Source organism: Delphinus delphis, chromosome 6 (assembly GCF_949987515.2).
Source record: "Delphinus delphis chromosome 6, mDelDel1.2, whole genome shotgun sequence".
Taxonomy (NCBI): Eukaryota; Metazoa; Chordata; class Mammalia; order Artiodactyla; family Delphinidae; genus Delphinus; species Delphinus delphis.
In genome coordinates, this window is record NC_082688.1 from 23,644,356 (window position 1) to 23,779,674 (window position 135,319).

Sequence of the window (135,319 nt, forward strand, 5' to 3'; positions counted from 1 at the left end):
ACCGCGGCTGCTGCTATGGAAACGCCAGGCGTACACACCGGACTGAAATTAAACACTCATCCGGGACCGGGACCGGAGCCGGGGTCAGCCTGCTGCCTCGGTCGCCATAGCAACATACGGAGGGGAAGGCAGCGAACCGAGCGCGCTGCGCGGGATACTCACTCCATCGCGGGGCTCCGGGCGGCCAGGCGCGCTGCTGCGGGGCTCTACGGCGCTGCTCGCTTCTGCCGGAGCCGGGTGCTCTGGTCGCGCCGCGCGCGAGGTGGAGCCGGGAGCGACTCCCCTCCCCGCCCGAACCCCCTCCTCCCCTTGAGGGTTGAAAGTGAAAGCTCAGGCTCTCTCAGCTCCCAGCCTGCGAATAAAACGGGAAGCAATTGGATAATGTTGTTCGCTGGGCACTAGACAAGCCACTCCACTTAAGTGTTTGGGGAGGGAGCGCGCTGGCAGCTGCGCGCCGGGCGATGTGGCCACCAGCGTGCAGGGCCCCGGCGCCCAAGGCGCCAGGTGCGCTGGCGGCTCCCCTGGGACGGGCGGCGCGGCCCTGAGACGCCGGGGACTGGTGGGAGAGGGAGGTGCGCGGCTGCGGCGGGTGGCACAGCCCACAGGGCGCAGGAAAACGATTGAGTCATTGGCAAGGTTGCAGCTCGGAAGTTCCAAGAGGAAGAAGCATCTGGCCTCTGCAAATAGCAAGTACTGCCCCCAACAGGCTGGGCACAGTTTCGGAAACGCAGCTGAGCCAGCTAAGTGGGCATCCATCTGAGTTTCCCAAGGTAAACTCCAGCTGCGCTGCGGCGCGTTAATGCGGTGTTCCATCACTTTGGCTACCCCACGCCCTTCTTATCACTCCACGTTCTGCGTATTCCCGCCTGCCAGAAAGATACTGCCGAGCGTTACTTTCCCCAATTGGTTCTTTGAAAACAAGACATACTGAATATGGTTTCCCAAATTACCACTGCCCCACCCCACGGTTATAAGCCTCCCTGGGGCATATATTCCCTCCCTACACCCGCTCTGAGAATCCTCTACTCCTAACGGTTTCCCGAGTGGGAACCTGGCTCCCCATCCAGGGGCCCTGCACCTGCTGCAGTGAAGAGTAGATGGGACAAGCTTCAGGCTTTCACTGTATCTTACTGCCCGGCCCCTCTGTGAGGAGGTATCTGCTAGGTGCTGAGGATGCAACCCTAAGCATAGGCATCACGGTCCCTGTCTTGGTGGAGCTCACAGCCTAATGCAGAAGGACAAAGCACAGAGAAAGAAAAAAAATAAACATCATCACAGGCTGACGATATTGCTGTAAAAATTAAGTAGTAAAATGCTGTGATGAATGTTTTTAAATTAACTTGTGATGATTACACAACCCTTGAATTTACTATAAAGTATTAAATTGTACATTCTGGGTAAATATAATAATTGTATTTCATTATGGCAGTTAAAAAAATATGGAGAATCAAAGGGAAGAGGACCAGCTAAGGAAAGGTATTCAGGAAAGCCCCCCTGAAGGGACTGGCATGAGAGGGGGAATTGCTAAGACATGCAAGCCACAGGGGAAAGGGCATTCCAACCAGCCATCAGCTTGTCTGGTGGCTCTAGATGGGGAAGAGCTCTACACATTCAAGGGACTGAAAGGAAACCAGCGCAAAGCGTTCTGGGTAGATTCACTCCCTTCCTTTCTCTCTGGAAAGTGAGCCACAAAGTCAAACCCAGTGAAGATTCACAGAGATATTTTGTGGAAAGAGATTATAGATCTTCTCCAGGTTTCCATTCAGAGAATCCAGTGTGAATTTGGAGATCAGAAAACCCTCCCTCAGCCCATGTCCCTCTGCAGCTACCATCCTATCTTTACTCTTCCCCTTCATAGTCAAGCCTCTTTAAAGGATTGCCCATACTCACCATCTCTACACCCTTACCTCCTATTTACTCCTTGCAGCATATATAATTAAGTTCAGCTGTGAGTAATCAAGAGGCTTAACCAGGAAACAGGTTTGTCTTTCTACCTCTTGTAAGTTCAGAGTCCTGGACCAGTTTAGCAGCTCTCAAAGAGCTAAGAGACCCAGACTCCTCCAAAATGTTGCTCTTTTATTTGTGGTGTCCCTTCCTAAAGTCATTTCATGATCCAAGTTAGCTGCTTAGGCTCCAGCCACCGTGTCTGCATCCCAACCAGCACAAAGGTGGAAGAAGCAAAGCAGAAGAGGCAAAGGAAGCATACCAGCTGCCTTTTAAGGAAGGCTCCCAGAAGCTGCCTCAGGACACTTTCACTTACATCTCTTTGGCCAGAATTAATTCACATGACCATGTGAATAGTCAAAAGCATAGCACAGCCAAAAGTCAGGGGCTCCATTCCCATGAAAGAAGGGGAAATGGATACTGGGGGGACAACCAGCAATATTTGCCATATTCCTTGATCCTTAGCATTCTAGCTTCTGCCTCCCGGGTACCACTGACCCTGCTCACCATAGAGTCACCAATGCTGAATGCAATGGGCATCTCTCAGTCCTCTTCCTGTGTGACTTATGCCAGCATTTGACATTCTGACCACTCCTTTTTGTATTTTTTACTTTAAGTTGGGTTTACTGAGGCAGAAGTTACAAACAGTAGAATTCACCCTTTGCAGGTGTACAGGTCTGTGAGTTCAGATACATTATACAGTCGTGTAACTACCTAGTAGTTACAATACAGTCACAATACAGAACATTACCATCACCCTAAGCAGTTCCTTTGAGTCTCCTGATAGCAATCCCCTCCTCTCATCTCCAGCCCCTGGCAACCACTGACTTGATTTTTGTCCCCATGGTGTTGCTTTTTTCCAGAATATCATATAAATGGAATCAAACTGTATGTAGCCTTTTGTGTTTGGCTTCTCCCACTTTGCAAACACTTTTGAGTCTCCTCCATGTTGTTGTGTGTATAGGCAGTTCCTTTTCATTGCTGAATTGTATTCCACCGTACAGAGGCGCCACAATTTATTTATCCATTCACCAGTTGATGGATATTTACATTGTTTCCACTTTGTGTCAAATACTAACAGAACTGCTATATACATTTGTGTACAGGTCTTTGTGTGAACATATGTTTTCATTTCTTTTGGGTCAATACTAGGGTCACTCCTGTTTTGAAGCACTTGTTCTATGACACCACACTGCCTCGACTCTAGCTACCCCTTATCTGCTACCTGTCTCTTAAATGTCCGTGTTCTGCTGGGTCTGTCCTCAACTCGCTGCACTTCTCACTGTGCATACCGTCCCTGTGCAATTTCATCTCCTGCTGTGGCTTTATTTACCCACTGACATGGTGCTCACTTCCAAAACTAAATCTCTAGTCCACATCACTCTCAAATTTCAAAACTGAATATCCGAAGGCCACTGTAACATCTTCACAAACACCTCAAACCTAATATGTCCGAAATTCACTCATCATTTTCACCTGTAAATCTCCTCCTAATACCCTGCCTACCTATCCTAACAACAGAGAGGGAAGTGTCCTCACAGAAACCTGGGCATTGTCTTTGATTCCTAACCGTCCTGACTTGCTGTACCCCGTCAGTCAGCAAGATTGATCCAGGCTACCTCCTGAATAGCTACAGAGCCATTCACTTCTCCCTATCCTCAAGCTGTAGATAAAAAAGCCTCCCTCCTGGCCTCCTGGCCTCCAGTCCCATCTTGTTCCAACCCATTCAACTGAACAGCCAGAGCAATCTTCCAAGAACACAAATCTAATCATATAATCCCCTTGCCTAAAGCCTTTCAATGGGCATCTCTTAACTTTAAGATAAAGGTTAAATTGAATTGTAGGTGCATCTAAGTTCTTTGAAGTTAGTAGATTGACTATTACAATTTTAAAATGCACTAGAGAAACAAGATTTAATATATTTTATAGGGCTGGCTTAGACTTTGTTAAGAGTTACAAATACATCATTTGCTATGTTTAATTTTAGGAAAAAAATAACAGGCTTTAGAGTCAAACAGACTGATTAAAATTCCAGCTTGGTCATTCACTAGCTTTGTGATTTTGAACCTATTACTCAACTTTAGTCTCAGGTTTCTTCACCTATAAAATGAGGACAATAATACTTATCTTTAAAGGTTAGTCTGAAAGTTAGATACAATATGTATACATTGCCTAGCACAGTGCCTGGTACTTAGTAGATTCTCAGTAAACAGTAGCTATAGTAAGTTATCATCATCATCATTACATTGTAACTTTCCTCTGAAATCTCATATATTTTAACAGCCATCTTTATGCATCTTTACAATATTCCTTTGAAGAGGTGAAACCAATACAGATATAGATACTTAGATGATCAATTTGTTTATTCTCATTGATTAAATGAGAATGTTACACTAGATAATATATTTATTTATTCATTAAAAATTTACATATATATGCATATATATAATATATATATAGTATAGCTACAAAGTAGCAGGCTATGGCTAGGTGGATCCATTGATACACATTCTCTAATAGTTTATTCATTTAAGCTGAGCTCACCAGGGACTGTCAACACACCAAATACATATTAACTGACTTGGAAGTCAATAACTTAACAGATCCAAAGTCTTCAGCCTCCTGGTCTAAAAACAGAATGACCAGCTCTGAGAGAGTACCTACCAGGATTTTTATATAGGTATAATTAATAAACTTTAGAACAGGAATTTTTAAACTGGAGATCACGGTGGGCTTTAGAAATCTGCCTGAGATTATAGGCAGAATTATGAATTGGGGAGTGTGTGAGGGATAGAGAGTAGGGTGTCCATAACCTACACTGGGATCTCAGTGTTTCCTAATTCAAAACAAACTCTTAATATGACTACTTTAGATATAATTCTGAGCATATTTGGTTAAACGGTTTTCTGGTTTACTAAAAATAAAAACACACAATTAGAAGGCGTTGGAGAGAAACAGGAAAAAGTGTTACTTCAGGCAGTTTAGCTAAAAGTGAGGAAGAAAAGTATGAAAATGGGCACAAGACAACAAAACAAAATAACAAAAATGTCAGTATGGAATCCTTCAGTGTAGGACAAGCAACCCTACACACCACAGTAGCTCCTGAGACCATCACAGGATAATCATATTCAGCGATTTGTGTTAAAGACTAAATGGACTTTCAAATTTTTCCATGTATATTAGGTTGTTAATTTTATACCTCGCCTAGGCTGAAAGTTTAGTTACTTGGAAAGTATACTCAGTGCTCATGTTCACTTTCCTTCCTTGTCAATGTTGGATAAATGGAGATATTATTATCATTTTAAGTCTATCTGGGGAGGAAGAAAATAAAAATAAGCACAGTCACTTTGTCAAGTTCTAGGTACCATTCCAATACATTCACAAACCCAAAGCAAACCATTAGATTAATAATTAAAACATAAAAACATCAGTCTTTTAATTTGCTTGGCATTACTGGATTTCAACTATACTCCTAGAAGTATTATGTCCTGTGGAGCCTTACGTACTTTTTATATTTTATAACAAGGATCATTCTACCCTTTTACTTTCATGTCAATAATGTTACTATTAGACAGATGTAGGAAAGAAAGCTATCTCTCACAGAAGTTGGGTATTTGTTCATCTGGAGCTGCTCATGTGTGTGGGGCAGGTATAATTAAACAGTTTACAGAGCTGCGTTGATCTGCAGACCCACCCCCCACTTGGTTTACAGAGCTGGAATTAACATGGTGGACTCACTGTTAGCCTTCATTTCTCACTCTTCTTCCACCATTAATAAGTTCTCTCTCAAAATATGGCACTTCCAATAGCTTCTTGTGATCCTACTGATGCTGGGTAAAATTAGCCCACAGATCGTGACAGGAAGGATGTCACGCAAAGAGCTCTTTTCTTTGGTTAAACATGGGCAAAGGTAATCTCTCTTTTTCATAGTCTTCTACTGATTTCTCTCTATATTTATGAGTCTGCCCCGACAAGACACCGATAGCATTGACTTCTGAGTCACGGATGATTCTTGCAATCACAGTCTATTGATGATGGGAGGGGTTCTGGGGGTTACCTAGTCCAACAGCCAACACAAACTTCTATGATTGACCTGGGATCATCTTCCTTGTTGAAACGCATTTATTGTTTTCTTTTAGCTCAAAAAACTGAAAAGCCCTGTTTGTTTTTTGTTTTTAGAATCCTCTCATCCACTCACAAGATGACGTATGTGTTCAGAACAGCCCATGATTATGCGTGTACAGATGTAGCAAGAAAACTTATTTCACCACTGCCAAGTCTGACCTATGATGGAAGATGAACAATGACCTCTCAGAGATAACCCAGTGCCACCATGGACTCATCAAGGGGACTTTGCCAAGGAAAAACCGCCCCTTAACCACACATGGGAGAGAAACCAATCCAGTGTCACCCAGACACACTGCACACTGGTTAAGCTGAGAGCCAGAAGAGCTAGATGAAGTTCAATTGCTATAAGGCTATTAATACTAAATTTAGTATAATCTTATCAGCTCTCCTTTGCTGAATAAAGCTGGAGAAGCTAATTGGTTACTTGGTGGTATCTTTAAAGGTAGGCTTACGTATATCGTCATTAAATACTTTCATCTCCTGATACAGACATTAAACGTCAACATTAAAAGTAGCACTACCTAAGATGGACCTCAAGTTTTTTTGGAATATGCTTTGATGAGGCTCATTAGAAAGATGGAAACCATCTCTCTCTTCTGAGAGCTGGAAACCTGGATTTATCTTTGAAGTAGAATGTTCTTTTGTTCTAGGAAAAATGTGAGGAGAACATTTACTTATGCAAATGCAATCAAGTACCCATTAGACTGTAAGTCCTATGGGGACAGGGATTTATTTTTCCATTTTGTTCACTCATATGTCCCCTAGAACAGTGCCTAGCACATGGTAGGCTCTTAATAAATATTTGTTGAATTAAAATAATGAGAAAATTCCTCTTAAGCAAGACCTCAAGAAGTTGTACTTTCTTGGATGTATCTTTTGTCAGATCCAGGTCTTTACAGTTGACGGTTCCCAAAGAAAATGCATCTTTCTCTAAGTATGCATTGACTGCCCTCTGCCTGTATAGTACTGTTTGTGTATGTTATGTTGCCATCTAAGGAATCAGAGACATGGTGCAGATCTGTCTTCTCTTCCTTTGATGCTGGAGAAGTTTTGTAAAGGAACTAGATAATGCTCTAGGCAGTACAACTTGGTCTAGATTTCGATGATTCCCCTATGATATCAATACTCAATAAACCTAGACTTTGGGAATATGTGTGGGGCCACATATTATGTTTAGTATCATTCAGGGGTCCACAGGACAGAATTCCATTCCTGTAAGTAGGGCAGGGTTTCCAGTGAAGGAAGGAGGTAGTCCCACTGTCAGTCACCCTGGGAATGGGTCAGCCTTAGGATGGGAAATCTGACCTGCAGAGAGCAGTGTTAACAAGGGTTAGGGGAAAGACACTGTGGTAGGAACTGGGACTACAGCAATGCATGAGACATGGTGTCTGCCCCTTAAAGCGCTCACAGTTTCATAGAGGAAAGGCATATATATAATCAAAATTGAAATACAATGTTTTAAGTGTGATTACAAAGGTGAGGCGTAGTAGAGAAATAGGAAAATCTTGCTGGAGACGTTGATGCTTGGGCTGTGTCTTTAAGGATGAATAACATTTAACCAGAAGTGTGCATGTGTGCACATGTTTGTGTATATCTTGGTGTGTCTGTGTGTCCAAAGAGGTAGGGAAAAGTAGAGAGAAGATGTTCCAGAAAGAGGGACCAGCAAAATCAAAGACAAAGAAACAGGAATCAACAGGGTGATGTCTACATATTTCTGGCATTTGCTGGAGTAAGAGGCAAAGAGAAGGACCACAATATCACTCCACTCCAGAGGCCCCATTTACATACAACAGAGTACAATGGTGCCCCCTGGAGTTGTGGTCCTGAAGGAGGTGGTTAAAAGTTGAGGCTGGAGAAGGTCACTAGAGGACTTTGCCTGCAGAAGCTTAAGTAAGGGACAGGATGACGTTGGCAAACACAGCATCCCTTCTTACCTCCAAATCACAAGCAGGGCACTGTAACTGGAGACACTCAGGGTCTCTTAGTTTAGGATGGACAGCTAGTTAGAAGCCTGCTGCCACAGTTCAGACAAGAGATGATAAGGTCTTAAATTAGGGCAGCCATAGTTGGCATGGAAAGGAAAGAGAGTCAAGAAATACGCCAGGACACAGAATGTGTGGGTAAGAGAAAGGCACCAAGCCTCATTCTCACGGCTCGAATGACTCACTGAAAGATAAGACCAACTGAGACAGAGCATTCAAGAGCAGCCTAGAGGTGCCACCAGGGGATTCTGACCTCAACAAACGAGCGGCTGATCCTCATTTCCCTCTGGGCTGGGACCACCTTGTACTTTGTTGTGTGACCTATGAAACACATTAAGCTGCTCCCAGGAGGGCTATGCAGAGAGGTCAGGAGAGAAGTAATATCTGAGGAACCAATGGAATTTAATTCTCTGCCAATCTGGATTGCTGTGAAAGTACGGTATCAGAAGACCCAGGGGAAAAATAAGTGATACAACTGATTATTCAAACGTTGTATTTTTGGTTATATGTTAATCTAAAGAACTAGGTAAGATACTCCCAATAAGAAATCATTTGATTTTCAGGTAGCAAACTTTCCATCATTAGAAAGATCAGTAAGTTAGTCCAGGCATCCTCCCAGCTACCAGTCACATTTGTCCCCTGTTAAATCTCCATTCACAGATAGTTTTTAATGTTCTCCTTTGAACCAAGTGAACTGCACCAACCTTTCCCTCCCATCACCTTTGTCAGTTACACTCACTGACACGCCTCAAACCTCTGTAGGCCGGTATCATCCTCATATCATGTGAATGTTTTATGCAAACCCTTTCATCATAGCTTCTTGACCTCCTCAAACCCAACAAATTTACTTCCATTCCACTGAAGGCAGCTACACCCACCAGACTTCACGTTGAAAAGCCAAACATGAACGTAGCCTATTTTTAAAGAAAAGGTAAGTAACAGTCTTGTTTTACTTTCTCGGATTTCCAGAATCCACATTCTTCCATATCCACTTTTTTCCCCTCTACCCCTACAAACATACTGCACCATGAAATTAGCAGGGGGTACTGCTGGGTTGAGGTCCAAAGTTCAGGAAAGAGACAGTGCAGTGGCACCTCCACACTCTTCTGGCTGTCTCTCTCCCAGCCACGCTGGATGTGTGAGCAGTCCCTGGGGGCACAGATTTGGGGAGCAGAAGCTGAGGAAAAGTATGAGACCACAGCAGTTTCCCTTCTTGCTTCCCAGACCTACTATTCTTGGTCCTGCACCTCTCAGACTGTTTAGGAAAAATGGAAGTACACCCTGGCCTCTTTCTAATGAGTAAGAGAGAATGCTTCCACTTACATCTCCAATGTTTGCCCAATGAGTATGACACCAATGAAATGCCGACCTGGGCAGCGAACCTGAGTCAGTGAGAAGGTCCAAGTCTGGGTCAGGCTAAGATTTGTGGCCTCCAGGGAGATAGTGTCTCAGTTAACCATTTGAAATAGGGTAATCTTTTTTTTTTTTTACAGCCCTCCCCACTCCTTTTCTATCTTCTGTGCCATTTTATCTAAGATGCTAGCCAAGGATAGTTTCAGGTGAGTTTGTCAACTCAGCTCACAAAAGACCAGGCATGTATTTTAAATGAGTAAAGAGGGCTGGGTAGAGGGACAATAGGGAACCGTGGGGACTATGACCGACCGTGGGGACCATACTCCATGTGGAAGTGGTACCCTCTACTCAGCCCCAGCCAGCTACCACCATGTACAAATATAGGTCTGGTGTGCCTAGAACTTCTCAATTTTCTCAAGGGAAACAAACACAAAACCTTTATTTTTGTATAAAATCTCCCCCAAGAAAGTGGTGAATGACTACTAAAAATTTTTAAATAATCCTATGGCTCAGAGGGCCATATTTGGCCCTTTCCAAGCCCTGGTTTAAGGGATCAGCTGCGATGAGTCTGAATTTCACAAACCACATGGATATTTCACAGTTTCCCTGTAGAGTCACACACTTGGCTACATGGCTATCTAGTGATCAATGGGCAGCAGAGGCGGCCTCTGGACTTCTGTGAAAGATGTTGGTTGATATGAAGGAGGAGAGGTCAGGGCATACACAAGTTTTCTTGAGGGAGTTATGGGTTTCAGGATAAGTCAGAACAAGCCACTTAATGCAGGTAAGTGACAGGAGGGGAGTAAGAATACTTCTTACCAAACTCAGGAGCAGCAGCAGTCCTTGAATATCCCACCCACCGCCATCCCCCACTCCTTCCACGGAGATGACTGGCTCGAAGCCCACTCTCTTTGGACTGTATGTACCTCTGACGGACAAGACGGCAGCCAGAAGCCCATATGTCCCAACTGTCAGACCCTCTGCCTAGGGTGGTATTTCTGCCTCCCAAGTTGTCCTTGAGGCCTCTTTGACCTACTCCCCTGTTCTCCAGGATCCCTGCCTTGACTCATGGTTCCAGTTAATGTTACAGGTAACTTTTCCCCTGGGCATTCTGTTCAACTTGACCTACAGCCCTCTGTGCCAGCATCTTAAGCAACTTACAAAGAACTTGAGCTAAGTGTGTTTGTCTCCAACAACACAAATAACTTCCTCCCTTTTAATCTTCCATATTCATAAGCATCATTTCCACAGCTCTCCAAAACCAAAACATTAGAAAGTGTTTAAGTTAAAACAAAAATAGTGACCAGGGGAGAGGATGGATCTAAAAAGTGAAATTGATCTCAAGAACCTCAGAACCTTTCCCAGCCTCACAATCCTCCCACAGAGATTCCTATTTCCATGGAGGGCACTTAAGGACAAAAAATATTTTAAAGTTCCTTTCCTCATCAAATGAATCTCTGATGCTCGGATTTCAGACACTGTGACTGGTCTTGGGAAAAATATTTGGGTACCGGGGTAGTCTTTCAAATAATACTGATTTTTGAATGAATATTAAAGTTCCAGTATAAAGGAACAGATGGACCAGATCAAATACAACATTGTGCAAATCACAGGATTCTCCCATCCAAATAAAATGCTAACAATCAATGCTTTTTAGACTACTTCTGGGCTTGGACTTCCTGTGCTACAAAGCAAAAGTGTTCTAGACTATGTCTTGCTTCTGTGCCATGTGTCTTTCAATTTCCTTATGAAAACGAAAAGAGGTCTGTGCCCCCATCAGCCCCGCAGGAGCCAGGTCAAGCACCAAACCAAGTGCAGACTGCCAATTTTAAGAGGGGTGAGGGGAGGACACAGACTCGGGGGCAATCTGAGGTCAGAACCAGCAAACTTGAGGAGTGGCAGGGTGAAGATACCAAGAAACCCAAGAAAAAATGTGTAATCTTATAAGTGGCTGGATCTGAGTACAAGGAAGTAGAGATGGTTAGATGGAGGGACAAGCAAGTCTCAGGGGTCCTCCTGTAAACATTTCACATGGTGAGACCACAGGAGGAGTTTTCAGGTGTGGACTGTGTTGCTATTATTAGAGTTAAGTGTAAAGAGTAAGTGCTTCTGGGGCTTCCCTGGTGGCGCAGTGGTTAGGAATCCACCTGCCAATGCAGGGGACACGGGTTCAAGCCCTGGTCCGGGAAGATCCCACATGCCGTGGAGCAACTAAGCCCGTGCGCCACAACTATTGAGCCTGCGCTCTAGAGCCTGCGAGCCACAACTACTGCGCCCACGTGCCACAACTACTGAAGGCCGTACACCTAGAGCCTGTGCTCCGCAATGAGAGAAGCCACCACAATGAGAAGCCCGCGCACCGCAACGAAGAGTAGCCCCTGCTAGCTGCAACTACAGAAAAGCCCACGTGCAGCAACGAAGACCCAAACAAAGCAGCCAAAAATAAATTAATTTATTAAAGTAAGCGCTTCTGAAAATTTGGACAGTTTTGGGTTTTAACACACCCATAACCCATTCTGCCTTGCCAGAATCCTGGAGCCCATAGGGACAATGGTTACTTGTTGGCATATCACATATTTGGAGCATTTTCTTTAGTTTTGACTTTAATCTTAATTACTAAGGTTTTCTTCAGTTGTTGAAGTGCCTCTAATAAGTCATCACCTTTTTTGTTCTTTTATTTTGATACCATATCAAAATCTCAACCAATAAAGAAGATGTGGTATATATTGATACATACAATGGAATATTAGCCACAAAAAAAGAAAGAAATCTTGCCATTTGCAGCAACATGGATGGACCTAGAGAACATCATTCCAAGGGAAGTAAGTCAGAAAAAGAAAGACAAATATTATACAATATAACTTATATGTGGAATCTAAAAAAAAAAAATACAAATGAATCTACTTACAAAACAAAGACAAAAAAAAAAAAAAGAAAGGGCTTCCCTGGTGGCGCAGTGGTTGAAAGTCCGCCTGCCGATGCGGGGGACACAGGTTCGTGCCCTGGTCCGGGAAGATCCCACATGCCGCGGAGCGGCTGGGCCCGTAAGCCATGGCCGCTGAGCCTGTGCGTCCGGAGCCTGTGCTCCGCAACGGGAGAGGCCACAACAGTGAGAGGCCCGCGTACCACAAAAAAAAACAGAAAGAGACACACAGACACAGAAAAGAAACTTATGGTTACCAAAGGGGAAAGGTACAAGGGATAAATTAGGAGTATAGGATTAACAGATATATACCACTATGTATAAAATAGAGAAGCAACAAGGATTTACTATATGGCACAGGGAACAATAGTCAATATCTTGTAATAACCTACTATGGAAAATAATCTGAAAAAATTTATGTATATATAACTGAATCACTCTGCTGTACACTTGAAACTAACACAATATTGTAAATCAACTATACTTCAAAAAAATCTCAACCAACCCTGAAGACATATCCACTATTGGCAGAGATGCTAATTCTCGAGCTTCTAATAGGTGGCTGCCTGAATAGAATGAGCTACAGTTAACTATATATATAATAAAATATTTTAAAATTATAGTATTGATATATCAGAACAAGCTACACCTTGGTTGTTTTCAATATATGAGGCTTTATCAAGTAATACCATATTAGGATTACCATCAGGGTTGAATACAAGGCAGGTCAAAAATGAAGATGGTGGCACAGACCGGAGATTGGTCACTTATAGGAAGATTGAACAAATAAGGAGATACATATGGATAATAGGTTTCTCAGTATCAGAGAATGAAGTAATAAATATAGAAAGGAAAAAAAACAGAATAAAATCTGTGGTGTTGGACTGAAATTAGAGGTATTGGTGCTACCTCATGGTTTTCAATTTACATGGAGTTATATGTAGAGATAAATACAGATACAAATGTGTGCACATGTAATACATACACACAAACATATATTCCCTGCCTCCACCCACTGCGTGGGAACAGTGACACCCCAATAGAAATGAGGACATCTAGTCCTCAGGTCTGGGTTTCTAGATATCATTCTCCACTATAAGGACCAGTGCTTCTTGGAGAAATGTCTTGTTCTAAAACTGGGACTGGAAAAGTACAAGATGAGCCTGAAACAACTTATGGCAGAAAGCAAAGTAGTACTCAAAGAACTATGGAACATATTGAAAGGACCCAGGCACCAACCTGAACTGATTTGGTCTCAGGGGCCATGTTGGGGGCAATAGAAATAATGATAGAAACAGATTATAACCCACTGAATGAAAGAGAAATCCATGAGTCAATAGTCGTGGAAAGGAAAGAGGGAGGGCAAGAGAGAGAAAGCAGCTTAGTTGAATGATAAATGGGCTATTGAGAAGAGAACTTTATAGAGGAGAAGCCTTAAAGACACCACTTCAACCAAGTGATCAAAGTAAACATCCCCAGTAATGGGACCAAATGACACCCTTCTCCACCTGATAGGATGCTGTGAGAAAAGTAAGCATCACTTCTGTGCTATTCCTGCCAAAGATGCATAACCTGTGTTAGTCATAAGGAAGCATCAGGCCAATTCAGATTGAGGGACACTCTATGAAATAAATGACCTATAATCTTCCAAGGTGTCAAGGTCATGAAAGTCAAGGGAAGTGTGAGGAACTGTTCCAGACAAAAGAGACGTGACAACCAAATGCAACTCTTGATTCCGAACTGGGTCTTTTTCCTACACAGGATATTATTAGAAAGCTTGAGTGTGGTCTGAGGATTGTACAGTAATAACATATCAAAGTTAATTTCCCAATTTTGATAGTTGTATTGTGGTTTTATGGAAGAATGGCCTTGTAGGAAATATCATACACATTAGACAGTGATAGGACATCGGGTTTGCAAATTACTCTCAAATAGCTCAGGAAATAAGAGGTTTTGGCAGTATTTCCAACTTTTTTGTGAGTTTATGATTGTTTCATCTGTTAAATATATACGACTATGCATAAAATATATAAAGTTTGTGATGTTACTAAACTGTAACAATTCCCTTGATAAACAGACAAAATATATCCATTATCTTGTGTACATATATTTTTTAATAATTATACCAGTATAATCTCAGAATTTTTAGTAATTGCTGTCTTTAACCAGAGCAATCAAGTTTTTTCTCTAGACACAGAAAACGTGAAGCAGAAAAGCAAGAACTATATAGCTATTTTTGTCCACAAGTCTCTTTGGATAAAGAAATTACCTTTTATAATTTAATTCAGTTGAAGACACAATTTTGTGATTTTGTAATCTTTTTTAAAATTTTTACTGAAATATATAGTTGATTTACAATATTGTGTTAGTTTCAGGTGTGCAGTAGAGTGATTCATTTATATATATATATATATAAAATTTTTTTACATTCTCTTCTATATAGGTTATTACAAGATATTGAGTATAGTTCCCTTGATTTTGTAATCTTAAACAAAGTGATTTTAGGTAATCTAACTAGCTGAACTAAGAGAGAATTTAGGAAATTCAAATTAATTAGGCTTTCCATGAAAAAAATCTATCCATGACTGGCATAGAGGGAAGAGATAAAGTTGTTTTTAAACTAATTTATTAAGTCAGTTTAATTTTCAGAGTCATCTTGATTATGAATATTTCAAAAAGCTGTTTTCCATATCTTTACATTATGATATGTTAAAATCTCCAACATGGTTTTTTTTTTTTGCTGTACGCGGGCCTCTCACTGTTGTGGCCTCTCCTGTTGCGGAGCACAGGCTCCGGACGCGCAGGCTCAGCGGCCATGGCTCACGGGCCCAGCCGCTTCATGGCATGTGGGATCTTCCCGGATCGGGACACGAACCTGTGTCCCCTGCATCGGCAGGCGGACCCTCAACCACTGCGCCACCAGGGAAGCCCTCCAACATGTTTTAAAGCAAATTTTTCCATTTGACTTTCTAATCTAGTATCCAAGGCTGTAAATGAAACTCACACTTAAGCCTTTTTTTTCCTAGGTTACAGCTTTAGCAGAAAAAATTTCTTATATAGTCAACATATTTAAATCATATTTTGAATTTTTAGTTTCTCTTATTTTAAATTTATACAAGCACTTAATATATTGAAATTTTTATAGAAGTTAACCAGAAAAGGTATTTGCTCCTGATGGAGCAAAACCTATGATTTTGAGATCTTATAATCTAACTTGTCAACTCTCTCTAGAGGTAGACAAAGTATCTCTATTTGCTCAAAAACTATTTCATATTTATAAACTGGGAATTTTTATCAACTCTTATACAAGGTAGAGGAGTTTAAGAATTTAAGGTAAAAATACAGGCACTAATATTTATTAAGGATATTGATCAGCTGAAGAATGAAAACGTGTAATTAATCACCATTTGTTCTTCTTGGGAAACACAGTGTTGAAAATCTGTGTAATTTTGTGATTTTTCCCTCTGAATTTACCAAAATAGTCTTTCTCTTTTTTTTCTAGGTCCATTATTTTTTCTTTTCTTTTTTTTAACAATAGTGATAATCTCCTTTCTTTTGCCTTATTTTATAAATCCTGAAGAAAGTAATCTTGGCATTATTCAATTGTTAAGAAAAACAAAAGCAGACGGTTGAATACTAAGGATTCAGCTTCCTTTTAATTTTGGTGCAGGAATTTTAACTTAGCAGATTTTGGCACAATTGGGACCACAATAAATGCACATGAAAAATTACCAGAATTCTGAAAGAAGTAAAAAGGCTCTGAGCTTGACGGTCAGAGGAAGCCAAATTGACACAAACCGAAATACATAAACAGAGAGAATCTAGGAAGAAAAACACCAAAAACTTTTCAAACTTGCATTCAAGTGCCAGGAACAATCAGAATCCTCAGGCATACAACCAAAAAAAGGTCATAGAAATCAGATTACAGATTCTTATCAACTGCCACTTGACAGAAATCACTCAATGGCCAGGCCACAGAATTAAAACCCAGATGCCACCGCTGTTGTCACCAGGGTAGATTCAACCCACCCTGTTCAACTAGAGCAAGAACCAGAAGCAGAAACAAATGTGACCAAGACTCAGTTTAGTGTGTGAGAGCCAGAGAACCCAATCGCCACATAAGCATTATGACAGGAGCCAAGAGAAGATGAGCCAAGGACCCAAGGGGTCCAGGACCAGAAAAGATCCAGGTTCGCTTTAATCTACACATTCACAGTGGAGCCTTCAGAATAAGAGTCAAAGAATAACTCAAAGACATATGGTAAAATTATTAGCATACTATTTAATTATGCACAAGGGAAAACAATACATTAATTTCCTCTAAAAATAAAATAAAATAATACAAAATAAAATGACTTAAATATGAGAAAGAGAACTAGAGGAGACAAAAAAAACAAAGCCACTTTGATTTCTTGCTTCGGTGGTAAAACGCTGATCTGCCGGCAGCCAGCAAAAATGCCTGTCAGGTGATTTTTGCCCTCAGGCAGCCAAATGGGTCATCAAAGGAAGCCATTTCAGTTGTTTATTCTGCAGAAGACCTGGGGGGTTAACTTGGACACATACAAAACAGGCAGTCTCTGCATTATGTCCTGCAGTGTATCCTTTGCCAGCACCCACAACTTTAGGTCTGCACCATTTTCTTATTCAAATTGTTCACTGATAATCGAAAAGGTAAATTAAAAGAAGTCAAAGCAATTCAGATTTCAAATGAAATTGAAGAAAAAAAAAGCATCTCTACTACTGTAGGTGCAGGAAGCCTTGATTGGTCTTGCTTTCCCCCATCAAGACTCTGCCTCACCACCCACTACTTCGCCTTGTTCTCCACTGTTAACAATCTTGCCATCCTGTTGTTTTTCTTCCAAGCACACAAGGTGTGCTTGTGGTGGCTACTGTTCAAGTGACCAACTTGCTCTGGGTTTCCTGGGACTTTCTGATTTAGCACTGAAAGTCCTGTATCCAGAGAAGCCCCTCAGTTCCAGGCACAGTGGGACAGTTGGTCACCTCAGTACTTTCCCCTTGAATTGTAAGAATTAGGTCCACACTGCAAGGGTAATAAGATCCAAGAAAGCTGCACTTTGAAGAGGTTTCTGGAAGTATCTTGCATTTTCTATCTTTTTTAATTGTGGCAAAACATACATAACATAAAATTTACCATTTTAGCCATTCTCAAGTGTACAGTTCTGTGGCATTAAGCACATTCACATTGCTGTGCAACTATCTATCTCCAGCACTTTTTTATCCTCCCCAACTGAAACTCCATACCCATTAAACACTAACTTCCCTTTCTCCTCCCCCAGCCCTTGGCAACAAGCATCCTATTTTCTGTCTATGAATTTGACTACTCGAGGTACCTCATATAAGTGGAATCACATAATATTTATCCTTTTGTGCTTTTGGTAATTTCTTAAATTATAAATTGAATTTTACAGATTTTCAATTATAATAGCTAAAATAACCAGCTGTTGACCGAGCGCTACTAGCAGATGAAATCAATATCCAACTTTTTTTGGCCTCTACTCACCTTTAAAAATTTATTTAGTGAATGAATGAATGAATGGTTTCCCTACCTCTGCCTCAAAACTTGGGCAGGCCCCAGGACTTTTGCTGGTCACTCTTAAGGAGTAAGCAGTTGGTCACTTTCAGTAACAAACAAAAATCTCAACTCCAAAATCTGGGCACATGGGATGTCTTCTCAGAAATCCTGCCATCTTCTTACTCATTTGGTGGGTGTTTTATGTTTGTATGTTGATACCCACTTGGCCTCTTGGTAAGAGTGAAACCCCTTATAGCATGCACACATTGAGGAAAGAAGAAAGCAAACAGTCCATCATCTCAAATCATTAGCAAATCTAATCTAAAAGACATTGAGCACAGGCATTTGATGGGAGGCCAGTTGGAGTCCATCTACCTCCATACCTAGCCTCTTCCTTTAACTTTAAAATACCAGAGACTCTGGTCCTGAAAGCTGGAATTTCTTTGCACTTATTACATACTGTAATATTCTTTAATTTTTATACCAAAAAATTATAGGTTCACTGTTAACAGGCAGAATACTACACCGATATAAAAAATTAAGTTCATAATTTCCCACACCAATCTCATCTCCAATTCCCCAAAGGGGGAAAAAATATTAACAGGGTAGAGTCTATCTTCACCTCTTTTTCCTCATAAAAATATTGCAGCACAGTATTTCATAAAAATCATTAAAATTTTGCATCATAAAAATATTACATATCTATGTACATATAGATGGATGTTATATTATAGTAATTATATTATATTCTTATCTTGTATCTTGCTCTTTTTTCCTAAGCAGATCACAGACTTCCCCCTCTGAGTCTCTGTAATTCCAAACTTCGGTTTGTTTTCCTCAAGAGAGAACCACAGTGGCTACTCAGGGTGTGATTTAAAGGCATAAATATAGAGGAGACATTGTCTGGTTGTCCCAAGCTGGCTTTGTCTAGCTATGAAAGGCTGCTGACTTTCATTCATAAAGCATAGGTGACTATGTTCTTGAATCAAAGAAAAGAAAGGAAATGAATGAATGCTCCTTCGATGGAGGAGATGAATGACCAAATTAAGTAGCCAGTTGGTTTAATTACAGCTTTCAGTTTTCCCTCATTTAATAAGCATTGCAACCATTCCACCTCTGGTCAAAAATAACAAGTAGGTGGTATTGTGTTCGTGATTATATATCTGAAATCTATGAAGGGAAAAACAAATAGTAAATTCATTCTCTGCATTTTTCTTCTTATGGTTTACATGTGATCTACCTATTTTGCTAAAGTCTCACTGTTTCTAAACGGTGCTTTTTAGACCTTCAGCATCTGTAATGTGAGGAATGCTAAGTGTAAATGCAGATTCCTAGGCCACGTTTTGACCTCTCCTGGATCAAAATATCTGCAAATAGAATTTGTATCCAAAAAAATTTCCGCAGGTAATTCTAGCATACACTAACTTGTTTGAAAACTACCCCTAGGCCTCACCACAGGCTCAGAGATTTGCTGATCTCATCTTTTAAAAGACTCTAATCATCTTCTCTAGACTTCAGATACCTAGCATCCCCCCACCTCCTCCCCTTTTCTGTCCACCACCCCCAAGCATGTTACGAAAACAGGAAGCTTGCATACTCTTGGGTCCAGCTCTATGCAGGCAGGCTCTGAATAGCCCCTGGGTCCCCAGAAGAACATGAAGAAGGAGCTGCTGATTTAATTGGGCCTAAGAATTGCCCTTGACTCTTTGTGTTCAGACCTAGGAAATAGTAGTTCTGAGTCTGCTGGGACCCTAATAAGCATTGGAGATAAAACATTTTCTGTCTCTAGGAGAGGCTAGAGCAGCATGCAAACACCTTTGCGGATGCTAAGAAGAAAGCCAAGAAGGGAAAGAAGAGCGAGGATTAATAAAGGTAGTGACTGCCTTTTGCATCTTGCCATTCTCAATACCAACAGTCAATGACAGTTCTCGAATGAGTATAGGTCAACATGTGAATGAGTGACTGGATGAATTTGTTTCATACTTTTTGGTGACCGAAAACAACAACAGCAACAACAATTTCCTAATCCCTGAGATTATTGCCCACTTGAAAAAGACACGTGGGTGCTTCATATTGGTCTACAGTCAGAATGTCATCTGTAACTTTTACTAATGTCTACAAGGAACACTGGTGGGAACCGATTCAATAGGCTTTAAAACTCCAGAGAGTAAAGCATGGAATTCCCTGGAAATGCTTTGTCATGAAGACACTGCTAGGAAGCAGCTCTGGAGCTGTGTGGGTGCCTGATTCAGAGCCTCATAAACATAAAAGAGAAATAGTAAAACTGAGAAAAGCCAAGGTCAGAAAGCTGCCTTGAGCCAACACATTACTGCCCACCTGCTAAGTTCTAGGCTATTCTGCCCAGCCTCAAGGACCCTGAGCTCTTTCCAGGTTCTAATTTGACCAGGCATTTATTAGGTTATAATAAAAGGAGGAATGAAAGAAAACAGATTCTTTAGAGAGAATGGACAACAACATTTCATGGGAAAAATGAGAAAATTAGCCAGAAGAAAGACATAAATTTGCCACCAAGACATCACAGTTTCTTCAAAGATACAATTCGCCTGCTGAACCTATCCACAAATATTTTTGAAACTCAGGAACACTGCAGCACATTCTCTATAAGAGGATATTACTGTGACTCGCTCAACCAGGGACCCTGTCCTGCTGGTGGACTGACACTATGATAGTTCCCAGTGTTCACCTCCTGGTATTCACACTCTGTGTAATCCCCTCCCCTTGAGAGTGAGAAGGCCAACAGAATACAGCAGAAGTGATGGGATGTCACCTCCATAATTATGTTATAATCTCTGTCTTGCTAGATTTTCCATATTGCTTTCTCTGCTTGCATACTTTGATGAAAAAAGTGGCCACGGTGGAGAGGTCCACATGGCAAAGATTGGAGAGAAATCTCCAGCCAATAGCTAGGAAGGACCTGCAACCCTCAGTCAAACAGTCCTCTGGGAACTGAATTCTGCCAGCAACCTGGATGAGCTTAGAAGTGGATCCTTCCCAGCTGAGCTTTCATATGAGACCGCAGCTTCAGCTGGCAACTTTATTTCAGTCTTGCAAGGAACCCTAAAACAAAGGAATCAGCTAAGCTATGCCAAACTCTTGACCACAGAAACTGTGAGTTAATAAATGTATATCATTTTAAGCCACTAAATTTGGGGTAATTTGTTACACAGCAATAGATAACTAATGCAATCCTGACCCAAGCTGAAATACCGAGGAAAGAGTGTCTGGTTTTCACAGTTCTGAACAATTACTCTTGCTGCCCTTGCCTTGCTGGAGTCTGTGAAATAAGACACACTCTTCCAAGCTGCCTGTATCCAGCACATATGTGACAACCTCTGCAGCCAGGGAGGTAGGGGGTGGGGGGAGGGGTGTGCTCTGAGAGGTGCCGAATGGGAAAGTCATTTAGCCCATGAAAACATACTGATTTGTTAAAACAGAAACTGGTATTAGCTTGTGTTCTAAAGAGCTTTTAAATCTCAGAGAAGAGGATGATAAATTGAGTGCTACGTCCACATTTTCAATCAAAGGCTTTAGTTGTAAGTAATTCCACATGCTGTAACCATCAGCAGTATGCAAGGAGGCTGCCATATGAAATAAACCTTCATTTGCCTGAAGCCAGAATTTATATTTTCTTTAAGATGAGATTCACATCAACACAGACACACGCACACGTGTGCGTGCGCGCGACTGTTTTTGTGGGAGGATGGACTAACTGAACTCACTTTTCAATTGCATCAGCTTCTTTTTTAATGTAGTGATGAATGGATTCAATTAGATGAAAACCATACTTGTGGTTGACATATCAGGAGTGTTACTTCTTCCCACAGATTTCATCATGCACAATGACTAAAGGCACTGCCTTTCTTTGCTGTCTTTCCAGGTTACACTTATAGGCAGCTCTCTGACCAGAAGAGTGTAGATGGTTCTTAATGTGACACTGGCATAAAGGAAAAGAGAAATCCTCTGAGATACTGGTCAAGAGACAACAGGTTCTTTATTCTCTTTTTACTCTTCAGGTCTCCCTGGACTCAGCTGACCAATAGAGTATAAGACCTGAGTCACATAGGGCTTCTCTTTGTTGAATTTGTATATACCCTCAATGCAAAGTTCAGGGGTCTACAAGGCCATCTTTACCTCTGTTATCAACTGCAAGTTAGAGAGCCCCCAAGATCACCCTCGAGTTTGATAATTTGCTAGAAGGACTCACAAAACCCACTGGAAGCTGCTGTACTCACAGTTACAGTTTATGACAGCACAGGGACACAGATTAAAAGCAGCTAAGGGAAGACGTACACAGAGAAGGGTCCAGGAGAGTCCCAAGCATGGGACCTCTAGCACGGGACTCTAGTGGAGTTATGCAGACACTGTTTATTTCTCACAGGTGCAATGTGTGACAATATGCATGAGCTACTGCCATCCAGACAAGCTCACGTGAACCTTGGTGTCTAGAGGTTTTATTGGGGCTCAGTCACATAGATATGGCTGACTGCCCATGTGGACAACCTTAGTCTCCAGAGGTCAAGTTCACGCCTCACGACCCAAGGATTCCTACTATAAATCACACTGCTAGCATAGACTAGCTGGCATGGCCCAAGGTCCCCAGGTTAAACAAATCAGGCAGGACATTCCAAGATCTTAGAGGTTACCTCCCAGAAGCCAAGGGCAAAGGCCAGGCCTCTCTGGGGGAAAGGTTAATCCTTTACTGGGTACCATACCAAAGCCTATGCAGACTTTCCCGTTCCACTTGGCAGAATTTCCCTGCAACAGCTCTCCGAACTTAACACCTCCCCTAATCTCTTCCGTCCTCAAGAACGGCACCAACAACCGCCCAGGTGATCAAGTCACTACCACCCTAATCCATGGAGTGTTTCTGGTGAGCGCAGCCGGGTAGGTGAGGGTAGCGCGGGCCGGGGGCTGCCGGGTGCCGCCGGGATGCTGAACCCCGGCCCTCCTCCCCCGAGTAGGACCCCAAGCGAGCCCCGCCCGACCGCCGAGCCTCCAGCCATGGCTCCTCTGCTCACGAAGTATGCTTACCTGCAGAGCCTGGCCAAGAAGATCTGCTCCCAGCCCAGAACCGAGCCGCAGAAGCGCAAGTCGGCTGGCAAAACTCGAGTCTTAGAAGCTGCTGGGCTCCTAAAAAAGGAGAGGAAGAAAGCACTGAAGAAATCCCAGGAACGGGAGGAGAAGGCTGCCGAGGCCAAGGCCCGGGCCCCTGCGGAGAGTCTCAGGTCAGGAAGCCGGTGACAGCCAAGGAGGAGGAGGCCTCCAGCTCCACCCGGGCCCCTGCGCACGGCCTGGACAAAGAGCCTCTTTACCTGCCTTGGACGTCCTGCGGCAGCGCCTGCCTGAAAAGATACCGGAGGCGCGGGGCCAGGGCGACGCCAAGAAGCTGTCTCCCGCCGTTTTAGAGAAAAGACGTCGGAGGAAGTGGAGGAAGCAGGAGCGCGACCGGAAGGAGAAGCAGCAGCAGAAGGAGCTGAGGGCAAAGCGGAAGGCGCCCGAGGCCGCCGAGGGCGCGGAGCACGCTGAGCTGCCCTGAGGCGGCCCTCAAGGAGGCACAGGGCCGGCCGGGGCTGCTCTTCAACAAGGTGGAGGTAACCGAAGAGAAGCCGTCCCGCAAGGCTCAGCGCAGGAAGGAGAAGAGGCAGAAGGGGAAGGGCAACCTGACGCCGCTAACAGGCAGGACCTAGGCAGCAGCTGAAGCGCCTGCGGGCGCGGCGGGCCCGGCTGGAGGAGCTGCGGGCCGCGGACGCGGGCCAGGCCCAGGAGCTCGAGGCAAAGATGCAGTGTGCGAACCTGCTGGACAAGGCCGAGGGCGTGAAGATCCGCGACGACGAGCACCTGCTGCAGGAGGCCCCGAAGCGCAAGAAGAGAGGGGCGCAGCGCCAGCGCGCGTGGGAGAAGCGCACTGCGCGTGTGGCGGACGAGACGCAACAACTGCAGGACCCGTGGCGGCAGAACTCGCGCGAGAACAAGGAGGCCGAAGCTGAGCGGCGCCTGGAGAAGACCCGGAAGAGGGGCCGCATCCTGCCCCAGGACCTGGAGCCGGCCGGCCTGACCTGAGGGCCCGACTGCCCGACCCCGACCCCGGCAGGCTCAGGCTCCCAGCGGAAATCGGACGCTGCCCCGCTGCCCTCACCGACTTTTCGGGGCTCAGGCCGCACGTGCAGAAGAGCCTTCAGATCCGGGTAAGGGGTGACCCAGATCCGGGCTCCAGTCCCCTCTGGTGAGGCCAGAACGCTCCCTGAAAATTCCGGGGTGGGGGACGAGGGAGTGGTGAGGAGTGAGTGGCATGGGGAGGGGCTGGGTCTTCACTGGCCCCCTCCTCCTCTCCCGAGTTCACAGGAGCAGGAAGGGAATGACCTGTGTGGCTGCTGTGTCAGCCCCAAAGTCTCTTGGACAAAAACCCAACTCCTGTAGCCAAAGCTGAAGGCGGAATTGACAGGCTTGGTAACTGGGGAAAGGCGGGGCCATCCTCAGGCTGCCTGGAATTGAATTATTCTAAATTTATTTGTAAGATGGATAAAGATTATCATTTAAGATAAACATGCACATTAAAAATCCTAAAATAACCGCTAGAAGATAGAAACAGTGTTACTAAACTAGAAAGAAGAAAAATGGAGTGGGGTGGACAGTGTCAGTCTAGGAGGAGGTGGGAGAGAAAGTAAAACCTAAAACTAAGCCGGGTGAATGGAGGATACACAGAGGCAGAGTTAAGTCCAAGCCCACAGGCAGCCAGAACGAATGCACGTCGACAAAACTCAGATGAACTTTATGGTATATGGATTATATTTCCAAAAAACTGTTAATAAAATTCTTTTGACTAAACTCCAGTTAAGAAACAGATGGTAACCAAAAGGAAGCTGGTGTTGGCTGTATTATAAGATGAAGTCGACTTTAAGATAAAAGGCACTGCTAAGGAGGACTATCACCACGTAACGAAAAGGGGTTCAAATCACCTGGAAGGTAGAACAGTCGTGCACCAGGAACATAGCTTCAAATATGTCTAGCAGAAACTGACAAAACTACAAGGAGAAATCAATTCACAAACCAAAGTGGGAGATTTTTAACATCTTTGTTAGGAATTGATAAACCAGGCAGACAAAATCAGATGGATATGGAAGGTTTGGATGAGAGTATTTATAAGCTTGATCTGTTGGACACACAGAACAGTGTATCTGAAAATAGTATGTACTTCAAGCACACATGGAACAGTGGTGAAAACCAACCATCTCCTAGTCCATAAAGCAAGTCATATTTCAAAGCGTCAGTGTCATACAAAGTATATGATCTGGCCACAGAAAAATGAAAAAACTTAAGAGGTAATTGTTAAAGTTTTCTGTTTGGAAGCTTAGAAACACTCTTCTAAATTACCTGTGAGTCAAAGAATCATCCCTGATGGATGTTAGCGAATATTTAGGACTGAAAGATAATGAAAATGCTATGCGTCACAACCCTTTCACAATGACATCCAACGCACTTAGCAACAGCTATTATTTTTCTGGTTTGTTTGTTCCCTGCCTCCCACCCATAAAAATATAATCTCCATGCAAGAAGGCACCAGTCTGTCTTTTTCATACCTGTATTACCTGCTCTTAGAAGAAAGTCTAACATAGAGTAGGTACTCAATAAATATTTGCCTGACAAATGAACGTATGCCTTTTTCTTGAAAGTCAACTGGTAACCACTGGTTTATTCAACAAGTATATGAGCACCTTCTCTACAAAAGGCCAGACACAGGTGAGTCTAGGCAAAGCCCGCCCTCGAGAGCATAAAAGAGCCTAACAGTAGTATCAGTAGAATAAATAGCGTTCATCTTTGTACCTTCCACAGCGTAGAGACAGTCTTGGAGCTCATTAAAGAGTGAAAGGACAAAAGAGGACTCTGCTAAAATGGTATTAGAAATTCAGAGGGAGAAAAGAGTTCTTAAAAATGAAAGGGGGCTTCCCAGGTGGCGCAGTGGTTGAGAGTCCGCCTCCCGATGCAGGGGACACGGGTTCGTGCCCCGGTCTGGGAAGATCCCACATGCCGCAGAGCGACTGGGCCCGTGAGCCATGGCCTCTGAGCCTGTGCGTCTGGAGCCTGTGCTCCGCAACGGGAGAGGCCCCAACAGTGAGAGGCCCGCGTACCGCAAAAAAAAAAAAAAAAAAAAAGATGAAAGGATCCCACCTGAAGCTTAACACAATATTGCAAATCAACTATACTTCAATTAAAAAAATTTTTTTTAATGAAAGGATCAGGAAAGATTTCACATAGGATTTGTGATGATGGGAAACGAGGCTCGCCTTTCTAAGTAATGGGAGCAGTACAAATAAGGCACAGAGGTAGGAAGGGATACCTTCTGGGCAAGATTAAGTAGTTCCATTTGGAAGAAGTATAGGGTGTATAAAGAGGAATTCTAGGAGATAAAGCTGGGAAGGTTGGTTGGGATCAAAATTGATAAAAGTCCCTATAATTACAACTCTAGACAACATGGAACCTCTGAAAGTTTTTGAAAAAGGACTTACCATGACTGAAACCGTGCCTTAAAAGGGTTGAACTCAGGCAGGATCAGCTTCATGAATATGCAGACTCTGCCGTCACCGAGGACCCCGAGCACAGAAGGGCCCTGTGCTTGGTGTGATGTCCTGCTGCCAAGGTGTTGAGAGTTTAAGTAATTTTGAATAAGGGGCCCTGCGTTTTTCATCTTGCACTGGGACCTTCAAACTATGTGGCTAGTCCTGAAGTCAGGAGAGAGCGATTATGAATGATTAAAATGAGGGGGAGTCAGGAGGCAAGGAGACCAGATAAGAAACCATAATAATGGTTCAAGGAAAAGCTAAAGAGGACATGAGGTGGGGAAGCCTTCCTACTCTTAGTAGATACTCTAAGTATTTAGAGGGAATAAAGAAACTTGGGTCATAGTTTGGGTCACAGACCCAAAGATATTCTTCGAAACTCTCAGCTCCAAACTACACAGAATGATTCTTAAAATGTAAGTCAGGCAGAAGTTGAAAGTTTATAGGAAGCCATTGGAAGTTTTTGAGCAGGGATTTTATATAAGATTTATTTAACAAATATTTATTGAACACTTGCTATGTGCCAGGCATAGTAGTGGAATTAGAAACCTACTGGGTGCCAGAGATTAGTGTTACCAAACGAAAGCTCACTGCCCAAGGCATACAGAAGCCAATACTCTGGCATCGGCTTTTGAGAAAAGAAAGCTTTATTGCGAGGTCGACCCGCAGAGCTCAAATCTGTCTCCCAGATCCAACGTTCAGGGCGAAAGTTAAGGAATTAGGAGAATTTCAAACCTGGAAGCTGACTGGCTCATCTTGAATCAGTCCATGTATGGTAATCAAGCTACTCTTGCTGCTGGAAGCTGGATTTTCCTCACTGAAGGAGTTCTTGCTTTGTAAAGAGCTCTGGTGGCAACATTTCTATTCTTTGAATTCCGTAGACTGAAGATCCTTGGTTCCGGGGTCATCCTGGAGACACAGGTTTCCGTGTTGCACATGCGCAGTGATGTCTCTGCAAAATACATTCAGGTTTCATTAATCAACAGCCTGTTTTTATTTTTATTTTTTTTGATTTTTTGTTTTTTGGGGTTTTTTGAGGGGAGGTTGCCAACCTTTTATTTTTCTTTTTTAACAGCTTTATTGGAGTATAACTGCTTTACAATGGTGTGTTAGTTTCTGCTTTATAACAAAGTGAATCAGTTATACATATATATATGTCCCCATATCTCCTCCCTCTTGCATCTCCCTCCCTCCCACCCTCCCTATCCCACCCCTCTACGTGGTCACAAAGCACCAAGCTGATCTCCCTGTGCTATGTGGCTGCTTCCTACTAGCTATCTATTTTACGTTCGGTAGTGTATATATGTCCATGCCACTCTCTTACTTTGTCACAGCTTACCCTTCCCCCTCCCCATACCCTCAAGTCCATTCTCTAGTAGGTCTATGTCTTTATTCCCGTCTTACCCCTAGGTTCTTCATGACCTTTTTTTTTTTCTTAGATTCCATATATATGTGTTAGCATACGGTATTTGTTTTTCTCTTTCTGACTTACTTCACTCTGTATGACAGACTCTAGGTCCATCCACCTCTGACTTACTTCACTCTGTATGACAGACTGTAGGTCCATCCACCTCACTACAAATAATTCAATTTCGTTTCTTTTTATGGCTGAGTAATATTCCATTGTATATATGTGCCACACCTTCTTTATCCATTCATCTGTCGATGGACACTTAGGTTGCTTCCATGTCCTGGCTATTGTAAATAGAGCTGCAATGAACATTTTGGTACATGACTCTTTTTGAATTATGGTTTTCTCAGGGTATATGCCCAGTAGTGGTATTGCTGGGTCGTATGGTAATTCTATTTTTAGTTTTTTAAGGAACCTCCATACTGTTCTCCATAGCGAAGGGCCTATTTTTAAAAGCAAAATCATTTTAAGCTGGTCCATGTTTTACATGCTATTTCATAACAGTCCCTTCCATAAACACTGCCAGAGTAGGAAGAATTTTGTATACAGATATTTTTCAGTTATGGTCACCATATAATTTGATCACTGTATAAAGTGTTACACTGAAAGAAAATGTAATGGTTTTCGGGGAGAAAATGTGAAAGCATCTTTCTGCTCTTAAGAAGGCTTCAAGGACATTTCAGGAAGAACCTGGGGTGGTAGGTGAAGAACTGGCTCCAAAATGAACTTAAACCTCATGCCAAGCAATGCACCATTTCAAAATGCAGTGCTAGCTTCCGGGATTTTCGAATCAGATCAGCAAATCTCCATTACAAAGAACAACTGCACATTTTCTTTTCTAAGACTAAATGCCTCACCAGTACATTCTAACTGGCTTTTTCTTTGGTTTATTCTGCTTACCCCAAGTCAGCGTTCAAAGCTGTTGGTTTATATAACCTGGAAAACAAGTCTAATGAAAACCATTAGGTTGTCATCAAGGGAGAGCTGGATAAGAAGCTCTTGAACTCGTTTCACCCTCTCAAAGGGCAGGACTTATTTTTCTAACCATGAAAACAGCAGATTGGGGAGAAAGCAGAGAGCGATGCAAACACAGACATGGCTGCTCTCTGAGATTTTTACTCTCCTCAGAAAGCAAAGTGAACACGCGTGGCTCTTGGTACTGTTCACCTGCTTTGTTCCTTCCTGTCCTCTTCCCTTATGGGAAGAAAGTCTTTTAACATAATCATGCATCACAATTAAGGCTTTCAGGGTAATGGGTATTAACAAGAGAGAGGTGAAGCTGTCTGGTAGGTGCCTTGTTCTGAGGAATACAAAGATCCACTGTTATTTCCCCAAGATGCAGTGACCTCAGACCAAAGGGGCACAGAGTGTCCTGGGCTTGGCCAACCATGGTAGCAGCTGGTTGGAACCAGAACCTTGGGAGGTGGAGTGGGAGGTCGGGCAGAAGGCAGAGGAGCAGAGAAGGAAGAAGTGGGGGAAACTTGGAAGGGCTCTCTGGGCTCCAACCCAACGTGTAATGTACATATGTTACACCTTTGGTTAACCCCCTGGGATGACAGGAATTGGTTCTGAGGGAGACCCAGGCCTCCCTGGCACAGAGCTGGTCCTACATGCCCCTATAACTGGGGCTCTGCAGAGCATCATGACCCCCAGTTATACAAATTTCATAACAGGAACTCTTCCCAGCCTCTAGGTCTTTACATATGCTATTCCTCTGCCCCCAATTCTCTTGCTCTGTATTGACAGCCATTGAATCATCCTTAAGACCCAACTGGCACTTTAGCTCCTCTTGGGAGCTTTCCCTGACGTCTAGAGACAGTGAGGCTCCCCTGTTCTAAGCTGCCAGGATATCTCATTGCACTTCCTGGGCATCTCTAACATGTTGTACAGTCACCGTTGCCTATATAATTGTCTCCTTCACTAGACTGTGAATTGCTCAAACGCAGACTGAGTCTCGTTAATCTTACATCCATACTAGCTAGGTAGCTAACACAGTGCATAACAGGTGTTTAATTAGTGTTTAGTGAATGAAAAAAAAAAAAAAAGCCAAGAATAAAGGATCAGTTTTTGTGAGGCAAATGTGCTACCCACTTGGCCAGATGTGCCCAGTGAAGGGGGTCTTTGAGGGACCTAAAAGTCGTACATTCCACAGTGTCCTGTGAAATTCAAGATAAAGGAAGCCACCCTCCTGAACCTAAGAGCATACCTGGTTGATTCTCCCCTCTAGGGAGCCCCAAGGAAAGAAGATCATTATGAACTGCCATGAAAAACGGGAATCATTTGACTGCCCAGGAAATCTTATCATCTAGTTGCAATCTATAGTATTAGAGGTTTTTTTGTTTGTTTGTTTTGTTTTTTAGTGTTAGAGTTTTGTGTGCTCTTTTCTGATGATCAGTTTTCTACCTGTCAACTTAGAAAGGGCCGGAAAGAGGCAGAGATAATCCTGCTTGGTGTGACTGAAAGTATTGCCACAAGTGTCTAAAGACAAAATAACCTACGCATCTAGACTCGTAGTTACATGAAGGTAACTATTGGGAAGTTGTGCCAGGTGCTGCCTTGGCAATGGCCTTTTCTCCAGTGCCTTATATATTAATTTTAAAAGGTTCTTGACATTTCAGTAGAACTGATATAATCATTTTCAGAGACAGGTGCCTGTCCTCAGAATGGGTGTATTTTATTTTATTTTATTTTATTTTTATTTTATTTTTTTGTGGTACACGGGCCTCTCACTGTTGTGGCCTCTCCCGTTGCGGAGCACGGGCTCTGGATGCACAGGCTCAGCAGCCATGGCTCACGGGCCCAGCCGCTCCACGGCATGTGGGATCTTCCCGGACCGGGGCACGAACCTGTATCCACTGCATCGGCAGGCGGAGTCCCAACCACTGCGCCACCAGGGAAGCCCTGTATTTTATTTTTGATCTAAGTGATATGAGTTAGAATTATTATTCTACCCAAAAAAGACATGGCAATAAGCTGAACAATCTTTATCTATGAAACTTTTTTTCACATTTCAAAATATTTTCAAATATAGTATCTCCTTGACATTCACCAATAATCCTATGGAAGTAGCCCGACCAGGGGGTTATTACTTAAATATTAAGAAAAGGGAATTGGACTCAGAAGGCATAAGGGACTCATCCAAAAGTACCAGGCAGTAAGTGGCAGATTTAGTCTCTAGATTCCAAACCCCTAATAAAAGTTTACCTGGTTGGAGGAGGGAGCAGCAGTGAGCACGGGCTCCCAGAGGTGGGGGAGGTGTCGGGGTAGAGGAGGGACCCGTGAGCAGCCGTGTGGTCACAGCGGCGACCTGCAGAGGCCATGGCAGCTCCAGGACGGAGAGCAGGCTCGAATAGTAAGTGGCAATGATTTAGACGCTTCCAAATTCTCTGCACTACAGGCGTTTGGTGGCCGTGTGGATGAAAGGCTCTTGGTGCTGCAGCCAGGAGTCAGTGCTGTGCCTTTGAGGTGGGAGAGCCAACTTCAGGACACTGGTCCACAAGAGACCTCCCAGCTCCACATAATATCAAACAGCGAAAATCTCCCAGAGATCTCCATCTCAACACCAGCACCCAGCTTCACTCAACGACCAGCAAGCTACAGTGCTGGACACCCTATGCCAAACAACTAGCAAGACAGGAACACGACCCCACCCATTAGCAGAGAGGCTGCTTAAAATCATAATAAGTCCACAGACACCCCAAAACACACCACCAGACGTGGACCTACCCACCAGAAAGACAAGATCCAGCCTCATCCACCAGAACACAGGCACTAGTCCGCTCCACCGGAAGCCTACACAACCCACTGAACCAACTTTACCCACTGGGGACAGACACCAAAAACAACGGGAACTACAAACCTGCAGCCTGCAAAAAGGAGACCCCAAACACAGTAAGATAAGCAAAGTGAGAAGCCAGAAAAACACACAGCAGATGAAGGAGCAAGATAAAAACCCACCAGGGCTTCCCTGGTGGCGCAGTGGTTTAGAGTCCACCTGCCGATGCACGGAACATGGGTTTGTGCCCCCGTCTGGGAAGATCCCACATGCCACGGAGCCTGCGCGTCCGGAGCCTGTGCTCCGCAACAGGAGAGGCCACAACAGTGAGAGGCCCACGTACCACACACAAAAAAAAAAACCCACCAGACCTAACAAATGAACAGGAAATAGGCAGTCTCCCTGAAAAAGAATTCAGAATAATGATAGTAAAGATGATCCAAATTCTTGGAAATAGAATAAAGAAACTGCAAGAAACATTTAAAAAGGACCTAGAAGAACTAAAGATGAAACAAGCAACGATGAACAACACAATAATTGAAATTAAAAATACTCTAAAAAAAATACTCTAGAAGGGATCAATACAGAATAACTGAGGCAGAAGAACAGATAAGTGACCTGGAAGATAAAATAGTGGAAATAACTACTGCAGAGCAGAATAAAGAAAAAAGAATGAAAAGAACTGAGGACAGTCTCAGAGACCTCTGGGACAACATTAAACGCACCAACATCCGAATTATAGGGGTTCCAGAAGAAGAAGAGAAAAAGAAAGGGACTGAGAAAATATTTGAAAAGGTTATAGTTGAAAACTTCCCTAATATGGGAAAGGAAATAGTTAATCAAGTCCAGGAAGCACAGAGAGTCCCATACAGGATAAATCCAAGGAGAAACACGCCAAGACACATATTAATCAAACTGTCAAAAATTAAATACAAAGAAAACATATTAAAAGCAGCAAGGGAAAAACAACAAATAACACACAAGGGAATCCCCATAAGGTTAACAGCTGATCTTTCAGCAGAAACTCTGCAAGCCAGAAGGGAGTGGCAGGACATATTTAAAGTGATGAAGGAGAAAAACCTACAACCAAGATTACTCTACCTAGCAAGGATCTCATTCAGATTAGATGGAGAAATTAAAACCTTTACAAACAAGCAAAAGCTGAGAGAGTTCAGCACCACCAAACCAGCTTTACAACAAATGCTAAAAGAACTTCTCTAGGCAAGAAACACAAGAGAAGGAAAAGACCTACAATAACAAACCCAAAACAATTAAGAAAATGGGAATCGGAACATACATATTGATAATTACCTTAAATGTAAATGGATTAAGCGCTCCCACCAAAAGACACAGATTGGTTGAATGGATACAAAAACAAGACCCATATATATGCTGTCTAAAAGAGACCCACTTCAGACCTAGAGACACATACAGACTGAAAGTAAGGGGATGGAAAAAGATATTCCATGCAAATGGAAACCAAAAGAAAGCTGGAGTAAATTCTCATATCAGACAAAATAAACTTTAAAATAAAGACTATTGGGCTTCCCTGGTGACGCAGTGGTTGGGAGTCCGCCTGCCAATGCAGGGGACGTGGGTTCATGCCCCGGTCCGGGAGGATCCCACATGCTGCGGAGTGGCTGGGCCCGTGAGCCATGGCCGCTAAGCCTGCGCGTCCGGAGCCTGTGCTCCGTGGCAGGAGGGGCCACAACAGCCCATATACTGCAATAAATAAATAAATAAATAAAGTAAAATAAAATAAAAACTATTAGAAGAGACAAAGAAGAACACTACATAATGATCAAGGGATCGATCCAAGAAGAAGATATAACAATTGTAAACATTTATGCACCCAACACAGGAGTACCTCAGTACATAAGGCAACTACTAACAGCCATAAAAGGGGAGATCGACAGAAACACATTCATAGTAGGGGACTTTAACACCCCACTTTCACCAATGGACAGATCATCCAAACAGAAAATAAATAAGGAAACACAAGCTTTAAATGATACATTAAACAAGATGGACTTCATTGATATTTATAGGACATTCCATCCAAAAACAACAGAATACACATTTTTCTCAAGTGCTCATGGAACATTCTCCAGGATAGATCATATCTTGGGTCACAAATCAAGCCTCGGTAAATTTAAGAAAATTGAAATTGTATCAAGTGTCTTTTCCGACCACAACGCTATGAGACTAGATATCAATTACAGGAAAAGATCTGTAAAAAATACAAACACATGGAGGCTAAACAATACATTACTTAATAACAAAGTGATCACTGAAGAAATCAAAGAGGAAATCAAAAAATACCTAGAAACAAATGACAATGGAGACACGACAACCCAAAACCTATGGGATGCAGCAAAAGCAGTTATAAGAGAGAAGTTTATAGCAATACAATCCTACCTTAAGAAACAGGAAACATCTCGAATATACAACCTAACCTTGCACCTAAAGTAATTAGAGAAAGAAGAACAAAAAAACCCCAAAATTAGCAGAAGGAAAGAAATCATAAAGATCAGATCAGAAATAAATGAAAAAGAAATGAAGGAAACGATAGCAAAGATCAATAAAACTAAAAGATGGTTCTTTGAGAAGGTAAACAAAATTGATAAACCATTAGCCAGACTCATCAAGACAAAAAGGAAGAAGACTCAAATCAATAGAATTAGAAATGAAAAAGGAGAAGTAACAACTGACACTGCGGAAATACAAAAGATCATGAGAGATTACTACAAGCAAGTCTATGCCAATAAAATGGACAACCTGGAAGAAATGGACAAATTCTTAGAAATGCACAACCTGCCAAGACTGAATCGGGAAGAAATAGAAAATATGAACAGACCAATCACAAGCACTGAAATTGAAACTGTGATTAAAAATCTTCCAACAAACAAAAGCCCAGGACCAGATGGCTTCACAGGCGAATTCTATCAAACATTTAGAGAAGAGCTAACACCTATACTTCTCAAACTCTTCCAAAATATAGCAGAGGGAGGAACACTCCCAAACTCATACTACGAGGCCACCATCGCCCTGATACCAAAACCAGACAAGGATGTCACAAAGAAAGAAAACTACAGGCAAATATCACTGATGAACATAGATGCAAAAATCCTCAACAAACTACTAGCAAACAGAATCCAACAGCACATTAAAAGGATCATACACCATGATCAAGTGGGGTTTATTCTAGGAATGCAAGGATTCTTCAATATACGCAAATCAATCAACGTGATACACCATATTAACAAATTGAGAGAGAAGGAGAAAAACCATATGATCATCTCAATAGATGCAGAGAAAGCTCTTGACAAAATTCAACACCCATTTATGATAAAAACCCTGCAGAAAGTAGGCATATAGGGAACTTTCCTCAACATAATAAAGGCCATATATGACACCCACAGCTCAATGATGAAAAACTGAAAGCATTTCCACTAAGATCAGGAACAAGACAAGGTTGCCCACGCTCAACACTCTTATTCAACATAGTTTTGGAAGTTTTAGCCACAGCAATCAGAGAAGAAAAGGAAATAAAAGGAATCCAAATCGGAAAAGAAGTAAAGCTGTCACTGTTTGTAGATGACATGATACTATACATAGAGAATCCTAAAGATGCTACCAGAAAACTGCTAGAGCTAATCAATAAATTTGGTAAAGTAGCAGGATACAAAATTAACACAGAGAAATCTCTTGCATTCCTATACACTAATGATGAAAAATCTGGAAGTGAAATCAAGGAAACACTCCCATTTACTATTGCAACAAAAAGAATAAAAGACCTAGGAATAAACCTACCTAAGGAGACAAAGACCTGTATGCAGAAGACTATAAGACACTAATGAAAGAAATTAAAGCTGATACAAATAGATGGAGAGATATACCATATTCTTGGATTGGAAGAATCAACATTGTGAAGATGACTCTACTACCCAAAGCAATCTACAGATTCAATGCAATCCCTATCAAACTACCACTGGCATTTTTCACAGAACTAGAACAAAAAATTTCACAATTTGGGGCTTCCCTGGTGGCGCAGTGGTTGGGAGTCCACCTGCTGATGCAGGGGGCGTGGGTTTGTGCCCGGGTCTGGGAGGATCCTGTGTGCCACGGACCAGCTGGGCATGTGAGCCATGGCTGCTAAGCCTGCGCGTCCAGAGCCTGAGCTCCGCGACGGGAGAGGCCACAGCGGTGAGAGGCCCACGTACCGCAAAAAAAAAAAAAAAATTCACAATTTGTATGGAAACGCAAAAGACTCCGAATAGCCAAAGCAATCTTGAGAACAAAAAATGGAGCTGGAGGAATCAGGCTCCCTGACTTCAGACTATACTACAAAGCTACAGTAATCAAGGCAGTATGGTACTGGCACAAAAACAGAAATATAGATCAATGGAACACGATAGAAAGCCCTGAGATAAACACATGCACATATGGTCACCTTATCTTTGATAAAGGAGGCAGGAATGTACAGTGGAGAAAGGACAGCCTCTTCAATAAGTGGTGCTGGGAAAACTGGACAGGTACATGTAAAAGTATGAGATTAGAACACTCCATAACACCATAGACAAAAATAAGCTCAAAATGGATTAAAGACCTAAATGTAAGGCCAGAAACTATCAAACTTTTAGAGGAAAACATAGGCAGAACACTATGACATAAATCACAGGAAGATCCTTTTTGACCCACCTCCTAGAGAAATGGAAATAAAAATAAACAAATGGGACCTAATGAAACTTCGAAGCTTTTGCACAGCAAAGGAAACCATAAACAAGACAAAAAGACAACCCTCAGAATGGGAGAAAATATTTGCAAATGAAGCAACTGACAAAGGATTAATCTCCAAAATTTATAAGGAGCTCATACAGCTCAATAACAAAAAACAAACAACCCAATCCAAAAATGGGCAGAAGACCTAAATACACATTTCTCCAAAGAAGATATACAAATTGCCAACAAACACATGAAAGAATGCTCAACATCACTAATCATTAGAGAAATGCAAATCAAAACTACCATGAGATATCATCTCACACCAGTCAGAATGGCCATCATCACAAAATCTAGAAACAATAAATGCTGGAGAGGGTGTGGAGAAAAGGGAACCCTCTTGCACTGCTGGTGGGAATGTGAATTGGTACAGCCACTATGGAAAACAGTATGGAGGTTCCTTAAAAAACTAAAAATAGAACTACCATATGACCCAGCAATCCCACTACTGGGCATATACCCTGAGAAAACCAAAATTCAAAAAGAGTCATGTACCAAAATGTTCATTGCAGCCCTATTTACAACAGCCAGGACATGGAAGCAACCTAAGTGTCCATCAACAGATGAATGGTTAAAGAAAATGTGGCACATATATACAATGGAATATTACTCAGCCATAAAAAAAACGAAATTGAGTTATTTGTAGTGAGGTGGATGGACCTAGAGTCTGTCATACAGAGTGAAGTAAGTCAGAAAGAGAAAAAGAAATACTGTATGCTCACACATATATATGGAATCTAAGAAGAAAAAAAAAAGGTCATGAAGAACCTAGGGGTAAGACGGGAATAAAGACACAGACCTACTAGAGAATGGACTTGAGTATATGGGGAGGGGGAAGGGTAAGCTGTGACAAAGTGAGAGAGTGGCATGGACATATATACACTACCAAACGTAAAATAGATAGCTAGTGGGAAGCAGCCGCATAGCACAGGGAGATCAGCTCGGTGCTTTGTGACCACCTGGATGGGTGGGATAGGGAGGGTGGGAGGGAGGGAGACGCAAGAGGGAGGAGATATGAGAACATATGTATATGTATAACTGATTCACTTTGTTATAAAGCAGAAACTAACACACCATTGTAAAGCAATTATACTCCAATAAACATGTAAAAAAAAAAGAAAGTTTACCTGGTTTATGGGCTTCCCTGGTGTTGCAGTGGTTAAGAATCTGCCTGCCTGGGGAGGGTGGGAGGGAGGGAGAGGCAACAGGGAAGACATATGGGAACATATGTTTATGTATGACTGATTCACTTTGTTGTGGAGCAGAAACTAACACACCATTGTGGAGCAATTGTACCCCAATGGAGATGTTAAAAAAAAAAAAAAAAAGAGTAAAAAAAAAAAAAAAGAATCTGCCTGCCAATGCAGGGGACAGGGGTTCAAGCCCTGGTCCGGGAAGTTCCCACATGCCGTGGAGCAACTAAGCCCGTGTGCCACTACTACTGAGCCTGCGCTCTAGAGCCCGCGATCCACAACTACGGAAGCCCATGTGCCACAACTACTGAAGCCCACACGCCTAGAACCCGCGCACTGCAACGAAGAGTAGCCCCCATCGCCACAACTAGAGAAAGCCCACGAGGAGCAGCAGAGACCCAACGCAGCCAAAAATAAATTAATTAATTAATTTTTAAAAAAAGTTCCCCTGGTTTTTGCCTAAAGGATAAATGCTGACATTTCCAGATAAGATTAACATGTAGCACAAGGATCTAACTCACTGCACCAAATATTTTGGGTTCTCCACATGGTGGGTTTGATTTTTCCTACTCCTTGAAGTGAGGTGTAGCTGAGTGATTCGCTTTGGTGGGCTGAAGTTTTGGAGTCCAATGCAGAAGTGGAGACACTCTTTCCCTCTGCCATTTAGGTGGTAGCTACACCATCAGTCTTGGTCCCAGAGTAAAGCCAATGAGGAGAAGAGCCCCCGGCTGACACATCATGGACCCAGGCAGGGAATAAACATTTGTTTAATTGAGGTGTATTGTTACCACAGCACAACCTGACTTACCCTGCCTGATACACTCCATGCAAGGGCTTACATGCAATGACCTTATGGAAATGACCAAAGAACCATAAAAATGGGGGCAGTTGCATCTCTCTGGAAGTTAAGGAAGTGTGCCATCCATAAGCCGTAAGTTTGGAGAAATTTCAACAAGATAAAATAAGCTTAAGGAAGGATAACAAGGGATGACTCAATACTCCTTTAAATAAATTAGTAACCTAGAAATGTTTACTTTTTCATGCTAAATAGGGACATGGTGAGGAGGCCCCCCTCACCAAAAATAATAATAATAATCCCCAACTTTTGGGTTTGGAGAAGAAAGTACCTTAATAGCTGCTGGTGGGGCATACTGTGATAAGCCCTAGCTTTGTTCCAGAAGGTACCGTTCTGCTCTCCCTAAGATAACACACAATATGCGTGCACGTGAAGAGCAATCTAGAGCCACCTCCCCAGGTGGAGGTGGTGGCATGTGGTGACTCAAAAACGCTCTGCCGAATCTGATAGAGCACTGAATGACTGGCACGGGGACCCACCTGTTTTCTAACCAGCATTCATGTGGCCCCTGTACGGAAGATGCTATCTCCTGAAGCAAAACTTTGAAGCATGAAAGCAGAAACATATTCGGCATATCTCTGTTGGCTTTTATTTTTTATTTTATTTATTTATTTATTTGTTGGCTGCATTGGGTCTTCATTGCAGTGCACGGGCTTCTCATTGCGGTGGCTTCTCTTATTGTGGAGCACGGTTTCTAGGCGCATGGACTTCAGTAGTTGTAGCACTCGGGCTCAGTAGTTGTGGCTTGCGGGTTCTAGAGCGCAGGCTCAGTAGTTGTGGCACATGGGCTTAGTGGCTCCGTGGCATGTGGGATCTTCCCGGACCAGGGCTTGAACCCATGTCCCCTGCATTGGCAGTCAGATTCTTAACCACTGCACCACCAGGGAAGTCCCTCTGTTGGCTTTTAAATCACAGAGAATAAAAACAACACTGATACTATGTGAATTGTGAATTGTGAATTCACATTCTGGGTAAAAATGACGTCAGAGTGAAAGGGGACACATTCAGACTGAGAGGGTATGCCCACCGCACGGCGAATGGAGGGGGGATAAGTGGTGGGGTGTCTCAGGTCATGAAAAGGGCAAACAAGGATTTGAAACCAGAAAATCAGGAAGCCATTCTTACCTCCCCCATTTAGCAGCTAAGTTACCTTGGCCAAGATTCTTGTTAAAGCTCGGGTTCTTGATCAATGAAGATAATAATCCCTACAATTGAGCAGTGCTGTGAAGGTAAAACAAGGTCATATGTGGGCAGAAGCACTTTGTAAATTATGAAGTTCTGGTACAAGTGGTAATTGTTTATCTTTGGGCAGGACTGCGCGTTATAAAGTCATTTCTTAAACAGCTAGAAGCTGCCTCCTCTATCTCCCTAAGTCTCCTATTTCAGTTCCTCATAGTTAGTTGACATGTTAAATATTTGAGTGATAGGAAAGAAGGAAGGAAGGAGGGAGGGAGGGAGGGAAGGAGGGAGGGAGGGCAGGAAAGGATAGAAAAAAAGAAGGAATCCTCAGTTTGCCCATTGGGATCATACAAAATTAGTTTAATTCTTCTCTCAGATAAATATTTACTTAAAAAATGTGTTTCCTACTTTATTCCAAAAAGGATAAAAGGGATCTTACAAGGAAAACTAAAATACAATAAAAGAGCACAAATTTTAAATAGTGCAGAAGAAAAAAGACTACAAGGAAAGGGATAGGAATGAGCTTGGAGTGAGGCAGTCCTCAGTCTGGGTATGATGAACCACCTACTGGTTCTAAGCTTTGCAGCATCCAACACAAGAAAAGAAACATGATCATATATACAGTTCCCAACATCCATGAGGCAAAAAACAGAGCTGTCATTCAAGAGAAGTACCGATCTTCTTAGTAGTGAAGATAAGCATTTTTCCAAGAGGACACCATGGAAGGAAAGCATGACACCCTCAGCCTTGCTCTTCAACCAACAGAATAAGAAGCTTCCTAGGGATGGGTCCATGAGGACCCCTATATAGGCTGAAGGCATCAAATCAAGAAGCAATTCAGCAAAGTTAACTTTGCCCGCTGTCAGAACAGTGCAGCCCACCTTCCTGGGTCTCTGTGATCTAGTTTGACTCAAGGATATATGATAGATTATCTAGAAGAGGAAAAAATCAGCATGTCCTTCAAGCAACGATCCCCAATATCATTCAAGTCCCCACAAACGCTTAGCTCTGCCAAAGGGTATGTAAAACAAAGAGTGTTTAAATGATCATAAGCACAATCCTATATGACCAAGAACTCGTGGTGCAACATGGAGGAAAAACATGGAACTGTGAATACAAATCTCAACTTACTTGTCAGATAAAATCAAAACCACAGGATAGAGTTTCCTGTCATGTGAGTGGGACCATTTGACAGAGGTCCCTCTGAGGCTGATGGAGTCAAGGGCACCCATTCCACCTTTATTTCTGCCATAGAGTTTTAGCCACAGGATAAAGACAAAGATAAAAAGCCTAAAGTTAGAAATATGCAGAGATGAATGCCCCGAAATGCAAATTATTCACAAGCATATGACATAATAAAATATTTTCCCAGAAAAGCGAATGCATAGGTTCCTTACCTTTCTAGAAGAGAAGTCACAGAGAAGAACCCCCCTTCCCCCGAGGAGTGTACCAGGGCTGACCAGTGCACCCAGTTTTTTCATGACATAGTTGGCTCACTACATTGATGTTTGGCCCTCCCCTGTGCATGGTTCCCCAACTTATATCAAGGCAAGCTTTGTGAGCCAACAAAAAGCATTTTCATGATTTCCTGATGGGAAATAAAAGCTGAAGCTTGGAAAAGATCAGATGCGCTCTCATTAAATGGGAGAGACAGCTAAAAAGGAAGCCTCATCACTAGAGAGAGGAATCAGATCATGAAACTGTCAAGGGGAAGGACTGGGAACACCATCTTTCAGGGGGTACACAGTGGGGAAAAAGAATGATAATAAAAATAACTGCTAATCATTGATTGAGCACATTTTCTATGGTAGACACTGAGCGAACCCCTCTTCGTGCATGACCTCAATTAAAGCCAAAATTAACTCTAGGAAGTAGATACTGTACTCTGATTCTCTCCACTTTACAGAGGATGCAGTGGAGGATGACAGAAGTTAAAGCACCCTTTCAGCAGCTGGGTGAGGGGTGCAGGAGGGCAGATGGACTGACAGTGCTGTGACTTTCCTCCGGGGACCATGGCATCCCTCTGCAGACAACTACAAAAGTCACCAGCAGAGGACTGGTCAGGGGATCCTTTCAGAGAGTTGACAGCATTCACTTCTCCAAGTAAGTTGGATTTAGATTCTGGAGTGCTTTGAATACCATTTATTCTCTAGGTTATGGTATTCTCAGCAAGGATGATGTCATCCCCAAGGGGACCAAATTTGGTTCTTGGGATCTGTAGTGGGTTAAATATCATCTCCCAAAATTCATGTCCACCTAGAACCTCAGAATATGTCCTTATTAGAAATAGGGTCTTTGCAGATATAATTAAGGTAAGGCATGAGATGAGATCATTCTGAATGAGGGTGGACTCCAATCCAATGAGAGTGTCCTTATAAGAGATAGAAGAGGACAGACACAGAGAGAGGAAGGCCATGTGAAGACTCAGGCAGAGATTGCAGTTATGCAACCACAAGCCAGGGCATGCCTGGGGCTACCAGAGCTGAAGCAGAAAGGAAGGAGTCTCCTCTAGATCCTCAGGAGGAACACGGCCCTGTCAACACTTGGATTTTGGACTTCTAGTCTTCAGATCCATAAAAGAATAAATCTGTGTTAAGTCACCAAGTTTATGGTACTTTCTTATGGCAGTCCTGGGAAATTAATATAGGTGAAAAAATCTTACTCTTTTTATGTATAAAACACACACATAGATATAGATGTAGATATAGATGGTAAGTATACATATACTTTTATATTTACATAAACATAATTAGATTATGTTTATGGTATTAAATTTTCATGGGAGGAGGAGATGAGGAAAAAAATATCTGAAAAAGCTCCTTATTGGGTTATAATGAATAAAAGGTTGAGAAACACTGCTCTAGACTGTGAAGATTTTGAGGGACGCTGGGGGAACAGGGAGAATGTTTTAGTCAGAGGCTACTTTTTACTGCTATTAAAATTGTTCTTGTTCTTGGCATTTAAATGAAATAGTCCCAATTGTTTCTTCTTCCATTCTGGCCCAGATGCAATTATTACAATTTCCAGAAAATTTGTTCTGCTAGCTATTTGCAATAGGATTTGTCCCCAAATGAGGCAGAACAATGACCTGTAATTTTCTGTTGTGTCCCCTGTAACACATTTCTCTTGCTGTCACAAGAGTGGTAAGGCAGTGTTGGTGTTTCTGGACTCTACTTTCTTTCTCTAGAATTTCCAGTTTTACCTCACAACTTCCATGTTGTGAAGATTGAACATGGAAGATTAAAGGTAGTTGGTAATTTCTCCATTAGATTTGCTTTTTTCCTGACGTTTCTAGTATGGCTAAAAGGAAATTGTAAATGGTTGCTCATTATACTGACCTTCAATGAAACCCACGGAATTAGATCATAGTCCTATGAAGACTATTCCATGAACTGCCTGTTCCGTCCTGATATGGGTCTCAGCGAGATAGAGAGAATCTGGAGATGGTTGGTGTAGCTCCAACTTTGCCTGGAATACGGACAGAAACCAGTTGGCAGTTGATGCAAAATGGAGGTCTCTAGGGACTTTCCCAAAGCTAAGTAACACTAAGTAGTTAATGTTCGTGACTGAAGTCTCCAAATTCTTCAGACTGACTCACAGTGAATGTGATGATGTTGTCCTGGTAGATTTTGAGAGCAGGCATGACCCGCTTACTTCTACTGCAGTAGAAGTCTTAATTATCATGACTCCTCTGGAATGTTTCATTTTCAATAGAACTGCCTCTAGTTGTGGGTAGTTGGAGTTACGGGATGTTAAACATGCCTTTCCCTCTCCTTGCAGCTGAGTACAATAGGACAAGACCACCTATGTAGGATGAGCTTAGAAACGTGAGGCAGGCTCTGCAGTCCTTCACTCCTCACACTGGGACAGGTTTAGGGATTTGTCACAGAGATTGGGAAGTGGGGAGTTTTTTAAGAAAAAGACTTGGTGTGCTGTGGCATTTCCCCTCCGTTCCCACTGGGAAATGGGAAGGAAGGGGGAAGTTGTTCTCACCTAAAGCCATAGGAGGATGGGTTTCAAGTCTCAGAGTTTGATAGATATACTCTGGTGATTGGAAGACAGAGTCCGGAGCTGACCTATATCTGAAATTGTCAAAATGTGAGAGGCTGGCTGGCTGGAGAGGCCATTGGTGGTACAGTTAAGAGGGCTGCATTGCAATTGGCCCACACTTGAAGAGTGTGGAGGGGCAAAGATGCATACATGCATCCCAGGTGTTAGATATGGATCCCTCAGAAGGGAGGAAGGTTAGGTGATCCCCCCAGAAGGGGTGTGGAGGGAGCCACCGAGGGTCAGGGACTGTCCAGGAAAGTGCCACACCAAGTAACCAAAATAGGAGGGTCCCAGGAAGGATAGCTCCAACGAACCCAAGAGAAAGCCCTATAGAGGAGGAATTGGCCTTTGTCCACTGGCTCCGCCCAGAGGGCACCAATGTAGATTACAAGTACATTGTGATCCACCTTGTAAGTCAAGGCAGGCATCTTCTGCCTCTTCCTCCTCTCCCTCTCTAGCCCTAACCCTGGAGAAGCCAAAGCTGCAGAGTCGAGGAGAAGGAGTAGAAGAGTGAGGAATAGTGAAGAATCCAACCACGCCTCCTTCCCCACTGGTAGTCTCCACCTGACAAGGGTCCACACTGTGGGAGAGGAGAGACTTTAAATGGGATGGAAGATTGAAGTTTGCTATTCAACCAGACTGGACTTACTAATTAGACAATGTGTTAACTTGCGAGTGAGTGATTGGAAAAGCTATGGGAACTGCCCAGACTTTCATCCGGGGGAAGGGGAAGACAAGTCAACAAGAGAAGTTTAGAGAAAAAGTAGTCCTGGGCTTCCCTGGTGGCACAGTGGTTGAAAATCTGCCTGCCAATGCAGGGGACATGGGTTCGAGCCCTGGTCCGGGAAGATCCCACATGCTGCAGAGCAACTAAGCCCATGCACCACAACTACTGAGCCTGCGCTCTAGAGCCCACGAGCCACAACTACTGAGCCGGAGTGCGAAAACTACTGAAGCCCACACACCTAGAGCCCATGCTCCACAACAAGAGAAGCCACCGCTATAAGAAGCCCACGCACTGCAACAAAGAGTAGCCCCTGCTCGCTGCAGCTAGAGAAAGCCGGCATGCGGCAACGAAGACCCAATGCAGCCATAAATTTATTTATTTATTTATTTATTTATATATTAAAAAAAAAAGTAAAGTCCTGCTTATTCAATAAGCTGGTCACTTGATGCCTTTTGGAACAGAACTGCATCTAAAAGGTTTATCGGGTTAAGCTAGCCCATAAAATATATCATCAAATACTAAATGAATTAACCTCATTTAGTTATATAGGCAACATTATCCAGCTGCCTCAATAGGTTTAGAACAGTGGAATTTTAGTAAATGAAAATACTATTTATATTTGAATTCATAATTGATGCACTTTACAAAGGTAGAGAGACTGTAGATGACTCTGAGAAATCCTACGCAATCTCAGTAGGCAAATACATTCAACATGCCCACAACTACTGATGCCTTATTTCTTAACCTGGAGAGGCATTGAGGCCTTGGGTGACTTACATCTATGTGCTGTCTCCTGGAGATACCCAAAGGTGCTTGGAAGGGACCACTATTTCTCTTTCAGTCCTGAAATTATTTTCATAACCATTCTCCTCCTCCTCTGACCTGGGAGGGTCATGCCCACCTTCCGGGGCTCTGATCTGTTCTCTACCTGCAACATCCTGGTCTTAGGAGCAGGTGAGTCCCAGGACTACGAAGGCAGAGGGCACAATGGACAGCAATACACAAACTGTTTGGCTTTGGGGGAACATATTCTGCTGCCTACTCTTTAGGTATTTCAACTGGCCAAAGAGTATTTTATCCTAATTCCATCCTCAAGTAGGTCTTTGTAACTCACCGTATTCCAACACATGCCTTGGAGTCCAAGTTCTCTATGTTGCAAATGGATGTAATGCTCCTTTGGTCATCCAAGACTCTCAGGTTCTTGTCTTGGCCAAACCAAAAAGTAGCTCACCTCCACACCCTTGCTACCAGGTTTTTATGAAAGCAAGTCTCAGATCAAATTCTGCCACATGGACAGATACCAACTAAACAAACTTTAATAGTAAGTAAGCACAAAACAGATCAAATAACCTCTTTTGGTTTTTAGATGCTCTGATTCCACCTTGCATGGAACATTAGCCAGAGGCAGATGTCACAATGTTCCAGAGGCAGGATTCTGTCGCCCTAATTGTCCACAGAAAGCAACCAGAATCATTCCACTCTGCATCAACATAGAACTGCTTAAGTAAGGACCAGACCTCAGGTGCCATCCCCAAGGGATCAGGCTGTAAGACTTGCAAGGGTGGCAGCCGTCTCTAAAGTATGCTAGCCGATAGCCAACTCACATAGCTGGAGACCCTTTAATGTCACTGAGAAGAGCCTACTCCTAACATCTGTTATGCAGATTAACAAGACATAAATTTCATCCATGAAAACTCATTTCTGACATTCATTATGTTGACTAATAAAGTCTCTGGTGGTGATTGAGATATAGACAAATGCTGTAGCAGCTGCCTTTAGGGCCTGGCCTTTCTGATTAAGTGCTAGCTGATCACTCCTAGGGTGTGAATTGTTGATTAGGGCAACTGACAGCCCCTAGAGAGCAGCTCAGAGTAACACACACACACACACACACACACACACACACACACACACACACACAAACATATTCACACACACACACCTCTATGCTGAAGTAATTTAAAGCAGATTACAAACATCAAAACAATATATGAATAGGAAAAAACATCTGCCCCAAAGTAATTCTTTTGGTATTGCTATAATTGCCATTCATGACATTAAGTAGAAAACTGATTTAAATAATATAGAAATAATGAAATGTGTTGATTTTATTCTTACAAAACTCTACCTTTTTATTTTTTAATTTGGGAAACGTTAAGAAGCATGAATTTAGTTAAAATCAACCACAATCCTACACAGAACTTAATGTTAAGTTAAAGGAACTTAATCCTTTTTCTACGTACTCACACACATAGACACACACTTTATTTTATAAAATTGGGTGATCCTGAATACTATACCATGAGCATTTTCATTTGTCATTAAGTATATTTTCAAAAACTTGAATTCAGATGGCTACATATTCTTGTGTCGTATAGCTACACCATAATTTGGTAAACTAATCCCCTATAATTTGTGATTATTTTAGGTTGTTTCTGATCTTTTACTAACATAAACAATTTTGTACCTACCACTCAGCAGGACACAGTTTGCACACTTACATTGGGAAATTTCAGCAGAGTTTAATAAAGGTACTATTTACAAAGTCAAGGGGAAAAGCAACCAATGGATGGTGCACTACCTGGTGCCTTGAAATGCTGGGGGGCTGTTACCTGATGGAGAATGAGCACATGCCAGAAACTAGAGAGAACATATGAAAAGAGCTGCCAGACAGGAGCTGCAGCCCACAGTAGGGCTACAGCCATATACAGTAACCTGGCAGGGAGGGAGCTGCTTAAAAAAAATCACCTCACTCCAAGTCCCCTGCCTGTGCCTGCCATTGGCACAGCCCAACCAGAAGCCAGAGGGCAAAGAAGCCCACTGATGAAGACAGCCTCCTGGCACGGAGCACGGTAAAGGATGGAGAGTGAGTCAGGAGGGGCAAGAATGCCACAACCATGAGAAATAGCTTTCATTTTCATGCAAAAGTCCACCAAAACATATATGTTGAAAGAAAGAAAGATAAGATAAATAACTTCAGCATTAAGAAACACTATCGGGCTTCCCTGGTGGCGCAGTGGTTGAGAGTCCACCTGCCGATGCAGGGGACACGGGTTCGTGCCCCGGTCCGGGAAGATCCCACATGCCGCGGAGCGGCTGGGCTCGTGAGCCATGGCCACTGAGCCTGTGCTCCTCAACGGGAGAGGCCACAACAGTGAGAGGCCCGCGTACCGCAAAAAAGAAAGAAACACTATCAGTGATATAGGAAGTGGGGAGAAGTACCTTCTCTTCGGGACAGGCTTAAAGGGCCCAGCTGCCTGATGTTCTGATGAATCAAGCTACCACTGAATTCTGATGCAGGACTGAGCAGGCTGAATCCCCAAGGGTCTGGCAGGGAGGAGGTACTGATGTTTGGCAGGGATTCTCATTTGTCTGGGTGGATCGATGAGGTGAAAGTCTGCTTCAAGAATCTTTTCATAATAACAGTTTCCATATTTCTAACGCTTACTACCTGCCAGGTCCTGTGTTAAGAGCCTTAAACACATCATCTCATTTAACACTCTCAATAAGACCTGAACTTCTTTATGAAGGAATAAACAGTGGAAATGTGGTGAACAACGATTGCACCACCCCAGGGAATGTCTGTCAAGAATTAGAGGAAGAAGGAAATCATCTAAGAGTACTGCCTGGGTTATACAATCATTTAAAATAACAACAATAATAAGCATTAGTCACTTTTAGAGGTTGCTAGGATATCAACTCACTATTCTGAAAGTTGATAAAAGGCAAGAATTGAGCATTTATCTTGATTTTCCTCTATGACTGTATTTCAGCATAACCAAATAGTTGATGAGTAAGTTGTTCTTTATAGGATAACTTCAGATAATACGTGCAGAAGGCATGATAGAATTTAAAAGACCACCTTGCAACCCCTAATGAAAGAATGCATCTAGACAACAATCATTGGTGGATGTTAAATCATTGAGTTGATGGGAAATTTTTAACGGATGGATCAGACTGACAACTCTTAAACCTACTGATCATCTTAGCATCACACAAAAATGGAAAAGAATGGAACATGGCATGCATCAATGTGAGGTATAGGTAGTATACAGCAAAATGTATAAATTACTCTTGCCAAAATAATTGAACCTGAATCTAATCAAGTCTCCAGACATAGCTACAGGTCTAGAGAAAGTATGGGAGGTAGAGGGATAGAAAAACAAGTTAAACTCCACAAGAAGCAACTAGCCAAGTCCAGAATGGAGGAAATTCTGCAGGAGAAATGACCATATGACTTGCACAAATGAATGGTCTGACAAAGGGGGTGGAGGGGAATTGTTGTAGATTAAAAGAGAGTTAAGAAAGCAACCGCTACTAATTTTTTCAATTTACAGCCTTTCGCAACCGTAACCTTCCCTATGAAAATTCTCTTTTCCAAGGTGACCTAGCCCACCTTGAAGCAGGACTCAACACTTCATCCCAGCCTGCCTGCAGCAACAAATACCTTCCACAACCCACAGTGAGCAACATAAACTTTACCAAAGATTTTACTGATGTGCTGGAGAGAGGCTTTCACTCCCCACTGGTTGCCATCCTGCACATGCTTCCTCCCAAAAATCTTTCCCCTTGACTGCCCTCTGTTTGGTCTCTAGCTTTATTCTAGAATCCCAGAATGCCAAAGTTATTATTCCCAGGAAGACTTGCTTTCAGCAAACAAAAGAATGTTCAACCACAGCCGTTCAATGGGAAAGTTATAAATTACAAGTAATTTTTCCTATCTCACAGCTAATGCCACCAATTCCTTAGACTGCTACACAAACAGCGTATTTTCCATTTTTTCTCACTTTCCTAGGCAAACATTTGAATTTCTTCCAGTTTAGGTATATCTGCCTTCATGTGTGGAACCCAGAACCCAATGTAAAATCCTGGTGTGAGCTGAAAAAATAGAAAGGGGCCCTAATCTCTGTCGTTCTAATACGTTTACTGATGGGGCCTAGGACCCCAAAATTTCGTATAGGGATCGCTTCTCATCAGTTATTTATGTTGAGATTCCCGGCAGATTCTTTTCACACATGCTTCTGTTAAACTACGTCTTTCCCCCATCCTACACTTGTGGCGCTATTTTCAGACTCAAGGGTTATGTACAAGTTCTCCCTATTAAATATAATTTTAACAGACTAGTCTATCAAATTACCTTTTCTCCATTAATCAACATTCCTGATGAGTTCTACTGATCACCACATTATTTTCTAAATGTTCCCAAGTAAAATAGTTGAGTGTCCTTCAATTTTTCCAAGGATCATACCATGCTCCTGTTCTATAATTTCTGTAACCTACCATTTTTCTCTCCAGAAATCAGAGACTGTGCAAGGGGTACAGGTGATATATGCTTAAGAGTGTCACATATAAGGAGGGACCACATACAAGGTAGATACTGTAACTTTGAGCATCAAAAATTGTAAAAATTGTTCTGGCAGAAGGCCATAAAGTGTCCTATTCTTTAAAAATTGTATTGTTATAATTTTCCAACAGGTGGAAGCAAAGTATCTTGAGGAAGAGGTGCCTTTTGCTAAACCACACAAAGGCTCCATATGGGCCAGTGGTGGCTTGCTGAAAATTGTGTTAACTCATGCTATAGACTAAACATTTGTGTTCCCCCAAAATTCTATGTTGAAACCTAATCCCCAATATGACGGTATTTGGAGGCAAGGCTTCTGGGAGGTGATTAGGTAATGAGGGTAGAGCCTCATGAAAGGGATTAATACCCTTATAAAAGAGACTCCAGAGAGTTCTTTGTCCCCTTCGGCCACGTGAGGACACAGTGAAAATAGCCATCTATGAACTCGGAAGAGGGTCCTCACCAGACACTCAATCTGCTGCCACCTTCATCTTGGATTCCCAGCCTCTAGAACGGTGAGAAATAATTTTTTGTTGTTTGTAAGCCACTCAGCCTGTGGTATTTTGTTGTAGCATCCCAAATGGAGTAGGACAACTCAACTCCAATCTGCTGGACAACACCTATTTTCTATAATTACTCATAGATTATTGACAACAGCTTCATACAGCTCTAGCTCTTTGAATCTCTGGAATATAGTTCATCTGGGCCTGGTTCTCCCTGTTTCCTTAACCGGTATTTGGTTGCAGTTCCCTTCTACATGCTCTTTGTTCTACTCTTTCCAGTTGGAATACCATATCCTTAAAAGAGAGAGGATGGAGGAACAGATCGGAATCATTCTGCCTTCTTTGTCCACAGCCTCAGGGCCAAGCTGTGACCCTATCACTCTCCTCCTTTTATGCACCCTGGGGTCTCCTCCTCCCAAGCTTCCTGTCCCCACTCTCCTCCCAAGTGTGGTTCAGTATTATTTGCCCATTGTCCGGGGCTTCCTCTCTGATCCCATGTCACCGATAACTGCCATTGATTTAGCTTCTGTTCTCACACCTGCCTCTCTGCTACTTGTTCTCATCAACTTAATGTGATTATCAAGTTCTTCCTCCTTTTTTGAACCAATGATCTCTCTTACTGGGTCCACTTTCCTTTCCCTACATCACCAAAGTATAAATCCTTTCTGAGTCAGTTTCCTGTTCCCGCCATTCAGCCCATCAGGACTGTGCCCTGCTCCTGGAAGCCTCCTTCCTCCTGAGGCTATAAAAGCTTCCCCTGAGGCAAAGCCGCCACTACACCTGGTACAAAGCGTGAGCTGAGAAACCCACGAGTCCTCTCTTTTCACTCTAAAATTCTCATTGATTTTTCTCCACAGAGACAATAAAGCCTTTCTACCATAAGGTCATCAATGCCTTTCCTTTTATTTTTTAAAGTCACCTTCAATTTGTCGCTTCCTTGGAGAAATGTTTTCCTTCAAGCATTCTCTTTCTAGTTTTGCTTTTCACATTTCCCATGTGTCCCCCTCTGTCAGGAAAGCCATTGTTTATTAACTTAATTTGCGGCTGCTGGTCAATGTCACAGCACCTCCTCAAGTCATCAGAGCTGTCAAATTATTGAGGATGGAAGACCCCAATTGTAAGATTTTTGTCCTAGTAAACTGTCACCCATTCATTCATTTACTTGTACATACACCTGCTCCACAGATATGGATTAAGGATCTACTATACGGCAAGCACTGAGATGAATAAATTCACAATCACCATCATTAGAAACCTGAAGTCATATTTCAAATATAACTGGAGACCGTGTGACTCCATTTGTCTGTGGAATTATAATAAAATAAACCACAGATGAACAAGAGTAATTTAAAACAATTCAAATCATTAGCAGGGGCAGATAGAAGACAACATTCTTAGTCCCCAGCCAAACATCTTCACATACCCTTTGTACCTCTCTCTCACTCTCACCCTGTCAGAACTCTCCAGGGCACTTAGGTCACCACGACAAACTCACCTGTCACGGAATGACCTACCCACCTCAGCCACAAGTACGTAAAAATCCAGGGTAAAACACCACACAAGTCCCCCACCCACCCAAATAAGGAACTTTATTACATACCTAGATTAATTGGAAAGCAAGAAAGAAAATCCACAGACATGATAAAGGGGAGATATGCACAGCTCAACTCAGGGGCAAAAACTAAAGCCAAGTGGTTCACGGAAGGATAAGAGCTGGACCTGGACTCAAGTGGTTGAGAAACTCAGGGACAAACAGCAAAGCCTCACGTTCTTGCAAAAAGAGAAGATAGACTGGAGCCCCGCACGCCATGCAGGAGCTGCGAAGGGCTGCCTGGGGCATCAGATGGAGGCTGGAAACGCCACATACTGACCTGGCGAGAGGGAAGGAGACGTCTGCACCATGATGCTGGTCTGTTTCAAATCCCGTTCATCTTCTTCCTGCCCCTACACCTGGACCCAGACCTATTCACACATACACATACCTAAAGTGTCAAAGTGCACCCTCAGGGCTCCGGCCACATCCAGCTTCCCTTTCTGGGAGACCCCATACTCCACCCACCAGGACCAGGTTGGTGTTTTAAAAAAATATAAGAACAGCTGTAGTTTCTGTCTTCTGATGGGACATTGACCACTATGCATTAGCAACGCCATTCAAATGACTGTTCCATTAACAATTTTTCAACTTTACAATGGTGTGAAACAACCTTTTCTCCTCTCAGTAGAAAATGGACTCTGGATTTTGATCTTCTCTTGGGCTAGTGATATATGGTACAATCCTTCCTCGTGATGCTGGGCAGCAGCAGCGAGCCTCAGCTCCCAGTCAGCCACGTGATCACAAGAGTAAACATCTGATACACTTTACAACCATTCTATAGCCATACAACCGTTCTGTTTTTCACTTTGGGCGTAGTATTCAGGAAATTACATGAGATATTCAAAACTTTATTATAAAAGAGGCTTTGTGTTAGGTGATTCTGCCCAACTGTGGGCTAATGCAAGTGTTCTGAGCATGTTTAAGGCAGGCTAGGCTCAGCTATGATGGTCCAATGTTGTGTTAGTTTCAGGTGTACAGCAAAGTGATTCAATTATACATATACATATATCCATTCTTTTTCAGATTCTTTTCCCATGTAGGTTATTACAGAATATTGAGTAGAGTTCCCCATGCTGTACAGTAGGTCAGGAATGATTTTTTGTTTGTTTCTTTGCTTGTGTATTTTATTACAGTGATTAGGTTTCATTAGTTAACTTTGCTAAAGGAATGATTTTTAACACAGGAGAAAATCTCATTCAGAGTAGCTCTCCAGCTCCCCCCAAAACACATCAGTTCCTGTTGGATGGCTTCTTGAACTGTGATTTTGGCTTTGCCAGTCTAACCTACTGCTTCTGCTCAATTCACTTAGAGATAGGTCTATCTGTTCTGGAAGCTTCTTAGTTAACAGGAGAAACGCCATGGAAGTTTCTGCTCTGAGAACACAATTGACGAGACATATTTGGCCTTGTGAATTTCTGGATAAACATTTACAAGCAGCCACCAGGCAACAGGCACCATTAAGTCTGCAGTGTCAGAAGGGCTCAAAGAATAGCTTGTGCTTTGTACCAGGAAAAGCAAACACCTTGTATATGACCTCTTTTGTCACGAGAAGAGCAGCCACGCGATGGAGACAGGTCCACAATGGAGCCAGGGCTCTCTGTCATTTCAGTTCACCTTATCCCTGCAGTCACAGGACTCCACAGACAAGGCTCCAGACCCCAACAAGAAGACGTCACTAGCCTGTCCCCTGTGTGCTGGCATTGGCCTTGGGGTGGGCTTGGGGCTGAGCCAGCCCAGCACGTATTTGCTTTGTAGTGGAAACCTGAACTGAAAATGAGACCACAGGCAAAGCATGGCACATATTGGGGAGGAATCCTCCTCTTGAATCGTGCCCAGAATTGACGACACCAGGCAGTGCAGTGACAACGCAAGGTATATCTGGAGAGTTGGCAGCTCTGGCAGCCTTAGGAGGCTGACTGCTTGCTGTGGATGTCACTGTGGACACTCACAGACACGGCAGAGGTGACAAACCACTTTATGAAGTCGCAAGGGACCAGGAGACTCCTCTGAAGGCAAGAGAGAAGTCCATGGGCAGAACATCAGAAGCGACAAAAGGATTCAATGAAAGAACTCACACAAGACACACCCCGGGGCACCCTGAGGAGTCTTCATTAACTTCCAGCTAAAGACCAAGGTGTCAGATTCACAGGACACAGGATGGGACTGTGTGGGTTTTTTCCTATGGGGAGGGTGTAGATGAAGTGGAAAACTCTAAACCTAAAGAGAAGATTATGGGAGGAAAAAAAGAGAGGGAGGGTGGGAAATGAGGTCTGATCATCGTAGGGAAGCTGTGCCAAGTTCACTGTAATAAGCAAGGAAGATGCAGAGCAGAATCATCATTCTCTATTCCTGTTTCACCTCTGTCGCCCTCCTCATCAACCAGCTTGGGGCATCGACTTGAACCTTTGTAGGAAAACACCTGATCAGATCTCCATCAGAGGAAAATGCTTAATCAATCTGGGGAATGCAGGCGAGGCAAGGGCTTCTGATAGGCACCAAGTGGATCACTAAGCAGAGAGGAGAATTGACCAGCAGACAACTTCAGCCCAAGAGAACCATGAGGTTGATTCCCCAGGTTCACTACCCACTTGCCCCGTCACCAACTGCCCCCAGCAACCTAGAGAACTGCCGGAGACCCCCTTGCAAGGCACGTGGGTCACTCCCCCTTCAAGCCCTGGGTGTGTTCTCTTTGGTAGTCAAATTCTTGCTGAAAAATTGGATAAACCAAGGTTTCGCTAAAATAATATTCAAAATCAATCAGTGTTTATTCCAGTATATGCTGCGGGAAAAGCCAAGATCTCATCACAGTCCAAACCACCCCTGCCTGCCAGGAGAGCGTGCAGAGGCGCAGGAAAGCCAGCCCTGCTTGGAAACCTTAGTAATTACGATGGGAACCTGTCGGATGCCAGGAGGCTGGGAAGACAGCTTAATTAAGTGCAACCAATGATGGTTCTGATTGGGAAACTGAGGATGCAGGAACTGGGTGCCATTCAGGCAACGGTCTGTCCCTTTTGTTCAGACACTGGGAGGGTCTCTGCTTTTGCCTACAACAAACAGGAGAACTGTAATTACACAATGTCCAATTGCAGCTGGGCGTGCTATTTTGGATTTTACATTGTCCTGGAGAAGATTTACAACCAAAAAGATGGGATGCCTCCCCACTTGAATGGTGGCTGTATTTAAGGTACCTGAAGCCTTGTAACACTCTGCAGTCCTAATTCCACTTCTCATGGTGAAGAGAGGGTTAGCGAGCCAAAATCCAGTGGTTTACACCGCATGCAGCTGTGGAAGCCTGGTGTATTTGTTTCCTGGGGCTGCCATAACAAAGTTCCACAAACTGAGTGGCTTAAACAACGGAGACTTATTGCCTCATATTTCTGGAGGCTAGAAGTCCAAGATCAAGGTGGCGCAGGGCTGGTTCACTCTGAGGTCTGTGAGGGAGGACATCTTCTGCTCCTCTCACCCTCCTGGTGGTTTGCTGGAAATACCTGACATTCCTCAGCTTATAAGTGCATCATCCCGATCTCTGTCTTCTTTTTCACATGGTGTTCCCCCGTGTGTGTGTCCCTCCCTGTGTCCGAATTCCCCCTTTTTTATAAAAACACAGTCATACTGGATTAAGGCCCACCCTAATGACATCATCCCAACTTGACCATCTGCAAAAACCGCTATTTCCAAATAAGGTCACATTCACAGGTACTGGGTATTAGCACTTAAACATCTTTGGCTGGGGTCAGGGAGGGGTACGGGGTGGGGGAAGGAATTCAACCCATAACATCTTGGTTCCAATGAAATGTTATGTGGATGTCCCCCCACCCCGTGTGTCTGGGGGGTGAGGGGGGGGCGACAAAAGTAGACCAAAGCAGAGCTTCTCTGATTGGCATGAGGGTGCTGAGTCCCTTCGGTCCTCTCAGTGTAGCTCCCTTCCTGTGGGCTCTAAGAGGGCTCTGCAGAGTACAGCTTAACGTTCCCTGGTTTTAGGGCAACTCGGTTGAGAGAAAGGGGACCTGGATTTATTTTTCCTTTTTTTTTAAAATGAGCACGTGTCAAAGGTTTATTTAACTCTTTGATAAGAGAACCAGTAAGGTGTTACAACCAGATCAAAGGAGCATTCAAGAGCATACATTAACAAGGCAATCCGGAATGCTGAAAGGAATTTATAAATAAATGCAAAACTAGTCAATATCCACCCTGAGATAACCAACTGCGTCTCCACTGGACAAAATTCATTTGCATTTCTATGGGCAAGAGTCATTTGCATTACTATCAGTTTTCCACCCAAGACAGAGTTACAAAATAGCTCAAAGGCAACGAAAGGTGCAGATAACCAGGAAGGGTGCATCAGACAACACACCCAGTAGTCTTTTAGGCCCATTTCAAAGTCTTTCACAATTTTTCCTGGTAGAATATATGCCTCCCAGGTATTAGGACCACCTGCTCATATATTACCAATCACCTAAGGCATTTACATCCCAGAGGCGGGGGGAGGGGCACGAGGGTCTGCTGGTTGGGGAGGAGGTGCCCTCCTTCAGGCCTCGGAACTAGTAGGGTGGCCCCTCCTCTCCACCTCACCCACTGCTGCCCCCAAGGCCTCGACATGGGGAGGGGGAAGGGTAAGCTGGGATGAAGTGACAGAGTGGCACTGACATACATACACTACCAAATGTAAAACAGACAGCTAGTGGGAAGTGGCGGCATAGCACAGGGAGATAGCTAGGTGCTTTGTGACCACCTAGAGGGGTGGGATAGGGAGTGGGGGAGGGAGATGCAAGAGGGAGGGGATATGGGGATATATGTATACATATAGCTGATTCACTTTGTTATACAGCAGAAACTAACACACCATTGTAAAGCAATTATACTCCAATAAAGACGTTAAAAAAAAAAAAAAAAACAGCAGGGAAATGGGACTTCAGTGTTTACAGGACTTCCTTAGCCCTTCCTGGGAGCCCAGGCTTTCTGGAATCCAGCACCAAGCTTTCTCCTCCTATCCTTTGCCCCTGTTGCCAAGTTCTTCCCCTCCTCTGCCCCTGGCCCCACCAACTTTTCTCTCCCCCTCCATCCAGCACACGCTTCAGGGGTCAACCCAGCCCTGGCCAGGCATCCCACTAGGGCCACTTCCCTGCACTGGAAGTCCCCCAGTCTCAAGATCAACCTTGTCTGTCCTCTGTCGTGTCTTTCAGCCACTTTGAGCTTTCAAGCTGAAAGTCTGAAACCAGAGACCTAAATTTTTCTAATTCACTTAGTGGCTATGTGACCTCAGTGACACCTTTTTCCTAAACTTCAATTTCTGTTATCTTAAACCTCAGCATTATTGTGCATGTAAACGAGTATAGCAAGTGCTGGGGTCTTCCATCCAGATTCCCTGTGGGACCCAGGAGTGGGACACTCATTCCCCCAGCTCATGACACAGCCCCTCCCTGGAAACTGCCCTCTGCCAAAGGGAGCTGCCTCACCTGAGGTCATGACCCCTCCCTGGGGGCAGCCAGCATGCCACGACTGGTCCAGGCAGGGAGTACAAACTCTCAACCCTCTTGCCTCAATTTGGAACATCTCTGAAGGGCCACTTCAGTTTCACTGCTCCCCGTGGGATCAACTGGTGTCTCTGCTGCAACTAAATCACAGTTCAAGTCCTTCTGCCCAGTCCTGCCTCTTTCACTCCCTTACCCGTGTGCTCGCGTTATCCAATAAATTTCTTGCACCAAAGCCTTAAAGTCTCGGAGTCTGTTGGCAACACAATACGAGGTAATGCTCAGCATCTAGTAGGGGCTCGAATATGCCACCAGCAAGTTATATGACCTCAAAAAAAAAAAAGTTATACAACCTCCATCAAGTCACTTCTCTCTGGCCTCAGTCAGAAAACTAAGACAACCCTCAAATGGGCGCATGAGCCCAAATAACTGCTCTGTTTGAGCACCAACATTCTAACAGTTAGTTCCTGAATTCACAAACAGTAGCAGGATGGGTGTGTGCTTGGGAGACAGACATGAACCCCACCACTGCATGGGCTTCATCAACAGGCAATTCCCCGGGGATGCAGTTATGAGGAAGAAGGTCAGCCGGCCTTGGTACATTGGCTGAGAAGTGCAGCGGTGGGGGGTGGTTTGTTTTCTGCCTGCTCCAGTGGAAATTCCACATGATGGGGGAGGGGAGGTATCGCCCTGAGCAAGGGAAGCCAGCCTGAGATTGTTTTCCCTCCACATCCTGCCAGCCTCCTGAAACTGATATCCCTGGGAAAGCTGACATCTTACAGAGTTACATTCCCCCGTAGGTCGGCATCATCGTGGCCAGGCCCTCTGCAGCCCAGATAAGGGCTGGGATCTTGTCAGTCAGCCACATGGCAGCAGCCACACTGGGGGTGAAGTTTCAGTCACTTTGGGGGTCACTGCTTCTTGCTCAGCAATGCTTAGAAGCAGAAGTACATGGTGGAGCCCTCGATTCCTTGACTAGGGAACAGGATGGTCCTGAAACTCACGTTTCTCATTCTTGCTTGAGATCAAGTGGGATCTTGGGAACCACACAGCCCCAAACACTGGTGGAACTGTACGCTACCCTCTCACACACACATACATACTTCCAACTACTACCTGACTGAGATTCTTGCCACTTCACTCCCAAAGAAATAAACATACATAATTCAAGCTTACGCAGATCTACTTGCTAGTTGTGAGACTGTGGACAAACAAAATGTTCCCAGGCTCAGTTTTTTCACGTCTAACATGGGGATGAGTATTCGTGTGAGGAACACAAGCTGCTGTATGTAAACCCCAAAAATCTCACTGGCTTTACACAATAAAATTTATTTTTGCTCTCTTGAAGTCCAAACCGGGTGTTACAGAGCAGTGGTTGACCTTCAAGATGTGATTCAAAAGCCAGACGCCTTCCAGTTTATATCCCAACATCACCATGCTTGTCTTCACAAGATAGAGGAGAAAAGAACACAAAGGGTCAGAGATGTGCGGGTGGTATGCAGGCCAGGCCGGGAAGCAACACACGAGACCTTCCTTCACTAGCAAGTCTTTGACCAAAGACTCAGTGCTACCACCAGGCTTAACTGCCAAGGAGTTTGGGAAATCGAGCTTAGCTGTGTGCCCAACGGCAGGAAGCCAGCCAATCCCTGGCCACAGGATGATAACCTCAGAGCAATGTTGTAGAAAGAAATAAAACGATTCGCACTCAGGTGCACAGTAAGTGGTCAACAGACATCAACTGTGGCAGATATTAACACCACAAGGGTGACAAAATAGGTCCCTGAGAAGTGGCTGGAGATGCTGCTTCAGACATGGGTCCTGCCCAGAAGGTTGACTTTGTCATGCTTGGGCCCAAATGACAATCACGATAAGCTCACGGGGATGAACTCAAGCTCGCGCTTCTGCTGACTCCCCTCGGTGGGGGAGAGGCGGTGGGCTTCAGTTCTGAGTTAGGAGGAGGCAGGGGATCATGGATGCTTCGATTATACCTGTCATGCTGCGACCAGTTTCTCCCTAAAACACCAGAAGGCTAACTAACATGACTTGGGACCACAAGAATTCATTACCCTTCTCAGGACTCCCAGTTAGGCAACATGAAGGATGTATGTTCTCCCGCTACTTTGATGCTGGCCCCGCTCCTTGAGAAACAATAACCTTGGTCTTATTCCTCTAGAGATATATTTGCCTCTTTTCTTGCTTATTTCAAAAGATCTCCATATATTACCTCCAAATGCCTCTAACTAAGACATTTGGGACAAAGGATCCACACTCAAATGTCTTTTCTCTGATTTCTAAGTTTCTCTCTTAATAGCAAGACAGAGGAAAGGGACTGTATTAACGGCAACATATGGAAAATAAACAAAAACAGCAATTATTTGATACCCTCCAATCCATCACAAACACACACACCCACACGGGCAACATCAACAACTCTTGGCTTCATTTGTCATTTTGACTTGGGGGCATGGGGAAAAAAGAGGGAAATGGGAAAGGAGAAAGCTGGGGGAAAAGGAAGATGAAGTATAACATAATTGGGAGAGAAAGGTAAGTACAAGTTCTTTGGGGCTATAAGCTATATATGTTGTGAATTGCTGTCCCACCACCTAAATAACTTTAGTTCTAGTAATCTAGGTTTATTTTAAGATAAACACCTTACAGCAAATAGTTTTTTTAGAGTTGAAAATGCAGAAAAACGAATAAAATGATCTTGTAACAAAATGCATTGGTCTTTTGCAAAATATTGGTTCACTGGCTTATGCAGATCTTCCAAAGGTTGGCTTGTTTTATTACACAATATCATACAATCCTGTTTGTTCCATAATTCGAAAAGAAACATGCACCCCAATGTTCACTGCAGCACTATTTACAATAGCCAAGACATGGAAGCAACCTAAGTGTCTATTGACAGATGAATGGATACAGAAGATATGGTACATATACAAAGGAATATTACTCAACCATAAAAAAATGAAATAATGCCATTTGCAGCAACATGAATGGACCTGGAGATTATCATACTAAGTGAAATAAGTCAGAAAGAGAAAGACAAATATCGTATATCATTTATATGTAGAATGTAAAAAACAAAAGATATAAATGAACTTATTTGCAAATCAGAAACAGATTTACAGACAGAGAAAACAAACTTATGGTTACCAAAGGGGAATGGTGGGGTGGGAGGAGGGATAAATTAGGAGGTTGGTATTAACATATACACACTACTACACATAAAATAGATAATCAACAAGGACTTACTGTATAGCACAGATGACTCTACTCAATATTCTGCAATAACCTTTATGGGAAAACAATCTGAAAAAGAATAGATATATGTATATGCATAACTGAATCACTTTGCTGTACGACTGAAACTAATACAACATTGAAAATCAACTATTCCCCAATATAAAATTAAAATTTTTAAAAAATCCTGTTTGCTGACTACCAGTCTCATCAGAAAACTTTTTAAGTGTCGAGAAGCTGTCAAGTTCATGGTGGCAGAAACAAGTTTTCCAAAATTCTAATTTTTGCTTGAAAACTTGTACTTTTATCATGGGAAACAAATAACTGTCACTTGTTTTCCTTGAAGTAACAGGCTCGTTTTGTTCATTTTCAGGAAAATATCTGCCAGATACCCTAGTCTGAACGGGCACAGTTTGTCTGTCAGTCATTCTTGCAAACAAATATGGTGTTCCGTGAAAAATAATCATTAATTGCACTCTCAACTCAAACACACTAGTTCTTTAACTCAAGACAACCATCATATCGCGAATGCAGCAAAGATACTTCATATATACTTCAGCCCTTAGAATATTTTTTAAATGAACACAGAGGCCAAGATCTAATAAAATTAATAATTTTTTTACCACTTCCTCGGGTCAATCTTAAGTGAAACTGGCAGGTTTATTTTTTCACTTCAAATGAGTGGCAGCCCGGGATACAATGATGACTCTCTGATTCCTGCTAAGGACCCCATAGTTCTACACACCATTGGTTTTGCACCATCAGTGCAAATGTCAACACCATGAAATAGGCAAATGACATCTTCATGCTATTATGAAAATTGTTTGACTCCGAAGAACTCCTGAAGGGGTCATGGGGATTTTTATGGATCCTCCGACCACACTTTTGAACAGCTGTTATAGATCAAGCTGAAGCCCTCCTCCTCATCCACTCATCCCCATTCCTTCAACACCCACCACCTCCCTGGCACCAAAGTAACCGCAACTACAAGATTGGTATAATATCCTTAATATGTAATTTTACATATGACTGTATCCACTGAAAATCTATAGAGTGTTTATTATTTTGTTTTTGTTTTTTTTCTGCAGTACGCGGGCCTCTCACTGCTGCGGTCCCTCCCATCGTGGAGCACAGGCTCCGGACACGCAGGCTCAGCGGCCATGGCCCACAGGCCCAGCCGCTCCGCGGCACGCGGGATCCTCCCGGACCGAGGCACGAACCCGCATCCCCTGCATCGGCAGGCGGACTCCCAACCACTGCGCCACCAGGGAAGCCCGAGTATTTATTATTTTTACATGTAGATAAATATCACCCTGTGCATATCATTTTGCAATGTTTTATTTTCACAAAATCATGTATTTTTGAGCTTCATCCAGATTCAAACAGGTCTCGCCCACTCTTTTTTTTTCTTTTTTTTTTCGCGGTACGCGGGCCTCTCACTACTGTGGCCTCTCCCGTTGCGGAGCACAGGCTCCGGATGCGCAGGCTCAGCGGCCATGGCTCACGGGCCCAGCCGCTCCACGGCATGTGGGATCTTCCCGGACCGGGGCACGATCCCGCGTCCCCTGCATCGGCAGGCAGACTCTCAACCACTGCGCCACCAGGGAAGCCCTCGCCCACTCTTTTAACTGCCAAGTATGCCATTAAATGTATTACCCATTTTATTTATCCATTGCTTTATGCACATTTTTTTCGGGGTGGGGGCGGAGTCAAGATGGTGGTGTGGAAAGACACGGAGTTCATGTCTCCCCACAACCAGGGCACCTGCTGGATGCTGGTAGGGGACCTCTATGCCCAAGGAGATGGGAGGAACGCCCAAGCAAACTTGTAGGACTTGGGGGGACAAAGTGGGGAGGAGAAGTGGAGGCCAGACAGTGCCGGCTCCCCTGAGGGGTGGCCGAAAGGGCGGAGGGGTTCCCACGCCTGGTGGGACCCTTGGGGGCTCAGATCAGGGGGGAGTGCGCCCAGCATTTCCCCCGCCCAATCGGCCGGGGAAGTCTACCCAGCTCTCGGCTGGGTCCTACGCCCTCAGAGGCCCCCTCCGGGTCGCGTTGGTCCTGTGGCATAGGTGGGAGGCTGGGAGAGAACAGGAGAGGCAGGCGGGAGGCGTGGAGGGGGTTTGCCCTGCCCACTCGGCCTGGGAAGCCTACTGGGCTCCCAGGCCGGGTCCCCCGCCCTCCAAACCCCCCACCCCCACCCCGGGGACCACACTGGTCCTGCAGGCATAGGAGGGAGGCCAGGGGAGAGCAGGAGAGGCAGGCAGGAGGGGACCTCCAGGACCGGAGGAGTAGGAGAGGGGCGGAGAGCATTGGCCCTGATCACTCCCGCCCAGGAAGCCTGCTGGGCTCCCAGGTGGGTCACCCCGCCCTTTGAGACCAGAGGTGGGAGGCATGCCTGGGCCCTTTCTGTTCCATTTAGCCTAAGCCCCACACCCCACACCCCCCAGGGCCTTTTCCAGCCCTGAGGGTCCTAAGCATAGGCCCCGCCCACCACCCAAACCCCACCCCTGCTTAGGCCCCACCCTCCACAGCCAAGGCTTTTTCTACCTTTTTCTTTTTTTTCTCCTCCTCTTTTTTACTGTTGTGGTTCTGTTTCACCTTACAGTTGTTGTTGCATCTATATTTTTAGTTTTATATTCTTTCTAACATATGTTAGTTTCCTAGTCTAATTTTATTTTTTACTTTGTTATTGTCCTCCTTTTTTTTTTTTTTTTGCCCCCCCTGCTTGGCCTGCTGAATCTTTGTCCATGAGCCAGGGGTCAGGCCGAAGCTCCTGCGGTCAGAGCTCCGAGTCCGACCCACTGGACTGACAGAAAACCTCAGACCCCAAGGGATATTCATCAGAGTGAGATCTCCTGGAGGTCCTCATCTACAAACTCCAGCACTGGAAGCCTCAGGCCAAACAACCAGTAAGAAAAGAACACAATCCCACTCATCAAAAAAAAAAAAAAAAAAAAAAAAGGGATGGCAAAAACACATGTCACAGGTGAAAAAGCAAGGTAAAAACCTAAAACACCAAATAAACGAAGAGGAAATAGGCAATCTACCTGAAAAAGAATACATAGTAATGACAGTAGAGATGATCCAGAATCTCAGAAATAGAACGGAAGCACAGATTGAGAAGATACAAGAAATGTTTAACAAAGATCTACAAGAACTAAAGAACAAACAAACAGAGATGAACAACACAATAACAGAAATGAAAAATACTCTAGAAGGAAGCAATAACAGAATAACTGAGGGAGAAGAACGAATTAGTGAGCTGGAAAAAAAAATGGTGGAAATAACTGCCAAGGAGCAGAATAAAGGAAAAAGAATGAAAAGAATTGTAGACAATCCCAGAGACCTCTGGGACAACACTAAACACACCAACATTTGAATTATAGGGGTCCCAGAAGAAGAGAAAAAGAAAGGGTCTGAGAAAATATTTGAAGAGATTATAGTGGAAAACTTCCTTAACATGGGAAAGGAAAGAGTCACCCAAGTCCAGGAAGCACAGACAGTCCCATACAAGATAAACCCTAAGAGAAACACACCAAGACACATATTAATCAAACTAACAAAAATTAAATTCAAAGAAAAAATATTAAAAGCAGCAAGGGAAAAACAATAACATATAAAGGCATCCCCATAAGGTTATCAGCTGATTTTTCAGCAGAAACTCTGCAGGCCAGAAGGGAGTGGCAGGATATACTTAAAGTGATAAAGACAAAAACGTACAACCAAGATTAGTCTACACAGCAAGGATTTCATTCAGATTTGATGGAGAAATCAAAAGCTTTTCAGACAAGCAAAAGCTAAGAGAATTCAGCACCACCAAACCAGATTTACAACAAATGCTAAAGAAACTTCTCTAGGTGGGAAACACAAGAGAAGAAAAAGACCCAAAAAAACAAACCCAAAACAATTAAGAAAATGGTAATAGGAACATATATACTAATAATAACCTTGACTGTAAATGGATTAAATGCCCCAACCAAAAGACGCAGACTGGCTGAATGGATACAAAAACAAGACCCATATATATGCTGTTTACAAGAGACCCACTTCAGACCTAGGGACACATACAGACTGAAAGTGAAGGGATGGAAAAAGATATTCCATGCAAATGGAAATCAAAAGAAAGTTGGAGGGCTTCCCTGGTGGCGCAGTGGTTAAGAATCCGCCTGCCACTGCAGGGGACACAGGTTCATGCCCTGGTCCGGGAAGATCCCACATGCCATGGAGCAACTAAGCCCATACGCCACAACTACTGAGCCCATGTGCTACAACTACTGAAGCCCATGTGCCTAGAGCCCGTGCTCCACAACAAGAGATGCCACTGCAATGAGAAGCCCGCGCACCGCAATGAAGAGTAGCCCCTGCTCGCCACAACTAGAGAAAGCCCACACGCAGCAACAAAGACCCAATGCAGCCAAAAATAATAAAATAAATAAACTTATTTTTTTAAAAAAAAGGAAAGCTGGAGTAGAAATACTCGTACCAGATAAAATACACTTTAAAATAAAGACCGTTATAAGCGATAAGGAAGAACGCTACATAATGATCAAGGAATCAATCCAAGAAGAAGATATAACAATTATAAATGTTTATGTACCCAACATAGGAGCACCTCAATACATAAGGCAAATGCAAACAACCATGAAAGGGGAAATCAACAGTAACACAATAACAGTAGGGGACTTAACACCCCACTTACATCAATGGACGGATCATCCAAACAGAAAATAAATAAGGAAACACAAGCTTTAAATGACACAATTGACCAGACAGATTTAATTGATATTTATAGAACATTCCACCCGAAAGTGGCAGAATACACTTTCTTCTCAAGTGCACATGGAACATTCTCCAGGATAGATCACATCTTGGGTCACAAATCAAGCCTCGGAAAATTTAAGAAAATTGAAATTGTATCAAGCATCTTTTCTGACCACAACGCTATGAGACAGGAAATCAATTACAGGAAAAAAACTGTAAAAAACACAAATACATGGAGCTTAAACAGTGCAATACTAAATAACCAAGAGATCACTGAAGAAATCAAAGAAGAAATCAAAAAATACATAGAAACAAATGACAATAAAAACACGATGACCCAAAACCCACGCGACACAGGAAAAGCAGTTCTAAGAGGGAATTTTATAGCAATTCAATCTCACCTGAAGAAACAAGAAAGATCTCAAGTAAACAATCTAACCCTACACCTAAAGCAACTAGAGAAAGAAGAAAAAAAAAACCCAAAGTTAGTAGAAGGAAAGAAATCATAAAGATCACATCAGAAATAAATGAAAAAGAAATGAAGCATCAGAAATAAATGAAAAAGAAATAAATGAAATCAGAAATAAATGAAAAAGAAATGAAGCAAACAATAGCAAATAATAAAACTAAAAGCTAGTTCTTTGCGAAGATAAATAAAATTGATAAACACTTAGCCAGATTCATCAAGAAGAAAAGGGAGAGGACGCAAATCAATAAAATTACAAATGAAAAAAGAGAAATCACAACTGACACTGCAGAAATACAAAGGATTATAAGAGACTACTACAAACGACTATATGCCAATAAAATGGACAACCACGAAAAAATGGATAAATTCTTGGCATGGTGCAATTTCCCAAGACTGAACCAGGAAGAATTAGAAAATATAGGGGCTTCCCTGGTGGCGCAGTGGTTGAGAGTCCGCCTGCTGATGCAGGGGACACGGGTTTGTGCCCCGGTCCGGGAAGATCCCACATGCCACGGAGCGCCTGGGCCTGTGAGCCATGGCCGCTGAGCCTGCGTATCCAGAGCCTGTGCTCCACAACAGGAGAGGCCACAACAGTGAGAGGCCTGCGTACCACAAAAAAAAAAAAAAAAAAAAAAGAATTAGAAAATATAAACAGACGTATCACAAGTAATGAAATTGAAACTGTAATTTACATCTTCCAACAAACAAAAGTCCAGGACCAGATGGATGCACAGACGAATTCTATCAAACATTTAGATAAGAGCTAACACCGATCCTTCTCAAACTCTTCCAAAAAATTGCAGAGGGAGGAACACTCCCAAATTCATTCCACGAAGCCACCATCACCCTGATAACAAAGCCAGACAAAGATATCACAATAAAAGAAAATTATAGACCAATATCACTGATGAACATAGATGCAAAAATCCTGAACAAAATACTAGCAAACAGAATCCAACAACATATTAAAAGGATCATACACCATGATCAAGTGGTATTTATCTCAGGGATGCAAGGATTCTTCAATATATGCAAATCAATCAATGTGATACACCATGTTAACAAATTAAGAAAAAAAAACATATAATCATCTCAATGGGTGCAGAAAAAGCTTTTGACAAAATTCAACACCCACTTATGATAAAAACTCTCCAGAAAATGGGCATAGAGGGAACCTACCTCAACATAATAAAGGCCATATATGACAAACCCACAGCAAGCATCATACTCAATGGTGAAAAACTGAAAGAATTTCCACTAAGATCAGGAACAAGACAAGGACGTGCACTCTCACCACTCTTATTCAACATAGTTTTGGAAGTCCTAGCCACGGCAATCAGAGAAGAAAAAGAAATAAAAGGAATACAAATTGGAAAAGAAGAAGTAAAGCTGTCACTGTTTGCAGATGACATGATACTATACATAGAAAATCCTAAAAATGCCACCAGAAAACTACTAGAATTAATCAATGAATTTGGTAAGGTTGCAGGATACAAAATTAATGCACAGAAATTTCTGGCATTCCTATAAACTAACAATGAAAAATTGGAAAGAGAAATTAAGGAATCAATCCCATTTACCACTGCAACAAAAAGAATAAAATACCTAGGAATAAACCTGCCTAAGGAGGTGAAAGAATTGTACTCAGAAAACTATAAAACACGGATGAAAGAAATCAAAGATGACACAAACAGATGGAGAAATATACCATGTTCTTGGATTGGAAGAATCAACATTGTGAAAATGCCTATACTACCCAAAGCAACCTACAGATTCAATGCAATCCCTGTCCAACTACCAATGGCATTCTTCACAGAATTAGAACAAAAAATTTTACAGTTCGTATGGAAACTCAAAAGACCCCGAATAGCCAAAGCAATCTTGGGAAAGAAAAACGGAGCTGGAGGAATCAGGTTCCCCAACTTCAAACTACACCACAAAGCTACAGTAATCAAGACAATATGGTACTGGCACAACAGAAATACAGATCAATGCTACAGGATAAAAAGCCCAGAGATAAACCCACGCACACATGGTCACCTAATTTGACAAAGAAGGCAAGAACATACAATGCAGAAAAGACAGCCTCTTCAGTAAGTGGTGCTGAGAAAACTGGACAGCTACACGTAAAAGAATGAAATTAGAACCCTCCCTAACACCACACACAAAAATAAACTCCAAATGGATTAAAGACCTAAATGTAAGACCAGAACTATAAAAACTCTTAGAGGAAAACATAGGAAAAACACTCTTTGACATAAACCACAGCAAGATCTTTTTTGACCTACCTCCTACTAGAGTAATGAAAATAAAAACAAAAATAAACAAATGGGAGCTAATTAAACTTAAAAGCTTTTGCACAGCAAAGGAAACCATAAACAAGACAAAAAGACAACCCTCAGAATGGGAGAAAATATTTGCAAATGAAACAAAGGACAAAGGATTAATCTCCAAAATATACAAACAGCTCATGGAGCTCAATATCCAAAACAAAAAACAATCCAATTAAAAAATGGGTGGAAGACCTAAATAGATATTTCACTAAAGAAGACATACAGATGGCCAAGAGGCACATGAAAAGCTGCTCAACATCCCTAATTATTAGAGAAATGCAAATCAAAACTACAATGAGGTATCACTTCACAGAATGGCCATTATCAAAAAATCTAGAAACAGTAAATGCTGGAAAGGGTATGGTGAAAAAGAAACCCTCCTGCACTGCTGATTGTGAATGTAAATTGATACAGCCACTATGCAGAACAGTATGGAGGTTCCTTAAAAAACTAAAAATAGGGGCTTCCCTGGTGGCGCAGTGGTTGAGGATCCGCCTGCCGATGCAGGGGACACTGGTTCATGCCCCAGTCCGGCAAGATCCCACATGCCGTGGGGCGGCTGGGCCCGTGGGCCATGGCCGCTGGGCCTGTGCATCTGGAGCCTGTGCTCCAAAACGAGAGAGGCCACAGCAGTGAGAGGCCCGCGTACCGCAAAAAATAAAATAAAATAAAATAAAAATAGACTAACATATGACCCAGCAATCTCACTACTGGGCATATACCCTGAGAAAACCATAATTCAAAAAGAGTCATGTAACACAATGTTCATTGCAGCACTATTTACAATAGCCAGGACATAGAAGCAACCTAAATGTCCATTGACAGATGAATGGATAAAGATGTGGCACATATATACAATAGAATATATGTGTATATACATATATACTCAGCCATAAAAAGAAATAAAGTTGAGTTACTTGTAGTGAGGTGGATGGACCTAGAGACTGTCATACAGAGTGAAGTAAGTCAGGAAGAGAAAAACAAATGCCGCACGCTAATGCGTATATATGGAATCTAAAAAAAAAAAAATGGTACTGATGAACCTAGTGGCAAGGCAGGAATAAAGACATAGACATAGAGAATAGATCTGAAGACACGGGTCGGGGAAGGGGAAGCTGGGGCAAAGTGAGAGAGTGGCATAGACATATATACACTACCAAGTGTAAAATGGATGGCTAGTGGGAAGCAGCTGCATAGCACAGGGAGATCAGTTCGGGGCTTTGCAACGACCTAGAGGGGTGGGATTGGAAAGGTGGGAGGGAGACGCAAGAGGGAGGGGATATGGGGATATACGTATGCATATGGCTGATTCACGTTGTTGTACAACAGAAAATAACACAGTATTGTGAAGCAGTTATACTCCAATAAAGATCTATTTAAAAAAAAAAAGATTTTATTTTCTCCTGAAAATATTAGTCTTACTCTTCTTTATATTTTTTAAGCAGTGCCTTTGGGACCATATTATGAAGTGTTCCATACATAGAAAAGGCTGTACAGAGCACGCATGTGCTGTAGAGAATAACATATGAATGGCTCCCCAAGGACAAGGGTGCACTCACACCCCTGAAAGAACCTCAGAAAGAGCCTCCGATGTGGTGGGGACTGGTGTGGACAGGCCAGGGTGAGTGGGTCTGGTTTCTCACTCATGAGGTTGGCAGGGCTTCAGGTACCCCATGAAGACATGAAAAGACATCGTTCTTGAAGGTTAAGATGAAACTTGCTATTTTACTCACAGACAAGGCCCCCCTTTTCTGGGACTGAAAGATACACAAAGTTTCCTTGTTTCCCCTAAAGCGGGGGGTGGGGGCTCAGGTAGGAAAGACAGGTCATTTTCCACTGTTCCCTTTCAGCACAAGAAAGCACAGTGATTTTTTTTTTTTAATGCTTTTCACATTTCTGAGGTCCCCAGGTTATACCGTGACGAACAGGTGATTGGTTCCATCGGCAGCTATGAGAACTTTCTGCATTTTTATTTTTAAAAGTGGTTACTATGTAGTAGGCATTTTTGAATTTCTTTTTCAGACAGTTTAAAAGAAGAGGGAAGGTTGTGAGGTTGGAGTTGAGGTTCAGAGGAATGAACTGGACTTGGGGTGGATCAGAGATGAGTGTGATTTGCAGTTCTGGGACTGGGTAGTTGTGTGACATTGAGCAGGTCACGTAGAGCCTCTGAACTTCAGTTTCTGCATTTGTCAAGGGACACCTTCCTCATCCCCTCGCTGGGATTGTCACACCAGACACTGTGGCCAGGGTGTCCGGCACGATATCAGCACACAATGAGCAGCAACTAGGGGTGCTCATTCGTCAGCCACAAGAATTATACCAGAACTAAGGGATTCTTTTAATTATCAGAATTATGGATTTGACTTGAATCTACGAGTCTGAGAAACGTTATAAGTACAACTTAACTCTTCATTCCTCCTGAGCTGCCATCCATTCAAACTAAACTTTCTTCAACCGGCTTCCACCCCACCACTCCTCGGAAACTTTCTTCCCAAAGCAGCCATGACGTCACAGGCAGAACCCGATGGCACCTCTGTGCCCTCCTCATATCCAACTTCTCCATAGAACTGATGCCACTGACAGCTCGCTGCACCTTGAGACTCTGCCCTCTTTGTCTGCTCTGACCCTTATTTCTCCCGGCTTTCCCAAGCTCCCGGGCAACAGCATCCTTCATGGACGTCTACCTGGCAGTGTTCCTCGGGGCTTGCTCTTCAGCCCTCATCTCATCCCACTTTTCACTTCTCTCCCTGAGTCATCTCGTTTGCTCACACATACAGGTAAGACCCATATTTCCATCTCCAGACCTGGCCTCTCCCTGAACTTCAGATTCTGCTTTCTGACTCTCTAATGATCCCCTCCATGCTGCAATCCCCCAGAAGTCTTTAAAGTTGACGCGTCCAAAACTCACCATCCCACATGCCTGCATCCCGAATATGTGCTTCCTTCTGTTGGACCCACTGGGGTGAATTCCCTGTCACCACCCACTTGGTCCTCTAAGTCAGGAATATTAATGAGGCCTAGAAGCATCTTAGTAGTCACCAGTTGTATAAAAGCTGCGTCCTTTTTAAAAAATACACCTCTCTTCTGGAACTCTCCAGTCTGTCCTCACCTGCCTGGTTCAGGTCCCTCCTAAGTGACCCCTCTGTCTTTAGTCTAGTGTCCTTCAAATCCAGGCTCCAATGTGCATCCAGGATGATCTTTCTAAAGATCATCACACACACACATAGAGGCGACATACTGAGTGCCAACTTGATGTGACCATATAATTTATCAGCCAGAGACACTATTTTTTTTTTTTTTTTTTTTGTGGTACGCGGGCCTCTCACTGTTGTGGCCTCTCCCGCTGCGGAGCACAGGCTCCGGACGCGCAGGCTCAGTGGCCATGGCTCACGGGCCTAGTCGCTCTGTGGCATGTGGGATCCTCCCAGACCGGGGCACGAACCCGCGTCCCCTGCATCGGCAGGCGGACTCTCAACCACTGCGCCACCAGGGAAGTCCAGACAGAGACACTTTTGATCATGAAAGGGTGTGCTATGAACAATTACACTGGAACAACAGATGAATCCTAAGTCTATGTCAGGCACTGTGCTAAGTGCTTTATACACCAATACGCTTATCAGGTAGCTATTATTATTACTTAAAGATGAGGACATTGAGGCTTGCAGAGGTTAAATGGCTGGCCCATGAGCACACAGCTAGAACCCCACAGTTTGCATAAGTGAGATTCAAACTCAGCATCATCTGACCCTGGAGCTCAAACTCTTATTTGAAATCATCATCCTTTTATTTTAAAAAATGTGTTATGCCTTCCTTTTATTTCACAACAAAGCTTTCATGGTCTGACATAACCCTTGCCTTCTCTCTGACCCCCTCTCCATAGGAACCGTTCCCTGCAGTGGGGCACAACCACTGGCTGCTTCTCACCTCAGCGCACTTGCTCTTTGCTTTTCCCAGATATCTTAATCTGATTCCTTATACTCCATCCAACAGCTCACATGTGATCCCCACAGGTTAGATGCACCTCCACTGGGCTCACTCAGCATCCTGTGTACATATAAGTCAGAAGCCCATGAGTAGAGTTTGCTCAGTTGTCTTCTTCAAACTATTCTTGTTGAATGCTTTGTTTATTTTCCTTCAAATGGTCCTGCTTTCTAATAAATTTGTTCAAACTATAATTTTTCCCTCTAAATACTACTTTGTGCCTCATGCATTCTGACATATGATGATCTTTTTAACCCAAGGATTTGGGGGACTATTTTTGGTTTTGATTTGTTTTTGTTGTTTTCCAGAAAAAGGAAAGTTTTTTAACTCTTTTATTGTTATTGATTTCTAATTTTATTGCATTATAATTACAGAACATAGTCTGCATGATACTGAATAAAATAATCTTTGGAATAAATTGATCTTTTTCTGTGGCCTAGAACATGGCCAATATTAATAAATATACAAGGTACAATCCAAATGTACATATTCTATGGTTATTATCAAAAAGGCAAGATATAAAAAATGTTGGAGACGATGTGGAGAAAAGGGAGCCCTCACACACTGTTGGTGGGAACGTAAATTAGTGCAGCCACTACGGAGAACAGTAAAGAGGTGCCTCAAAAAATTAAAAACAGAACTACTACATCATCCAGCTATCTCACTTCTGGGTATTTATCTAAAGAATATGAAAACACTAATTGAAAAGATACATGCACCCCTATGTTCCCTGAAGCATTATTTACAATAGCCAAGGTATGAAAACAACCTAAGTGCCCATCAATGTACGAGTGAATAAAGAAGTGTGTGTATATATACATACACACACAATGGAATACTACTCAGCCATAAAAGAAAGATGAAATCTTGCCATTTGAACAAAGTGGATGGACCTTGTGGGTATTATGCTAAGTAAAATAAGTCAGACGGGGAAAGACAAATACCATATGATTTCACACATATGTAGAAGATAAAACATGGTTTTAAATAAATGAATGGACCAAACCAGATAAAAACAAACAAATAAATACAGAGAAAAGAGTAGTGGTTAGCAGAGGGGAAGGGGAGTGGGGGGAGGGTGAAACAGGTAAAGGGGATCAACTGAATGGTGACAGGTGGAAACTATACTTTTGGTGGTGAGCACAATGCAGCGTACACAGAGGCAGAAACGTAATGTTGCACATATAGAAAAAGTACATATTCTATTTGTTGGATATATGTGATATGTATCTATTTTTTCAGGCTTATTATTCATGTTATGTAATTCTTCTATATTTGCTTATTTTATCAATAAGTGTGCTCTGTCAATTGGTGTCCCAGAAGGCTATATTAAATTCCAACTACCCTTTTTAAAAATTGTATTCCCTTGGGCTTCCCTGGTGGCGCAGTGGTTGAGAGTCCGCCTGCCGATGCAGGGGACACGAGTTCGTGTCCTGGTCCGGGAAGATCCAACATGCCGCGGAGTGGTTAGGCCCGTGAGCCATGGCCACTGAGCTTGCGCGTCCGGAGCCTGTGCTCCGCAACGGGAGAGGCCACAACAGTGAGAGGTCCGCGAACCCAAAAAAAAATTGTATTCCCAGCACTTAGTACAGGTACTAGATGCAATACAGTTGGTTGTTGAATAAACGAAGGTACTGCCATGACTTTCTTGATACCTAGGATTCACCTTATTAGAAACAAGTCCCATAGAGCCCAGCTGAACTTACCTTTAGTTGTGACTCAGCATGTCCTTGTCCACACCAGTGCCACCCCACTAGAGGAGAAGGGTTACAGAGTGGCCAGAGACCGGGGCCTTGGAAAGGGCCAAGGCAAAAGAGGGGCACTGGTGCTTAAACTTCATTAATTTTGGCAACTCTTTCATTTGTGAAAGTGCTTTCTCCTGCCTTAGCTATTTGGTTTTAACTTCATGCCAGTACCACCAGGGAAGCAAGGCAGGTTTTATTATCCCAGATCTACAGCTGAGAGTCTGAAGGACTAGATCATAATATGGGTCACACAGTTAATCATAGAGAACGATAGTTAATGATGAAGAAGCCCAGTTCAGTGTTCTTTCCACAGCAGTAGGCAGAAGCCCACTCATCACTTTAAAAAATTAAAGGGCATTTCATTTTGAAACATGTTTGAGAATTTGATTATCTCCCCTTCGATTAATTCATGATTACCAGATCATGGTAAATCAACAACGACAATTATATGGAGGAAACTGTTGGTGGGAATATAAAATGGTGCAGCTACTGAGGAAAACCATCTAGAAGTCCCTCAAGAAGCTGAACATAGAGTTAACATATAATCCAGCAATTCCACTCTCTGGTATTTACCCAAGAGAATTGAAAATTTATGTTTGTCCAAAAATGTATATCTAAATGTTCATAGCAGCATTATTCATAATTGCTATAAAATGGAAACAACGCAAATGTCTATCCATTGATAAATGAATAAACAAAATGTGGTATGTCTATACTTTGGAATATTGTTCAGACATAAAAAGGAAGGACTGATATATGCTACAATATGGATGAACTCCGAAAACATTATGCTCTGTGAAAAAAGCCAGACACAAAAGGCCACGAGTTGCATGATTACACTTATGTGAAATGCCTGGAATAGACAAATTCATAGGGATAGAAGGTAAATTAGTGGTTTTCAGGGGCTGTGGAAGGGGAAAAGGAGGAGAGACTGCTAATGAGTATGGATTTCTCTTAGGGGGTGACAAAAATATTCCGGAATTAGATATGACAATAGTTACACAACCTTGTATTTATTATACTAAAAACCAGTGAACTGTGTGCTTTAGAAGGGTGAACTTTATGCTATATGAATCATATCTCAAATTTTAAAAAGCGTATGGCAAATCAAGAATCGTAGATCACTGCTCTAAACACCAAAAGAAAATCCTCCCCCCACAAAAAAAGAAAAGAAAATTCTGAGGAAGCAGCACAGCACACAGGAGTGTGAACTTTGGAAAAAGATGGAGCATGTTCAGGGCAGAAAGAGAGACACAGACGTAGAGAACAAACGTATGGACATCAAGTGGGGAAAGTGGCTGGGAGGTGGGGTGGTGGTGGTGGTGTGATGAATTGGGAGATTGGGATTGACAGGTATACAGTGATGTGTATAAAATAGATAACTAATAAGAACCTGCTGTATAAAAAAATAAATAAAATTCAATAAATAAATTAATTAATTAAAAAAGAAAAAGATGGAGCATGTTCAAATTCTACCCTTCCAATTATGACTTCCAGAACTTGGGCATTTTATTTAATTTCTCTAAGCATCGATTTTCTTACCTGTAAAATGAGGGCAATATTACCTTATTTCATGGGGTGGTTGTGAGGATTAAATGAAACCATTCATGTGAGACAGCTAGTACAATACTACACACTTAATAGGTATCGATAAATGACTGATATTATCATTATTACTTTTATTATCACTATTATTATCATTTTCACATCTTTCAGATCTCTCATATCTAATAATTTTTTAGTGCTATTCTTATTTGACACTTCTAATAACAGATTGTGAGGGTTTCCAGTTTCTATGCGCATAATCGTGGCAAATTCTTCAAAACACATGGCTTAAAGGAAAGTCTATTTTTAGTATACTGAGCTATCTACTGTGCCTGTTCCATGAAATAAATAATAATTAGCAAAACAGCTGCCAAAAAGCATGTCACAGGAATTCATTCACTACTTTGTTATAAATAGCAGTAGAAATGTTGGCCCATTGCGCCCCCTTGCGTACGTTCAGGAGAACTACCTTTACTCTAGAGAGAAGGTACCTTAGAGCGTTGCAATTCAAAGTGTGGTCCGAACCTGGAAGGAATTGAAAAATTTTGAGAAATGCACAACCTTCCGAAACTGAAGCAGGAAGAAATAGAAAATACGAACAGACCAATCACAAGCACTGAAATTGAAACTGTGATTAAAAATCTTCCAACAAACAAAAGCCCAGGACCAGATGGCGTCACAGGCGAATTCTATCAAACATTTAGAGAAGAGCTAACAGGATCCAAAAACACATTAAAAGGATCATACACCACGATCAAGTGGGATTTATCCCAGGGATGCAAGGATTCTTCAATGTACACAAATCAATCAATGTGATACACCATATTATCAAACTGATGAATAAAAACCATAAAAAAAAAACTGGACAGCTACATGTAAAAGAATGAAATTAGAACACTCCCTAACACCATACACAAAAATAAACTCAAAATGGATTAAAGACCTAAATGTAAGGCCAGACACTATCAGACTCTTAGAGGAAAACATAGGCAGAACACTCTATGACATAAATCACAGGAAGATCCTTTTTGACCCACCTCGTAGAGAAATGGGAATAAAAACAAAAATAAACAAATGGGACCTAATGAAACGTCAAAGCTTTTGTACAGCAAAGGAAACCATAAACAAGACGAAAAGACAAACCTCAGAATGGGAGAAAATACTTGCAAACGAAGCAACTGACAAAGAATTAATCTCCAAAATATACAAGCAGCTCATGCAGCTCAATATCAAAAAAACAAACAACCCAATCCACAAATGGGCGGAAGACCTAAATAGACATTTCTCCAAAGAAGATATACAGATTGCCAACAAACACATGAAAGAATGCTCAACATCACTAATCATTAGAGAAATGCAAATCAAAACTACAATGAGGTACCATCTCACACCGGTCAGAATGGCCATCATCACAAAATCTAGAAACAATAAATGCTGGAGAGGGTGTGGAGAAAAGGGAACCCTCTTGCACTGTTGGTGGGAATGTAAGTTGATACAGCCACTATGGAGAACAGTATGGAGGTTCCTTAAAAAACTAAAAATAGAAACTACCATATGACCCAGCAATCCCAGTACTGGGCATATATCCTGAAAAAACTATAATTCAAAAAGAGTCATGGGGCTTCCCTGGTGGCGCAGTGGTTGAGAGTCTGCCTGCCGATGCAGGGCACATGGGTTCGTGCCCCGATCCGGGAAGATCCCACATGCTGCGGAGCGGCTGGTCCCGTGAGCCATGGCCGCTGAGCCTGCGCGTCTGGAGCCTGTGCTCCGCAACGGGAGAGGCCACAACACTGAGAGGCCCGCGTACCGCAAAAAAAAAAGAGTCATGTACCAAAATGTTCATTGCAGCTCTATTTACAATAGCCAGGACATAGAAGCAACCTAAATGTCCATCAACAGATGAATGGATAAAGAAGATGTGGCACATATATACAGTGGAATGTTACTCAGCCATAAAAAGAAACGAAATTGAGCTATTTGTAATGAGGTGGATAGACCTAGAGTCCGTCATACAGAGTGAAGTAAGTCAGAAAGAGAAAGACAAATACCGTATGCTAACACATATATATGGAATTTAAGGGGAAAAAAAATGTCATGAAGAACCTAGGGGTAAGACAGGAATAAAGACACAGACCTACTAGAGAATGGACTTGAGGATATGGGGAGGGGAAGGGTGAGCTGTGACAAAGCGAGAGAGAGGCATGGACATATATACACCACCAAACGTAAGGTAGATAGCTAGTGGGAAGCTGCCGCATAGCACAGGGAGATCAGCTCAGTGCTGTGTGACCAGCTAGAGGGGTGGGATAGGGAGGGTGGGAGGTGGGGAGACGTAAGAGGGAAGAGATATGGAAACATATGCATATGTATAACTGATTCACTTTGTTATAAAGCAGAAACTAACACACCATTGTAAAGCAATTACACTCCAATAAAAACATTTAAAAAATAAATAAATAAAATAAAAAACAAACAAATAGAACAAAGTGTGGGCCTCAGATCAGCAGCACAGGCATCATGTAAAAAGCTTGTTAGAAGTTTAGATCTCAGATTCCACTTCCAAATCAGAATCTGCATTTTAACAGTCTCCCTGGGTGATTTGTATGCACACTGAATTTGAGAAATACCAGCAGAGAACATATAGTAAACACTTATTTTCTTCATTCAGGAAACATTTACTGAATGTCTTATATTGAGTGTTAAGTGCTGTACCAGGAACTGGAAATACTAAGATGAATATAATTCTTTCCATAAAGAAATTTGAGATTAAAATCCTGTAATAATTGTGCACCTTAAAAAGGAGAATTTTATGTAATGTGAATTATACCTCAATTAAAACAAACAAACAGAAAGAGTATAGTAAGTCAAGAATTATAGAAAACTGCTCTAAAATCCAATAGAAAAATGCCAAGGAAGCAGCATAGCACACGAAAGTGTGGACTTTGGAACAAATGGACCAAATTCAAATTCTACCCTTCCAATGATCAATATAGTACAATCATGCAGAGTCCAGTGGTACACAGAGAAGAGAATGAACTCTGATTGGAAGAACTGAAGGAAATTTCAAGGAGGACGTGGTATTTGAGATGGACCTTAATAACTATGAATTCACCAGGTGGAGAATGTTGGGGAGAGTATTCCTTTCTGAAGGAATGTCAGGAGCAAAGGCACCCATGTTCAAAGGCATGTGGTGGATTAGTGGGATGTCAAGTCCTTTAGTATGTCTTTGGTGATCAGCACATTGGTAGAAAGGCAGTTACCTCCGGGGGGAATGGGTTATGGGAAATTCTCACTTCCTACAGTATACATTTCTATACATTTAAAAAGTTAACAATAAAACAAGACAAGAACAAGAAATGTCTAAGATTAATTGTCTAAACTTTCACCAAAGTAAACAGAAATCAATGAAATAGAATATGGTCAAACAAACAAAATATCAACAAATTTGACAAACCCTTAGCCAGACTGATCAAGTTAAAAAGAAAAAAAACCACAATTACCAATAGCAGAAATGATAGCGGGAACATCACTACTAACTTTAAAGTCATTAAAGGGACAATAAGAGAAGACTGTGAAAAGATGTTTGTCAATAAACTCAGCAACTTAGATGAAATAGACAAATGTCTTGAAAGATAGAAATTAATAAAACTGACTCAAGAAGAAATAGGAAATCTGAGTATCTCAATATCTGTTAAAGAAAACTGATTTGTGGGATTCCCTGGCAGTCCAATGGTTAAGACACCTCGCTTCCACTGCAGGGGGCATGGGTTCGACCCCTGGTTGGGGAACTAAGATCCCGCATGCTGCGTGGCATGGCCAAAAAATAGAAAAAAAAAATCAATTTGTAATTTAAAACCTTCTAACAAAGAAACTTCCAGACCCAGATATCTTTACTGATAAATTCTATCAAGCATTTAAGGAAGAAATAATACCAATTCTACCAGAGAACGGAGGAAGAGAGAACACTTCCCAAGTCATTTTATGAGACCAACATTATCTTGATACCTACACCAGGCAAACACATTGCAAATAAATGAAAAACTGAGACCAACATCCTTCATAATATGATTGCAAAAATCTGTAACAAAATTTTAAGAAATCAAGTCAGGCAATGTATAGAAAAGGTTAATCAGCATGGATCAAGTGTTTGAATATTTAACGTTTGAATTTCAATTATTGTATTTCACCATATTAACAGTCAAAGAAGAAAACCCACATGATTTGCTCAATAGATGCAAAAAAAAATATCTGACAAAACCTAACACAAATTTCTTATAAAGTTAAGCACATATGTACCACAGACTCAGCAATTCCACTCCTGGCTGCTACCCAAAAGAAATTAAAACACATGTCTACACAAAGATTAGTATGTAAATGTTATAGCAATTTTATTCATAGTAGTCAAAAACTAGAAACCATCCAACTGTCCATTACCAGGGGAATGGATAAACAAATTGACGTATATCCTTACAACTGAAACTACTCGGCAATAATAAAAATGACCTTTAACAACATGGATGGACTTGGAGGAAATTATGCTAAGTGAAATATCAGACAGAGAAAGACAAATACTGTATGCTACCACTTACATGTGGAATCTAAAAAAATATAACAAACTAGTGAACATAACAAAAACGAGATTCACAGATATAGAGAACAAACTAGCGGCTACCAGTGGAGAGAGGGAAAAGGGGAGGGGCAACATATAGGTAGGGGATTAAGAGGTACCAAACTACTGCCGTATAAAAGAAATAAGCTACAGGGACATATTGTACAACACAGGGAATAGAGCCAATATTTTATAATAACTGTAAGTGGCGTATAACCTTTAAAAATTATGAAACACTATGTTATACACCTGTAACTTACATAACATTGTACATCAACTATACCTCAATTAAAAAAAAAAAAAAGAAATGACGGCGCCGCCGCGGGCCCCGCGGACTCAGCGTAGGGGTTGGCGCCGGAGAGGTCCGGCCGTCTGGGGCTGACACCCAGCGCCCAGCCCGTCGAGTCCGCGCCGCCTCGGCCCCGGTGCGCCGCCGCGGCCTGGGAGCGTCGGCCGGGCGGGCCGGCATTAAACTGAGATGTCCCTGTACGATGACCTGGGAGTGGAGACCAGTGACTCAAAAACAGCAGCCTGGTCCCAAAACTTCACACTTCTGTAGTCTCAGCTCCAGGTGAAGAAGGCAGCTGTCACTCAGGCGAAGAGCCGGAGGACAAAACAAAGTACAGTCCTTGACCCGGTAATCAACCCGAAGCCAGGTGCCTCTTCAGACCAGAGGCAGATTGTGGACACCGCGCCGCACGTGGCAGCGGGCCTCACGGATCCGGTTCCCACTGCAGGAGAAGTTTTGATTCCCCTAGCTGATGAATATGATCCCATGTTTCCTAACGATTATGAGAAAGTAGTGAAGCGCCAAACAGAGGAGCGACAGAGACAGTGGAAGCTGGAAAGACAGAAATAGAAGAGAGAGAAAAGAGGCGTAAAGACAGACATGAAGCTAGGGGGTTTTCCAGGCGACCAGATTCAGATTCTGATGAAGATTATGAGCCAGAGAGGAAGAAGAGAAGTAGGGGCGGAGCTGCCATTCCACCACCCACTTCTCTTGTAGAGAAACACAAAGAGTTACTCCGAGACTTTCCTTATGCCGAGGATTCAAGACCTCGCTCACCGTCTTCCAAAGCTGCTATCCCTCCCCCAGTGTACGAGGAAGAAGACAGACCCAGATCCCCGACCGGCCCCGGCAACTCCTTCCTCCCCAACATGGTGGCACAGTAGCACATAAAATCATGCAGAAGTACGGCTTCCAGGAAGGCCAGGGTCTTGGGAAGCACGAGCAGGGCTTGAGCACAGCGCTGTCAGGGGAGAAGACCACCAAGCGGGGAGGCAAGATCATCGTGGGCGACGCCACTGAGAAAGATGCAACCAGGAAGTGGGATTCAAATCCATTAACTGAAATACATAAGTGTCCTACTAAAGTGGTCCTACTAAGGAACATGGTTGGTGCAGGAGAGGTAGATGAAGACTTGGAAGTTGAAACCAAGGAAGAGTGTGAAAAATATGGCAAAGTTGGAAAATGTGTGATATTTGAAATTCCTGGTGCCCCTAATGATGAAGCAGTACGAATATTTTTAGAATTTGAGAGGGTTGAATCAGCAATTAAAGCTGTATTTGATCTGAATGGGAGGTATTTTGGTGGACGGGTGGTCAAAGCATGTTTCTACAATTTGGATAAATTCAGGGTCTTGGATTTGGCAGAACAAGTGTGACTGCAAGAACTAGAGCCTGAGTCATCTCCAGCGATCCTTCAATAAGCTGCAGACTGAGCAGCGGAGAGCAAGGCGACAGGCAGCCTGCATGGCTGTGGGTACAGAGACTCTGGAAGGACTTCTAAGATATATGTCGACTGATCCCTTTTTTATTTTGTGGTTTTTTAATATAGTATAAAAATCCTTTAAAAAAAACCAAAATAGATAACTAATAAGAACCTGCTGTATAAAAAAATAAAATAAAATTCAAAAACATAAATAAATAAATAACAATGTGTGCCTCTCTGGTTGTTTCTCTTTTTTATTACCACTTCTGAGGTGCTTACATTTTTTGCTAGGATTTCATGATAATCCTCAAGTGCTTCAGTGATACGGCATTTCTTGCACTAAAATATCTAGAAAGTTTTGGGATATGGGGTTGTGTTACCCTTTGCTTTTCTTTCTTTCTTTTTTTTTTTTAAATTCATTTTGATAAAACCTGCAAGTTACTAAAAAAAAAAGAAAGAAAAAGAAATGACCTATGATACATGCGATCGCATGGATGAATCTCAACATTTTTGTGCTGAGTGAAAGAAGCCAGACATAGAAGACTACATACTGGAAGATTTCATTTGTATGAAACTATAAAAAAGATAAATCTATCAAGACGGAAAGCAGGTCAGTGGATGTCTAGGACCAGGGATGGAAAAATGAGAAAGGGAACAGGGAACATTTTAGGATGATGTAAATGTTCTCTATATTGATCATGATGCTGATTATACAGGTGTATAAATACGTCAAAAGTCACCAAATGCACAGGTAAAATAGATGCATTTTAATCTGTAAATTATACATTAATAAAATTGATTCATGAGTGCACATCCATGGGGGGTTTTACTGCAAAAAAGAAACTGTCTTGGAGGGTCTTACAGTTGCTGGATATGAGTCTGAGCTGGACCATGGAATGTTCTGGCATCATGGGTGAGGTCAGAGAATCCTGTCTGCTGGAGCTCTGGTGACAGTTTGAATCCTAACAGTCATCCTGGTGCAGTGGGTGCAGACAGAGCTGCTGATGTTGCCAGTTCAGAGAAAGTGTGAAGCTCTCAAAGCATCATGAGGCTTTGATTTACACTTTTGGTCTTGGGTCATTCACAATAGTTCCCAGAGAAGCAAGAGCTACCTAGTGACACGGACAAGGGGATGAAGTCTCCAGCCACTTTTCCAGGACCCCCCCCCCCAGTGCTGATGCTGGGCCTGTGGTGAAGAGGCATAAAAGGAGAAGCATCTAGTGGTAAGGAAAACATAGTTTTGAGAGCTGAGAGTCCAGTCTGGTGGCCCAAAGCTAGGTAGACAGGCCCACCTGTTTCCTAGGGAGGAAGAAAGAGTGAGAGCCCAGGGTTCATGGCTAGGAGAAAGGGCAGAGTGGCACAAGAAAGGACAGCATCTTTAATGTCCTTCCCAGGGGACCCAAATGGCCTGAGGAAGACAGACGCTATGTGTCTCAATCCCTGCCTTCTCAGAACTCTCCTCCCAAAGTTGCCTGTGCCCCCTGCCAGCCCCTGGGACACACCTCTTGCCTGGATCACTCTATTCAGACAGAACTGCTGTTTCACCAAACCGGATTCTTTCCTATACTTTCCCTTTTTCAATTATTGATGGCCACCTGTGGTCACTGGCGTTAGAAGGATGGCCTTAGAACCAGTTTCACGCCCCCATTTTACTGAGAAGGAAAATGGAGCCCTGGGAAGCAACATCCAAGTTATGAATTGGAAAATTCTAGATCTAGTCAGAGCCAAGTTCAAATTTCACTCTCCCATTTGCTAGCTCTATCAAAGTGGACAAATCTCTTAAGGTCTTTGAGGCTCCTTTGCCTTAACTGTAAAAGAGGTACAATGACCCCTTCATCGTGGGTTTGTCCCAAGGATTACACAGGACAATGTGCAGACCGCACCTGCAGGATCTCTACCACGTAGTCAGCCACCAAAAATGGCCTTAGGGGTCAGGGGAAGGGTTGTATCTTGCCAGGAAGATGGCAGCCCTGGACATCTCACTGCCTTCTCTGGCCTTTGTTTCTGACAAAATGCACTTCAGTGTTCATTCTGGTCTCTTAGGATCCATTAGTGTCTTTTTTCTTTTCTCTTTCCTTCTCTGATCTAAGTAGAGGAATCTGAGTACTCGATGACAGTTTTCTGACCCAACCAATACCCTTTTCCACCTGTGTAACTGGTGGTGGTGGCAGCAATAACCACAACAGCCCCAGTAATAATACCTTTCCCACCCACACAGGCAGGCTTTGCCCTCTTTAGAAGCAGCAAAGGGCAGGGCGTGCAACAGGGCAGCAGACGGCCATGCTCACCGGCGACCTAAGCCCCCTCACAGAAGCCCCCGGAGCGACGACTACCACTATCCCCCAATCCAGAGCGTTCTTCCCGCCCTGGCACGGCAAGCAGGACAGACTAGGGGCTGGGGTTTATTTTCACAAGTCTCACCACGCCTGGAAGAGAGATTACAGGCAGATACATGCGCAAGAGGCTTTCAAACTCCAGATCCAAGATGTCCCTGATCCAGAGCTCACACTCGGCCCATGTGGTTATCAGCAAGTGGCCCCTGGCAACCCCTTCCAGCACCACCCCACTCCTTCCTCTAGGGGGAGCTGATGAGCCACAGGTGCTCAACCCCAATTACTATTTACTTCATCGGTGTACGCTTAGCTCATCACAATGCCATTAGCATCAAGAGGCAACTCAAAACTTGGGCAACCAGAAGTGATGCTCAGGTCATCTGTCCTAAAGCAAGACCCCCGGGTCACATTCCACCAGTGTCCTTGGCTCACTTCACTTCTGCGGTAGCAAGAAAGCCAAAACTTCACAGAGTTCTACCCAGGTACCCTTCATGTACTTACTACTAAAACCTAAAAAATGTCTGTCTTCTGCTACTACAGATTTATCTTATGACAGGACTCTTCACATAATATCAATCATGGCTGACACTTATTGAACACTTACCCTGTCCCAGGAACTGCGCTAAGTGTTTGAAATGCATGATTTCACTTAAACCCCACAACATTCTATAAGGTAGTTACCATTATTATCCCCGTTTCACAGATAAGGAAACTGAGGCTTTTAGACTTTGAGTCTAATAGCAGAAAGATTTGAACCCAAGTCTGTTGTTCTAATTATTATTCCCACCACTACCTTGAGACATTAATTATAAATCAGAGGGGAACCTTTCCTCGTAGCCCTTATGCTGTGGGTACAACATTTTGACAATTGAGACACATACTCTGCTATTAATACACAGACAGTCAAGTATCCTCTGAGTTGACAATGTGGTCCTAACCTTCAGGTCCAAGAGCGTCTCAAGAAACAGCTTAACCTGGTAGTAAGTTACTACCAGAGAACAGAGGAAACTAGTCATTCAGTTGAAGCACATTGCCATTTTTTTTAAGTATTTTATTTATTTTTTTAAAAGAAGATGTTGGGGGTAGGAGTTTATTAATTAATTAATTTATTTTTGCTGTGTTGGGTCTTCGCCTCTGTGCGAGGGCTTTCTCTAGTTGTGGCAAGCGGGGGCCACTCCTCATCGCGGTGCGGGGGCCTCTCACCATCGCGGCCTCTCTTGTTGTGGAGCACAGGCTCCAGACGCGCAGGCTCAGCAGCTGTGGCTCACGGGCCTAGCCACTCCGCGGCATGTGGGATCCTCCCAGACCAGGGCTCGAACCCGTGTCCCCTGCATTAGCAGGCAGATTCTCAACCACTGCGCCACCAGGGAAGCCCCACATTGCCATTTCTGATCCATCTTTGGCATCCTGATGCATGACAGTAATGACCCTGTTTGCCAGGTACTGCAACTGGGCTTTGATCCTGATGGCATCACCTGGGCTTAATGCCCTGTAGAGTCCTGCTGAGGATCTAGCGAGGCAGACGGGGGCTTTCGGAGCCTCCTGCCTCAACTCTGACTGTGCTCCGATTCCCCGTCCCCCCGCATAAATCTTGGGGGCTTCTCTGGGGTGTTTGTATGAGCATGTGGGAGAAAAGTCTTAAGCTCTTTCCTGAGAAGAGGCTGCACCCATTCCACAGGGTCCCAGAGCCCTTCCAGGAGGCTAGAGTTGGTGGGAGCGTGGAGTGGGTAGTGGAGAAGCAGGATTTTGTTTTGCTTTGTTTTGTTTTTTGCGGTACGCGGGCCTCTCGCTGTTGTGGCCTCTCCTGTTGCGGAGCACAGGCTCCGGACGCGCAGGCTCAGCGGCCATGGCTCACAGGCCCAGCCGCTCCGCGGCATGTGGGATCTTCCCGGCCCAGGGCACGAACCCGCGTTCCCTACATCGGCAGGCGGACTCTCAACCACTGCGCCACCAGGGAAACCCGGAGGAGCAGGATTTTATGACAGCGAGACAAATGAGGTACTCCCTTATTCAGAACCAAATGCCCTACTGATCGGTGTAGGGTCAAAATGTAAGCGCTGAGAAAGTCCACGGAAGGAGAGGGGATGGGAGCGAGGGCAGTAGAAGAGATTTCAGGAGCAGAGAGCCTTAAGCCAACGGGCAGGATTTGGATAAGAAGGACATTCCTGGCAGAGAACAGATGGAAGATTATACTGAATGAGGACCAAAGGGGAGAGGCTAGAGGCAAGAGATGTAGCTGAGGACCCTGTGGGAACCTGAGCAGGAGAGCAGAGTGGCCTAGAGTGGGAGTGAGAGGAGGTAGTAAGGAACAGGGCTGCACCGTGAGGGAAATGGGTTGCTGGGAAGACCAAACTCACAAGGCGTGCTGGACAGAGAGGCGATGGAGGCGCTTGGAAGCAGGAGTCCAGTTAGGAGGTCCAACTCTGTCACCCAGTTCCAACATGTGGGTTTTTTCCCTACACCAGGCAACTGTCTGGCACCAGCTAAGTGTTCTACAATTCAACTCAACGCTGACACTATCGACCCAGAGATGGCATCGGATCCCACAGGTTAAGGGCTCAGTCCTACAAGACTAACCCCCCACTTCCCCACCTGAGACACCAATCACAAGTCCAGGTTGTCACCTGTGCTTCTGACTGACCAGCTATAGATGGGAGCTTCCCACAACCCCTCCTTGGGTTTGATTAATTTGCTAGAGTAGCTCACATAACTCAGAGGAACATTTTACTTACTAGACGACTGGTTTATTATAAAAGGATATAACTCAGGAACAGCCAGATGGAAGAGACGCATAGTACAAGGTGGGGGGAAAGGGCTCGGAGCTTCCTGCTCTCCCCAAGTGCACCACTCTCCCCAAATCACCAACCCAGAAGCTTTCTGAACCCCATCCTTAGGGGTTTTATGGAGGCTTCGTAGGCCGATGGGGGTGGGGTGTGGACTGAGAGTTCCAACCAGGTGGTTGGCAACCAGTCCCCACCCTTAGAAGCTTTCCAAAGGTTGCCTCATTAACATAACAAAAGACATCTTCATTGCTCTCACCAATTAGGAAATTCCAAGGGTATGGGGAACTCTGTGCCAGAGACAGCTTTGAGGAAGAAGACCAAGTATATATTTCTTATTATAAATCACAACATTACAGAAGGCAAGTGACATCATTGTGTCACCCAGTCACCAAGGCCTAACACAGCTCCCAGCCCTTAGGAACACACTAAAGGTCACCTGCAGGCAAAGGGGTGGAGTTGACTTGTGGAATTTAAGAAAACACTTAGCTGTGAAATCCTGTCCTCACCCAGAGACTTTCCTTGATAAGCCAGGCTGGAAGTTTGCTTCTAGGTTCCCTGCAAAGGACTTCGCTGGTGGCGCAGTGGTTAAGAACCCGCCTGCCAGTGCAGGGAACACAGGTTCGAGCCCTGGTCTGGGAAGATTCCCACATGCCGTGGAGCAACTAAGCCCGTGCGCCACAACTACTGAGCCTGCACTCTAGAGCCCACGTGCCACAACTACTGAAGCCCGCGCACCTGGAGCCTGTGTTCCGCAACAAGAGAAGCCACCGCAAAGAGTAGCCCCTGCTCTCTGCATCTAGAGAAAGCCTGTGCACAGCAACGAAGACACAAAGCAGCCAAAAATTAATTAATTAATTAATTAAAAACAAAAATTTTTTAAACTAATAAAAAAAAAGTTCCCAGCAAAAGACAGTAAAATGGGACTTGACCTTGCCATCTTCCCAGACTTTTGGCTCCTCTGTACCTACCCGCTTCCTAGACTAGTACCATCACCGATGCCTTAGGGTAGCTTTAGACCAAAGGCAAGTTGTCTGGATTGACTTCTCCTTCCGGTCCTGAGGACAACACTACAAGCTTCGGAAAAAGTTTCCCCAGCCTCTGGTATCACCTCTCCTTTCTCTCAAGTAAGACTCTCTGGACATGGATTCCAACACCACTCCACTCCTGCTGCCCCCCGGGGTCTCATTAGAATGTGTCAAAGTCTTGAGCAGCTCAGGACTTGGCCCTGGAGACGACTCTCAGACACAAAGCCCACCCAGAGGGGAGCGTCCTAAGTTTGTCACCTCCCAGGAAAGCCTCTTGAAACACGCTTCACCAGCCAGGAACCCTGAAGCACCAGAGATAGAAGTTCATTAACTGAACTCTCTCCAAGCCCATTTCTCAGAAAGCATCCCTTCCCTTTCTGCCTCCTACGTTACCTGAAAATTCCTGGCAGCTCCACCTCGACTGACAGGTGTGGATTCTCAGGACTGTGACAATTATTTGAACGTGTTTGTTTAGTGTTTCTGTATTTGAATAGTCAACACCCCCATTAAGGCTGAGAGGTTGGTACCATCAGCCTCAGCTTAGATAAAAGGAGAGGGAAGCACCAAGAGGTTAAGTTGCTTCTCCAAGTTCACAGGGCTAGGAAGTGAGGGAAACAAGATTCTCTGTCTCATTCTAGAGCCCAGACTCCTGACCCCCATGCTCTAGTGCTGAGCCGTCCGATAGGATAACCACTAGCCACTACGCTAGCTACTTATGTTCAAGTTTTAATTAGAATCAAGTAAACTTAAAAATCCACTTTCTCAGTTCTAATAGTCACACTCCAGTTGCCCACTAGCCACGTGTGCCTATCTGAGAGTGCAAATATGGACTGTTTCCACCCTCATGGCAAGTTCTGCTGGACAGCCTGTAGTCTGATGCTTCCCATTTATACATCTGGGCAAGAGGCAAAGTTACTGCCCGGCCCACCACCCTCACGGCTACCCCATCCCTTCATGAAAATAACCCCAAATGCCTCTTTAGAGCAGCATGACCCTGACTTGTCTTTCTTTTCTTGCTGCCAGCTCTGTCCAGTCTCCAGGAGGGTGGCAGGAAACCTCGCCAACAAGACACATGGAAAGAATGAGATTTCGGAGACTGTGCAGCCAGGCCTCCCCACACGTGTACTGGCAGTCCAACAGGAAAATGGCAGTGAGCGAGTCCCCAGCCACAGCCCAGGCGAGGGGCAGATTCCCTCAGCCTCACCGTGGATGTTGCCGACATTTCTCGGGAGTCGGCGTGCCCTCCTGGCCCCCAAGCCGTGTCCCGGCCAATTGTCCCTAGAAACTGGGTCTTTACTAGCTTCTGGAAGTTTTAATAAGGGCGAGGAATATCCATTTTTCATAAAGCCCCAGGTTCCTCTTGACTTCTGTACACTCAGAGCTTACATCTGGAAAAGAAACCTCAACCTCTGATCAGCTGCCATGTGGTTTCTTTTTAGAAAGAAACTGACTGAAGGAATGTGCCCGGCAGGCTGCCTGTTGGCCCCAAGTGGCATTTCAGCTGTGCCTCCTCTACCTTTCGAACCACACTCCCCAAGGATACCCAGGGCCTCGTTGTCATCCATCTCCCGCTCTCAGCATCCAGCATGGCGACTGGGCCCCGCTCCCCTGGTCTCTGCCTCAGCGGTTTCAGCCCCATTTCGCATCCTGTTCATTTCTGGTCCAAACGCAGCCTGCTGGCACCACTGGCTGTGGGTCCTGCTCAGCTTGCTCTCCTGGGCACCTACCCCCTGACTCCAGGGGAGTGAGGGGAGGGGGCAGGCTCCGCTTTCTGACTGCCTGCCCGGTGACCCGTGACAAAGTAGGAGTCAGGATGCCGAAGTGCTTCCTAACCCAGGGTGCGGTGACCAGCCGTTGGGACATCCCCACCATGATCTCCCTTTTCGGGAGTAGCGTTTCTAGCAGAGAAACTGTGTCTTTTTCTCCAGGTTTCCTCCTCCACATCAGACTCAGGGTCAGACAGGAGGTTTTCAATGGACACATCCTCCCTACAGTAAGCCCCTCAGGAAGGACCCTCTCTCCATGTGACTCTAGCCCCTTTCTCACCAACTAAGAGGTTGGCACTCGCTTTAGCATTTGGACCTGCAAGTAGCAGGCATTAAGGACCCTCTTCCTGTTAGACAGCACACAGAAAGCAGACAAAGCATGCAGGAAGAATTGCAGGATGAGGACAAATATCGTGCTGAAAGGTTGACTAAAAGAAAAAGTATTTGCAAAACGTTTGCTGGAGAGCCACTGTCAGCCTATATTCATAGCTATTCTATTACCATAAAAACAGCCCATACAAACTGATAAGAAAGATTTCAAGGAAAACTTTGGAAAAAGGGCAGAATTTATGAAAAGGCAATTCTCACACAGATGCACAGGCGAGGTAACGGAAATGTCTAAAATGGAATATGTTCAATTTCACCGACAGAAGAGAAAATAGAAGACTGAGAGAAGACAGTTTTCACCCATTAGATTGGCAAAGATGAAAAAGAATGAACATTCCCAGTGCTGGATGCTGTGTCAAAACTGTGAAGGGTCTGGAATGTTTTCCCACTTGCACAGTTTTTGTTTTTTATATATACACACATATATATATGTGTGTGTGTGTGTATATATATATGTATATATATGTGTATATATATACATATATCTATATGCTGCAGAAGCATGAGCACTTGGGTCAGAGAAAAGAGTTCTTTATTGATGTAACCAGATCAACAGTCAGAGTAAAGTGCAGTGTCAGTCCCTGACTCCTAGACCCACAGGTAATGCTGTGAGGGCTGATAAAAATTCTCTTGTGAGTGGCAGGTTTCATTCCATAGACAAGGGATGGAAAAAAGTATTTCCTCCATTTGTATACAGGAGAGAGGCGACCATCTCCCTCCTCTCTGGGAAGGAGAGAGAAAAACCTTTGCCCTTTGGAGAAGAGATAGGAAGGATCCTGGATGCTCACTCTGACCTTTTGGAATGTAAAAATCTCTCTCCAAGGGCCAGCTAAGCCCGGTAGGTGTCTCAGGCTTTTACCAAGAGATGGCTCCAAGGTTCGGGCTTCATCCCTTTTGAAACGTAAACACTAGGGAAATAGTGATCCAGTATTCCTGACACTTTGGAAGCTTAACCTAGGGATCTAGTCCAGATTATAGTCATTTGTCCCATTTGGGGAGATAAGAGAAATTTTGTTATCCTTTTGGATTAGAGGAATTAGCAAATGGCTATAGATCTAATTCTCACAGTGTACGAAAAGCAAAACGTGCCTAGGAGAAGCGAAGGCAAACATTCTGTCTTTATACCAAATACATTTCTCTGTCTCAGGAGGCTAGAGCATTTTACAGGAGCACTGAGAAATCCAGAGAAGGTTTATTTCCCCACACAAGGTTGCAGAGAGAAAAGGGCATTCTTGGCCTTTGCTGACAGAAATGTGTATTGCTATAGCTCTTTGGGGAAGTAATCTAGCAAATCCATTCTGACTGCACACCTTAATACTCCAGAAATCCCACTTTATAAAATATAACAAATAGAAATAAAACACAGAGTCAAAAGAATATACATATAAGAATGCAAATTGCAGGACTGATAGAAATGGCAACAAATGGAAAACAATTGAAATACCTGTCCATAAGAAATGTATACATTGCTGAAACAGTTATACCATGAAGTATGTTGTGGGCTTTTTAAATGTTTATTCTATATCTTCATAGATATAGAAGTATATCTATGTATGTAAGTATATCTTTAAGTATATACTTGCATACATAGGTGAGAAAGGCAGAATGGAAGAGATATATAATATATCCATTTGTAAAATGATGAAAAAACTTACATGTACATGTCATACAGGTACATGATTATATGGGAGAAAGATCTGGGAGGATAGACTTTTAATATTAATTGCCTTTGGGAGAGTGGAGATAGGAGAAGAAGGAGGAGGGTAAAGTTTAAATTCAGCAAAAAGAAAAATATGCCTAGCTCAATATCAGTGGAAATTTTAGGATATAAAATTCTCACTGTGATATTACTCTAGGTATATACTAATTGAATCTACTCCTGGACAAGGAAGAGAATAGTATGTCAACAAATGAAAATATTTGGGGACTCATATTTTATTTATTCACTCAACAAATACATTGAATGTCTACTTTGTACCAGGCTCGGCTCTCATCCCTGGAAAGATGGTACTAGACAGAATCCTTGGACTCATGGAGTTTACTCTCTAGTGGGGGAGATAGACAATGACTTTGGTCAATAATAAATGTGTCAGAAAATGTCAGGTGGTAATAAGGGCTATGATGAAAAATTAAACAGGAGAAGGACCAGGGTGATGGGGTTGCCATTTTATTTATTTATTTTGTTTGTTTTCTTGCGGTACGGGCCTCTCACTGTTGTGGCCTCTCCCGTTGCGGAGCACAGGCTCTGGACGCGCAGGCTCAGCGGCCATGGCTCACGGGCCCAGCCGCTCCACGGCATGTGGGATCTTCCCGGACCGGGGCACGAACCCACGTCCCCTGCATCGGCAGGCGGACTCTCAACCACTGTGCCACCAGGGAAGCCCTAGGGGTTGCCGTTTTAAACGGTGATCAGAAACAGCGTTTCTCTGACCTGAGCAAGGACCTAAATAAAGTAGGGAAGCAATCACACGCTTTCTCCATCCCAGGTCAAGCATCATCAGGCTCTCAGCCCCACTTTTCATGGTTTATTTCTGGACCCTCTCTCCAAGGGCTCCAGTTAGTGGATCCCCAAACCAAACACACCCCTCTTCTGTGTGGTTTAACTAACACAGAGAAGAGGCAGTGAGTACGTACCTAGCTTTCCCCTGGAAACATACACCATGTTGTATGTAGAATAAAATTGCTGTGGAGGCAGTAAGATGTCAGAGTGAAGAGCATGTAATTTGGAGGCACGTGCTCTCCTACTCACTAGCTGCGTGACCTTGAGCAAGTTATTTATCCTCTCTGGGACCTTCTCAATAAAACGAAGGATAATAATCCTATCTACTCCCGTAGAAACCATTAATTTTAAAAACTTAAACGACGCCTGGCACAGCTAAAAAGAAATAGCTCTGTTATTACTATTGCTACTGCTAATATTTTAAGGGTTGGCCCACTTGCAGTGTGGACTCACATTGAACTTGTAGAGTTTTGAGGGCCTCGTTGCAACTTACAAATGGTCACTCCTCTTTGCTTAGAACTTACCTCCTATTGGTAAGGGAGGAATGGAGAAAGAGAAGACAGGGGTGGGGCGCTACTGCTTTGAACCATGCAGCCCAAGGAGGCCTCTCTGAGGCAATATTTGAGCTGAACACAGTAGGCAGCTCAAATAATATTTTCATTATTAAGGAAATGAGCATGTATGAAGGAACATGTACCCAACTTAAAGATGCTTCTGGACTCTTAACCAAATCAATGCAACGTGAAAAAATTTTTATACCTGGAATATTTGTCATATAACGAATAAATAAGTATTTAATTTGTGTTAATGTTCTCTTTTAATCTTTTATCAAAAATATCAGGTAGAAATCATTTTTGTATGTTGTTGAAATATGTAGTCTCATCACAACACATTGGTTCATGATTCACAAAACTTGTATTTGTTTAATTCGTCAGGTTTTTAAACAGAACATCTCTGAAATTTTGGCATAATTGTATCACAGAAAAACTGATTCCCTATTTATTATTATTATTATTATTATTTGCGGTACGCGGGCCTCTCGCTGTTGTGGTCTCTCCCGTTGCGGAGCAGAGGCTCCAGACGCACAGGCTCAGCGGCCATGGCTCACGGGCCCAGCCGCTCCGCGGCATGTGGGATCTTCCCGGACCGGGGCACGAACCCGTGTCCCCTGCATCAGCAGGCGGACTCTCAACCACTGCCCCACCAGGGAAGCCCCCTGTTTATTATTTGAGTCACTCATTATCATTTTAAAACAAGTAAAGTTATGAAAAAATATTTTTTAGATCTTTTAGAGGAATAACATGATTTGGAGAATCCCAAGAAACTCCTCCTTCCCATTTTTCCATGAAATCCCTAAGCTAAATATCTTCCAGGAGTTTGGAAACATTACTTTCTAATGGGAGGAGACTGACAATAACATATGGAAAAAAATGAATATCTAAAATGTTAGGTGGTATTAATTGCTACGAAGAAAAATAAAGCAGGATAAGGGTCTAGAGGGAAATGGGGGCTGCTGTTTTAAATAGGGTGGTCGGTGATGAGGAAAACACATACAGAGAAAGCAAAGGAAATCTGAGGAAGGCTTCTAGCAATCACAAAGGAGGGAATGGTGGGACCCGTGGAGGAGGTCCTTGTGAGCTTCAACTCGAAAGCTCAGTGTTTGGGAGTTTTCATGCAAGGAGGGGAAGAAAGCGCTTTCCAGGCACCAGGAACTGCACGTGTGGAGGGAGGGGAACTAAACTGGCCTGAGCATGTTTAGAAATGACAGGGAGCTGGGTGTGGTCCTAGTGCAGGAGAGTGGCAGGTTGCTGCTACACGAAGGAGGTAGAACTGGGCAGGTGCAGAATGCCTTGCATATCACGCTTGGGAGTTTAGTTACAGGAAACCAAGATCACATCCTGAATCTGGTCTGGTTAATTTCACGGAAGATGCTCTGGCAACGTGACTGAGGGACTAAAGTCTTCCTCTCCAAAATCCCTACCAGGACCGTAGCCCAGACCACAGCAGGGCACGTTCTAATTTTCCTGCTTTTACCTTCACACTGTAGAATCAGCTTTTCCTTCCTGGCAGCGTTGACAGAGATCCCGGTTGCCCATTCCAGCATCTATTTCCTGTCTCTTACATACTGACAGAGCCCTTGGCTTTAACAGAGTACAAAGCTGCTTGGAATAAAAACCTTACTTCCCAGCCTCGCTCATAGCTAGAGCTAAGTTCCAACCGTGAGATGTAAATGGAAGTGTTAAGGGCACTTTCTGGAAATCCTGAGACCGCTGGAGCATACCTTCACCCTCTTCCTTCCTCTATTCCCTCCTGCTTTCTGTTAGAATGGTGGCATGATGGTGGGAACTTGAGACCAACAAGATGGTGGAGAAACAAGAGCAAATCTGGGTCCCCAGGGACCGTGGAGCTGCCATTCCAGCCTTGACCTCTTACCTCTGCACTTGGTTTAAATGACAGTCTTTCACATTTAGGTCACTGCCATTTTGAATTTTCTGTCCCTTGAAGCCAAAGTCCTAAGGCAGGAAAAGGACATGCAGTTTTTTGGGTTTTGTTTTTATTCTGTAAATATCTTCATCTTCCTGTGTTGCTGCCTTTGGGGAGGAGCAGCTCATTCCAGTGAACTGAAAGTTTAGAGGAGGACAGAGCCCTCCCTCCAAGCAGGGGTGCCAGGCGCACCTGGTGAGGTGTCCCAGTCATAGCCTCCACACGCTCCCTTATTCTCAGAGCAACTGGTTGTGTCTCTTTTGCTATATTTTACCAATTGCAAAACAGCTGCTTTATTTGCCTTTGGGAGAAATGTTTAGGCAGGACTGGCTTGAGAATCATGGTTATCTTTTTATGCACTCATTATTTCTGGAGTACGCACTATACGCCTGGCACTGGGATGGTCATGTTCAGAACAAGGAACCCAAGGAATCTGCTGTGTCCTGTGCAGATCAGATCACTCGAGGAAGAGTGCGTTCCTCAGGATTCCACTGGGGGAAGAGGGTCACATTGTGAGTGGGATACTGACAGACTTGAGCATATCCAGGGGGGTCCTAGGATGGTCTGGGCTGCACTCAGATCTCAAATTTCAAAATCTTAAGGTATAAAGGTAAGAGGAATGCAGGGTGTGGCCGATGTCCTATTTTGGTCGAACCAGAATCCTTTGCCTCCTTATTCTGGTAACTATTTCCCTTGCTTTGTAGAGGACCTGCTCCTTTCCTATTCCTTGTGATTCTGGAGGGGGGTTTTGAAACAGGAGGGAAGGAGGCAGGGCACAACCTCTGAAAGAATGACATAGCCCAAGGACATGACATAAACTTATTAGAACCAAATGGGTCCAAGATGGCAGACAAGTCAACTTCCACTAGACCTTGAGCCTCAGTATACTCTCACAACAGCAAGCTAAATGACACACCCACAGGCGCCATGACAGTTCCAAGACCTATGGTAAGGATCAAAAAGTGGGCGGTGGCCCAACTCCTGGAAATCCCCGCCCCTTCCTAAAATAACTGGAATACTCCCCCCACTCGTTAGCCTATGAAATGACCCACTCCTATAAAAACTGACAACCCCATACCCTGGTGCCTTTCTCACCTTCTGAGGTGGCCCACACTCTGTCTGTGGAGTGTGTTTCTCTCTAAATAAATCCACTTCTTACCTATCACTTTGCCCCTCAGTGAATTCTTTCTGCAATGAGACATCAAGAACCTGAAATTCATTAAGTCCTGAAACCAGGCATGTGATCTCAGTTGGAAGACTGTGGGTTTTGGGCGGGTTCGAGTCCCGGCCACATGGGTTCAAGTCCCGATCTGAGGTGCATGGTTTCAGTTTCAACTGCAGTACCCTGACTTCTAGCCACAGGGACAGACATGTGACCTGAACCAGACCAATCAAAGCCCTGCCCTAGGGTTTCTGCCTTTTCTCCCTTGGATTGTAAGTTAAAGGATGTGTTTGTAGAGATGGTGGTACTTGGATTCCCAGCCATCTGGAAGAAGTTGAAATAATGGAGCAAAACACAAATAGAAGACAAGCTGAGAAATGGAGAGATGGAGTGCCTGGGGCCAGTCAACTGTGGGGACAGCTCCATCCTTGCCATTCTGCAGTTGGCTCATAGGAGGCAATAACTGTTCTTTCTTATTTACCTGGTTTAAACTGAGTTTTCTGTCACTTGCAGCAGAGTCTTGAATAAGGCAGGCCATGATCTCATGTGTTGAAATCTACCCCGTGAAAGAGGGATTACTCATTTATATTGGTTCAAAAAGCCAGAACTGGACCCAAGTGCAGTAGTTTCAGGGAGGTGTACTTGTGCTCAGTATAAGGGGTTCCTTCTACCAACTGGAATGTTATTAATACAATCTAAGAGTAAAATGACTGGCCCATTGACAGGTCTGAAGGCAGGGGGCTGATAAAGGTGACCTTGTATTTCCTCTACAGTTCAATGAGTATACTATTCTAAGGGGGAAAGAAGTTAATCCTATATTCTATATTCCACTAAAAACGTTTAATTACTTTGCCACTGGAGAAAACAGAGAAGAGGAAGACCTGGATTTGAAAGGGCAACCTGAAGTTCACTAGTGCATGCGTCCATCCATCCATCCACCCAACCATCCAGCTGTCCGCCCCTCCTTCTAAAAATGAATCCATCCATCCTTCCAACTAGCCATCTGTCTATCCATTCTATAAACATCCACTGTCTTTTACACTGTGCTGGACTTGTGCTATGTGCTGCGTCTGTAAACACAGAAGAACTTGGGCCTTATTTGTAACCTGAAGGAATATAAAGGTCTTCAGAGGGAGGCAGACAGATAATGAAAACAACACCACAAATGGTTAGAGGTGTTGGAACAAAAGCGTGTGACTCACTCCATGACACTGTGAAGGAGGTAGTAGGGAGAGTGAGGATGGCGGGGTGGGGCTGTTGAGTTCAGAGTAGAGGTGATACCTGAGCTAGAAAGGAAGGAGGTACTGGCCAGGCAAAAGGCAGATGCACTATAGGTGGGAAATGAGGTCAAAGAACACCAAGGCATGGACCACCATTGGTCTTTAGGGCAAGGCAATTGGTAGAGATTGCTAAAACATAGGGTAAGACTGAGGTCAGGGGTTCAACAGAACCCCAAGTAACTGGATGAGGAACCAAGGTCCACTGAAGGATTGTAATAGGGAAGAAATCTGACCTGAATTTAAGGTTTTTTTAAATTATGCTAACAGTAGTATAGAAGATGGATTTGGAGAGGGCATGTTTTCAAGCTTACAATCAGATATATCTGTTTTTCATCAGCTATAGCTCATCTTTTAATGCCAAAGTGAACTCCAAAGAGTTCAAAGCTCTGGAGTCAAAGGATCTCATCTGAGGTCCATGCTCTGTCATTCTCTGTCTATGAGATCTCAAGCAGTTCATTTAACTACTCTGAGCCTCAGTTTCCTCATCTGTAAAATGGGGATAATAACCCACTATACGAGGTTGTTATGAGGATTTAATGAAATAAATTGTGTGAAAGCACCTTGTAAATCTCACATAACCACACTAAATGCACAGATTTGTTGTTTTTGTTATGAAGGACATTTTTCTCATGGTATTATTATAAAATAAAATGTATAATAATATTTAATATCTAGGAAGTGTAACATGGAATTTGAAGATGACAGGGGTAGGGGGGGTGTTTGAGGTGACAAGATGGATGAGACGGAGAAGGCTGGGTCTTGCAGTTCAAGTAGCCCCAGATGACAGATCATCATTGGTTTACTGGAAAGGATAAGACACAGAAGTCCAAACCAGAAGATCAGTAAAAGTGAGAATGCAGAGACAGGAAATAAGCACCACAAGCCAAAGTCCAAACTAAGTACAAGGCAGCAGTAAGAGGTGATAAGCAGAGATCCAGGTGGAAACCACTTGGATTTGAGCCACTGGGGTAGGTGGTATGAGAAGAGTTTGACAGCTGGTACTAAAGAGGCCCTTCTACAAAAACTTGGTTTTGTCCATTCAACAAACTTATATTTAGTACCAGTTACATTTTAGGGTCTGGGAGTACAAAGTTAAATAAGGTAAGAAGCTTACAACCCAGTGAGGAAGACAGACACACACGAGGTAATGATAACACATCTGAGAAGAGAAACAACAGGGGGAAACACGGGAACAACAGGAGGAGCAGCTAACGCAGGCTAAGTTGGGTCAGGGACTCTTCTGGAGGTGGTGGTGACTGAGTGGAGTCGTAAAGGATAAACTGGAGTTGGCAGGTAAACCAACACGTCTGGAGGGTGAGGGCATCCCAGACAGCAGGGACAGCATGAGCAACAGCAGGGAAACATGAAGCAGGAAATATAGGCAGTTTAAGTTGCTGCCGCAAATCAGGGAGAGCTGAGTGCAGGTGACGGGAGCGGCGGCTGGAGTGGTTGGTAAGAAAGCTCCCCGGGAGACTTCCCTGGCAGTCCAGTGGTTAAGGCTTCGCCTTCCAGTGCAGGGGGTGCGGGTTCGATCCCTGGCCAGGGAGTTAAGATCCCACATGCCTCATAGCCAAAAAACCAAAACATGAAACAGAAGCAATATTGTAACAGATTCAATAAAGACTTTAAAAATGGTCCACGTCAAAAAAAAAAAAAAAATCTTAAAAAAAAGAAAGCTCCCTGGGCCGGCGTAGGAAAGCTGGGACTTCCTCCTGAAGGCCACAGGGAGTCATGGAAATCTAAGCAGGTGAGTGATAGGACAGGGAGAGCATTACTGACAACCAGGTTGCTGTGACTGAGGGGACAAAGCAAGGGACTTGGGCACGGAGGGAGGTGACGGACCAGGAAGACACAGAGGAACTAGGGAGGAAGATGCATTAGGCAGGGCTCTCCAGAGAAACACACTACATACATATATGTGTATATATACATATATACACACACACAGTATATATAAATATATATGCAGCATATAAAATATATTACATAAATATAGATATATATTTAAATATATATAAAAGTACACATAGTTAAAAGCACATATACACACATATATAAGGAGAGTTATTATTAAGGCTCATACAACTGTGGAGGCTGAGAAGCCCCAAGATCTGCAGTTGACAAGATGGGGACCCAGGAGGGCCAATGGTATGGTTCTAATCTGAGTCTGAAGGCCTGAGAACCAGGAAAACCAGTGGTGTAAGTTGTGGTTTGAGTTTGAGCCCAAAAGCAGGAGAAAACAGATGCCCCAGTTTGAAGAGAGTCAGGCAGAGAGAGCAAATTCTCCCTTACTCCACATTTTTGTTCCGTTCAGGCTTTCAGCAGATTAGATAATGCCCACCACTTTGGGGAGGGCAATCTGCTTTATTCAGTCTACTGATTCAAATGTTAATCTCATCCAGAAACATCTTCATTGGGACTTCCCCGGTGGTGCAGTGGTTAAGAAACCACCTGCCAATGCAGGGGACACAGGTTCGAGCCCTGGTCTGGGAAGATCCCACGTGCCGTGGAGCAACTAAGCCCGTGCGCCACAACTACTGAGCCTGCATGCTGCAACTACTGAAGCCCACGTGCCTAGAGCCCGTGTTCCTCAGCAAGAGAAGCCACTGCAATGAGAAGCCCACACACAGCAACAAAGAGTAGCCCCCACTCGCTGCAACTAGAGAAAGCCTGCGCACAGCAACGAAGACCCAACACAGCCATAAATAAATTAATTAATTATTTGTTTCTTTGTTTATTTATTTTAAAAAAAGAATTACCTGGGGAGCCTGCTAAATGCATATTCCCAGGCCCTGCCCACAGTTCTAATTTCTTAGGTCAGGAGTGGGGCCCAAGAATCTGCATCTTAACAAGTAGACCAGATGATTCTGATTCCAATTTGAAAAACACCATTTTCTAAAATGTAGGATTCTTCATTTTCCTTGTCTACAAACATTAACTGAGGGAGCTATGAATGTGTTACCTACAATATTCTCCATCTCCCAGTCACATTTCCTTATCCTACAAACTCAAATCCATGTCACTGATTCAGACCTCACACATGTTCTGGGACAGAGAGCAGCTTTCTATATGATTTGACATGTGTACTGTGACTAAGTAACAGCCCCCTAAGCCTTCAGTGCACCTGACTCTCAAGTGTAATGACTTTGTCTTGTTACTTATATGACAACAATACTTATCACCATCATCATAGCCACGATAACTGACATTTATTAATTCCCCTACTAAGTTCCAGACCCCATGCAAAATAATTCACTAGCATTATCTCATTTAATGTTCACAGCAACTCTGTGAAGCAGATACTAGTCATTATCCTTACTGTACTGATGAGGAAGCTGAGATTAGGGAGGTTATGCCCAAGGTCACGAACTTGTAAGTGATGGAGTCATTTGAACCCAGACTGATGCAACTGCTAATCCCATGGTCTTCCCACTACGGCTCCTGATTTATTCACCTACCAAAGATTTCCTAGGATAATAATAATAACAACAATAAGAGTGTACGTTACTCCTTACATCAAAATTAATTCCAGAAGGAGCAAAGATTTAAAAGTAAAAAGATGAAACTTTAAAAGGATTATAAGAATTTCTGGTGCCACACAAGATGGATGAAGCCCACAATAGCCTACCTCTCTCTAATTACAACTAAAAACAATGTACAAGATATAAAAAGCAACTACCTGAGGACTCTGAAAAGTAAACAGAAGAGACAAGAAGGGAAGTAAACAATTACAGCAGCAACCTGTCCAGGGATGAGCTCCCCAGGTTTGATCTGAAGACAAGTCCCAGTCATGGAACTGTGTGGTGGCAGTGCAGGCAGCTGAAACTCCAATAGGAACTCTGTTTCTCTGACGAGGATAATTGGGGAAAGAGGCCCCTGCACTCCCAGAAGTATGTGAGGAATCCCTGTTTTCTTTTTCTCTTTTTTTCTCTTGCTTCTTTGCCCTGAGGGTGGGTCCCAGTCATGGAGGGGTGCTATAGCAGCAAGGATACAGACAGATAAAACCCTAAGTAAAACCCCATCTTTCTGAGCAGAGGATCATGAGTTCTCTATGGGCTAGATCACAGAGAAGAATCCTGGAGAGGAAAGAGCCAGAAAAAGGAATTTTCTAATTCTGTGTATAAACCTACACAAGGCCCAGACTTGACTCTGAGCTGTGAATGCACAAGACAGATACAAAGCACCATGGAAAAGTCTTTGAGAACTGAATTATGATTTAAACCACCACTCAAGTCTCAGATTAACCCCTAAGTAGCACAAACATGGGACAGACCCAAAACACCATAGCAACAGTTTGAAAACTATCATTGGAAAAGTCACCCACAGAAGGGGATACAGATTTTGCAGTCTGAACCTAATAAGGTCTGCTGAAACATAAATATCAACATTCGCCAGAGGGTTTTAATAGGTCACAGAGTCTCATGACATAATATTTTAAATGTTCAGAATACAATCCAAAATTACCCAGCATACACAAAAGAAGAAAATTTCAAGGGAAAAGACAAAAGATGCCAACTCCTAGATGATCCAGATGTTGGAATTATCAGGCAAAGATGTTAAAGTAGTTATCATAACGATGGTCCATAAGATAAAGGAGAATAGTCTTGAAATGAATGAAAAGATAAACATTCTCAGCAGAGAAATAGAAACTATTTTAAAAGGGACATTTTAAAACTGAAAAATATATAATCTGAAATAAAAGATTTACTAGATGGACTCAATAGCAGAATGGACATGATAGAGGTAAGAGTCAGTGAACTTGAAAACAGATGGATAGGAATTATCCAATCTAAATAATAGAGGGACTAAAAACTGAAAAACAATGAACAGAGCCATGGAGATCTGTGGGACAAGATCAAAATGTTTAACATTCATGCCATTGGCGTCCCAGAATAATAGATATTGGTACATAAAAACATTTGAAGAAATAACGGCCCAAATTTCCCAAATTTGGTGAAAGACATCAATTTACAGATCTAAGAAACTCAGTAAAGCCCAATCAAGATAAAGTCAAAGAAAACCATGCCCAGACACATCATAATAAAACTATTAAGTATCAAGAAAAAAATAGTTTAAAATCTTGAAAGAGTCTAGAGGAAAACAACACATTATTTTTAGAGGAAAGATAATTCAAATGACTACTGATTTCTCACCATAAACCATGGAGTCCAGAAGACAGTTGAACATCTTTAAAAGTGCTGAAAGAAAACAAGTGTCAACCCAGAAGTCTATATCCAGTGAAAATATCTTACAGGAATGAAAGTGGTGAAATAAAGACATTCTCAAATGAAGGAAATCTAAGAGAATTTGTAACCAGTAGACAGATTCTAAAATACATGCTAAAGGAAATTCTTTAGGCGAAAGGAAACTGATACCAGAGAGAAACTTGCAACTTTAAGAATGAAAGAAAAACAACAAAAATGGTAAAAATCTGAGTAAATGGATACTAATTTTCATCTCTTAAGCTCCTTAAAATACGTATGACTGTTTAAAGCAGTAATGACAGAGTTGTCTGATGGGGTTTTCAATGTATGTAGATGTAATCACCACAATACCTATAACACAAAGGGGTACAGGTAAAGGAACCTATATGATTGCAAGATTTCATACAGATTGTGAATGATATCCTGCTATTTTACCACCATATTAGTATTTGTATAGAAAAAATATGAAGATTTTCTTATGACTTTTATGGGTGTGTGAGCTGGGGTATTACATGGGCTGCTCACTTTCTGCTATACGTTTTAATGTTTTTAAAAGGTCCATGTACTATACAATACAGTAATCAGGAAACAGTACTGGGTTTTTCTAGTCTCACTGTGTAACATATTTTTCTTCAGCAGTAACCCAGATCTCTCAGGTTTCCCTGTGGCTGACACTTAAAACACAAACTTCGGAACCCATGTAATTCCAATACTGTTAATTCACAAGGCCTTCAGCTCCCTCCATCTTGTTGCCTCTCCTGGTTCTTGCCTCCCTTCTGGCAGTGGGTGGCCATTACCATCTCCATATCAAGGAACCAACAAACCATAGTTCTCATGCTAGACCTGGCATCTTTTTTCCATTAACTGTCCTCTCCATTACTACTTTTGAGGGGTGGGGAGAGAATCTTTGTTATTTGAATTTTCCTCTCATTTGAATTATGGGCGAAACCGGGAATTCACTCCACTTGTGAGTAGGAAGAACACTTAATGTCAAAGATCTGGATTTAAACCACAGCTCTGTCACTTACCAGCTGTGCGACCTTGGGCAGCTTATTTTATTCTCCAGGCCTCAGTTTCTCCATCTGTAAAAGAGTTTGACAGGGATCAAAAATATAGACTTGCAAATAATAATACATCACCTTCTCCATCCACTAAGGAGTTTGGTCTTTGCTTCCTTGGCTCTCCCTCTGCCTCTCCCATCAACCCATCACCCTGACCTCCACTCCCAGTGCGCTAAGGATGGTTCTGTCTTCACCAGACTTTTTTCTAGATCTATAGTATGTAGCTACAGTAATATTTAGATTTGTATTTAAAAGGACAGGTTGCTACTAGACTGGAAGGAGAGGAAAAAGAAAAGGAGAAAGAGCAAGAGAGGAAACTAAAACAGGAAATGGTTGAAAATGTTTATTTTTTTTTCCAAAAGACTATGCCAGCTCAGGTTGAGAGATCTGGGGTGGGAATTTGGACTGGGAAAAGAGCAAAGCTGGCCATGAGACAGATGAATGGATGATAGATGATGATAGATGGATAGCTGGATGGATGGATAGATAGGTAGATAGATAGATAGATAGATAGACAGACAGACAGATAGGACAAATAGGAAGGGAAGAGGAAGAGAGAGAAGGAGAAAAGAGAAGATGAAAGAAGAGGAGGGAATTTGCTCTATGTAATGAACATACTCTCTTTTAGGCTTTTTTGAGAAACAGAAGTAAAAGTTGAAATTACTGCTTTTTATATGTTTTGAAATTATTTTAATTTACAAATAGAAAACATCTTGGAAGAAAAAAAATGAGAGAAAAACACAAAACATATAGGCAAATTTTTACTCCATGAGCGTCTCAAATCCTTACTTGTTCGCCAATCCACAAGATGAAAAACACTTTTCTACAAAGGTATTCAGCCACCAACAATGATGTTATTAATAGGAATATGGATCAATTTCACAAAAAAGCCAGTGAATCCCATTATAGCAAATACTATTGCTGTTGCCATGGCAATCTTCTGGAATTCTTTTCTATCAGGTTTGGCGAATCTTTTAACCAGCCGAATTGAGTCCTTCACAAACTGCCAACTTGGCTCAACAAACTGCATTACCTGATCCATGATGCCTGCCCACCATCCGCTCACAAGCCAAAGACACGTAGCACAACAGCCAACAGACAAATGCCCACCAGAACCGGAAGCTGGGTCCGGCTTCAAATTATTTCATAATGCCAAATTAATGTTTCTCAGCTTGCAGTGGTACCTAGAAGATGCTATTAAGTAACGCTGGCTGTATATGGGCCACGTGGAGATAACCCTACAAGCTCTCACGGAGGTGGAGAAGGTCCTGTGAGATCATAGATACAAAATTATAATTGTTTTACTATTAATTTTCCTTTTGCTTTCCACTTACATCTTAGTTCAGATCAGTTACCCAAAGTGGTGAGCACCAAATAGCTTGGATAACAGGGAAACTGTAGAATTGTAAAGTCTTTGCTTGGGTCTTCGGGAAAGGGTACCAGTGGCACCTTATACATCTTTCCAATCAGCCAGCACACTACGGTGGTTTAAATATTGCACACCACTCTCAGCCTGCATCTCGCCTTAGGGCCAACCTCCTTGTCTCTGCCTCTCTCACTAGGCTGTAAACATCTTAGGCAAGGGATATAGCCTGCTCACCTCTATATTCCCCATCTGGCAGAGAATCTGGAACATGTTAAGCAAAAATGACCAAACTCAAGGTAATATTATGAGGCATTATCAGCTTCTCTCTCTCTCTCTCTCTCTCTCACACACACACACACACACACACAGAGTTATGTGTACCCCATTGCTCGCCCCCCAGCCTAGACAGCTAAGACATTCCACCTTTACTGCTTCAAGGAAGAGAGAATAAAAATAGTTAACTCATAGCTTTTGACCTTCAAAAGCTGAGCTCCTGGCAGAGATAATAAATTTGGATGAATACTTGCTGGGCTAATCCTTCCTCCCCACCTCCATCCCACCCCCTGACCCAGAGGAAGTAAAATTTACCTGCTCTAGAGGAGAGCATTGGACAGCAGAGCAGACACTTGGATGATGGAGAATGTCCCTGTTTATGCCCCTCCCCCCACCCTCCCTCCTTCCCTTGGGTAAGGCCAGGGTGAGGGGATATGTGTGTAGTCAGGGAAATGAGATACACCCCAGGTTGGTTTGGTAGATCCAGGGGTAGAGGAGATCTATGCCTCACACAAGGTGATACCTGAGGAGGTGGGAAAACAGTCTCCTCTCCCCACTCCCACACACAATAGGGTAGGAGAGAGAAGCTTTTAATAAAAAAGACATATGACAAGGCTAGACCAAGAGGCCTGAGACAGTCCTATGAAATTCCCCTAAATCCTCAGAGTAGCTCAGGAGGGCAGCCAAGTGTCTCTCATACTTACAAGGAGGACACAGAAGCTAGATGAAAGAAGGCAAGCCAGCAGTTCTACAGATGCCTCAAGAGCAGGGTTTTTAAAAAATCACATAGCAATAAGTGCTAGTATTTACCAAATACTTCCAAATGTTGGAAGACCAGATGCGCCACACATTTCAACAGCAATCAGAGTAACAAGACCCCCGAAGGCCATATGCATCTACCATCTCCATGACACACACACTGTCACACACTCACACACACACACACACACACACACACACACACACACAAACACACACACAAACCTTCCAATGGCCTGAACTTATATACAACTACAGAAGAAAAGGGAGGAGGGGGAAATTCCCTGAGCTGGCAGAGAAAACCTAGAATTGACAAGTTTCTGCCACCAGGAGGAATGAGGACCCAAGAGAGAATTTACTTGAAGTTTAAAAATAAATCTACCTTTGTTTTGCAGATCTGAATTTTGAGGTCCCAAATTCATACTCACTGCAAGTGTTTGTTGATTGAATGAATAAACGAATTGTGTTGGGGGCAGAAATTCCACTGCAGTAAGCTCTAGGTAGAGCAGTCTTGGCTACTGTCCAAGAAAGAGGGTAATTACTAAAAAGAGTATCTGCTTTCTAGTCCTTACTTGGTGCTTATTACTGGTGGTTCCTTAAGTAAGTTGCAAAGCTATTTGGGACTCAGTTTTCTTACCTGTAAAATGGGCACAGTGATACTTGCCTGCCCTCTTTGCAACGTTATCATGAGGACAAAATGAGATAATATATGTGAGGTACTTTATATGGCTTGTAATAAGGGCGTGTGGCTCACCCCTGTCTTGTGATCCAAGAAGCAAGAGAAAAGTAAATGAACTCAAGGAACAGAGTTCTGTGGCACACCTCTTTTCAACCAAAATGTTTTTCTATAACTGGCAAGGAACAGGGAGTAAGTTTTCCCTGGAATCGTATCAGCGCTAATTGGAGGCTATCAAGGTTTGCACTCTCAATAATCAGCAGACCACACTTGATCAGGAAGAAACTCTCAGGGCACAAAACAGATTTAATTTCATTGGGAAATAGTCTTGTCTACTACGCAACAACAAATTAAGCTCTGGGTGACTGTTCCCATAAAACACGTCCTGTCCTTAGCACTACTATTGGGGGGACAGAGACATGGTAAAGAATCAATTAAAACTCTGACACATCCAATGGAGCTCAAAGACCTGTTTCACAGGTTTCCCCAGAGGAACATAATCACGTTGCATTATACTTTGGAAGTTGATCAAGGCAAGATCTGAGACAAGTTCTGGGGTTTACAAGACAGACTTTAGCTTTTCTAAATCATTTTTGAAGTGCTATTTAAAGGATTATGGCATCCAATCCTCCACTAGTCCCACAGCATCATGGCGGAGCGAGAGAGATTAACATCATACAGGTATCCTCCGGAAAACTGTAAGTTCTCTTTCTTAAAAAGCATTTAAAGAAATGGTGAAAATACTGCAGTGTTTACGTTCATGCCCATTTTGGAGTGAAAGCAACTGTTAAGCAAGTAAAATCAGAGGGATATTGAAACTGAATTTCCTTTCTATTTTTATAATAGGGCTCTACCTCCAAAAGGGACACTCATTGTCCAGAAAATCTGTTTTAAAAGAAGTTGTAGAATTTCCAGAAGAGCCTCACATAAAAATGAAAAAAAAAAATGAACAAGAGGGTTAATAGTGGAATGTGAATACTGTTTGCAGTTACACTGTTTGAACTATGTTTCTATGATGACATGTAGGGATATTCACAATAAAAACAACATGGTTTGGGGGCTAATTCAGACATCCGTGTAAACCAACTTCGGTCTCAGTGCCTGAATAACGTCTGTACCTCAACCTGAATAAATAGAAGAGATTTTGAGGTTCAGGCAGTATGTTTTCAGAAGTGTTGCCTAAAAATGAGCTTCAGCAGAAATAAAAAAATTGAACAAGACCAAAGCAAGCCTAGCATCAGCAGCAATCCGGTGGAGAGAAAGGTTATGGCCTGTTGATGCCATAGGCGTGCCAGGAAGCGGTCTGGGGGCCTCAGCTAACCCTCACGATGTTCAAGGCTAGTTCGAAAGCAAAGAACTAGAGAGAAAAGATAACATGAGGGTGGAGTGTAAATGTCATGTTTTCAAGACATTTTGCCAGGAGAGAGAGAGAGAAAAAAAAAAAAAGGAAACCCAGAAAGTAAGGACCAGACCAGGCCTGCCCAACGACACATTCAGCTATGATACCAGGCAGGACATTTGCAGAGGAAGTGCTCTCATGGAGCGGGAATCCATTCAGTTAGGAGAGTACAAACGTTTGACAATTCTGTTCATGAAGTCAACCTGTAACATCTTTTCTTTTTAAGTATGAGGAGGTGAGACGGAGGTTGGGGACCCCCTTTTTAACCAAATGTACTACTCACTGTAATTTTTCATCAGATCTTTTGTTCTTTTCCCATTGAAGTTGCTGTCTCAATCCTTAAGCTCCCCTCTATTGCTTGGAAAAAATTCTTTTTTTGCAGAATAATATGTACTTGTGTGCATTCATGCTTCTTTGATCTTTCTAGAACAGAGGTCTCTCAGAGCTACTGAATGTGCTGGGACCTTGAGTCTCAGAGTCCTGCCAAGGTCTTGGGGCTGCAGGGATAGGGGCTGCCCTGTGTTCTGGTCTGTGCCCTGCTCTGCACTCTGCCCTTCCCCCCACCAAGGCATACTGGGCTTCCACCAGTGAGTTCATATGAATAAAACAGTTCCCGTTGCTTAAAACAAACCCCAAAAAATGGAATATCACTAAAATATTCAATCTTTTCATTTGACAAAGAGGAGAATTGAACTTCTCGGAAAATTATAATGAGTTAGTTAAAGGCAAACCAGCAATAGAAGCCAGGTCTATGGATAACTAGTTCTACCACACTGGTCTTCCTTTCCCTTTGTCCAAAGAAGTTGGGAGGGTCTTCTTCACGTCACCCACCCCCTATCTCCACTTAGCCCATCACTCATATTCACAGCCTTACCACATACACCACATCTTCCTCAAGGATAAAACTGCATATTACCCCTCTATAGTCAATCCAATTCTACAAACACTTTTTGAGTACCTTCTCTGTGCAGCCCTGTACCGGGTATTGGAGATTCACAAATAAATAAGACCTAATCCCTGCTGTCAGATACATATACAGCCTGTCATAACTAAAGGTATCTTATAACTGTACTACAGTAGAAATTTTCTCGAATATATTGTATTATAGAAACATGAGAGAAAAGGGAAGAAAACAGTCTGGCAATTCTTCTACATTAAACATAGAAATACTATATGACCCAGCAATTCCACTCCTAGCTATATATCCAAAAGAATTGAAAACAGGTACTCAAGCAAATATACATACGTGCATGCACTAGTCATAATAACCAAAAAATGGAAACAATCCAAATGTCTACCATCAGATGAATGTGCTATATCTATACCATAGAATATTATTCAAACATAGAAAGGCATGAATTTCTAATACTGTACTGTCACCATGCAAAGGAACCTCAAAAATATTGTATTATATAAAAGAAACTAGACACACAGGTCATATATTATACATGATTCCATTCAATATTCCACACAATGATTCTGTACATATGAAATGTCCAGAACAGATAAGTCCAGGGACACAGAAAGTAGGTTGGTGGTTGCCAGGGGCTGGGAGAAGGGCAATAGGGAGTGACTACTTAATGTGTACATGGCTTCCTTTGGGGGTGATGAAAATATTCTGAAACTGGATCATGGTGGTGGTTGCACAACATTGTAAGTGTACTAAATGCCACTAACTTGTTTAGATTGAAATGGCTAATTTTTTGTTATGTGAATAAGGGAAGGGTTCTAAAAAGGCTATGAAAGGGCCAGGAAGCAAGCTTATAGGCTCAACGGAGGATCAGCTCACACAAGCCTGGGATGTCTTCGGACTTTATCCTGGGAGAAGTGGGATAGCTAGTGAGGATTTTTAAGCAGGAGGATGACTTACTCAGATCTGTGTTTTAAACTGGACGTTGTCAATGGTGGGCTGACAACACTAGGGAGGGTCTAGACCGTGGGAACGAGATATATGGAGTCTGCTGGCCCAGTGAGAGAGCATAAAGAACGTACCAGGATATAAAATACCTGTCTGACATGTTTCTGTTAAGTAATCATAAGCATCTTCCACTAAATTTGAACTCAGAAATAGTCACTGGGATGAAAAATATTAGCCACAATTCTTTTAAAATCCATTTCTGAAACAGTTCAAGCCTGTATTTTTGCACATCCTACCCGCTCTGGCACCCAACAGAGTTTTCAAAGTAAAATTAACCTGCTTCCTTTCTCTGATGATTACTCATAAAGACTTGTCTTTGAGAAAATACTTCACCGAGGAAGATTTGGTGTTGATGACAGCAAACTGCAGTCCAAAAATACGCTCAGAAAAGTAACTATGATCCAAAATTAATACATGTATTTCCTCAGTCTCAATGTTGGCCACTTTAGCATGTCAAGAAATACTGCACGCTGTAACTTTTTTAAAGTTGCCAATGGTATTACTCTGCACAGAGAATAAAAATCTGAATGGAACCAGAACAAAAATCTGACCTGCTGCATACTCTTCTAACTACCAAATTCAATGTACCCTAACCAAACCGTACAGAATCTATCAAACCAAACTTTGATCAAGTTGGGAATTCAAAAGATCTCTGTCTTGTCCGTGTACCTGCCAGTCAGCTTCCCCTTGTTTTTCATTCTGAGGGAAACTCCAAGACTGAGAGGTTTCCCAGACTCAGGACTTTCAGCAATAAAACCATTCAGGCACTTGGTGCTCACCTCCACGGAAACCTCTTCCAAAATTCCCTCTGGGATGCAGGATCAGTTTCACCTGGAAAGTAGACAAAAAACAGTAGCAGTGAAGAGGAGAGAGGAAAAGTTGGACATCGTTTGGCATCCATATGTGGAAAGAAATACATTCCAAGAGCAAGAATGTGTTGCACGTGAATCCGCAGACCCACAAGTTCACACCCATATGCCATGACAGGGATGTGGCTTTCAGGCTGGCGGCAAAGGAATGTTTTTTCACCTTCCAAATCATTCACTCAGCAAAGGCCTACAGAGGTCCTACCACTGACTAGGCTTGGGACCAAGTGTTGGGATCCAGAAATGAAGATGTGCTACACTGGTCCCTGGAGGTGCTCACGGGCTAGTGGTCAAGTAGAGGAGATGTACTGGGTGACAACCAAGTCTAACACAGCAATAATTAATAATTAGGGCTTCCAGCTTCCACGAGCCAGACATGTATACACATTATCTGTCATTCCCACAACTGCACCTCAAGGTAGGTATTATTATCCCCATTTTAAACATAAACAATAAAATAAAAACTGAAGCTCAAAGAGGCAGAACTTGCCCCAAACCACCCAGCTAGCAGTGGCAGAGGCAGGCAGATTTGGGGTGAGGCCCTTTTGATTCCAAAAACACCTACTCTACTCTTCACCAGTCCCTTTCACTGTGATGAGGGTTAAGATCAAGGTCATTCAGAACTTACTCCAGCCTGTCTTAGCCTTTCATCAGAGAGCAGCTGTATCTATATTGTGGATTGATAGCAAAATTGCCAGGTTTTAAACAGTCATGCTCATGACAAGGGCAGGGTGGGGGAAAGATAGATATTTATGTTTAACTAGCAGACAAATAGAAACCGCTATTAGAGGGTAGATCAAGATGGCATAGAGAGAAGAAAACAGGCTTCATGACACTGGATTTGCCTCTGATTTTCTTGGATAAGACATCAAAGGCACAAGTAGCAAAAGAAAACATAGACAAATTGGACTTCATCAAAATGAAAAACTTTTGTGCAATAAAGGACACTATTAACAGAGTGAAAAGGCAACCAACAGAATGGGAGAAAATATTTGCAAATTACATATCTGATAAGGCATTAATATCCAGAATATATAAAGAACTGCTAAAACTTGGGGACAAAAAAAAAAACCTGATTCAAAAATGGACAAAGTACTAGAATAGATATTTCTCCAAAGAAGATATACAAATGGCCAATAAGCACATGAAAAGATGCTCAACATCACTAATAATTAGGAAAATGAAAATTAAAACCACAGGGGACTTCCCTGGTGGCGCAATGGCTAAGAATCCGCCTGCCAAGGCAGGGAACACAGGTTCAAGCCCTGGTCCGGGAAGATCCCACATGCTGCAGAACAACTAAGCCTGTGCGTCACAACTACTGAGCCTGGCTCTAGAGCCCACAAGCCACAATTAATGAGCCCATGTGCCACAACTACAGCAGCCCGCGCGCCCAGAGCCGGGGCTCCGCAATAAAGAGAAGCCACTGTGATGAGAAGCCCACGCACCGCCATGAAGAATAGCCCCCATTCAGCAACAAAGACCAAACGCAGCCAAAAATAAATAAATAATTAATTAAAAAAAAAAAAAGAAAATCAAAACCACAATGGGATACCACTTCACATCCATTAGGATGGCTACCATAAAAAAAATAAAAGAGGGGGCGGAGTCAAGATGGCATACTAGGAGGACGTGGAATTCGCGTCTCCTCACAACTGGGGCACCTACTGGGCACCAAGGGGGGACCACAGACACCTAAGGGGATGGAAGGAACCCCCAGGGACCGGTAGGACGTGGGACTTGGGGGGAGTGATGGGGGAGGAGAAGTGGAGGCGGGACGGGACTGGCACCCGCCTCCACTTCCACAGGGGCAGCTGGGGGAGGGAAGAGATCCCACATCCGAAGGGGGAATTTGGGGGACCACTGGGAGGGCAGAGGATCCAAAGGGAGCGTGGCCAGGTTTCCCCTGCCCACTCGGGCCCCCAGGAGCCTGCTCAGATCCTGGGCCTAATCCTCTGCCCACTGAGACCCCCTCCAGCCGCGTGGGTCCTGAGGGAGTGGGAGGGAGGGAGGGAAGGGGGAGCAAAAGTAAAGGCCGGACCTCTGGACTGGCACCCCTGAGGGGCAGCTGGGGGAGGGAAGGAATTCCTACCCCCAATGGGACCCACCCACAGTTAGGGGTCCAGCAGGGACAGGGGAGACCCTGGGGGAGATGGTGGGGGAGGGGCACGAAGGAACAGAAGGGAACGGGGCCAGCGCTTTCCCTGTCCACTTAGGCACCAGGGAGTCTGTTGGGCCCCCGGGCCTAATCCTCTACCCTCAGAACCTCCCTCCTGCTGTGCAGAGCCCAAGCCCCGCCCCTACACCCCCACCCAGGGCCCCACCTCTACACTCGGAGACACCCTCTGAGACCCCCTCCAACCGTGCTTGGCCTAAACCCCACTCAGGGCCCTACCTCCAAACTCCGGCACTCCACACTCCAGAGGCCCTCCATTCCACGTGCTGCCTCACCCCTTCCCGGAGTAGGTCCTCAGCACAGGCCCCGCCCCATGCTTGAACATGCCTGGCCTAGGCCCGCCCCACACTCAAATGTCACTCCCCCTACCCCCTTAGGTCCCGCCCCACCCAAAACCCCACCCCTGCCTGAGTTCCACCCCCCACCTAAACTCCGCCCCAAGAGCCAAGGCTTTTTTTTTTCTTTTCTTTTTTCCTCTTTTAGATTGGGGTTCTGTTTTACCTTGTTGACTCATTGTTGTTGATTCTTTTTTATTTTTCCTAATAAATCTTCTATTTTTCTAATTTTATTTTATTCTTTATACTTGGTTAGTGATCTCTCCTTCTGGCTTGTTCCCCAACCCCCCGCCCCTTTTTTTTCCTGCTGTGGTTTTATTTTCCCTTGTTGCAATTGTTTCAGTTATAGCTTTATTTTTCCTAATATATTTTTTATCTTTCTAATTTTATTTTGTTTTATATTCTTTGATATTGTACTGCTCTTTTTACTTTCTTTCTTTCTTTCTTTCTTTTTTTTACTGAGCCACAAAGCTTGCAGGATCTTGGTTCCCAGGCTGGAGGTCAGGCCCGAGCTCCTGTGGTGGGAGGTCTGAGTCCAAACCACTGGACTAAAAGAACCTCAGACCCCAGGGAATATCATTCGGAGTGAGGCCTCCCAGAGGTCCTCATCTCAGCACCAAGACCCAGCTCTATCCAACTGCCTGAAAACTCCAGTGCTGGACGTCTCAGGCCAAACAACCAGTACGATAGGAACACAGCACCACCCATCAAAAAAAAAAAAAAAAAGAAAGAAACAACAAAAAAATTTGTTACAGATGAAGGAGCAAGGTAAAAACCTACAAGACCAAATAAATGAAGATGAAATAGGCAACCTACCTGAAAAAGAATTCAGAGTAATGAGAGTAAAGATGATCCAAAATCTTGGAAACAGAATGGAGAAAATACAAGAAACATTTAACAAGGACCTAGAAGAACTAAAGAGCAAACAAACAGTGATGAACAACACAATCACTGAAATGAAAAATACTCTAGAAGGAAGCAATAACAGAATAAGTGAGGCAGAAGAACAGATAAGTGAGCTGGAAGATAAAATGATGGAAATAACTGCCAGGGAGCAGAATAAAGAAAAAAGAATGAAAAGAATTGAGGACAGTCTCAGAGACCTCTGGGACAACATTAAACTCACCAACATTCAAATTATAGGGGTCCCAGAAGAAGAAGAGAAAAAGAAAGGGTCTGAGAAAATATTTGAAGAGATTATAGTGGAAAACTTCCTTAACATGGGAAAGGAAAGTGTCACCCAAGTCCAGGAAGCACAGACAGTCCCATACAAGATAAACCCTAGGAGAAACACACCAAGACACATATTAATCAAACTAACAAAAATTAAATTCAAAGAAAAAATATGAAAAGCAGCAAGGGTGGGCTTCCCTGGTGGCGCAGTGGTTGAGAGTCCGCCTGCCGATGCAGAGGACACGGGTTCGTGCCCCGGTCCGGGAAGATCCCACATGCCACGGAGCGGCTGGGCCCGTGAGCCATGGCCGCTGAGCCTGCGCGTCCGGAGCCTGTGCTCCGCAACGGGAGAGGCCACAACAGTGAAAGGCCCGCGTACCACAAAAAAAAAAAAAAAAGCAGCAAGGGAAAAATAAAAAATAACATATAAAGGAATCCCCATAAGGTTATCAGCTGATTTTTCAGCAGAAACTCTGCAGGCCAGAAGGGAGTGGCAGGATATACTTAAAGTGATGAAAGAGAAAAATCTACAACAAAGATTACCCTACCCAGCAAGGATTTCATTCAGATTCAATGGAGAAATCAAAAGCTTTTCAGACAAGCAAAATCTAAGAGAATTCAGCACCACCAAACCAGCTCTACAACAAATGCTAAAGAAACTTCTCTAGGCAGGAAACACTAGAGAAGGAAAAGACCTACAATAACACACCCAAAACAGTTAAGAAAATGGTAATAGGAACATACATATCGATAATTACCTTAAATGTAAATGGATTAAAATGCTCCAACCAAAAGACACAGGCTCACTGAATAGATACAAAAACAAGACCCATACATATGCTGTCTACAAGAGACCCACTTCAGACCTAGGGACACATACAGACTGAAAGTGAGGGGATGGAAAAAGATATTCCATGCAAATGGAAATCAAAAGAAAACTGGAGTAGCAATTCTCATATCAGACAAAATAGACTTTAAAATAAAGACTATTACAAGAAACAAAGAAGGGCACTACATAATGATCAAGGAATCAATCCAAGAAGATATAACAATTGTAAATATTTATGCACCCAACATAGGAGCACCTCAACACATAAGGCAAATGCTAACAGCCGTAAAAGGGGAAATTGACAGTAACACAATCATAGTAGGGGACTTTAACACCCCTCTTTCACCAATGGCCAGATCATCCAAAATGAAAATAAATAAGGAAACACAAGCTTAAATGACACATTAAACAAGATGGACTTAATTGATATTTACAGGACATTCCATCCAAAAACAACAGAATATACTTTCTTCTCAAGTGCTCATGGAACATTCTCCAGGATAGACCATATCTTGGGTCACAAGTCAAGCCTTGGTAAATTTAAGAAGATTGAAATCATATCAAGTAACTTTTCCGACCACAACACTATGAGACTAGATATCAATAACAGCGAAAAAACTGTAAAAAATACAAACACATGGAGGCTAAACAATACGCTACTAAATAACCAAGAGATCACTGAAGAGATCAAAGAAATCAAAAAATACCTAGAAACAAATGACAATGAAAACACAATGACCCAAAACCTATGGGATGCAGCAAAAGCAGTTCTAAGAGGGAAGTTTATAGCAATACAATCCTACCACAAGAAACAAGAAAAATCTAAAATAAACAACCTAACCTTACACCTAAAGCAATTAGAGAAGGAAGAACAACAACAAAAAAACCCCAAAGTTAGCAGAAGGAAAGAAATCATAAAGATCAGATCAGAAGTAGATGAAAAAGAAATGAAGGAAACAGTAGCAAAGATCAATAAAACTAAAAGCTGGTTCTTTGAGAAGATAAACAAAATTGATAAACCATTAGCCAGACTTACCAAGAAAAAAAGGGAGAAGACTCAAATCAACAGAATTAGAAATGAAAAAGAAGTAACAACTGACACTGCAGAAATACAAAGGATCATGAGAGATTACTACAAGCAATTATATGCCAGTAAAATGGACAACCTAGAAGAAATGCACAGATTCTTAGAAAAGCACAACCTTCTGACACTGAACCAGGAAGAAATAGAAAATATAAACAGACCAATCACAAGCACTGAAATTGAAACTGTGATTAAAAATCTTCCAACAGACAAAAGCCCAGGACCAGATGGCTTCACAGGCGAACTCTACCAAACATTTAGAGAAGAGCTAACACCTATCATTCTCAAACTCTTCCAAAATATAGCAGAGGGAGGAACACTCCCAAACTCATTCTGATACCAAAACCAGACAAAGATGTCACAAAAAAAGAAACCTATGGGCCAATATCTCTGATGAACACAGATGCAAAAATCCTCAACAAAATACTAGCAAACAATCCAAAAGCACATTAAAAGGATCATACACCGTGATCAAGTGGGGTTTATCCCAGGAATGCAAGGATTCTTCAATATACGCAAATCAATCAATATGATAAACCATATTAACAAACTGAAGGATAAAAACCATATGATAATGTCAATAGATGCAGAAAAAGCTTCTGACAAAATTCAACACCCATTTATGATTAAAAAAAAGAAAATAACAAGTGTTGGAAGGACGTGGAGAAATTGGAACCCTTGTGCACTGTTGGTTGGAATATAAAATAGAGCAGATGCTAGGGAAAACAGCATGGCAATTCCTCCAGAAATTAAAATTAGAATTACCATATGCACCAGCAATTCCACTTTTGGCTATATGCTCCAAAAAAGGGAAAGCAGGGACATGAAGAGATATTTGTACACCCATGTTCATAGCGGGATTATTACAATAGCCAAAAAGTGGAATCAGCTCAAGTGTACCTTGACCGATGAATGGATAAACAAAATGTGGTGAATACATACAATAGAACGTTATTCAGCCTTAAAAAGGAAGGAAATTCTGACACATGCTACAACATGGTTGAAACTTGACATTATTCTAAGTGAAGTAAGCCAGTCACAAAGGCACAAATACTACATAATTCCACTCATATGAGGTACTTAGAATAGTCAAATTTATAGAGACAGAAAATAGATGGTGGTTACAAGGGGCTGGCAGGGGAGGAAGAGGAGTTGGTGTTTAATGGGCACAGAGTTCAGTTTGGGAAGATGAAAAAGTTCTGGAGATGGATAGTGGTGATCTTGCAGAACAATATGAATGTACTTAATGACACCGAACTGTAGACCTAAAAATGGATGAGATGGTACATTTTGTCATATACATTTAACCACAATTTTTTTAGAAAGATGGTATATGGAGCACATGCATTGACCTCAATATACACCCAAAATTCCATTTAATGACAGAAAAAAAATATGCTTTTTAAAAATCCATTCGATGGAGAGTTGTTTAATGGGTACAGAGTTTCAGTTTTGCAAGATGAAAAGAGTTCTTGAGATAGTGATGAGGATGGCACATAGGTTATATGCTTTTTACCACAATTAAAAATAAAAATAAAAATCCATTGGAACACTAGAAAGCAAGAATAGGTGCTACCAATCCACCAGAAAGCGTGGGGAACTTCTGAATGATAGAAAGCAATTGGAATTGGACTGAAGGTGGAACAGGAAGGAAGAAACCTCGGCTTGAAATACTTGCAAGAGTGCCTGCTGTGAAAAGGGATCAGGGAAGGGAAAGAGTGATTGTCCAGGAAATTAACTGGGGTTCTCAGCAAGACAGTGGTTCTCAACCTTGAGAACCACCTGGAGGGCAGGTTGAAGTATAGATTGAAACCTACCCCAGAGTTTCTGATTCAGTTGATCTGAGACAGGGCCTGAGAATTCGCATTTCTAATACATTCCCAGGTGATGCTGAGGCTGCTGGTTCAAAGACCATAATTGGGAACCACTTTGAGAAGCAGGTAGATCTGATAGCCCTTCCCCCTCCTTCACCTATAACAAGAAACAGATGGCAGCATCTTTCCCAGGTGGAAGCACTGAGTGTGATTCTGAGGCCCCAGCTTCCTAGAAAACTCAAGGGATGGAGGAGAAGGAACCTCCATACTAGATGACAAGGGCCAGCAGTCAGCCTGTCACCCCTACAACGATGGGAGGCAGGGACTCGGACCATAGCTACAACCTTCATAAGCTTACTAGACATTTCTAAAGTCATAGAAGAGAAGGCAGTCAAGAATTGCCAAATATTTGAGGAAAGCCAGGACTAGAGAAGAAGAGCACCAATGTAAAGAAAGAGAATTAATTCACAAGGAAGTAGAATTAATCAGTCACAATATGAATATTGATTTCTGTGAATAATGATTTGCTTCTTCCTTTCCAATATTCATACCTTTTTAAACACCGGCTTAATGAAGTATAATTTACACATAATAAAATTCACCAATTTTAAGTCTAGTTTAGTGAGTTTTGGCAAATGTATACAGTCATCTAACCACCACCACAATCAAGATACAGAATATTTCCGCCACCCAAAGATTCTTCTCAGTGCCCATCTGCTAAAAGGATTGGGGGGGAAAGTCATATTGCTAGCTTTTTCCTGGGCGAAGAGGGAAAAGCTTGAGTTAATTAGCAACAGGTCACAGAATATGGGGCAGCTAGATTCTCTGGAAGGAGAGTGGAAGGTGAAGCTTCTCCCTGAAGCTGTTCCTCAATCTTAGTTGCACACAAAATCAATGGGAGGACTCTCTTAAAATACCACTGCCTGGACCCAACCCCCAGAGATTCTGATTTATTCATCTATGGTGGAGCCCAGGCATTGGGTCACTTTTAAAAGCCCCTCCGGTGATTCTCATGATCAATCAAAGCTGAGAACTATTGGCCTAAAGGCAGTCATTTTTGCAGATGGAGGGTAGCTTTTTTCAAATTGTAAAGGCTATACAGCAACTGTCACTAAAGGAAATTACTTAAAATGAAAAAAATCATACCTAATCCTATGGCCCTTACGCAGCAAATATTCTCAATGCTTTGTCTACGTGCAGACATATTTTTGCACAACTCTATGCATTGTAGTGATGCAATTTCCCTTTTACTTTTTTAGTTACCATTTATCATAAACTTCTTGCTTATGTACTTCAGAGGCTCTACCAGTAAGATAGAAACAATGGTACTTACCTCTTAGGTACCTGCCTCAGTTTCATTCTAAGGACTGATGTTTGTAAAAATACAGCAGAACACCTGGCCGGCACACTTCTGGCTTTCAATTAATGGTAGCTATTATTATCATCGGAACAAGTAGGATTATCTGCTGAAAAGTATGCCATTCTAGGGCACTAAATGTAAACAGACCAAGGGGTTGGGAGAAGAAAAAAGGGACCTTGTTCAGCCTCAGCAACCAGAACTCAGGTGCGCTGGGGGAGTGGCTTACAGAAGGTGGTTGTGTGTGTGTGCACGTGTGTGTGTGTCTGTGTGTACTAAAGGCCTATACGGGGTGGAGTTATCACAGTCCAGCATAATGCTGAGGGAGGAAGAATTCAAGATGGCCCCTGAATCACCTGTTTCAATAGCAACACCATAACAGCAACAGAGCCACAAAGAATACAATGTGCAGGCCAGCCAAGCAAATTCTCTTGTTTTCTCTCCACAAGGCTGGAAAACCAGGCTGATTCCAAGGAGGACTGAGGGAACATCCCCGGGGGTCTTGGACTTATCATAGGTCAGGCCCTGAGGATGCAGGAAAAGCATTCCTGTGTCAGGTGGAGTGAGAGTATCAGGCCATTTAATTTGACTCTTAAAAATAATAGTAACACAAATTTATAGAGGCGCTATTCCAGGCACTTTAATTAATTAAATTAAATCATTCCATCCTTACAACAATCCTATGAACTAGGTATTGTTATTATCCCCATTTTACAGATGAGGAAACTGAGGCATAGAGCGGTTAAGTTTTAAGTAAACTTTAAGTAAATTTTAAGTAAATTAAAATTAAGCAAAAATTAAGCAAATTTTAAGTAAACTTGCCCAAGATCATACAGTAAATGGTGGAGCCAGAATCAAACACCCAGAGACCAGGCTATTAACCACCACTGTAACCCAAGCAGATGAAGTAAGACATAGTAGCTATTTTATAATTAAATTTAAATGGTCGTGAAGATACCATATTCTAATTTGCTCAATCATCCCCTTTTTTATTTAGTATTTTCCACTGTTACCTGTAGCAAACATCTTCATGCATATAGATTTTCACCTCTGTTGAATTATCTTCTTAGGATTATTTCTTGTGAATGGCATTACTTGGTCCAAGGAGATCAACAATGTTGTAGTTGTTGCTACATATTGCTGCAGTGTTTACAAAACAGCCTGCACCCGTTGACAATGTCACTAGCAGGGTAGGCGTATACCACTTTCACCGTCACCTCAAGCAGCATGGGGAGAATTATTTGTGTAAATAAATAAATATTTATTAAACTTCTTTTTAGATTTTACAGGTTCAAAAGTTGGAAATTTGCAGCATCAGGTCTGCTGGTCAGCTAGGCTTCTGGGAGTCTCCCTTTATGCAAGCCCCCTTCATTCACCTCACCTAAAGTTGAACCATTATTCCCTCATCGGTCCAGGTCCTGGACTCCCAAACTATCTGGAACTTTGGAAGGTGAGGGGCCCACACGTTTGGCCTTTGACTTACAGCATGAACTGAATGCCACCACATTTTGGCTGGGTTTTCTTTCCCACTGTACCAGCTGGTTTCCTGCATGAATTGGAATGACCTTTAAGCCACATTAGCTGTCCCCCTGGTCACTGAAATGAGTGTTTCTCAGACTTTATTGTATCTACAAAGCCCCTGGAGATCTTGTTAAAATGAAGATCCTGATTCAGTATGGCTAGGGCAGGGCCTGATCTAAAAAAACTCCCAGGTGATGCTAATACTGCAGGTCCTAAGAACCTAAATTGCCATTTAAATTCCTCAGATCAGACAACAACTAAAACCCAGGCAGTCCCATCACAACCTTCCAATTCCAGCTCTGCCTCTAACAGCCTCCATGTCCTTGGCGTAGTCAAGCCCTCTCTGAGCCTCCATTTCCCCATCTGTACAACGAAAGAATGAGACTAGACGTTCTCTGAGTCCCTTCTGTGGTTTTTGTTTCCATCTTGGACTTCTTTAGCCCATTCATATTATTTTCCCATAATATTTATTCAACAAACAATATTTGAACTGAAAGAATGAGCATAGGCAACTTTTTAAACACTAGGAATGTAAGGATGAACAATTTCGATATAGTCCCTGAGTTTGTGGGAGCTCAAGTCCAGTGGAAAAGACAAGCAAATTAAAGTGAGAAAATAGCTTGATATGTGTTTGGGTAGGAAAAGCTCAGGGTGCCATGGGAGCAAATAGAAGTTGGATTTCATCCAGAACAGTGGGAATCAGAGGAGACCCCCCAAAGGAAATCATTCCTAAGCTGACCCATAAAGGATGAGAAGTGCGACCCACGTGCAGCTGGGCAAGGGAAATAGACTGTGGTCCAGGCAGAGAGGAAGGCATGGCCAAGGCCCAGGGCACGAAAGAGCAGGGGGCTCTCATGAAGCTGGAAGAGGTGCGAGTAGGCAGAGCATGGAGGAGAAGGGGTGAGTGAGGGGCGGGGGAGATGGCAGCGTCCACAGGGTCAAGGGCCTTGAGTGCCATGGACGTGGACAGTTTCCTAAATGTGATGGCAAGCCCTTGAAACGCCTAAAGAAGGGGTACAACTGACCTGAATTTTAGCAAGATCACTTTTGCTGCGGTGTGGAGATGGGACTAATGGGGACAAGATCGAATGTGAGGAAACCAGCAAAAAGACTTGCAAGCGTCCAGGCAAGAGATGAGAAGAGCCTGGAGTAGGGTGCAGCAGTGGGAAATGGTCGCATTGGATGCATCAGGACAAAGGTAGGAGGTAGAATTGACAGGTCTTGGTCGAATGTGGGGAGTGAGTAGTTGGAAAAGTCTAGAAATCTTAGTGGCTTACAGTAACAAACATTTATTTCTTGCACATGGGTCTGTGGGTCAGCTGAACTCAACCTAACTCAGTTGGGCTCAGCTCTAGGCTCCAGGTCGCTCAGGTCTGCCCCACATGTCTGCCATTCAAGCACCCAGGCTGCAGCAGCTATCTGTGGCCTGCTCTCCTCGTGACAGGTGGCAGGAGAACCAGCGGAAGAGAAACACAGGCAGCTCCCAGCACAGTGCCACTAGAGCCTCTATTGGGAACGGCCACGTGGTCATTCCTTTATTCAAAGCAAGACCCACGGACAAGCCCAAAGTCAATGAGGTATGGAAGTATACTCTGCTTCAAGATGGAAAGAAAGGGAGAGTGAGGATTTGCTGAACAATAATATAGTCTTCCACAGGGAATTAAGCCCAACCCCCAGATAAACGGTGGAGCCACTCACTGAAATAAGGAACACATAAGGAGGAACATGGTTTTGGATAGGGGTGCAGAGAGAAATGGACACCACCCAAGGTGCGTGGAGTTACCGGTGAGATGTCTGAGCAAAGATGTCAAAGAAACAATTGGATAAGTGGTCCACAGCTCAGGAGAGAGAGATGGGCTTGAGATAAGTATTTGTGAGTCATCGACACAGGGTTGGTTGGCCATGAGAGGGATGAGATCATCCAGGGAGAATTTGCAGTTAGAAACAGGGCAAGCCTAGCACAGAACCCTTGGGAACTTCAAAGAATGTTCTTGGAAGAGAGGCCCACAAAGGAGACGGAGCTATAGCCAAACACAGAGCAAAAACATCGAGTCCTGGAAGCCAAGGGATGGGATCTCCCTCTCAAGAAAGAGGGAGTGGGCAAGAGTGTCAAACAGCGATGAAGTCCAATGGGTCTGGTCACATGGGTTTCCCTAGAGCTGGGCCATCAGACGCTAAGACAGAACATGGAGTGAGCTCTTAGAAAGAAACTCAGCAGCCTGCCTCTACCTCTGGAGCAAGGCATAAGCAGACGTATCCACCCCTCTCTCAAATTAGATTTACCTAAGCTTTTCATCAAAGTACAACATACATTCAGAAAGATGTGCACATTTTAAGTGAACACAAGTGTATAGCTCAATATATTTTCCCAAGATGAGCACACCATGGATCCAGCACCCCAGCAATACCCCAAAAGCCCTCCATTTGTCCCCTTCGTGAAACCCCTTCTACGCTCCGACTTTGAAAACATGCCAGTGCAACAGGAGATCAGCAGGGAACCTCGTTGAACCTGAGGCACACTAGTTCCCAACTCAGAACTTCCCATGCTCCCTGCTCCTCTCACCTCAACCTCTTCCCAGAGGGCTCTCTCTTTCCTTGATTCATTCCCTCCTCTCTCTGTTCATCCATGCAGTAAACTCCAGTTGAGGGCCTGTGTGTCATACACTATCCCATGAGGCAGAGAGAGAAAATAAAGGTGAGTAACCGCAGGCCCCGTGCTTAAAAAGACAGATGTGTCAACAGGCACTTACCATACAATGTGATGCTATGAAAACAGAGGTGGTGCTGTGTGTGGGTGTACAGACTGCACGTGAATGTGCACTCAGGAAAACGCAGGTCGGAAACAATTGAAATTGTGCGGGCAGGATCAACAGGACTTCTAAGTCTTTGATGGGTTGGAACAGGACTGGCTTTTGCTTTACATCATGGACTTCCCCTGTAGCTGCCCTTCACTGCTCACCATTTGTTTCAAGCATAGGCTGATTTTCCTTCCCCTCTAACCCACATCACTGACAGTGCTGTAACTGGACAGTAGAGGGCGCTAAAAGACTATGCTTGATACAAACTGCCATGGCTTTTGCAATCCAAAACGAAACACCTTCATGGAGCCTCTGGAAGAAGATGTGGAAACAGATGAAGCCCAGAGAGGGGAAGAGATGTGCCCAGGACAACACAGCTGCTCAGTAGCAGAACAAGCCCATTCCACCAGGCCCATGCAATTTACTCTGTGATGCTCTAAATTTTCCAAAACTCACAATGTGTGTAATTTTGTATAATTTAAGGATGCTTCTAGAAACATTCTTTTTCTTTTTCTTTTGCCATGATTTAGAGGCATATTTCAGTTTATCACTCTCTTACAAATATAATACATATAAACGTTTTCTCTTTCTTCCTAAATCTGAAGCTGGTGTCGCGTTCCCTGGAGAAGTATGATGGTTCAGAGCACGCACGGGCTCTGGAATAAGACTGGGTTTCACTGTAAGCTCTGCCTCCTTCTTGGTATGACCCTGGATACATTTCTTAACCACGTCCAGTCTCTGGATCCTAATCTGTCAAATCGGGCCATGATCACGCATGTACCACACAAAGCTGTTGTCAGGGTTAAGTGAGTTGATGCAGATGAAGTGCTCTGAACAATTCCTGGAGAGGAGTGGTTCTTATTCTTATTCTCAATCTCCTGGCTGGGCCGCACTGGGCAGCCACTCCTGCTGTGCCCGTGTGGGTGAGGAGCCCAGCGGTGTATCCTCCAGCCCTTGGAATCAACAGACTTGTTTGGTTTCGAGTCCCCATTCTGCCCTGTTTATGGGCTTTGTGATCATGAGCAAGTTCCTTCACTGCCCTGGGCTAGTTTCCTCATTCCTCAAAGGGCTGATAGTATCACTGTTATTATTACTTCCCCTAGTGCAGCAAGAATTCCTTTTAAGTCAATTCAACAAATATTTTCTGATGCTCTACTATGCCCTAGGCCCCATGTATTATACTTGAGGATCTAGTAGTCAAGTGGGCTAGATACGCTGGTGATCAGACAAATTACCAGAGACTATGATGAATACAAGAGAAGGAGCACTAGTTAGGGGCTTCCAGGAAGTCTTCTTGGAGGAGGTGAAATCTCATTCGGCTTTTTTTTTTTTGCGGTACGCAGGCCTCTCACTGCTGTGGCCTCTCCCGTTGTGGAGCACAGGCTCCGGACGCGCAGGCTCAGCGGCCATGGCTCACGGGCCCAGCCGCTCCGCGGCATGTGAGATCCTCCTGGACCTGGGCATGAACCCGTGTGCCCTGCATCGGCAGGCGGACTCTCAACCACTGCGCCACCAGGGAAGCCGTCATTCGGCTTTTGACGAATAAATAGGAGTTTGCCAGACTCATCTTCCTTTAAAGTCAATGGAGATAGTTTGTGAAATCAGGGTGGTCTGGCTCCAGCCAGAGCTTTGCTTTTGTCTTAACCTCATGGACCCCAGGCCCAATACTCCACCCAGTCTCCCTCTTTTTTCCCCAAATACCCATCTGAGGGAAGCAAGGGGAGCTTTGATAGGTTGGTGAATTAAACCTGCTTTAAAAGGAAAGGAGCCCAAACCATGGCAGTTGGGAAAGGGTGGGAGGCCCCCCTCCCAGCCCACACAAACCACCTGGAGTGCCGGGGGCACCCTGACTAACCCCTGTGCCAGGGGAGCAGCCCACATCTCAAGACTGAGGCATCCCTCTGCCTTCCAGCAAAGTGGGCCTGAAGATCCCAGCCTCTATTCCTCCTCCAGGCAGCCACCCCAGACATTGCCATTCACATCTTCGTGATTCTATCTCTGCCTGAATTGTTCTCTCTCATCCTTTTCCTGACCACCCAAATTCCACGCTGTCACCTCCTCTGGGAAGACTCTGTTGTCTGCCACTCCTGGCATAGTGGTCCCCCCTGCACTTCCAGCGTGACCCCGAGTCACACCATCATCACCCTGTATTCTGGGGCTCCACGTCCCATTAGGCAGTGAGCTCTCTGCAGGCAGGCACTGTGTCTGAGTCATTTCTGCATCCTCAGCTTCTGATATAGAGCTGGACTCACAGGACCTCGCTCAGTAAATGTTTGCTGAATTGAACTGAACTGAACTGAACTGGGCCCAGAGTTCCTGCCTCTTTCCAGTCAGTGTTTTTGTTTTCCTGTCTTGGCAGGAAGCAGAGGGCACACTCAAAGAGGTAACTGAAGAGCACGTAATGAACAAAATACTTCGAGGTCTGGGTGAGGATATAGGAAATCAAGATGGCGAAGCACCCAGAGACTAGGTGCTGGGGGAAGTACTACCCCTAGGCCTGAAGGGGTGAAGGAAGGGAGCTGGAGCCGAACTTGGCAAGAGCTGCAGCTGGCAGAGAGGGGCTGCTCAGCAAGAGCTGAGGACGCAGCCAGTGCGAAGCCGCAGCTTGGGGCAGAGGGGGAGTCAATGCCTACACTTGCTCCTCCCATCCACCCCCTGCTGTCGCCCCCCACTGGCTGAAAGCAAATGGAAGCCAGAGACCAAAGGAGTCCGGGTGGTACAAGCCCCACAGGGCAGCCTCCCTGGGTGCACAGCAGAGTGAATGAAAGTAGAGAGCAGACCCGGATGGGGAAATGGGGAATATGCAGCACGAGGGATTTTTCCCAAAATATCGTCCACATTGCATCCACAGCAGCACGATTTCAGGAGCTTGTTTCAAGAGCAGATTCCTAGGCTGCAGCCCAGACCTACTAAATCAAAATAGCTATCCATGGGGCCTGGGACTCTGCATTCTTATGAGGTTCCCAAAGTGATTCTAGAAATCACCTAAGGACCTCTGGAAAGTATGGAATTATGGGAAAGCTGAACTTGGTTAATTCAGAACTTGAACCTACAGAATCACCCCAGGTATGGGGCCTAATGAGGTTGGTTCTCCATCTATGACTTCCAAAGGACCGGGGGAACCTCATTCATTCAGTCATTCATTCATCCAGCATTCCTGAGCATGTGCTAATGTCTGGGCCCTATGGAGGGTTCGGGCAACATAAAGGTAAACCAGGATGCTTCCCACCTGAACACCCTAGGATAATGTCTTACATGCCATGTAGGGATTCTTTGGGGGCTTCCAAAACCTGCCTACCATGTGGGGATGACTCCTCAGTGCTTCTGCAAGCATCAGCTCAAGCACCAGGCCACAGAGCAAACAAACTCATGGTTCCAACCACCGTCACATGCATGACACCCAAATACACCTCTCTCCTGAGTTTGGGTGTATAGCTGCCTGGGAAACATACACTTGGTAGCCCCACAGTGGCCCCTTACGCCCATGGTCAAAGGGGACTCATCTTCTATCCTCACACCCCACCCCAAGGCTCTCAGCCTCTGTGAGTGGTATGCCGTCATCCGTACTGCTGTTTAAGCAGAAACCTGGGAGTCATTTGCAACACCTCCTTCCCCCCGACCCGTGCCCCCCGTCACCAGGTCCATCCATTCAGCCTCCTCACCCTCCCACCCCTCCCCTTCTGTAGGTTTCTGCCGGCATTTCAGGTCATCTACATCCCCCCCACTTTATCACTGCAATGACCTAACAAGCTTCCTTGTCCCTTCCCAAGGCATTGTTGCCAGGGGGGGGTCTTTGAAATATGCAAAATCCAAACATGTCACACCCCTGCTCAAAATCTTCCGTGCTCCCCAGTGCCCTCGGCACCTAGTCCAGACTCCTGACCGTAGCACACGAGGCTCTGGCATCTGGCCAGGCCTCAGTTTCTACCTCCTTTCCCACCACTTCCCACCCCCTCCCTGCCCCACACACCCTCATACCCTCATCATAGACTTTAAGTTCATGCACCGTCACACCTTCTCCCCGGAATGTTCTCCCCCTTCTATACCTGGTCAGTTCCTCCTTGCCTATCAAAGTCATCTGAAGTGTCATCTTATCCCTGAAGTCTTCTCTGACCCACCAGACTATACTCCCTCAGTATCTTGCTCTCATTTCTGATAGAGTTTATCTCACCCCCCTGGGAATAGTCTATCTGTCTCTTCTATGAGTCTGCGATCTCTATAAGGACAAGGATCGGTCATGTCTAATTTGCCTTTATATCCCAGGGCCCGACAGAGTGCTTTCCAGCCCCATGAGTGGGTGGATGGGGAGATAGATAAACTGAATGGATAATAGTCTCTTGCACAGAAAAAGATCTTCCAAGAGAAGACCTAGGGCAGACTGCTTCATTAAATCCACTAATTTTGACAGGAGTTTCATCTGGTTCCACAACTAGTGGAGTGTACCATGCGCTACACCAGAGCCATCAAGAACAATCTCTCCCCTCGAGGACCTCACGATAGTAGGGGAGACATTGTCCTAGGCTTTTTCAGGTTGCAAGGAAAAGACATACTCAGGTTTCATAGATACTGATGAAAGGGCTAGATTAAGATACTGCCTGCATAGAAGGGTTTCTTGCGTGGAAGTAAGGAAGTATGAGAACCCCCCTAGCAGCAGCCCAGTCCCTCTGGAACAGTGCCTCCAAGGCAGGGGTGTCAAGTAGACCTCATGGAGGTTAGAATTAAAGTTCCTTGATCAGTCAGCTTTTGCCCCAGTAATAGACCATCCCCCCAAAACTCAGTGTCTTAAAAACAACAACAGCTTATTTGCAGTTTGGTTGTACTTCACATTTTCCTCCTTCTTCTGGGACCAGCAGTCGACGTGGGTTAGTCTTTTTATGGCAGAAGCAGAAGTTCAAGAGGGACAAGCTTGACCACACAAGTCTGCTGCAAGCCTCTGATTGCATCACACCTGCAAACATCCCATTGGTCAAAGCAAGTCACATGGCGCAGCCCGAAGTTCAGCAGGGAGAAGCCCAGCTACTTCTAGTGTAAGGAACTTCTGGGTCATGTGGCAGAAAGTTTGGATGCAGGAAGGAGGGAAGAATGGGGGCCAATGCGATCTCAATCTATACAACCTACCACACTCATTTTTCAGGATAGCGGTCATCTTGAAAACACATATTAATGACTTTGTTTTTTGTCTTCTCACAAATAAGCTCTATAAAATCAGGACTTGACGGTATTCCCAGAACCTAGAACAGCGCATGGTAGATGGTTGGTGCTAATCAGTAATTGTTGAATGAAGGATGCCTCTTGCTGCCTCCTGCTCACATCCTCACTTCCCAAGTGATGGCGTCTGATTAGACAGGGTTGTTAAAGATGGTACAGGGCGCCAACCAAGGAGTTTGGACTTTATTCAGTGGGCAGGCCCCGGGGAGCCGTTGGAAGTTCGCAAACAGAGGAGTAACCTGTTCAAATCTGTGCTTTAGCAAGATGAACCTGTTACCAGATTTCGAGAAAAAACTGAGAGGAAGCTGGAGACCAGTTGGGAGGCTATTTATAGGAGCTCAGGTGAGAGGTAAGGAGGTCCTGGAGTGGAAGGAGGAGTCTGGGAAGGATGTGAGAACTATCATGGGGGTAGAATGGAGAGAACATGTCATTTTCTTAGATGACAGGACAGGGAGGCATTGGGGCTGGGCGCCCAGGCAATGGGCAGATGGTCAGTAGATAAGGCGCAGGTTTGTGTGATGGAGTTGATCTGTTAGGTTGGGACGTGTTGAGTTTGAAGTGCTTCGGGGATATCTAGCTGGAGGTATCTAGTAGGCACCAAAAATGCAGAACTAGCCTTCAGAAGAGATTTCTCATGAATATCTTAATCTGTTCATTTATATCAAGTACTACATTTGCATATGATACCCACGTGGGCAAACTCTTCTAAACCTGCTGGATATCCCCACGAGCTAAAGATCAGGCAAAGCAGCTTGGGGTGAGTTGTTTGGTTTTCATTAAGTCTCCGTATGGAGGAGAAAAGGGCAAAGGACAGCAGCAGGGAATCAGATTCAGAGAGAGACACTTGACCTCTGCCAGGCATGAGCGCCTTTCTTTCTCTAGAACTTGAAACCCTGCCAAAGACAGCCCCCGGCTTTCATAAAATCAACACATATTTATTAGTCCCTCCTCTGTGCCAGGCACTGTGTTCAGGGCCAGAGACAAGGGGATTAATATGGAAAAGTCCCTGCCCTCGGGGTGGGAGAAGGGCAGAGACTTCCAGGCTTAGGTAAGCCCAACCAAGGGATACAGGAGCTTGGATAAACTGTTCAGTGGGCATTAAAAACAGGGGCTGGTCGATTCTGTCTGACTAGAGGGTGGAAGATAGTAACAGACACCAAAGGTTCATGAAAAGTCCAGGTGGATGGGGATGGACAATTATACAGAACATTCCAGACATAGAGCATAACTTGAGTCAGGGCTAGTGAGAGAGGTGAACCAGCAGACTGCATTAGTATTTTGGAAGGGCTGACACTTGAGGGCAGGAGGAAGGGGAAGGAGAGGCCAAGGTGATGCAGGACTCAGATCGTGCCTGGCTTTGAACCCCAGGAGAAGGAATTAGAAATGTAGCCAGGATTTTCTGTCCCTGAAACATTTTACACAGGGGTCCTGAAAGTCTGGCTTTCCCTTCCTTAGGAGAACAAGGTAACTCATAATAAATCCTGATTGATTATCTAAAAGTAGATTAAACCTTTTAATCCCCTACATGACATAGTCATGCATGGTCAAAGGCTTACAAATTATGTGCATGGTGTTTTCAGTTTGAAAACGCCTTCACGCATCTTACCTCATCCAGCCCTCACGGTATTTGAGACGGAGGTGTTCCCAATATCTCATTGACATATGAGACCATTAGATTTAGAAGGAGTCCCTAACAACTACTTCTCACGATAATCATGGAAACCTTTCTTCAAAAAGTCTTAAAGATTAGTGTGAGAATGTCTAACTAAGGAAGCCTGTCTTCTCTGCTCTCAGGAACGAGAGAAGTGTGTTTGGCTGTCAAATGACTTTCGGAGAACTGTGTTGGTTGGGCCAGTGATTTCCAAATGCCCTTCAGTCTGTGGACCAGCTGCATTGGATTCACCCAAGAGTGTTCGCTCCCCAGGTGACTCTGATTTACAGTCACCTAGAAAAGTGGTCATTTGGCCTCTTTTGGTTGCAAGAATAACGTGAGGCCTTAATGGTGAAAATGTGTTCCATGGGCCTCCTGTCTTGGCATCACTCAGGTAGCTTAATTACCATGCAGTTTCCTGGACCTGACCCAGACCTATCAAATCAGAATCTCCAGAGGTGGGACCCTGGAATTTATAGTTTGAACAAGCTCCCAAGATCTGCATGTTCATTTACTGATGGATATCTCTTACTATGTGACGGACGCCATTCCAGGCATGGGAGCGTAATGGTGAGAAAGACCCACAATATCCCTCCCCTAAAGACGCTCCCATTTTGACTCAGCTCTTTGCATGCTGGGGTTTGACAACGGCCTTAACATAATGCACGGTTGCTGTATGACTACAGGAGCCAATATGAGAGATGGACATCTCAAAGAATCCCAGAATAGACACCCAGCTGGGCCCGGGCAAGCCAGGGATAAAAGCAGTTTGGAAAAGAAAGGTCACAAGGCAGAGGCCTCGGCAGCAGGAGCTCCTGTTGTGGCGGCCCCAGTTAGCTCGTGCTGGTAAGAAACCACTCTCAAGACTCAGTGGCTGAAAATGGCATTTTTTTTTTTTTTAATTTCTCATGATTCAGGGTGTTGACTGACTGGTTCTTCTACTGGTCTTCTCTGGGCTCAGCTGAGACAAATCTGGCCTGACTGGGCCTCTCTCCATGGACTCCTTTATCCCGGGCTTCTTAATGGTAATGGCATGGTAGTCCAGGGTTCCATGAGGGCCAGCCACAGTGGCAGGTGCCTATTAAATATCTACTTGTGGGGCTTCTCTGGTGGCGCAGTGGTTGAGAATCTGCCTGCCAATGCAGGGGACACGGGTTCGAGCCCTGGTCTGGGAAGATCCCACATGCCGCGGAGCAACTAGGCCCGTGAGCCACAACTACTGAGCCTGCACGTCTGGAGCCTGTGCTCCGCAACAAGAGAGGCCGCGAGAGTAAGAGGCCCGCGCACCGTGATGAAGAGTGGCCCCTGCTTGCCCGCAACTAGAGAAAGCCCTTGCACAGAAACGAAGACCCAACACAGCCAAAAATAAATAAATAAATAATAAAAATTAAAAAAAAATCTATTTGTGACCTGTTTGCTGATGTCCCATTAGCCAAATCAAGTCACTTTCGCTTAGCCGCAGTGTGGGAGAGGACTACACAGGTACAGGACACCAGGAAGTCACTTCTTTGGGGGTCATTAATGTAACACTTGACCACAGTTTCTCTGGTTGTCTCTCTTTTTTAAAAATTTTTAAATTATTTTTTTTTGGCCGTGCCACACACCTCGCGAGAACTTAGTTCCCTGACCAGGGATTGAACCCGGGCCCACGGCAGTGAAAGTGCGGAGTCCTAACCACTGGACCAGCAGCCAAGTCCCTCTCTGGCTGTCTCTTGATCTTGGGATCTCTTTGTGGGATCTCTTATTTCCCTGTGTTCTCCAGTTTAATATCTACGTGAGGGGACTTCCCTGGTGGCACAGTGGTTAGGAATCTGCCTGCCAATGCAGGGGACACAGGTTCGATGCCTGGTCCAGGAAGATCCCACATGCCACAGAACTACTAAGCCCGTGTGCCACAAGTACTGAGCCTGCGCTCTAGAGCCCGCGAGTCACAACTACTGAGCCCGTGTGCCACAACTACGGAAGCCTGCGCGCCTAGAGCCCGTGCTCTGAAACAAGAGAAGCCACCGCAATGAGAAGCTCGCGCACCGCAATGAAGAGTAGCCCCCGCTCACCACAACTAGAGAAAGCCCGCACGCAGAAACGAAGACCCAACACAGCCACGAAGACCCAACACAGCCAAAAATAAATAAATTAAATTAATTAATTTTAAAAAAAAGATTACTTCAGTGTTAGTGTTGCTTAATAAATAGCTAAACAGATATTTTTTCCTCCTGAATGGGAAGGATACTTTCCCTTGCTCCATATGCCAAGGCTGGCTTTGCAGAATGGGTCCATTTCCTCCTGCTGGACAGTCCTTGTCTGTCCCCATTTCCGTGCGGGGACATGGACAGCCAGGCTGGGTTGGGTTCTCAGTGGCTCCGCCAAAGCTGGAGACAGAGCAGTACATGTTCCCACGGTCACCTCTTTATCCAAAGCGTGGAAAACTGACTTCATAACTGGCACAGGCTGTGTTTGGGTCAGGAACCCAATATTAACTACAAAGACTGACCTCAACCCAGTGAACTTGAAAAGAAACTAGATAACACTGTTGGGAAATTGTTCCCTCCTGTGAACTGGCATTTGAAATACGTACTAATATTATGCACATTTTTTTAAATGCCACTGAACGAAGTGTAATGGAAAATAATACACTGGCCTTGGGAAGTCAAGGGACTTGGGCTGACTTGAACATATCAATAAGGCAATCCAATTTCAACTAGTTTTCTCTCACGTCACACACTTGGTAGGTTCCTGGTTCTCTCTAGGCTCCCAGCATAAGAAGAAATGATGGTAGCAGACTTACTCAATTGTATATAATGTGTTCAGTGTGAATCTAGAGGAATCTAAATGCAGAAGGAGGGGCCCCTGAGTCTGCCTATGCAGTCAGAGAAAGCTGGTTACTCAGACTGGACACGATTGAGAGACAGATGAAGGCGGCCCTCAATGCATCCATCCTACAGTGGGAGGATGAAATATCGTCACAAGTGCTGACAAAATCGGCCAGCTTCCCATATTTGAGACTGTTTATGATTCTAGGTCACAATGAAATTGAAACCATGAGACACTAAGTGGGGTTTAGCATCCCCACTCTATTCCCTGGTAATTTCTATGTTGCATTTTACTCACTCTGTTATTCCTGGTCCTGATGTCTAAAGATGGAGCTCATGGAATTAACTAGTTCAGCAACTCAGGTAGACAGCAAAGCGGTCCTTGACCTGTATAGCCCTTCTGCCAGCACAACTAGGTGACTCCCGGGTGTGAAGAGGCAGGGTTGATGTCCTAAATCCTTGAGTTGTTTCACATAGAAAATGAGTCATAGTGATATCTAATCACTAATTAATTATACCTTATCTGGGACACCACTGATCACATTGCTCCCTAATCTACCTATCTACAACCATTTGTGTCTCTTTTCTATCCCTCTGTTGGTCAATTAATTATCAAGCTTGCATGCAAAATTCTGGAAGAAATTCCAGAAGGACTTTAGATACAATGTAACGTTTCTTGCTCACTGCTGAAAGGCCAGCAATTTTTCAGAAGGGTCTCATAGCCCTTTGCATACCTTGCTCAGAAATTATAGTCACAGCCCACATAATCAGAAGATCTCTAGCCCCATTCAGGGGATTCTCCAAGAGCCTTCCAAAGGGACATGCACGTGTATAACTAAATGCAAGTCAAAATGAGATGACTCCTGGGGTACAGGAGGTAGAGAGCTCATAACCAGTTGGGATAATCCAGGAAGAGGTAGCTGGTAAGAAGGATCTTAAAAGATGGATAGGATTTCTTTTTTTTTTTTAATTTATTTTTTTATACAGCAGGTTCTTATTAGTTATCCATTTTATACATATTAGTGTATATATGTCAATCCCCATCTCCCAATTCATCACACACACACCCCCGCCACTTTCCCCTCTTGGTGTCCATACGTTTGTTCTCTACATCTGTGTCTCTATTTCTGCCCTGCAAACCGGTTAAGGATGGACAGGATTTCAACAGGCAGAGATGAGAGAATGAGTCATTTCAGGAGGTTGATATGGGTGGCCTTCATTCTTCAAGGGGAAACGAGAACAAGGTTTGTGCTTGGGCTTGGACCGGGATGACCAAGGCTGGACAAGGTGGTGGCAACAAAGACCAAACTGAGAGAAGCTCACAGAGGTGAGAAAAATGGAGACAGAGTAATGTCTTCTCAGACAGAAGCTGGAGAACTTCACCTTGGAAGGGGAGTTTTAGGATGAAGAAGAGCGGCGTCTGTGTTGGCTGTGGTGGCTGCCACACGAAGTCAATCCCCAAGCACCATTCGGGCATCTTGGCAGGAAATCAGACGACTCTCCTCAACCCATACCTTGTAGGCAAAGCTGATACGCCTTAGGAGCTCTGCTGTCTCTAACCAAACACAGATTTCTTTAACTTCACATGTGACTCATGTTTACAG

General features: G+C 43.5%; 1 long non-coding RNA gene and 3 pseudogenes across 1 annotated transcript; 2 read left to right on the forward strand and 2 right to left on the reverse strand.

The window, feature by feature from the left end:
- The first annotated feature begins 22,885 nt into the window (after positions 1–22,885).
- LOC132427631 (surfeit locus protein 6 pseudogene) lies at positions 22,886–23,944 on the forward strand (annotated as a pseudogene).
- Positions 23,945–26,897: 2,953 nt separating this feature from the next.
- LOC132426551 (uncharacterized) lies at positions 26,898–113,420 on the reverse strand. The gene is made up of 5 exons (XR_009519723.1): positions 113,355–113,420; positions 110,873–110,924; positions 103,670–103,723; positions 60,577–60,633; positions 26,898–27,391 (listed from the first exon to the last, which is right to left on the reverse strand). It is a non-coding gene; the product is annotated as an uncharacterized lncRNA (long non-coding RNA).
- Positions 80,485–81,682, forward strand: LOC132426549 (splicing factor 45 pseudogene; annotated as a pseudogene).
- Positions 104,430–104,752, reverse strand: LOC132426550 (protein transport protein Sec61 subunit gamma pseudogene; annotated as a pseudogene).
- Positions 113,421–135,319: the final 21,899 nt, after the last annotated feature.